Here is a 131,917-nt window from a genome sequence, read left to right on the forward strand (position 1 = left end):
GAAATGCATGCCAGGTGGTTGGCTACCAACAGTCCAACACATAGGTAGTTTGTATAACCTAGAATTAAGATTGACTGCGCAGTCAAGTTAGCTAAGGATACAAACTTATAACCACAATGTCATGAGTTCAAATCTTATAGTTTCAACTGATCAATTATAAACAACTTAAACTGATTTACCTCTTTATGATTCTTTGTCCTCGGGTACTGGACTCAGAAAGGGTTGACCCAATTTTACTTTCTGAGTGTTGGGGTTAGTTCATAGATCCAAAATACAGTCTTACAAAATTGAGATACTTGAGTTAAAAAAAAAAATGGCAACTTTGGATGATAGGTTGTTTCAATAATTATAGGTTCGAGTCGGCTGTTTTGTTGGCAGTCTCACAATAGGAATCTTTTTTTTTTTTTTTTTTTAATATTCTTTTTAGTTCTTTGGTTTGTGGAGTAGGTTTTGGATGTCATAATTATCTTATCTTTTATTATAATGGAGCAAAACGATATTTAAACCTGAAACCATTCTCATGGAAATCAACAATCATGCTATCAAATTACAAGACACTTGATAAGCTTTTTTATATTTAAAAGCAACTGAAAAAATAATACTCCATATAATAGATATTTATTAGAGATTATAGATTATTCGGTTAGATTAACATTCATATGATATATAAGAGATGAATTCAACCTAGATGTAGCGAGGGATAAAACCTAGAGGATAAGGTTGTAGTTGTCCTTTTCTTTTTGGGTGTTTGTTTATGTACTAAAAAGAAACAAAAGAGACTAGGTAATTATTTTTAATTTAAAATGTGCATTGAACAAGAAAGTAGTTACTCATTGACCAAGAATGGAGATTGATGTACAAAAGATTTCTTGTAATACAACATAGTTTACGATTTAGTTTATATATAGTTGAATTTATAGTCTGGTTTTGGTTTAGGTTCAAATCGGGTTGGTGTCAAATTAAAATTAAATCAAAATGAAACATTCAGTTTCATAACAATCCTTCTTTTTTTTTTTTAATAGTACCGACTCTATTACAATCCAATATCTGTTCAACTACTTTCTCAACCTTTGAAGCAAGGCTCGAACCCACAACTTCTCATATGTGAGAGAAACTTGGTGTCACTGGACCAAAATGTACATTAAACAAGAATGGAGATTAAAAAAAAAAAAGTGAAACCACGAGGGAATTAAATTATGAACCAAAAAGTGTCTCAAAAATCATCTTATAACAATGCTTATAATAAGCACATATGTGGAGAAGAAAAAAATAACTTTTCAAGTATTCTTTCACTATAAATATGATGCACAAAGAGTTTTTCAAAAGTTAACAAATTAAAATAATTATAATTTCACTATAAACTTCAAGCTTTCCTCATTAATTATTTATTTAATCATATAACCCACAATTTTTTACTAGTACGGGGTATAAGAGAAATTACTTGTGGTCCATTGAAATCTGAAGATAAATATACAGGTAGGTGATGTTGTTTGGGTGTGTTTGAGGAATGAGAGATCGAAATGACGTGTTAGATGAAATTAATTGGTTTTGTAACTATATATTAAATTCCTCTCTATGAATATCATTTTCCCCTTCTTTTTCTGACTATGAACGCACATGCAAAGCCACATTTTTCTTGCATCTTGTGGAAATTATCCCTTCGGATCCTCACCTACCTCCCAAAGTTTTCTAACCCTTCATTCTTTCTCCTACAATATTATTTGTATAATTGTATCAAATCTTTTATGTTAAACGTAGATACTTGACCGGAAAGAGATAATCGAAATGTGAGTAAAATATATACAGGGAACATGCAAGACATGACCGCGACTTAGAATTAAAGTACCCTTGAAAAGACTAAAGGAATGTGAGAATGTGATTTACCTCTCCTAAGATCCCTCCGGAAAGGAAAAAATGTTACATGTAAGGTAATTTAAGATCTTCATATAATCATATAATCTCATTTTATATACTTTTATTTGTTAATCATCATTTGAAAAGAGAAATCTATTTAATGTAAACTAACTTTGATCCATAGACACAAAACTAAAACGTTAATATTCATCTAAAATAATTTTTTCTTCAGTATCTTAATCCCATATCTTTTTTTTTTTGACAATTTAATCCCATATCTAATTCTAATTTTCTTAATTAAAAGTGTTGTGATAAATTAATTAGGTAATAAATATTAATAATAATTTATTTATTTATCACAAGACTCTTAAAAAAAGGCATTTCATATATATATATATATATATATATATATATATATATATATATATGTATATATATATATATATAGTGTCATGGACTTCCAATTTCTTCCAAGTTACTTAGAAATTATATATTAAGACACTAAGTAACTTGGAAGAAATTGGAAGTCCATGACACTATATATACATACATACATATATATATATATATATATATATATATATATATATATATATATATATATATATATATGACAAGTTACATTTTTAATTATATTAATATAAATGCATGTATACGCTTAAGAATTTACATATTTGGATAATTAAGCTTTTACGGTAATTATTGGTAAAATTTAAACATATTATTACATTTTTAGAGAAAAAAATCAAGCGAACTGTCATATTATTGACAAATGTTACAACAACGTAGAAAAAAAAAATAAATGAATTCATAGAAACCCGATAGATCTTCTAATATCTTTGTCTTTCGAGCTAATCAAACACTACTATAAATGTCTATGATCAATGTGATGCACACACAATTGAAAGAATTAGGCAATAAGATGATGTCTCATTATCTCCCCATCATTTCTTTAGCCTCCTTTACATATGATGACATGCATAATCTATTTATAGAGACGTAAGGTACAAGTTATAGAAGTTTTGACTTGTCAAATTTTAGGAAATAAAGATATTGATGAGTTTTTCGTTCAGAAGCTTAACTTCTGTCCTAACTTGATGTGTTGAGTTTCAAATCTGATGCATCAAGATACCTAATTGATGCATCAAGTTCATGCAAAATTCTTATAATTATATTTGATTTTACTATTTCCTTATTCAACAACAAACAATTATTTACACAATAAGATGCCATGTGTAATTGGAACACCATTTACTCAATAAATTACTAGTACTAATATTATATAGCATGTAAAATACTTTATATATATATATATGTGTGTGTGTGTGTGTGTGTGATCTACACTATAAGAGTTTTTTTTTACACACACACACATATATATAAACATTTTTGTCATAATAAAATATCAACACATTATAATATAATTATTAGCATAAATCAACTACACGAACACAAACCAATGCGTAATACCAACCGAACTAACATAATTTATAAGAAAAAATTTATAATACTAAATAGTAAGAATATTGATTATTATAAATAAAAACAGAGGATTTTATTTTATAAACAAAATCATAATTGTATTTTAATACAAATACTATTACACCTTTTTTTTTAAAAAAAATTTATAGTAGCTAAATACATAATAATAATAATAATAATAATAATAATAATAATAATAATAATATCATCATCATCATCATCATCATCATCATCATCATCATCATCATCATCATCATCATCATCATCATCATCATCATCATCATCATCATTATTATTATTATTATTATTATTATTATTATGTTTTGTTCTGCGGGGACGACGACCCGTCATCACTCATCGCCTTCTCGAAATTGAAACTTTTATAATGTTTAAATTAGGTCAATCATTTGACAAAAATCTTCTGATTGGATTAATTTCCAGATGTAACAGATTGATATGAACAAGTGGCGTTGCTGATTTCACCGGCGGGTGGCTGCCGGACGGACGGTAGCTCAGAGAATATAAAGGGGACCCACAAAGAAACCAATAAAGCATTTCCCTTTCTTCCCTGTAAAATTTGTCAAGAAAGCATGCAACTCTACAGTAAGATTAGCAGCTACAGGGCTAAGATATATATATATATATTTGGTGACAACTCAGTTTGTTTTCCCGGGTAGATTATTAGCCAGACACATAATTGAATCTTGATAGTCACAATGTAAAAATTATACCCGATATAGTGGGTAGGGCACCAAACACGGATTCTTCGACCATAATTTACTAATTCACTATTATGCTTGGCAATGTTGTCGAAAATCCTGCCTAGGCGCTATCCTGGTGCCTAGTGTATCAATATAATAGGTAGTCTAGGTGGCTAGACAGCTAGACGGCCGACTAGGCTACATAAGTGCGGCTTAGGCATTGACTAGACTGCCTAGTCATCGATTAGCCATTATTTTTTTAACTGGGTTATTTAACTCAAAACAACATCGTTTTGAACGAAATAATTAAAGTGTTTAAACTCGAGATGTTTTTTAGGTTAATATTTAATATTTTAATATTAAGACTATTAACCATTAAAGTATTAAATATTTTACAATCCGACGATGAAGACCCTAGGTTACACCCAAAAAAATTAAAAAAGGGAAAATGGCACTTTTTCCCCCTATGTTATGTGCATATAGCACTTTTTCCCCCTGTGTTATTAAAGTGACAGTTTTCCCCCTTCAGTTATTTTAAAAGTGGTAGTTTTTTCCCCTGTAATGTTAAATTGATATTTTTGCCCTTAAAAATAACTACTTCATTTATTTTTATTCTCTAACCAATTATTACTAATATGTATGGAAGATCATGGTTCGATACGAACCTAATCGAGCACTGTAGCAATTGAACTTAAATAATATAGACGGTTACGGTTACGATTCAGAACCGAAAAAAATAAAATAAAATAATTGTTAAATTTAGACTATTTTTAAATAAGAAATAAAATTATAAAAATAAATAAATAAATAAGTTTTGATCGGCAGTTCAAAATCGAAAATTGGAACCGAACCGTACTGATTTATCAAAATAAGTATTTGATCATTTTCACTATATATGACTGTGGTTCAATTTCGGTTCACGGTTCACGGTTCAACAATTATTTAATTTTATTTTTTCGGTTCTGAATCGTAACCAGAACCTTCCATACTATTTCGGTATGATTGTTATAGTGTTTGGTTAGGTTCGAACCGAATCGTAATTATCCATACATATAAGTAATAATTTGTTGGAGAAGAAAAATAAATGAAATAATTATTCTTAAGGATAAAAATGTCAATTTAACATTTCAGGGGGAAAAAAATGCCACTTTAATAACACAGGGGGAAAAAGTGCTATATGCACATAACACAGGGGGAAAAAGTGTCATTTTCCCATTAAAAAATTTCAACAAATTTTTTAAAAAATAAAAAATAAAATACAAATATTTCAATGAGCGCCTAACAATTTTTTCAATAATATTGTAGATGTGCGAGCCAAAGAATTTCGTCTTTGTGGGCAAGATTATCGCTACAGAAAGAGAACAAATACATCATCATCAAAACTGTGACGTTTCCACACTTCTCTCTGCACGTTCTCTCTCTTTCTCACCCTTCCCCCATCGCCCAAGAAAAAAAAAAAAAAAGAGAAAAAGGAGAAGTTGGAAAGCTACTAACACCCTGTCGCTTTCCCCGCCACTCGTTTGTGGGTCTTTTGTTCTTTCTCTTTGACCCTAAACAATTATACTAATCCCCTCTTAATTACCCAGATTTTATATCACTTCACTTGTAGCATGCGTAGTACAAGCCTATAATTAGCCTGAAAACAGTGGAGATGCCACCTCTCATTTCTTTCTTTCTTTCTTTCTTTCTTTCTTTGCCCATCTGCCCTCCCCTCTTTTGTCCCCAACCCCACCCTAAAAAATGATTAGATTGCAATTTGCAAATTGAATTATTGTTATTATTTTTTTGCTGAAACAAAGATGTAATCTTGCACATCTCTATGTAGGTGAGTTATGAGTAGGGGACCCCTCTTTCTCCCTCTCTCTCTATTGTGTATAAAATGTATGTTGAGGATTGAGGAATATATATTATCCAATAGAGTTGCCAATTATTTTTAACATGTAAAAGTTCAGAGACTACTGTGAAACAATGGTCATATATACCTCCAAAATAGTGTAGTAGCCTTTTTTCCAAACTAGCACCCTAGCCCTGACCCCACTCTCACAACACACTCAGAATACACTATTGCTACAACCATCTAGCTTTTGCCAGTTGCCACTTATTGATCCATGATGGAGTCTTTGTCAGAGAATGAATGGCTGAGAAGACCAAGTCAGTCTTCTGCTCCTTTTGCTTGTTTGTAAGTTGTAAAAGCCTCCCCTCATTTACTTCTCTAGAGCTCAAATATCTGCTGCTTTTGATTGTGGATGCATGTGGGCATCTTGTTTGCTTGTTTCCCCTCCTCCTTGCTTGCTCAAAGGCTTTATCTTTAGTATATCTTGGTGCATTATTGGTGGCCTCCACTGCTATTTCACTGATGTACTGTTTTGCAAGAACCTAATTAGCTGTTGTGGGCTATTGGCTAATCCCTGCTTCATTTCTGAGGTATATTCATTATTCACTGCCCATGCTCTCTAATGGATTTCTTTGCCTTTTCTCTGGTGCTGTTTTGTTTTCATTTTCTCCCCCACTTGTACAAGAACTTTTCCAACCTTTTGTGATAATAATGGGTATTTTTGTTTTACTACTGTTATAACAATCAAGTTAAGTGTACACAAAAGGAAGTCATGACCTTTCTTTTTTTCTTGTTTGCTTTCTTTTTTGTTTTGTGGTAAGAACTGTGACTTGCAAGACTTAGTGCTTTGAGCTTCCTCTCTTTTGATAATCAGACAAAGTGGGGTTTCAAAGCTTGCAAATTATTCTCTTTTCTGTTTTTTTTTTTTTTCCCTTTTTCCAAAGTTCTTTCTTGGTAGATAACTGTTCCTTTCCTTAGCTCTGCTTCCTCTTTGCAGATATGGGTTTTCAATAATTTCATCTTTCTGTATCAATTAGCAGAAAACTTTTCCTGAACTGAAATTTCAATTAGATCAACTTTATGCCCCCCCCCCCTCCCCCCCCTCCCCCATCTGAATAAGCATTTCATCTTGACTGGCATGGCCTAACTTGAAATTATGCCCAGTGAGTTATGCAATTTGTTGTGGTTGATTGTATTATTTAGCTGAATATTTCTTCTTGTGTGATGAACTTTTCAAATTTCTTTCAAAGTACATAGCATTTCTTGCTTCCAGGCAGGTAGATAGCTTGCTTTAAATGGCTGATATGTTCAGACTGTGATCTCCTACCGACACTCTCGAGTTTCTTAAATAAGCCTGAAATATAAAATTAAAACTCTTGTCAGCTTTCATTCTGAGGTAGCTAATTTTAGAGCTAATTCAATTAATATTCACTTTGCTCTCAATCCAAATTGAAGGATTTATTAATGCTTTTGACTCCCATGACTTAATATCTTAAAGCATTTGTCATCTTGGCTGGTATAATCATATTGTTTGGGCTATATATACTGATATACATACATATGTTGTTTGTTGTCTTATAGTTCAAAGTGAAGGACAAAGGTGGAAGATTGTGAATCATTAGAATAGAAGTTTTATGTCTGCTTATCCAAATCCTCCTAAGCCCTGCCTTTTGATTTGGTATTATTAGCATTAGGTTGATGAGTAAATCAAGAATGTGATTGAGAGAGGACTTGTCTGCAATATGAAAAGAATTTGTTTGAAGGGAAATAGAACCCCGAGTTGTCTCTGTCGACTACTGTTTTGGAAATTGGCTTGCAATTTCTTGGTGTTCTCATATAGACTTGTTTGACTTAGTAGAGGCAGAGTGAGCAGGTAAAGAAAAGGGCCAAACCTATAGGATTTGGAACTTGGAAGGCTTTAGTGTGAAGACGTTTTTTGTGTTTCTGTGATGGAATCGTCGTCATCTTTGTCTGGATCATCGAAGAGGGCCAAGGCGCCAGGCAGTGTCGGGCAGGTAGCTCATTGCTTGGTTGATGGGTGTAACGCTGACCTGAGCCGGTGCAGAGAGTATCACCGCAGGCATAAAGTTTGCGAGCTCCACTCGAAGACCCCAAAGGTCACGATTGGGGGTCGAGAGCAAAGATTCTGCCAACAGTGCAGCAGGTGATGATCTGATGCTTTTTTTTTTTTTTTTTTGAGTACTACTGACTCTGTTACAATGTAGTATCTGTTCGTAGCTACTTTCTCAACCTACTGAAGCACAAAGAGTCTAACAGCTGCCTCCACTGAGGCTATTTGATCGTTGTTATGAAATGAAACTGAAGTCTTGATGGTGGTTTTGCAGGTTCCATTCTTTGGCGGAGTTTGATGAGGTAAAACGAAGCTGCAGGAAACGGCTGGATGGGCATAACAGGCGTCGAAGGAAGCCTCAGCCCGAGAGTCTTTCGAAAAGTTCAGGAATGCTGTTTTCGGGTCAACAAGGTTAGATTTTAGTTGGAACATTTTGGTCTGTCCTGGTAATCTGATGTTTGATGGTTTATTAGGCACTGTAATTGCAGGTGCTAAACTTCTGTCATTTAGTAGTTCACAAATATTTCCAACTTCCAGTGTTAGCTCTACCTGGCCAGGGTTTTCCAAACCTGAGAATGATGTGGTTCTGTACAGCAATAACCAATCCCAATCCCACTTAAACTACATTATTGATACCCAAAACTCATTCCCAGATTCTTGTGCCCAATTTAAAGGGGTGATGAACCAGTTTCAGTTCATGCAAGGCAGCAGCGAGGCGTCCTCGATCTCCCAACAACAACAACAACAACAACCGCTCGTTGATCACAATTCAGCGCGGGGAAACAGCAGCCAGAAGTTGTTTGCTGCTGCTGGATTGTCGTCCCGAATCGTGGACTCTGATCGTGCTCTCTCTCTTCTGTCATCAGCGTCGTCGTCGTCTGTAAATAGGGAGATCGGCCTGAGCCACGTGGTGCAGCCCGAGGTTATCCCCCACCCCCTGCACTACGGGGGCCTCATCAGCCACTACCCTTTCGCCCACGAAATCGAGACCAAGCCTGCAGGCGTTTCTGCTGCTGCTGCAGACTGCCACGCCATCAAGAACACCGCCCGCCTCCAATTCCACAACGTGATCCAAAACGCCCCGACAACTGATGTTTCGTCCTCAGGTGGACCTCACCAGACACACACATTCATCTGGGAGCAAGACTAGGTTTGCAAATCTTGAGGGTGGCCTACTGTTATCTAATAAACCTTTTTTTTTTGGGTGTTTGGTATTGGATTCTTTGTCACCCCTCAAACAAAGGGGGCATGATGTTACAGAATATCTCTTTGGCTCCTTGCAATCAAATGCCTTCCTTTCAGATGATCAACATTTCTGGCCTTAATTAGCTTTCTGCTGCAATCTCAGCTTTTCTGTCTTGTGTGTTCATATTGCTATATATGCAACAGTGTTTAGTTTTTCATTACAATAACAGATTATGCAGCAGATTAGAATTGGCTTATTATGACAGCTAAATTGAAATATCAACATCATTGAGTTAATTCTTGAAATGGTTTCTCGACTATACTGATCTAGTGATCTTATCGTTTTGGTTCTTCACTTTTAATTTACATATGCTTCCCCCCTTTTCTCTAACTTTCGAAATATTACTTTAAAAAAATGACATGACAACCATAACTAAAGGAGGATTCATCTCTATCGTCTGTCTAGATCTAAACAAAGGAGACAAATCCTCCTTCGTAGTAAATCTGACCCCAAGGTTTCCTCAGTTAGTTGACTAACAACCAGTCAATCACACACTGAGAGGTTTGAGACTTATCACGCTAGGTAGGACCTTAAGGGTATCAAAGTGCTTAGCTTCTTCATAAGTTTTAAGATAACTGTATTTTCAGGATTCGAACTCTAGACCCCTGGTTAAACTGAAAAAAGGTGAATATTTTGAAAGTTCTTGAAGGTTGCCACCCAAGAATGGAAATTAATTCTATGCCTTAATTTTTTTTTTATTTTTTTAATGATTGTTTAACGTAATGACTAAACTATGTACGGATTTTATAGTTGAAGATTTTTATTTGACAAAATTAAAGTTAAAAACCAAAATAGTAAAATCAATATAGTCGAAAATTATTTCATGAAAACCCCAATTCAAACATCGCTATATTCAACATGAACATAGCCTACTAAAGCAATGAGAATTGCCTCCCTCCATCCCTCTCTGTCTCCTAGGGTTTAGGATTGGTGAAATGCAACTTTGTTTGGTTTGATTATTCCAAGAATGTAGCATAGGGTTTATTAAAATTGGAAGAAGTACAACATATATTTTTAAAAAATAAAAAAGAGAACAACTTTGTTTTTGAAGATGTGCAAGTCAATCTCATTTCAGGACCACAAAAGGGTAGGTTTTCTTGGGTTGTTATCACTAGCTTCATGCAAAATTGTCATCTGAGATTCTATGCTCTGCTTTATTTTGATTATTATTATGTGATTACAAGCCATGGTCAAAAGCAGTGGCTGGAGTGGACCACTCTCATTTCTCTTTTTTTTATTATTAGCATTTCATGATTCTTAAAGAGAAATATAATAAAATGGCATCCCCGCCTAAGACTTTATGGTCAAACGACATGAAATGATTCTCTCAAATAGGAGGTCATGAGTCCCGCCTTAGTGGGAGCGATATTGACTCATTGGGCTTCAGTAGATTGAGAAAGTATATATGGACAGATACTATATGTAACAGAGTCAATAATACTAAAAAAAATGGCATCCCCCGCCCCCAATATTCTTCGCATTTAAAACTAATCTATTGTCAATAAGATATATCAACTACACTTGATTCAAATGGAAGAAAGATTTTGAGTTTATATTCCGTGAATAAAGTACTAAGTATAGAAAGAATATTTCTGAATAGGTTTCGAGCAAGTTAATCCATCGATGAACTTGGAATGTTGTTGGACTAGTGAGAGTTCAGGTCTTTGATACATCTATAAAACACAGTGTCTTTATAGCACCATGCACTCGTTTGTGGGCTCCATTTGACTAGTCTTGAAACATGGACTAAAGAGTTTTACGTGTGAGAAATAATAATCTGACTTTGTTTAATCTGAACTCGAAAACACTATCAGATACTTAAAAATCACAATATAAAAGCAAAAGGATGAGAAAGAGATAGTTTTTAATTTTTAATTATTTAGGGTTATTATAATTACTTGTTTATCATTAAAGGAGCACAAGTCACCCAAAAGGTTTGAATTCTTTCTCATAAACTACTCTGAGTGGTAATACATTTACCATAAATTATATTTATGTCCCAACCTTCCTATTTGTCACATGCTTCCAAGGGTTATTATGATTAGGAGAACAAAATCACTTGTCTTAAAATTAATTTTTTACACTACAGCCAATGACCTTGTGGTTCAGTGGCATCAAACCCTTCCCTTTAACGGGAGGTGGTGGGTTTGAGCCTAAGTGGAGTCAATACTGACTTTTGTGCTTCAATAGGTTGGAAATTAGTTATGAACAGATACTGCATTGTAATAGAGTGAGTTAGTAGTATTCAAAAAAAAATAAAAATTTAACACTACATGTCATACTTCTATTTAATTAATTCTTAACAAAATTGATTAATATTCGAGGGATAAGGCACAGATAAAATGGTGCAAGTCTTCTTCTTCTGGACCTCAAATTTGGGTCTTGATAACTTTTTTTTGCGTTGATCTTTAATGATTAGAGAATTGATCAATTACAGGACAATACTAAAATACCTATGAATTAAATATTTATAAATTTTGTTGATTTATCTTTAATTTTTTTTTTGTTAATAAATTTAAAACTTTTTGTAGCACATGTTGACCCCTTAATAGTGAATGATAAAGTAGGATTGTCTATTTGTTTGGTGGAGCAGTTCATAGCTTTGTGCTCTTACGTAATGCATGCGTCAGACTAATGATAATCGATAGAGATAGGCAAATTATTGTGCGGTGGACCAGAGTACACATAGCTGTGTAGATCATGAATGCAATATATATTTTAAATATATTAAAAATACATTATTTGTATATTGAATGTATATTATTTAATAATATAAAAAAATTCTTTTGCATATTACATACTCTTGGCTCATGTTTAAAAGATTGAAATTCCTCTATTTGAATCAACACCTTTGTAGTCCAATTAATTTCACTTTAAATACATGTTTAATGTTTTTCTTTTATAAATTTAATGTTAAATTTTCGGAAAAATACTTCATGTAATATGCCACACTATACTACGTGCAGTTGTGTATGTTTTGGTATATGACATTTTCTGCTTCATAGCAAGATCTTGGATCATCCTATATTTTAATTTTTAAATGAGAAGAAATTGGAGGTCAATTTGGGATAGTACACAGGCCCAATTTCAGATGGGCTTCCTTTTGAATTTGCCTATTAGGAAATTTGGTCTATTGGGCTAATCTCTTCTATTGTACAATAATTAATTATATCATGGACCATGGCACCACAAATTATTCTATGGACTCATACACAATTAACAATTTATATCGTGAATCAGGGTCTACAGTGGACCCTGGTCCAATATACAAAATTTTACTTCATAAAAAACAGAATTTTAATAATTATTAAAATTTAAAAGTAGATTAAAGATGTTAGTGATAGCTACTGAAATGTATATATCTCTGACACTGAAAGTTCTTGCTAAAATTTCAATTCATTTATTTCATGGAATTACAAATCCCATGGCTTCACCAGATTTCCAGTTCCATGAATTGTGGGGAAAAAGTTGGAGTGATTAGACAAAAATATCCTTCCATTTCTCTTTCTCTAATTTTTTTTTGTTTGTTGAAAATAAAATGAAGTATACATCCAACTAAGGTCTGAACACAAAACATTACAAAGGAAGGAAGGGGATGATCAATCCAGCCCCTATAATCAAACAAAGAAAGAGTCTCTCTAGCTAGCATGTGAGCAGCACTATTCGTTGGCATGAAATTGCAATATCCTTCCCTTTCTAAGTTAAAGAGTGGTTGGATCAAGGACATTTTAGTATTTATACTACTTATTCCCCTTCTAATTTTGTGTATACTGATATCTGCTATTTTGTACAATTATTCACCCCTTATTCTAGTTGTTTTGAAGGTTATTTTCTGTATCTTAGTGAAATTGGGAATTGTTTGTGTGTTATATTGTCCAAGTGCTGAATTATCTACAAGGAACAACAAAGGAAGAATATTGGAACATTTTGGACAAGTTCTGGAAGAAAAGGGAATTACAAGGAAGAATACAAGTTGGAAAAAAATTGGAAGCTGCCTAATGGGCCAAGACCCATCTACCTCCTATATATTATACATATTCTCTACAATTGAAGGAGTTCCCCTTACAGAATTCTGAACCCTAACTTTTAGTTTATATTTTCCTAGCATAGTTTAGATTAGTTTCATCTAGAATATTTAATTTCAAGCTTGTAATCTTGGATTGAAGTTGAATTTGTTCTTTATCAGTTAAGTTTCTCTTCCCTTTTAATTCTTGCAATGTTTATGTTTATTTATTCTTGCTTTGTTGTGGTTACTTCCATCATGCGGGAGTAATTCATTTATGGGTTTGGATTAGGGATCCATTGTTAATCTTGATATTCAATTTATGATAATTGCATAAAGGGATTGAATCTTTTACCTAGGATTTATGTTGAGTTGGGGATTTCTTTCTACTTATTATTGGTTGATGGCCACAATTAATTGCTAGTCTGGGAGAGGGATTCATTACAACGAAAGTTGGATGGAGACCTCGAGGCTTACCAATTTCAACCTAATTTTCCTGCTATGAAAGTAGAGGTAATTTTGGGGGCTTACAATGCTTAGGAGCTTAAGGTTATAATTGATGCATCACGGCAGTGGGGCAATTGCAGCCTAATTCACTTATTGATTACGAAAGTAGCTGAGTTGAATTCTTTTGTGCATTGTCCATAAATCCCTTGGTTAATTATTCCTTCCCTAATTCTGAGTTTAGAACATCAAGGTTACAATCCTCCTAATCTGGCCATACTTTTATCATACACTTTACACCTTAATCAATTGCTTTCTTTTACACCATTCAGTCTTTGTTGCTTGGATTCTATTAATTCACATACTTTAATGCCTGGTAATTCACACAATTTCGTGCCAGAACCCAATCCTCAGCGGAACGACATTACACCCTTTTTACACTCATCATTTGTGCTCATCATATACCAAATATTAGAATTGTGATTCTTAATAGTTTTATTCTTATCTACTAAACGGGTATTATTTAAATTCTTATTTTGTCCCTTCAGTGTGCAATTGTAATTTTTTTTTTCTCAATTTTCTCCTTGTTACCACATTAAGGTGACACATATGTATTTCTAGTAACCAATAAAATTAATTTTAGAAATTGAACTATTTTTTTTAGTTCACACACAAATAATTTCATCTCCTTTTACCCTTAAAACTTTCTACTATATTAATTTTCTTTTGGTTCATTAAAAAAAAATAAAAATGAATCCCATTTTGCTTAATAATATCAACATACTATAAAGTCTATCCTGTAACTATCAATTCCAGTGAAGTTTAAGTACTTATGATAGATGGTCCCTTCATGTGAAAACGAAGTTATCAAATTACATCTTGTTAGTTGTTACTATCCGAGAGGCCAGTAGACTCTTTAATTCATCTACTCACTCTTAAATGCTTTTATATTAATTACTACAACAAAGTCAAATCAATACATTCTTCTTCTTCTTTTTTTCATTGGTACGATTCAAACTTTATATCTTACGATAACTAGTAAAGTAAAATTTGTGAACTACTTTTTGACATCTTGTTAATAATATTCAAAATATAATCCAATAAAGTTTGAAAATGAATATATGACGACACCTCGTGTCAATAATATCAAGAAAAAATGACAATTTTCTTCCATCAATAATACTATTGGCACTTTTCACCCATCAACTTTTTGAATCTAACTGTTGATTTATGATAAAGCTTGCAACTGCTAATTGAATGTGTGTTTTGAATGAAGCTCAGTTTATATATGATCATAATTGGCAAAGGACAACAAATAGGTAAACCAACTTAGGTTGCAATAGCTAACCAACTCAAGCTAAAAACGTCAATAAACAACTATCTCAAGGAGTTGATCTTGAAATCTTGTGATTACTAAGTTCACTGCCCAGCCAACTCTGGGCATCTTAATTTTGAATCTGACTTTAATTTAATAGAACTCATGGATAAATAATAGAGTTCTACTACATGGATTTTCATTTTCTACTCCCTTACACTTTTACTCCATGCTCACAAGATAATGATAGGTTATCTTCACCTTGTGGGTCCCAGAAAAAGTGTCAACATCAAACTTTTGTATGAAGGAGTAAAAGTAGAGAGTAGAACTTGGGAGTCCAAGTAGTATTTTTCTAAATAATATTCAAATTCCTCTATCTTTTTGGGTATAACTTATGACATCACACAGTAGAAGCATAATTACCTTCCATAAAATTAACATCTACAAGGACTAATCAATAAAACCTTCCCCACACAGAAAGTGCAAATGGAATGGAGTTTTCAGATATCCGAAACCCATAGTAGAAATTCAACTCCAATTGCATCAAAGGGGGGACTGCTTACTATTTCTGCTCCATTTTACATAAGATCCATAGAAGAATGGTTAAAACTGTGAATACAAAATTATAGGAGGCAGTAAAAATTCATCCATAGTGGGCTCCACAGGGGCAAAAGATGACAAAACCTCAAACCTCAGCTCTCCCCATCCGATGTAACATGTGGTCTGCCTTCTTCAATTCAGGTCACTTTCCATTCCAGCTGCTCCTCCAAGGGGTCCTTATTCATGTTGCAGACTTGCAGTTATCACATGAACTCAAACAGTGACCTTCCAATAACATTCCTCATGCCTGGCCTGCATTGCATATATGGGTAGATAGATAGATCAAATTATTTATTGGTGGGTTATTAGTTTGTTGTTTAATGATGTCTTTCTTATTGGGACCATGATGTTTAACCTTAAAAGATCCCTGGATTAAGAAACATGTCCTTTTGCAACCTACTTAAACTGCAGGGTATAACCCCACTGCCCCACTCCCATCAAACACACACATTATCTCATTTCATTCACCAATTAGGATTATATGCCAATATATATGTGTGGGTGGTTCTGGTTGTGTTTTTACAATCATGCCTTCCCTTGCCATGCCTGTTTTCCCAAATTAATCAAGTCCCAAGTCTCAATTAGCCTAGATTATGCTGTATCTGGGGTATGGTGAGTGGCATATTTGCAAAAAATGAAATTGGTTGATTCTACTTTTGTAATTCCTCACAAAGTTTGGTTCATCCAAAGGAGTTGATGATAGTCTCACATGTTCCGGATCCACTCAATAACTTAGGGCACTTGCCCCGACTATATATCTCAATTGATTGGGTTAGGCAGTGGTTTGGAGAGTCAAATTCAACATCATGTCATTGAAACGTGATGTTGACTGCTATGCAAGTATAAGGAAATAAAATTGCGGATTCAGATGTAGTAAATTCCCTCAATGTATATTGCGTGCGTAGAGTATGTATAGCAATATAATTGTATGAAGAATGCATGATGATGTGGAAAAAATGGCTGTCAATAGCCCTTTCATTCATATTATCTCCTCCTCCTTAAGAGAAGAAAATCTCCTTCCTTCTTGTAATGAGAGAGAGACTTCAGAGAAAGGAGAAAAAGCCTCTTGGGTGTCCTAGAGAGAAGAAGAGAAGGCCCCCCAATCAAAGGGTCAAGTGCCCTTATACAAGCTCAAATGCGGACTTGTTGACTTTGACTTTGACCCGAACTGCTTGACCCCGACCCAACAACAACAACGGTAGCATGGACGTATAGGGGAGTTCAAAACCGAGAAATATTCCTTATTAGCTACTATATATATAGCTTTTGGTGTAGTTATAAGAGTCTGATCTTGACAATTGATATTGGTCTCGTTGAGATTGTTGGTGGCTTGGTGGACTGAGCCCAACATTCTACCATCAAAACGTGGCGTTGACTACTACACCCTTAACTTGATCTTGACGAACTGGTTAATTCAAAAAATGTTAATAGCTCTATTTTGATGGCAATTGCAGTTGGATGTAGAGTTCAATATCTATCAAGGTATGGAATTGATCAATTATAATGCGGGCACCAGTGTAACATGTAAGCCATTGAAACACATGCATGCATCATATGATTTACTTCCTCCACCAAACACGACTCCTAAATAGGAAAAAGTGGAATCCCTGAATTCCTATCAAGAAGATGTATGAAATTGACCATGCTGTAAGCAACAATGTAACCTGTAGACGATTTGGACATACACATTTTACAAATTATATTACTTCTCCATGATTTTAGCTTTGGACAAGAGAAATGGAGTCTTTTGAAATTGGGCACAATCCTTTAATAATGTAGGGCACTCGAGTATGGGAATATGGGTAACAGCTAAATTTTATACTAAAGGTGGGAGGAGGTCTTGGAAAATAAGGATAATACCATTTCTCATCTTACCTAACAGCCTTCTATTTGTGGTAATGATAGTAATGAGTTCCTTTAAGCTATCCTTTGATTATAAATATTGACCGCATAACAAAACGGTGGTTGGAGTGTAATATTATACGGAGTATTTAATATGGTACTACTATACGAAAGGGATAAATCTGACTTTGAAATTATTATAAGATATATAAACATTTAACTTATTAATTAACAATCTGATTAATAAAAAATTACCAATTATTATCTGCATTATAAATTGTAATGAGTTAGCGAATCGCTCTCGATGTATATAAATATAAAGATCATGAAAAATAATAAAGAGTAACATGATATATATAAAATCTTTTTTTAAATACTTAGGTGATCCCAACTTTATTAGGAGCGTGCACAATGGATCCAATATACACTTTCCATTATCCTTGATCTTCTTCCAATTCATATTTCTACTGGGATTCGAGTAGAGTTGACGGACCACTTTCTTTATGATTGGAACAATAAGGAATATACCAACAGAGTTAACAACAAATTTTCTATTAATATATCATCACTACTTAAAGTACACATACCAAAATATTGAACATAAAAAATACCATTATTCGATATTAAACTTCAATAATCATCATACACTTGACAAAAAAAAAAAAAAAAAAAAATCTAAACACCATATTTAACTATCAACTTTTATTTCGTAACAATTTCATGTTTTGTAGGAGATAATTGATATAATGATGACTAAATGTGGGTTTGGAAATCTAAAAATCATTTTTTTAAATTTTTTTTAAAAATAATTTTTTTAAAATAACTTATTCTACGAAAAATAAACTATATATGATTATATGTTTTTCTATTTGGTTCATTTTCTAAATATTGAATAGAAATATGATTTATTATAAAAAAATTCTTATAAAATATTAATTATTTTAATAATAACAGTAATAATTATTTTTAAGAGTTTAAACTTTGTGTCCATGTACTCATATTACATTTTATTTATATTAAAATAAATTTATAAATTGAAATTTATATAGTTAATTAGTAATAACGGTTAACAATAACTATATAACAAAAAAATGTAAATAAATATTTTTAAAACTTGTATATTAATATAATAGAATACAATTCTTATTCTATTATATTCCTTACCTATTTCATTCCTTATGGAATTGCATTTCTATTGCCTCAAAATTTATTCCGTGAACTAAACATGCTATAAATGAATTAACAACAAAACATCATTCTTTTGGATTGTGGGTAGGTTGGGTCAAGATTTTTTTTTCTTTTTACTGTTTAGCCTAGTCTAATCCGGTCTTAATTTTAACCAAGTAAGCACTGTCCAGCTCAAATAGTAACTATGCAAATGGTGAATCCACCAAGAGAGAGTTTAGCAAGAGAGATGAATCTGCAAACGTGTTCCGAGTAAAATTATTGACATCGGTGTCGATTAATAGATTAAAATTTCATAGCAATTATAAAAGTATTACTCGATTTGTCTCATTTTATCGGTCAAAATGGTGAGTGATATTTAAGAGCTCCGGGTCAAGTTTCTTCTCAAACAAGAGTCACTTTTTGAACTATTTGAATCTAATTAGACTCATAATGATATAGACATTGAATGTTTTGTGTGTGCATAGGCTAATGTTTCAGTGTGCGCGACTATCTCTTCCCGTAAGACCCTTCATGAATGAACACAATCTAGTTTGTGTGCATTCAAAAAGGGTCTCACGGACTCACGAGAATAAGTAGTTTCATTTGATCATATATATATATAACAAATTAAGTGTAGTACAAAAACATTGAATGATGAGCAGGGAGTGAATTAGGATTGGGTTTTAGCCGAACTCGCAGACTCACTCACTCACTGACTCACTGAGCAATATAATACAACAATGGTGGGCATTGGAAAACGTATGATAAGACAGGCAGTGAGAGATTAGAGAGTTGAGAAGTGAGTTTCCTTAAATGGAAAAACGTCTAAGACTTGTAAAAGTTGAAGTTGATGGTGTTCGCTTCTTTTAAGGTTAAAAATTTGACAACAATTTCTTCCCATAACCCAATGCCAACGCAGTCATCATTAATATCCCCTCTCTCTCTCTCTCTCTCTCTCTCTCTCATCCAATATAATTTTCCACGAAATTTTGCCAGCCCCACCCACCACACAGTTTTATACCATTACTTTTATTTCCTTTTTCATAAATGCACAGTAACTGCATGTGGAATTGAAGCTAAAATTTTGAATTTTTATAGGAAAAGGGTGAAATAGGCCCATGTAGTATCATTGATTGTTCATCTAGCACCATGAACTAAAATATGGTCCATCTAGGTCATTATACTCCTAATTATTTTTCATCTAGCATTTTTAGCCTATTTCTAACAAGTAACCCATCTAATTTGATAACATGGAAAAATAAAATTAGAAAAAATGATGACATGTTATTTATATGGATGTTTTGGATGATTTCTACCATATTTCATTAATGAAAAAAATAATTTCTTGCAATGAAATAGGGTAGAAATCAAAATTGTTATATAAAGTTTTAACTACATGAGTGTATGTATAGCGCGGTATTCACTATCGTTCGGCAATGAGATTTCATGGAAATCGATATATGAAAATTAAATTATTTTTATAATAACTTAATATATATTGTATTGGGTAACTTTTATTTTATTTTAAAAATAAATTAATATTTTTGAATTTTTGGATAATTGAATAACTTAATATATTGTATTTTTGGATGATTTCTTGGAAAGAAATAGGGCAGAAATCAAAGTTGCTATATAAAGTTTCAACTACAGTGTACTGTGTATGTATAGCGGAGTGTACTGTATATGTATAGCGGGGGTATTCAGTGTCGTTCGACAATGAGATTCCATGAAAATTGATATATAAAAATTAATTATTTTAAAAAAAATAATAAAATTTACCCAATATAATATGTTAAGTTATTATATTTAATTTTAATATATTGATTTTCATATATAGAATTTCATTGCCGAACAACTTTGAATATCCCACTATACATACACAGTCGTGCAGTACACTGCAATTAAAAAATTATATAACAACTTTGATTTCAACCCTATTTCATTGCAAGAAATCATTTTCTTCATTAATGAAATAGGGTAAAATCATCTAAAACATTCATATAAATAACATGTCATCATTTTTTATTATTTTATTTTTCCATGTCAACAAATTAGATGGGTTACTTGTTAGAAATGGGCTAAAAATGCTACATAAAAAATAATTAGGAGTATAATGACTTAGATGGACCATATTTTAGTTCATGATGTTGGATGAACAATCAGTGTTAGTACATGGGTCTATTTGACCTTTTTGTCATTTTTATATCATATGATGAGTACTGATGTTAATTTGTATTATTAATGAGAGCAACTTATCGTTTAGTGTAATTGTATGACTTTAATTAGCTTGTTTAATAGGTTAATTGTATTTTTAGTTTAATAGTTAAAATGTACTTCCATGTTTTTTTAAGAAATATGATCAATTAATCAATGAGCGAATACAATGAAGGGTAAAATCAATCCAACTACAAAAAACTAGTGTTTGAATGCGCCGCCCGAACTAAGGTGTGAGCAAGCACATTCACTGATATACTAGTGTATCCAATGACAAATGCCTAAAACTTAGATAAAATGCATCGACGGTCCATAATTACAGTATTAGTATATGATAAGTCCTGAGGAGAGTCATTAAAAAGTTGACAAACTTGTTGGCAATTAGAATACTTTCATGTTTAATTCAATGGCTTTTAATTATTATTATTACTATTATTATTATTATTATTATTATTATTATTATAAAAATTCAATTTCTCACCGCTAGAAAAAAGTGGTTGAAAATTTCTGACACCACTTTTTTAATATATGATAAGTCCCGAGGAGAGTCATTAAAAAGTCGGCAGACTTGTTGGCAATCAGAATACTTTCATGTTTAATTCAATGACTTATTATTATTATTATTATTATTATTATTATAGAAAAATTCAATTTCTCACCACGGGAAAAAAAGTGGTTGAAAATTTATGACACCACTTTTTTTAATTATTGAAAAAATTGTTGAAGATCAATTCAAAATTTGAATGTTTTTGAAAATCTTTACTTTTATATAGAGAAGAAAGATATTTCTAAACACATTACAAGGATCAAAAGTGTTATTAAAAAAAATATAGATTATTGCCAACATTCTTTCAATCAAATTCATTGCATAATGTATTTTTAAATTAGTGTAATTTATATGTATTTTTAAATTAGTGTAATTTATATGTTATATGTGTCTTACAAATTATTAAATTCTTGAAATTAAAAGTAGCAAAAAAACTCTATACATAATCCTATGATATTGTTCTGATGGGTAATAAGTACTCCAAAATAATTAGCTTATTAGGGCAAACAAAAGCTTGGTGCATTAAGCAATCACATGAAAAGGGCAATACAATTGGAATGAACACACTTAACAATTCATATGGAAATCATACTGACAATATTGTTACAAAACCACTCATAATGCATCCATATATGGTACTGAAAATGGAACAAATTAATACTATTCTCCATTGACATTCTTTTCTTCTTTTCCACATTCAATATTTTGACTACTAACAAACACTTGTTTGCCTGTCCAAAATACGTAAAATTTTTCGTTTTTCAAATTCATACTTGTAGTTAACTAATATTCACACTTTGGTTTAATAGTAAAAAAAACACAACAAAACATCCTCTTTAGTACCCTATTCACACTTCATATATATTAATAGTAATAATTAAAATAACAAACCATAATGTTTTTGAGTTTATTAGTGATAGTGTTAATTGTTGGGACTGGAAATTTTGGTACATAAAAAGCATTTGGACATGGATTGAACTAACTACCATTTTTGTTTTTATTAAAATACCGGTAATCATCTGGCTTTAAAATATGAACAATACGATGAGATTGAGTACAATTAAGACATGAAAACTTTATGTCATACTACTCGGTAATAGGAAGTTCATGGTTCAAATGGGAGGTATGTTACACCGTACCCCTTCTTAGATAGAAAATTTAGGTTCAAATTCCACCATTACTAAAAAAAAAAAAAATACACTACTCAATATTATAATATTGTCACAACACCAAATTAAAAATGTTTGTATATTTCAAGATATCTAATCTTGGAGGCAACCTAGTTAAGTTGGTCAGACAATTGACTTGGTAACTACAATGTTTTTAAGTTTGATTTCTCCTGTGAACTGTCTATTGACCTTCTTGGTTTAAGTCAGTCAGTTATGGATAACCTTGACTAGTTTAACTTATTGTGATCTTTTATCGATTAGTGTTACAAAATGGGTTTCACCTAATTAAAATACACCTCTAGGTAGCGGCTACATGCTTTTCTGTAAGTCAAAGATATCTAACTTTAATGACATTTATGCCTTTTCCTTCTATTCTTTTTTTTTTTTCTAAAAAAAAATACAACAGAAAAAGTTTGCTGGAAATTTTTGGCAAAGAATGACATTATAAGTGACTATTTTGTAGTACAAATATATGTACGGTCCACTTCTAATTTGGGTATGTCAAATTGATTTGGGTTCTTTGTAGTGAGAAGAAGAAATCAATATATTGTACGCTCAAAATGAATAATACGTGAATGAGAAATTGATTTTCAAAGTTGAGTTGGAAAGTGGAGTTCGGAAAGCTGGGAAGTATCCTTTGTCCACATTAATGGGAAGTGGGTCTACATTAGTATATATTCATTTCTCTTTTAAAAAGAGTTTGAATTGTATAGTACAAAGGCTCTCTGATCTCTTGCGCGCAATAGGGGTGCAAATCAAATCCTATACTAGAATGAGCCTAAAAAGACTTGCCTCGTGTACACCCCGACTTTTGTACACGAATATCCTCCAAAAATTGATAGGGTTACAAGTCTAATTTTATTTCAGATGTTAATGTGATTACTTATTGTTATTTATTTATTCATCTCCTATAAATACCTTCATGTTAGGCAGAATAGTTGAACTACAAATTTTGAACACTTCAAAAATCTTTTTTTGATTTTCCTTCCTCTCTCGCGAAAATCTTTTTTCTTGAAATCTCTAGTAATGCTCAACTATATTACTGCATTTTTACTAGAAGACTGACGCTACAATATTTTTCTTGCACCCTCGGGAGGTGCGAATCGATTTTAAGGAAAATGTGTAATACACACAACTTGAATTTTTCTGTCTTTTTTGTTTTCTCCGATGTGATTATTTTAAAAAAATTAAATCTCATATATATATATATAATCGATTTATTAATTTATTCATTCCTAGAGAGTTAAGAAAAATGTTATACAAACCATTTCTATAGCCTTAGTAGGTGTTGAGAAATGGGGGGCTACATACTATCTCTTCTTGTTCCAAGCTCCTATTTAACAATATAGAGTTTAGGCAAGATAAGGACCACACTATACTTTTCTTTGGCCCTTAATGGTATGGACCACTACACAACTTAGGGCTTTTAGCTTTATGGAAGGATCCCACATGGTTTTGATCCCTGTCCCCACAACCAAGCTTATTGCTTCACCTGCCCTAATAAATGGCCATTTGGATCTTTCAATTTGGTTTTTCCTGGACGTTTCCATGTAATTTTATACAGTAAAATTTTCATTACATATTTGAATTTTACTGAAGGAAAAAAAAAATTATACGTGACCCACTTCCTTTTTTAATTAATCATAATATTTTGCATTAAAAGTGTTTTTTTTTTAAAAAAAAAAAGAAAAAAAAAAGAAAATTTACACACTTGGTTCCTAAACTATATTTTGCATGTTTCTCAATTGTAAAACAAGCACATTTGGTCCTTTAATTATCTTTTTAATTATAGATACGATCCCTTAATTATAAGGTAAATACAATTGGTTCTCATGTTGAGTGTTAGGATATACCGAATCACAAAGAATAACACGAATGACTCATAATTGAATTGCTAAGACTTAGCTAATCTTTGACGAGCTCCTTCTTTGAAGAACCAGTGTGAGATCTCCCGATCACTCGAATTGAAGCTCACCCTCAATTGCAGCATACTAGCGTCAATTCCATGTGAGTAAACAACATGTATTCTGTAACAAGGATGATGATTGACTTGATGTAGAATTCTTTATCAACTCAAGACGAATTATCAAGTCATTCTATTTAGCTCTCTGAAACCTTCTCAAAGTGTTATGATCTTCTCTGTAAAGTTCTTGATGCGTTAACGTAGTGAGAAAAGATAGTAATGCTTAAATAGCCCTTCCCAAAAAGATCTTAACTAAATAATTATTTTGATCTTCTGCTCAAACAACCTTCTCATCTGGTTCAGTCACCAACCACATGAAATTTGGTTACTATCTACTTACTAGTCAATCAAATCCTTATTACCGTTTCGCAGATTCCATTTGTCCAACCTTTTACCATTCAAGCTTCATACATTGAACCATGTTCTTCCTTTCCTACTTGGTTTGAATATTTGAGTCAACCTTCCGGAATATATGACATGATAAGGGCATTGGGGAGAAAGAGACAAGGTATAAACTCCACCAGAAAATAGACTTCAATTCTCTCATTAAATGCACTTTGTACTATATATGCTCGGTGACGATTTGAAAAGTCAAGTCTAACATCTATTTCTCTCATTAAATACACTTTGTTTTACATATGTTGGGTGGCGATTTGGAAAATTGAGTATGAAATCTAAAATTAATTACTTGTTACCTTTCAAATACCAAAATCTCACTCGATCACATATAACTATTTTCTCAACCAAATGAAGCATAGAGAGCCAATATCGAGCCAATATCACCTCCACTGAGACTCGAACCCACCCCCTCCCATGTGGGATGCAACCGGGTGCCAGTTACTTAGCCTCTGATCTTGTTGTGAAATTTTGTGTTCATACCATTTCTACACATTCTATTTTTTCAATTCTGCCGTGAGTCTAGATTTTTAAAAAAAAATTCAAAAAATAATCAAATTAACAACTAAAGATTAAGCCAAACACATTGTGCTCAGATGACATGTACTGACTCTTCCATATGAGAGGTCATGAGATCGAATCGCAATGGAGGTGAATTGATTATTTGTGCTTCAACTGAGAAAGTAATAGGGTGAGTTGTATTTAAGAAAAAAAAAAAAACAAAAAACAAAAAAGGGGGTCAAAGGTGTCGGCGCAATAGGTATGTTAGGGAAGTTATAAAACATCATCGGAAACTCCAATTATATTTCGTGGAATTAAGAAAACTGACCAGGAAAAGTGAAAACACTTGAAAGAAGCTGCTAACAATAAATTGTACGGAGTAGCAAATTATAATACCAGAACTTTTTTCATTTTTTCCTATCGACTACGACAATTTCATTTATGATGCTCAATTTGATTTTTTTTTTTTAACTTTTAACTAGTGTAGGTCTAGAGTAATATCCTAAATTTCTTTTCTAATTACTAAAAAAAGAATTTTAAACTAAATATTTTTAAATATTAATTTCTTATTTGTTAAAAAATGCATATTTTTATAATAAAATATTTATAAATAAATTCAATTCAAAACTATATACACACACACACTATGTGTGTATGTCTAACGGGAACTTGTGTAATTGATTCTTTAATGAAATAAAGTTGCGTCTTTTCTACTAGCTATAACTTTTAGTATAATGGTAAACGTTTGATCTTCACAATTGTTAATGTAATTAAGCCCATGAACGTATAAAAAAAAATCAATTATAACCTTGAACTTGTATTTAAAAAAAAAAAAAAAAAACTATTGGCACTTTTTGCAAGTTACTACTCCGTATTAGGTAACCTATTGACTATACGTGCCAGGTAACTTTTTAGAGTTTTGTACTTTTAGAATTGGTGTGATATAATAATAATAATAATAATAATAATAATAATAATAATAATAATTTGATTTTTGATATTTAGAAAATTAAAAATTAATAAGAAACTTGGCTAACATATAGTAGAAGGATGCCGGCAAGGAAGTGAGGTCTTTTTTGTTTTTGTTTTTTTTTTTTTAATTAAATACCAAAATAACATATTATTGTTGTTGTACCACATCAGTTTTAAAAATATGCGGCTTACGATAAAATCACCTAAAAGTTACTCTGCATGTCTAATTAGCATGTTACAAATGTTAATTGCATTTTTTTTTAGAGTTAATTTCATTTTTTGTTTTAGATTTATATGTGACAATCCACTTTTAGTCACTTTTATTCAAAGCATTCTCTTTTGGTCTTACTATTATTGTGGTATGATCATTTTAGTCCCTATCAACAAAATCGTTTAACTTTTGTAAAATACAAGCACATTTAGGTCTTCAATTATGAATTTTTTTTTAAAAAAAAATATATAAGTATATCTGGTCAGCCCACTTTGTTTAAAAAGATCAAAATGTTCTTCTATTTTACGACATTTCAACCATTTTGTTGGCGTATGACCAAAAATGGTCATGCCACAATAATATTAGGACCAAAAAGAGGTGTTTTGAAAAAGAATGACTAAAAATGGATTACCACATATAAATCTAGGAAAAAATGGAATTAACTCTTTTTTTACAAGTTAAATGTTTTACTGTGCCTTTTTTTTTTTTTTTTTTTAAATAAGTTCAATGATCTAATTTAAACTTTTTTGGTACTACGTATTAAGGAGCCTAATTACATTATTACTTCTAGTTCGATAATTTATTTGATCATTAATTTTTCCTATTTAAAAATTGCATGTCAAACATATTATTTCCCAATTAATACCGTAAATCTAATAACACTTTGCTGGAAACATAAAATGGCCAAATGAAAACAACTACACACAGATGAAGAAAACTAAAACAAAAACATTATTAAACAATACACAATGTTCCCATCAAAAGTTTTATATGTACCAATACAAAATGTTTCGACTAATCAAGCAAATTTTAGAATGCATTCCTTCAAATTTGGTTAGGTTTAAAAGATGATGTTTAATTTCTGATTGTAGCTTCTTAAACCAAACAACCTTGGCCAGGCTAAATGTCTCACCACAATTCATTCCCTTTGTTGGGAATGTTCTTTTGTGAAGTCCGAGGTATTCATCCAAACAAATTTTTAATTTACAAATCCGGCCGCCATTTTGGATTATTAATCATCCTCTATCTGCCAAACAAAGGTTATATATGTATGTGGCATACCAGTCTGGTTATGTGTAAACTCCACAACAGTATCAAACGCTTACCATTACGCAAACGTAATTATTTTATTATTCTTGTGTAGCAATTAGCGCCCAATCCGATGGCAGAATGCTGAATTCGGCTTTTCGAGCTGCATCCTAACAAAAGAGTGTATATTAAGTAAATTCCGCTCTTGTGTAATATAACACAAACCACACATAATAGGTCAATTGTAGGCTCGATAGAGAATATGTTGGTAACTAGTAAGAATCAAACTCGTGATAATTCAAGTACGATAATCATGTTCTACCTACTTGGTCATCCTTTTCAGAACAATTGTTAGGTATTCTTATAAAACTCCTTGACGGTGAAAAACACATTTCAGTATATAGTGTTGCGACCTTTATTGCTACTATAGTACAAGCGAAAGTGCACCATATTCCTTTTGCATAGCAACCAACGCCATATTTTGAACGAGAAGATAATGTAATACCACTCTCCAATAGTCCAATCATCTCCTAACAATTAGATGCAATAAAAAATTATAAAATATAGATTACAAAAATGAAAAAGAACTACATACATGGTGTGTACGTAAACGCAGTGTTTTACACGCTGTATGTAAAAAGTCAAGTAAAAGCCGAGTAAAGGGTTATAATCAAATGGTAAAACCACTAATAATTAAAAATATATATATATCCCACTGGCTATAAATGCATATACGAAGTGTATCTACTGTTGGATGTGTATATCTTAGCTAGATATAAGAGAAGTGATATACAAAGAAAAGTTTTGAAAGGGAAAAAGGGATTGTGTGCTTTTGTGAGCTTCAGAGGTTGCTAGTAGAGAGAGAGAGAGAGAGAGAGAGAGAGAGATGGGGAGAGGTAGGGTTGAACTGAAGAGAATTGAGAACAAAATCAACAGACAAGTAACCTTTGCAAAGAGAAGAAATGGGCTTCTGAAAAAAGCATATGAGCTCTCTGTTCTTTGTGATGCTGAGGTTGCTCTCATCATTTTCTCCAACAGGGGAAAGCTCTATGAGTTCTGCAGTAGCTCTAGGTACACACATATACCGCTCAAGAAATGGCTAAAATATTAGCAAAGATTTCATCTTTTTGGAAATACACACATACCCATTTCTTGAAATTGTGTTTTCTTTTTGGTATCATTTCTAGAGATCTGAAAACCCAAAGGGGAGTGTGATACCAATTTCTCCATTTTTGGGGAGGAGTAAATATGGGTTTTCCGTTTCTGTGAATGTTTGTGTGTGTATAGAACTCTGTGCTTCAAGGGCTTGTTAGATCTGCAAGAGGAAAGCCATGAAAAGAAGATATAGTTTTCTTTTAATTTCTTATTATCAGTTTCTCCCTAGCTTCTTGTTTATATATGCGGTTTTTCTCAATTCTTGGATCAAGTCTTCACCTTTCTGCTCTTTCTACTTCCATACTAACACAAAATGGTTTTTATTTTTATTTTTATTTATTTTTTTATGTCTTTTTAGTACTTACTTTTGTTTTATTTTGCAGCTAAAATGGTCTGATCTAGTGATCTACAATGCATTAATCCCAATTTTCTTTAGTAATAGAAGACCTTCTTCCTTTTTGGTAAAGTTTAGTTTTGATCTTAAAGCTGATCTTAGGCTTTCTTCACTTTCAGCTATGGTTTCTTTCTGGAAATCATCAATTCCTTTTAATTAGGGTTCTTGGTTAAGGCTAGGGTTCCAATTTCAACTTTCTTTGCTTGTCTGGAACCCTAATCTTAAGGTCAACCAATTCAAGGCATGTTTTTTTTTTTTTTAGTTCATTCAAGAAGCTTTTGTGAAATCTTCAAACTCAGATCTCTCCCCCACCTTTGAGATATTACACAAAGTAGCTGGCTTCTTGAAATCTGCAAAATTTTTCCTTTTTTAGTACTCAATTTGAATGAGAGAAAGATGTTCCTTCAATACACTGCTGCAAAATCTAGACTGAAATTAGCTTTGAATTTGTTGGCAATTGAGTGGTTGAAGGCCTTAAACCATCATCTAAAACTAGGGTTTTGCTTTTTAGGAATTGAGATCATGGTTCCTTCCAAAGGTCCTTTGAGATCTCTCTCTCTCTCTCTCTCTCTCTCTCTCTCTCTCTCTCTCTCTCTCTCTCTCTCTCAGATCATTAACCATCACTTTTGAAGTCAATTCATGATGTCTAATCTGATCTTTGCTTTTAATTTGGATACAAGCAGTATTATGTCCAGTAACTTGAATAGTCTTGAGGTTCCTTCAGTAAATCCCCATATATCTTCAACTTTTAATTTTAATTTTAATTTTAATTGTCTCAAATTCCCACTCCTCTTTTATCTTTTCTTCAAAAAATGAAGAAAAATCATGTAAAAGGTAACAATTTTTCTTAGTTGTTATAAGCACAAGGGTGAGAATCTTGCAAAAATTACTGCTCCTTCTTCTTCTTTTGAGCATCCTTTTTCAGATCACTGTGATTTCCTTACCTGATTCATCCTTGTTCAGTATGCTCAAGACACTAGAGAGGTACCAGAAATGCAACTATGGAGCACCAGAGCCCAATATATCCACAAGGGAGGCACTGCAGGTAAAATCTTAATTATATTCCAACATATTTTGTCAATTGTTGTCATGATTCCTGGTTCTATGCAGACATTATCTGTTATCTTGATGGGACATCCTATTTCTGGTTTGCAATTCAATTGTTGTTTGTGTTTCAGATCATTTATTTCCATTCATTATATTCTTAAATTAAGTACTACACGGTTAACCACAACTCCCGACGGGATCAACCTATTAGCGTTCTTAGTTTGAGTCGATCAGCTGTGATCAATCTAAGCTAATTTAACTCTTTGTGATTTTTTGTTTGCTAAGATCACAAGACGAGATTTACCTTGTATACACTTTCAGATATTGGCTGAGAGTTTCTCTTGTTACAATTTTTTTTTTAAATTAAGTACTACACTTAATTATGGCCCGGTAATCTATATAGTTAAAATTTATAAACACGAGTATCAAAGAAAATAAATTCTCATAGTACCATATATAATGGTTTTGGATATTTTGTAATATTGTATCAAATGATTTTTTTTCCTTGAAAAACATAAATTTATCAAATAAAAATTATATTTATAATATATGACATTTTATTATGGTATAAGGAGAATGAGTATAGATAATAATTTATGTTGTGATGGACACATGATGTATCCCAGAATTCTTTAAATGTTCAGTGTATTATTGAGTGTGTTTTTTTTTTTATTGAGTGTGTTTGTGTTCATGAATAGCAATCATTAATTGCATACTACAGTTGACAAGTGGCATTTATAAAAACGAATGATTGCTCACCTCATTCCAAGATTTTCCAACATCATTGGACTATGCTTTGCCAAGAATTGATATTCATCTCTAGAGATAATATTTACAATATTTTTATTTATTTATTTTGTTATATTGCGGTCGGTGATAAATTTTACTAAATTTAATGTGTGTCTATATATATACACCTTCAACACAACTGAATTTTCTTTATATGTAAATAATAAGAGGACAATGTTAACACGGTTATGTTATATTATATAATTTTAAATATAATGGTAGTGTAACATTATATTTTTGGACTATATTAAGGTAATTTGATTACCTTCTACACTTTATATATTATAAGATAATCTCGGTAATGTGCTATACTTTTTCGTATTATAATATACACATAAATACATGTTTGTGTATTTATTTATTTATTTTATATGTATATAAACATATGCATATATTATGGGCATTAAAGAAAGACAATCTTTGAAAAGATAACTCTCAACTAAAGTTAATATTATGTTCTCTCATCTTAACCAAACAAATTGAGCAAACCCCTGATAATATGATAATTTTATAATGTCCCATGAACCAAATGCAGAATGCCCCTTTGAAGTTAACTTGCTTTTAGAGAATGTTTGGTTCTAGTCAGATTATATAGGTAAAATGTGAGTATAGTAATATTATATCACTTTATTTTATTCAAATTATGAAATTACCTTGGTAATATTATGTTATCTCAAAACTGATATGCCATAATATTCTAAAGTAATTTGAATACTTCCTTTTTAGTTAATTTTAAATTACTTTTCAATATTTCAAGTTTGTGTTTTCAAAAAAAAAAAAAAACATTTCAAGTTTCTCATTAATAATAATAATAATAATAATATACATACATACATACATACATACATGTGTCTGTATTTTTATATTTTTATTTATTAATATATACACATTGTTATACATACATTTATGTATAATTACACACACACAATAAAACTATGTCGAGATAATGTTGACTTTGTACCTGGTTTAAATTATATATATATATATATATATATATATATATATATATATATATATATATATATATATATATTAAATTGATGAATATAACCTAAAATATAATCATTAACCAAACAAGTTAATATTATATTCACACAATTCAAACTAAACACATAAGTTAATCTTACATTATCAAAATTTCACGTTATATACTACTCTGTACTATTAAAAAGGTAATTTTATTTCTTGAAGTAATTTCACATTCGGTGAACCAAGTATCCTATCAAAATGAAAGTGTGGTTAAATTGTCATCCATCATTGTTAGAAGATATACTAGTACTATGCTGCTCTCTTACCACAGTATAATATTAACATTCTTGCCTTCTTGGTGCGATGGATAAACCCTCAATCACAATATTACCTGTCGTTGATTAACTTTGTTTCTTGAAATGTTCATCAGTTTTCATTTGCATTTCTTTGTTTTGTTAAACGGCTTGTTAGTGCAGGGAGTCTAGTTCTATATCTGTTTGTATAGAGTGTTTTTCTTACCCTCCCTCTTTCATTTGTGATGCTTTGTATTCGGATCTTAGTTAATGATGTCATCTTTTATTTTCAAAAAGAATGAAAAATAAAAGATAGCATATATGCATGCATAAACTTCTTGTTAGGATTCAATTCATGTTTCCATTTTGATTCTTGATTTAATAGACTGTGTGTATTCTGTATGTGGTTTGGTTTGTAGGAGATAAGTAGTCAGCAGGAGTATCTGAAACTGAAAGGTAGATATGAAGCACTACAGAGATCACAAAGGTATACATACATCCCAACACAATTATGGCACTTTCATGTTTTCAGTGCCAAATTAAAACATGTTGTGGGTACAAGGAATCATCATCATCTTTATTTGTTTTTGTGTGATACCAGGAATCTTTTAGGTGAGGATCTTGGCCCATTAAACAGCAAGGAACTTGAATCTCTTGAGAGGCAGCTTGATATGTCATTGAAGCAGATCAGATCAACAAGGGTATAGTACTTCACCTATAACTGTATATATGTGCAAACTTTGATAATGAGCCCTAAATGGGCAATCAACATAATCCATGAAAGTCACACAGCTGGAAAATACTGAATTTTCGATCACCCAAAAGTGATTTAAATAAAAAGGGTTTTCGGTCAAAATCACTTTTGGGATTTGGACAATCCCAGCCAAGTTGGTCAGGCTGTTAACTTGGTAACCGCAAGATTACAAGTTCAATTTCTAATAGGAGCGGCCTATTGGCCTTCCTGGTTTGAGCCAACGGTGCACACATGGGATAGTTGTTGCGAATTAAAAATGAAAAAGTTAAATATATAGTGAAAGAATTTCTTATGAAATGACTCTACATACCCATTATTCCATATTGCAGACTCAATTAATGTTGGACCAACTCATGGATCTTCAGAGAAAGGTACACATTCTGAAAATCCCTACCAATCACATTCTTCCACCTACTTCATTGATGCATATCCCTAACTACTGTCTCTACAGGAGCATGAACTAAATGAAGCAAACAAGAGTTTGAAACAAAGGGTTTGTATAACCAACACTCTTTCCTCTTTCTTTTCCTCTGATAACCAGAGATTTGTGTATTCTTGGCACAAAGAAGCAATGGCTTCCTTTCCTTGAGAATTTTTAGCAGAATGGTAGAACTGCAGCATATTGAGTATTATATTAACAGTCAACTTATAATGACAGTTGATGGAAGATGCCAACCATTTAACTCTGGAATGGAATCCAACTGCACAAGAAGTGGAGTATGGCAGGCAAGCAATTCAGTCAGATGGTGACCATGGCTTCTTTCATCATCTGGAATGTGAACCCACATTACAGATTGGGTAAGTCTGAAATTTGCTTCATTTCCAGTAGTCATCATGTTCTTGATTTCATCATCACAGTAGCACAGCCATACATGTTTCACTTCAGGCTGTTTAAAGAACCAATTTTTAACCACCCCACTCTAGCAAGAAAACCAACATTAGGGGCAACCCCAGCCAATTAGGTTAGTCAGGCTATTGACTTGATAATCACAACGTTACAAGTCCGACTCCTAGCTGGAGCGGCTTAGTGACCTTTTTTTATTTGAGTCAGTCAGTTATGGACAACATAGGCTAGTTTACTTCTTTGTGGTCCTTTGCTGGTTAGGCTCACTGGCTAAGCCTTTATGGTTTGAGCCAGTCAAGTTAAGGGTAACTTAGGTTAGTTTACTTCCTTGTGGTCTGTTGCTGGTTAGGTTCACAAAGTTAGGCCTTCTTATTTTGACCTGGTTAACTATGAACCGTCTAAGCGAATTTACCATGTTTTACCTTATCCACACATTCGGATAGTGACTGTGGTTTCCTCATCTCTCAAAACAAGAAAACTAATATTGCAAAAAATAATTATTCTTTGTGCAAAGTAAGAAATTGTAAGATGTTTTATGATGTTCATCATCAGGTACCAGACTGATCATCATATAACAGTAGCAGCAGCAGGCCCCAGTGTGAATAACTTCATGCCTGAATGGTACCCATGAGAGGGGAGAGGTCCAGTGGCTTTGCTAATGCTGAATAAGCTTCATATGCCTAATGTTTTCTTCTTCCCATAAGATTCTACAACTGTCATCTTCTTCTTTTTTTCTTTTTTTTTTTCTTTACCTTTTCTCTCTTTTGTTTAATTAGTGATAAAGACATGCTTTTGATTCAGTGTTGTTATAAGACAACTGGTTAACATTAATTCTGTGTTACAGTAATGACCATAATAATTTTATTATTTTGAGTTCTTACCACTCTAGGTATGTAGTTATATAAACCAATATGGTTAAGATAAACTATTCCAGAGATCGAGATTAAATATAGTTTTCTTTATTGCTTACACATTTCATGAGGTGCAGACATTGTGGCTTTCTTCCAATATTTATAATGTTGAGTTGCCATTTAATTCCACTTAAGGATAAATGTAATTTTAGTCTCTCAATTGTATTTAACTAGTGATTTTAGTCCACAATTTTTTATCGTTGTAATATACAACCTTGACTCTTTAAAAAAGTTACAATTTTAATTCCTGGAGCAACAAAGCTATTAAAATCTATTAAAATTTTACTTAATACATGGATATTTTAGTATTTTTTTAATGTTTCTTTTTTAATTATAATATTGTTTAGTCTCCATATTTCATTTGTAAAATAAAAAACATGATTTAGTAGTGTCATGTGCAGGTAGAATAGGATGATGTGCCACAATTGTGAATAATATTGTTAAACCTCTATTTTGCAAATGAAATACTAAAACTAACAATGTTATACAGAACAAATATAATAAAATCTTAAAATATCCATGTGCTAACTATTAAGTAAAATTTTAATAGAGTTTAATAGTTTTATTGCTTTAGGAGTTAAAAATGCAACTTTTTGTAAGAGTTAAGGGTGTATATTGCGATGGTAAAATGTTATAGACTAAAATCGTTAATAATGAACAATTGAGAGACTAAAATTGTATTTTTCTGTTCTACTTATCTTTTTAAATCTTTATAATACAAAAATAATCTCTTTAAAACACAACCAGCAAAGTTTGTTGAACGGTTATTTTGGTAACCACAATGTTCTAAATTTGAATTTTCATGAGAATTGTTTATATATTCACATTCTCGATTTGTTGGTTTATCTCTCTTGCCAACTACCGTCACAAGCCGAGCTTCACTCGGAGTACACTTGTAAATCAAATCAATTGAAAGCCCCAACACATTTTTCTTATATAAGTGTTTCACAATGAACATTTTTTTGGGTGACAAGGAAATCCGCAACCACTATACGATGGTGTACACAGAAAATTCCCGGTGCATTTCTCCTATAAAAGTATGTCATAACGAACATTTTTGGTAACCAAAAGGGGGGAGGGGGACTTAATTAAGAGGGTCACACTTGTGTGAGGTCGTATCACGGATCTTTATCCTTGAGATCGATCGGGTCAAGATGAAATGTAATACTTTATTCATGTTTTAGTATTGCGTTTATTAGTATGAGTATTACATTTCATCCTAATCCGACCCGTCTCGCGAATAAAAATTCGTGAGACGGTCTCACACAAATTTTTGGCCGATGAAGAAGGTATCCATGCACAAAATTAGTTGCAATAAATTTTATTTTAAATATGAATGCTTAATTTGACATAAACAACTTTTGTTTTCCAAAGAAAAAGAAAACTTAAATTTCTAAGGATGCCAAAATATCCGTTCTTCCGAGTTCCGATCCACGTGAGTCATGCTTGACGGCTGCGTGACCTATCCATCATTACTGTCTTTCTTTCATTGCTACAAATTGACAACCACAAGGCCACAAGGGACACTTGAGAGATGGGCCAACATCAAAGCTGTACGTGTAATCTCAATCTTTCAGTTGCTTTCCCGGAATAAAATTAATGTACCTAATAACTATAAGATTTCATTAGTATTTAACATGTTACATGTTAGCAATATTAAAGTTAATTAGAGATAATAAATTGTTAACAATGTGATTTATCAATTTTAAGAAAAATTAAAAATTCATTAAAAGTGTAATAAACTTTTTCAAAAAAAAATTAAATTACAAAGAAATTTATTAAAGGAATAAGGTTTAAATTGGATGATGATGTGGCATTTTAAAATAAATTTTTAATAATAAATATAAAAAATTAAAAAATATTAAATATTAAATTTTAAATATTATTTTTAATATTATTTTTTTAATATTTTTTAATATTAATATTTTAATATTTTTAATTAATTTTTATTTTTAAAGTTTATTATTTATTAAATATTAAAATTAAAAAATATTAATTTTAAAATTTTTTTAATATTAAAAATGGTTTAATATTATTTTTTAATATTTTAATTAATTTTTAATTATAAAGTTTATTATTAAAAAAATATTTTAAAATGTCAACTAACCATCCATGTAAGCAGGCAACATGATGAAATGGAAGGTAACCTGTTATCAGGTGAAATTGCATGCATTTGAAGTGTTCAGTGGCCTAATTACACATTTTTTTTCGTTCTGTGGCCTAATTGCACTTTCAGGTTACGTTCAGTGGCCAATTTGAGCCTTATTCCTTTATTAAAAATAGAAGTATCTACATAACATAGGGTTCAGAAAGTCAAATAAAACTTGAATATAGGCACCAAGGCAAATTCACAAGTTGCCTTCAGTGATAGACAGATTAGCAATGCTACAAAATAGACTTTTGTCTACATATAACTTTTCAAAAATGTCACATCCTTCAATAATTATAATGAACTATTTCTACATTTTTATCTAATCTAATAGTGATGTAATTTGTAAACGTGTCATTATTGTTCATATTTATCAACTCTTTATAAATTTATTGATTTATTATCTACTAATTAGATAAAAATTATTTTACATTGTACAAATTTAATGAAATTTTTTCATATGGATAACATCATTAATTTAATTTGTTTAAATTATTTTTATCATAAAAATGATACTTTTGATCTTTAAGATAATAATTTCGATAAGATATTAAAAAAATAACCTTAAAAGACTATTCCAATTGAGTTACTCAAACAATTATTTAATAATCATAAAATTTTAAATTTTATTTTCGCGTTGCCGTATTATTGGTGATTTGAATTTGGTCCTATTTTGTTCATGGAACAGTGACCACTAATCCACCTTACTAATAACTTCGTTTTCAATTTCTGCACTTTATGTCCCCACCATTTTTTGCTTTAAACACTTTTGTATTCTTTCAATCAAGGATTTGCACTTGACTCACCATAAAGATTTGACCCATTTAGCTTTATTATTTTCCATTCCCATTCTTTTTTAATGCTTAATATGTTTTTTTTTTCTAAAAATAATTTATTTATCTAAATATTTAAATTTCCCAATAAATATGACTCTGTATTTTTTTAAACAAATCTAATGTACAATAATTTTAGAGGTAAAATAATCACTATTACTTTATTGGTAGTGTAAAGTTTTACTTAGTTATTATTAATTGTCTTATTTTATGTTTGGTACTTTATTTATAATTTAAAATTTTACATGATTTATATTAATATTATTGTATAAAATTTTTATATTGTATATTAATATCATTTTTATATAGATTGCGAGTTTTCTCAGTGTCATAGATCAGCAACGAAAATTTATACGGAGTATGTTTAAAATTATCTTTCCCAAAATATGTTTAAGATTATCTGTTCATAACTACTTTCTCAACCTAATGAAGCACAAAGAGTCAACAATTGCCTCCATTAAGGCTCAAACCCACTCCCATCATCCATGTGGGAGTGTTAATCGGGACATCGGATGCTACTAGACCACAAGTTCTTTGACATGTTTAGGCTTATCTGAAAACACTAAAAAGCAAAAATGTTTGTTTGATAAAATTAAGAAAAAAAAAACTGAAATCATTACCTTGACACGTCACTTCAAATATAAAAATACAAAACCCACGCGCCTCGGCATAGGGAAAATATTAACGTATGGTCACCTTAGTTTAGAGGCTAGAGTGGATAAGAGCCCACGTCAGTTGGCCCCACGTTCTGAATTTTCTTCCTATAATAATTAGTGCGTGAGGCTCACTCGCCCTTTAAGACGTGGCAATGTGCCAACAACATCTCCCTCCAATCCTTTATCTTCTTCTTCTGGATAAAGCAACCAAATGATACTCACACTGCACGCAATAAATATTTATTCAATAAATATTTTGGAACCTATATTTTGCTCTTTAGTCCCTATTCCCATTTTTCTTTATGGTTTCACCCCAAAAGTTTTTATTACTACATCACATTGCAAAACACCATTTGAGTCAACTTTATAACACAATTGTTCATTACTTTCCTATCTAAATCAATCAAATAAGCCGGCCAAACACCTTGTACTCAGATGACATGTAATGACTCTCTCATATGAGAGGTCATGCTTTGTGCTTCAACAGGTTGAGAAAGTATAGATGAACAAATACTATAATGTAATAGAGTCAATAGCATTAAAAAAAAATGTCATAGGCCATAGAATTCAATCAATTCATTTAATTAGTTTTAAGTTGAGGAAGATGAACTCATTATAAAAAAACAAAATTATTTTATAAAGTCCTTTCTTATTAATGAATTTTAATTCTATACTTGACGTCACATAACATATGGACTCGCGTATTAAAAGTTTGAGTAAATAAAAAAATTTATAATTACTGTCAATAGTGTGTACGGAATAAATTTCACAACTATTATCGAGAATATATAGTAATTGAGGGGTTGAGGAATTACGTATAATTGAAGGGCGTAATATTATTTGAAGAGAAATTCTGCCTTTTAAAAATAGCACAGAAGATATAGATATTAGATAGAGCTGTGTTTGAGAGAATTCTCTCACATCCTTCTCTTTCTCTCTCTTGAATCTTGATCGGAACACCACCGCCGCGTCTTCATCGTTTCTCTCTCTGATAAGGAAGAGAAACAGACAAAAAAAATTCTCGGCGAAGAATTCTGCAATAGTGCGTGAAATTTTTGCAAAAGGATAAACATCAAATATCCAATCCTCCTTGAGGAAAAAATTTTATCCGTTTGCCTCGATTTCCGCAATATTTATATATTTCTTTGATAATTGTTCGTTTTTTTTTTTTCCCTTTCGCTAACAACTTTCTCGGAATCTCGTTTCGCGGATTGGAAAGAAAAAAAAGTGAGAAGATGATGCGGAGGCAGCAGGATCAGCATTCTAGGGTTCTCTACGACCTCTCGGCTATGGTGCTGAACATTCTCCGAAACCCGCCGACGCCGATTGAGTTCAACGACGACGATTCTCCGGCGGCGGATGAGACGGTGGTGCCGGGAACGTCGGCGGCGGTGCAGGCGAGGATTCAGCCGATTCTGCAGCAGATAACGCCTGCCGGATTTGCGTCGTTTCTTTTGGGGATTTCCTTGGCCTTGATGCTGTGTGGATCCGTGACTTTCTTCATTGGATTCATGATGATGCCTTGGGTGCTTGGCCTCGCCATGGTTTTATACTTCGTCGGGGTCGTTGCCAGCTTGTCCATGCTCGGACGCACCATTCTCTGCCATATATCGTCCTCGTCAAGGAAAGACGCTCACTGTAAGAATCTCTCTTGATTTTTAGCCGCTTTTGTTATAATTTTATTCATTAAGTTTGTGAATTTCTAATTGCTCTGTGTACCTTTATATTATTGCACACAAAGGAATCTATTTTTGTGAATTTCTAATTGCTCTGTGTACCTTTATATTATTATTGCACACAAAGGAATCTATTTTTGTGGGTGCCTGTTTTCCCTCTCTGCGATATCTTTTCCTAAATTAGATTTGTTCTTATGGTGAAAACTGAAAATCAATTGAATAACCTACTGTCCTGATCTTATATGTAATATATACAGAGTATATGTTAATGCAAATTTGTAGAGAGTAGTGCTCTTTAAGTTGCTTCATTTGTTCAAATGGCAATGCCTGCCATTGCAAACAATTCATATAGAGCATAATTAACAAGTAGTCAAGCATGGTAGCCATGGCACAGTCTTTCCTTTCCATATGAAGTTGTTTCTGTCCCACAACAGAATTGGTTGCTGGGCCACATTAAATCCTATTATGGCAGTTTACTTTTGAATTTTGATTGGATTCTAGTTTTGGTACTGTAGTATTTGATACTATTGCAGTTTACTTTTGATTGTGTAATAGTGTAGTTTTGATACCATATCCAAGCTACAGTGTGCTGTTACCAGTACTAAAACTATAAACTATACAGAGGTAAAGACATGTGCCAAGAAAGTGTGTAAGGTGCACGTGTTGCACTGTTGGCTGTAGAAATTGCCATATAAGTGAGTATAAGCTCTTCTCTTCCATTTTGACTACTGTATGCTTTCCCTTTGCAGCTTCTTGTAGTTATATTCCTTAAAAATCACATTTTTGAAAATGAGGAAATTGGCAGAATGAAATTAAAAAGTTGTCATAATTGAATCATGGGTAGCAAAAGAGAAATTCTTGGTATGCTAGCTTTCTGTTATTTCTGCCCCGTGGCACCATGCTGAATTATTGACTTGGTCTTCCCCGTCCATTGGGGTGAAAGTTTTCTACTTTTCTTTTAATCCTTCTGTTTTGTGTTGTACTATTATAGTTTTGGCTAATTGGATTTCATTGCCCTTCTGGTGGTTTCTTTCTTTACTTAGTTACTTAAATATGCACTCATACTTGTTCTTTGTTAGAAAGATGTTGATGGATTAGGTTGTGTGCGGCTAAATGTATTCCGTTTCTCATATAAATGATTTGTGTATGTGGATTGAAGATTCTGAAGTTGCGTAAAGTTTGTGCTTTTGTGAGATTTGCCATCATCTCTTCTCGACTCCCTTGCTAACATCGTATCCTATGATGGGTGCAGCCTGGAAGGAGCTTATGTGAAGCATTTGGATGAAACAGCACGATATGTTTTTGTTTTGGGTAGGCGGTGCTTCCTGCAAAGCTAATTGGATTAACGCAGGGGCTGTGGATATGTATTCTACATATATAGCAATCAAACTTACAATGCACCTCTACGGCATAAAGTTATTATTTTGATCTTTTGTTAAAGGTGAAGAATTCTACACTCGAAGAAGCCGCGGGAAAGAATATCATCAGATTAGCCATTACCACATATATATATATATATATATATATATATATTTTGCCATCTTGTTCTGTAATCTTTTTATGCGTTTGTCTCTCAGAAACATAGATGTAATTCTTTCCTCCCCTTCATCTGTTTGATTATTATGTCATGAATGAAAACGAAGCACTCCTATATATACATCATGTGTGCTGTTCATCATCATCCCAGCAAGTTGATTAATTTCTAGTAAGATTTTTCTAATGGAGAAATTTTCATTGTAGTATAGCAGAATGGATTCATGTATCATAATCAAACCAAGAAACAACCAACCTTGCAGTGTTATAACAAATAGATACTTGGGAATGGGAAGAGAATAAACAGAAAAGCGAAAACAATAACAGTAATGTCATCCGATCAAAATCACAAAGTATATGAGGATTTTAGCCGGTGTAGATGTGAAGATGAACGACAAAGAAGAAAAGCGTGATGAGGCCGAAGAAGATGATGGAGTGAACGATAACCGAGAGGCCACTGATCTGCATGGTGCCGAACTCCACCACGCTATTCCGGCCCGGGAACTGAAACAGCAGGCCCGGCATGAGCAGCACGAAGAGCACCACCGCGATGACCACCGGCCCCCAATCCCCCGACATCTCCGATCCACACCCACAAACTGAGCCTATTAGAGTTTCAGTCAGCCTTGTATATATAGAGAATTATTACGTAGGGTGTAAGAAAGGCATGCATGAAAGTGGTGGTGGAAACCAGAGTGGCAGAAAGCTAATTAGGAAGGATATCTTAATTAGCTTTGTGGATTTGGTACGTTATGGAGAAATTGTTAGTGTATGGAGACTTTGGCTGTCGTGTGCACCTTCTTTTTTGTGTCGTCATGCAGATTAGACACTGCAACACAAATCCGTTACTTAATCCTTAAACAACACGAACTATAACGTAATAAATCAGAAACATAAATGAGAAAAAAAGATTCAAGATGACGGAAGGCGTGAATTAGATCATTTGTGTGTGCATGAAGACTAGAGTTTGAAAGGTTGATTAATTACGCGATCGCGAGGATATATGCAATTTTGTATGGTATCTAGAAATTACTCGCGAGGATATATGCAATTTTGTATGGTATCTAGAAATTACAAAGGGTATGGGTTAGGAGTGACTATACACACATATAAAGTAGTAGTAGATCATATGAGTTCTTTGTAAGTTTTGTATATAAAACAATACTTATTCGATATGAGTTTAATTTTTTAGACCCAAAACTCATCAATCATACGTTATCACCTAATTTTTTAGACCCAAAACTCATCAATCATACGTTATCACCCAAAAATGTCCAATTCACGTGGGGCAAGTTCGAGTGAATACCCACACTTGATGGGGTCGCGAGGATATATGCAATTTTGTATGGTATCTAGAAATTACTCGCGAGGATATATGCAATTTTGTATGGTATCTAGAAATTACAAAGGGTATGGGTTAGGAGTGACTATACACACATATAAAGTAGTAGTAGATCATATGAGTTCTTTGTAAGTTTTGTATATAAAACAATACTTATTCGATATGAGTTTAATTTTTTAGACCCAAAACTCATCAATCATACGTTATCACCTAATTTTTTAGACCCAAAACTCATCAATCATACGTTATCACCCAAAAATGTCCAATTCACGTGGGGCAAGTTCGAGTGAATACCCACACTTGATGGGGTCGCGAGGATATATGCAATTTTGTATGGTATCTAGAAATTACTCGCGAGGATATATGCAATTTTGTATGGTATCTAGAAATTACAAAGGGTATGGGTTAGGAGTGACTATACACACATATAAAGTAGTAGTAGATCATATGAGTTCTTTGTAAGTTTTGTATATAAAACAATACTTATTCGATATGAGTTTAATTTTTTAGACCCAAAACTCATCAATCATACGTTATCACCNAAATTACAAAGGGTATGGGTTAGGAGTGACTATACACACATATAAAGTAGTAGTAGATCATATGAGTTCTTTGTAAGTTTTGTATATAAAACAATACTTATTCGATATGAGTTTAATTTTTTAGACCCAAAACTCATCAATCATACGTTATCACCCAAAAATGTCCAATTCACGTGGGGCAAGTTCGAGTGAATACCCACACTTGATGGGCTTATTTGAATGTTTAAAAGGCTCACTCAATTTAAGTTCAATCTACGTACTCTTGACCAATTCATAACTTTAAAATTACGTTAGTTATGTATAATTATAAAATTAAATTAAATTTTAATAGGACAGGTCGTTATTTTGAAATCTTTTATCTAGCGAAAAAGAATTATTATTAAACACTAATATGTTTTTATTTTTTTTTTGTTTGATAAATCTTTAAGGAAAAAAAATACACGTAATCAAACATTAACATCTCTACTTTAATTTTTTATTTATTATTGGAAGTCTTTATTGTCATTGCTTTGAAGTTGGGATTGAAGGGCCCAAATGCCCAATCGAGTTTTTATAAGAAAGCATTGCCTTTTATTTTTAGATTTTAGAGTAGAGTTATCCTCATTTTGGTCATTCGATTATTATTTACTTTTGTTTTCAAAAAAAAAAATTATTATTTACTTTTCGAATTTAATTTACAGCTATTAATTTTGTTATATTTGATATATAAGTATTTTTGTTTTCATATTTAGTCATGGAGACAAAATCTTCGACAACTATTTACTGAAGAATGTTAATTTTTTCTCATATGAGATCGCTACTAAGAAAAGTTGTTCATTCAAATCTAAATATACAACACTATTACTATAATTTATCCTTATAGCAACTCTGAATGAGAGAAAATTTACATTTCAAGTAAATGATGGTTGGAGATTTGACCGACAAAACAAAATGTGACAATAAAAGTATATTTGTACTCTAAATGTGACAAAATTAATAGTTGAGAACCAAATATGAAAAAATGAATAATTGTTCTATAACTAGCAATAACTCTCCTTTAGAGCAATATTATACATACTTTCACTTTTTATTTCATTTTCCACTCTCCCCCGCTCTCATGGCACACTTTGATTCATCCAAAAAATTGAACTATAATTTTGATTCCTTTGTTTTCTCTCTCACTCTCTCTCTCTTTGAGTAAAATTAAACACGTGACGAAAGTTTAACTCCTTTAAACTACACTTCATCATTTTCCTATGTTTTTTTTTTAATCTTTAGATATCATGCAAGGGTGAAATATGAAAATTGTTCAAAATCGAACGATCTCATTTGATTATGACTGCTCCACCGTTACATGTCTGATAGGGAATATACCATGGACATATGTCCTACATATTTTGTACATATGTCAGTATATTAGTACGGGTATTAGCCCTACATAAGGGACCTCAGTCCTTCATGAAATGAGCTTTTTGGCCCTCTATTCTTCTCTCTAGAACACTAAAAAGCTATGACCTATATTCTCTTTAAATTAATGAAGAACAATCAATAAAGGGGAAAAACTGATAGCCAATTTTCTGATCTACACTATACTTTGCATACAATTCCTCTACATATTTTGTCCGCTTGAGTACATGAAAGAATTAACAACATCAACATTAGTAAAAAAAATTATTTTCTCATTATTTTAACTTTGTATTTCATTTTATTTTATAGAAAAAGATAGAAATCATCCAACCAAATAAATATCTCACTTTACTCAAGTAATTTGTGTTCGTTTATTTGTACACAATACGAGATTTACTTAAAACGTACATCATGCATGATAAGACAAACTTTATGTAGAGCGCACGTTCAAATACTGATTCCCAGCTTTTTAATTAATTAAAAACTAAACAAAAATCAAATATTTTGAACCAATAGGAATGCTTAAGATTTATCTAAGGGTAGGGCCATATGTTATCAAGGGATTTATCAAGGGTAGGGCCATATGTTAAATGTGGATGTCGGCCAAGCCCTTACTAATCGCGTAATTAATAAGCATGAGAGTGACATTAGCATACGAATTTATTAAACAACATTATTTTTAGGTACTTATTGATGTTGACTAGGATGTCATTTTATTTTTCCCCTAAGTGTCGTGTAAAATGTCCCAAAATGTGTTGTTGCGTCTGTAGCTTGTAATCCTCTCTGATCTTTTTGGACATACATTATAAAATATAAATACCTCCACTAATAATAAAAGCAACCTTATCTTCGTGTCTGATATATAACTCAATTTTGTCACATGATAATGATTCATTATCTAATCTCTTAGCTTATATTCCAAACATGAGGCTGTGTTTGCTTCCAGTTCTTATATCGTGGACCGCGGTCCTAAAACGACGTCGTTTCAGTAAGTGGAGATGGAGTCCGTAATTGACACTACAGTTCATCTCAAAAGCTACTGCCTTACATTTGTTTTGATATTATCGAATGAAACTGTAGTTATATCGAAATGTAACTGTAGTTGTGTTGAAATGTAACTGCAGTGTATATGAAAAGATACTGAATAACAGTTTCACATTTGTGTTTTATATTATCGAATGAAACTGTAGTTATATCGAAATGTAACTGTAGTTGTGTTGAAATGTAACTGCAGTGTATATGAAAAGATACTGAATAACAGTTTCACATTTGTGTTTTTATATTATCGAATGAAACTGTAGTTATATCAAAATGTAACTGTAGTTGTGTTCAAATGTAACTGCAGTTGTGTTGAAATGTAACTGCAGTGTATATAAACTGAAAGTGAGTGGCGCGAATTCATCCGTCTGTTTTCATTAATCAAAACGACGTCGTTTTGATGCGCGGTCCACAATGCATTGTGGACCACGGTCCACGATATAATTTGCGGTTTGCTTCAACTCGTATTTTTTTTCATTATTTTTTAAAAAAATTATACTCCGTAATATTATACACCTGAATGTATTATATGTTTTCATTTATTAAAAAAAAAATTCTTTGATTGGTAATTATACATTGACATTCCTTAGTTTACTCGAGAGAATAATACCAAATATAAGACTTAATAAGAAAATAATTCTATATAGAACAAATTGTACTTTTGATTCCTTTGACTATATATTGTACATTTGTACATGTATCAACTTTGATCCTTGATATTTTTAAATTAGGTATAGTATTGTCAAAGCAGGTCGAGTCGTTCTATTACATACCTAATTTCTGACGGACTTTTGTAGACCGACCCACGGGCTAGGGTTCATGCAACTCTAACCTGACCCACGCAAGTTGGCAGGTCCGCAGGTTTATATATATATGGTCTGACCCGCGGGTCATCTTTTTTGTAGGGACGGTCCACTTTTGTCATCATAATTGACTCCTCCCAACCCGATTTTTTAATGTATGATCAATTTTGGAGCAACAGTCCTAATGTAAGAACAATTATGATCGGATTGAAAATCGATAACAAAAATTTAAAAAGTCAATGATAAGCTTAATATTAAAAAGATGAGAGCCAAATTCAATTCCCAACTAACAAATAACAATTGACAAGACACATCCTTCTGCCATGGAAATATGGAAAAGAGAAGCAATTATTGAATTAGGGAAATAAAGTACACACAAAACATGAATGCTGATAGCGACGAGGTAGCTAGCTAGGTAAATGAAGTAACACACGACAAATGAATGAATTAATTAATGTAGGTAGAGATGGACTTTAACGGCGAGGAAGAAGACGGAAACCAGAGCAAAATAGAGCAAAGCATGCACCAAAACCGCCACTCCACTGGTCTGAAAATTGCCGAACTCCACGCACCGCCGGTGGCCGGGGAGCTGGAAAAGCAGCCCCGGCGACAGCAGAACGAACAGCATCACCGACACGAAAACCGGGCCCCAGTCTGCTGCCATGCTTACTAACTATCTGCTCTGATATGCTCTAATCTGCTTAATCAAATATGGAGTAGTATTATTGCGACAACTCTCGTACGTTTAAGGTAATAATGGTTGGGATTTATAACAAACACATGCTGTGTCGCATGTGCAGATTTCTGAAGTCTGAAGTAGCAGTGCAGAAACCATTGGTCGGAAGAACAGCAGTTGAGGTTACTTTGATACTCTACAACCGACCCATTTGCCTACCTTAATTAATATTTTCTTTTTTTTCTTTTCTTTTGGTATCACATGGATCCGGAGTGAATTAACGATTTACTATACAATTGCATTAACAGTTCACTTATTAACTATTTAATTTATCTCATTTGTTGGTTCACAAGTCATACTTGACAATTGACATCAAGCCTAACTATTATATTTTTTTTCATTTATTTTATTTAACATGATGTGTCTATAGTATAATGTTTATATATATTAAATTTTATTTTTATGAACATATAAAAGGAACATTGTAAACATACTATAGAGTGAATTAAAATACATATGATATATATACATTTAATTTAGTGTTTATGGATATTATGTGCCGGGGTGTTTGGTTGGAATAAAGCAAATAGGGGTAAATGAATTGTAATTTCATGAAAACAAATAAGATGAGAATAAAGTATGAATTTAAATTTTATTGTTTGGTAGGGATGAATAAAATTACTTGAGAATTGAAAGGGAAAAAATGAATAAAGACTAAAATGTCTTTTGTGTAATAATAATAATAATAATAATAATAATAATAATAATAATAATAATATGTAATAAGGGAAATAATTCATTTGGTGTGGAGTTCCAATTCCATAGGTTGTGGAATTTCAATTATGTGTGGACCTAGAAATTGCAATTCCTTCTATTTAACTAAATAATAGAATTTTAAATTTCATTAAATTTGGTATGAATGGAATTGCACTTCCATCCTATCTAACGTCCTGTTAATGTTTAAGTTTGTGCACATTGAACATATATTATTAACGTAGTACATGATAAATATTATTAAATATAATCACTAGTTAACACTTATATAAAAGTAATAAAATAACGTCGTTTTAGATTAGTGTCTACCATACAAGGTGGACTCTGATTCATTATATATATAATTTGTCATCTCATTACACACTTGTCAAAAGTAGCAATTATATAAAAGTGAACTCTAATTTTTGCTGCTGGCCAACTAGACTGAGAGTTGCTCTCATGTAATTTATTTTTTAAATTTTTAGTAATGTACAAAATTTGTCATCACTAATTGTGCAATGAATTAAACATGAGGGTAAATCGCATTTGAAAGATTCTATTAATAAATTAAACTCGACTAAAAGAGTATGTATTAACAAAAATTGAACTCATAATATTTAGATATAAAAATCATACTATACTTACTTGGTCACTCCTGACAATTTTCATATTTTTTTGGAAAAAGTGTCAAATAGGCCACTGAACTTATCGCTTTTGTGCAATTGGGTCATTGAACTTAAAAAATGTGCAACCATCAAACAAGCAAAATTTGTGCAATTGGACCATTTTTACAAAAATTTTCTTGTAAAATCCAATTATATTATTAACATATATATATTAAGAGTGGCATTTTCTTCTACCATACTAGTTGAGAGTCAATATTGAAATGTTTTAAATTCAAATTGAGTTAATTTTTTTTTTGTAAAAATGGTCCAATTGTACAAATTTTACTTGTTTGATGGTTGAATTGCACACTTTTTAAGTTCAATGGCCCAATTGCACAAAAGCGACAAGTTCAGTGGCCTATTTGACACTTTTTCTTTTTTTTTTTCTTTTAAATCAAGGTGTTGTGCACAATGAATTTCCCACCATAGAACTACGTACCTCTTTAATTTTAAATTCATTTTAAGCTTATGAAAATGTCAATACGTTCCCATAGCTGGGTTCTTCAATAAGTGATTAGGTTTGAAAATTTAATTTGCAATTCAAATTTGACAAAAATTACAATTATTTTGTGGAAAACAATGATCCATCATGTATGATAAGGCAATAAATCACGATTCACATTGTAATATTGACCATTAATAAATGGTTATTTTTAATATAATGAATGTTCATTATTTTTTAGTATATTATCAAACAATAAACTTTTCGTATATAAATATTGTGCCTTCAGAAAATGAATATTCAATGAATTAAAAACAAGCATTTAGTATATTAAAAATGTATTTAAGTTTATATCAGTATGTAATTTACCTTACAAAGTGAATCATGGCCCATGGTATAATTTTTTTGGGTGTAACTCAGGGTCTCCACCGTGGCTAACCCCTCGCTGGATTGTAGGCACCTCTATAGGCTGCTCCATACTCAAAGCCAAAAATCAAACCCTTGACCTTTGGTTAAGGATGAATGAGTCCCTTCCACTCAACCACACCCTCCAGGTTTGGTCCATGGTATAATGATTGGTATTGTAAACCTATATACATAAAAATAAAATAAAAATATTGCAAGTATATAAAAATGACAAATGATAGTAAATTTATGTAATTACAATAGTGAACTTATAAACTCATAATAGTAAATTTATGTACTTACAGTAATGATATTCATTAAAATGTATGTACCTAAATTAATGACTTATGTATCTATATATAAATTTATTTTTTAAAATTTTGAAACAAACATTAATATAGATCTTGTTTAAAATATCTCAATTAAAACTTTTTAATGATATATCTTTTATATATTAACTAGTATTTTCGCCTGTGCGTTGCACGGAATGGATTTGTTATAATATTTAAAGAATATTTGGATCAATATACAATTATATATATTATAACCTCGAATATTATATAGCGCAATTGATGAAATTGATTTGATCGATTATGTTTTCTGATATTTTCCTTTGAATTAGAACAAATAATTGTCCAATTACCCGGGCGTGGATAAATTTTTTTTTATTATATATTGAGATAATAAAAATAAAGATGAAATTATAAAAAATTCTAATATTGAACGTGTACATTTATTTGATTATAAGATTAATACAAAAATATTACTCAATTAACTGAATAATATATGACTTGTTTGTCTAAAATTATCTTAAAAAGATCTATAAGTAATATGACCTATATAATTATATTATGACTTATATAATTATATTATTACTAAAATAAATAAGAGAAAATGAGAAATAAATTAATTGTAATTATTATAAAAATAAATTCAACGACCAATGCTTAACTTAATTATCATAATAATTATTAGTCAATTACACTAATATATGTGTAATTATACTTTTATACTTTAAGTATATTCATTTTCCCCATATTGCATTTAGTTTTATCTTCCTCCTCCACATTTTAATGAATTAATTTTGATTATTATAAAAATCTAACAACCCATGTTCAATTAATTTTTTTAAAGTTTAAATAACTTAGAGTTTTCAAAAGGAAAGTATAATTAACTATTAAAGTTTTTAAATAATTTTCAGTCAATTAGTAATATCATTTTCTTTTCCCGATAAATGATTTTACTTTTGTTAATAGTGTTGATACGTGAGTATACATATTATCAATTTATAGATATTAGTTAATTTCTATTTTACATTTTCTTAACAAATAAGCTTTATTAATTATTTGACCAATAAAATATTTCATTAATTGACTACAAAAGTTTAGACGGGGAATGAAATAGGAGGATTTTACTTTTATATATAGTATAGAATATAGATTACGATCTTTTTATATTTTAAATCAATTAGTAATATCATTTTTCTCGGAATAATGGTCAAATAAACCACTGAACTACACACAAAACTGCAATTAGGCCATCGAACTAAAAAAGAATGCAATTGGATTCCTGAACTATATAAACTCATGCAATTAAGTACAAATTGACATGTTTTTTTTTTTAAAAAAAAAAGAGTCCAAATTGACCTGTTTACCTACAATTGTGATGACATGGTGGTTACTAATTTTAAAATAAACTTTTTAAATAATTTTAATTAAAATAATTAAATAATAATAATAATAATAAAATTAAAAAAAAAAAAACAGACGTCTCCGGCAGTACTTCTATTTTTTTTTTAATTATTAGTGCCGATTGTTATGTGTAAATTAATATCAGGCAACCTTATCTAGGAAAAATGAAAAGAATTACGTAGTAATATTTACCTAATTTTCGTTCCATTTTTAATTGATGATGTAGAATATTATTATTGAAATATTTCCGTTTCATTTTTAATTTCCGTTCCTTTTTTAATTTATCTTTAATATTGTTTATAATATGCCTTTATTATTTATGATGTAGAATGTTTTCCTTTTTTAATTAAATTGCAATGATATGACCATTTCCTTTTTTCATTTTAGTTAATTATGGATATTTTTTATTATTTACAGTCAATTATTAATATTCATTTCCTTTTATATATTCAATCAATTAGTAACATCAGATTCATTTTTAGTCGATTTTTTTTATTTTCAGTTAATTAGTCAATTAGAATAATAGATCCACTGGTATTTTTACCTAATTTCTGTTCTATTTTTAATTAATGATGTAGAATATTATTATTGAAATATTTTCATTCTATTTTTAATTTACCTTTACTATTGTTTAAAATTTAAAATATGCCTTTACTATTCTTATGTTTTTATATATAGTATAGATTAATATTATGCTAATTATGACGTCCATGTATTATGAATAAGTATGGTAATTAAGGAGTATATATTATAATTAAAAAATAATGTATATTTTAATTTCGTTTAATTATGGACGTAATATGTGTATGTTTAATTTTCTTTAATTTTATCCGTAATATATATGTGTATGTTTAATTTTCTTTAATTATGTCCGTAATATGTGTACCATTAATTTCTTTAATTGATTAGATAAAATTACGGCAAGTATAAAAAAATTTTTAATAAAAGTATAATGTTTGAACTAATTTCTCAATGACCATAATTATTAAGATTTTATTCCAAAGTAACCATTAGCATAATTTTATATGTGTAATAATCTGTGAATTGAAATAATTTACATAATTGTATGGACGTAATAATATGTGAATTAGCATAATAATACGTGAATTGAAATAATTATCATAATTTTGTTAATCTCCTCTAATTATGGATGTAATATGTGTATTATCAATTTCGTTAACTGATTTGATAAAATTTATATTACAAACAACAATATTAATTCATTAGTTGTCATAATTTTTAAGATTTTATTCAAAAGTAATCAAATGAAATGCACGGGTAATTGACATTATCTGAAGTAAAAATATATAAAATTATCGTAAGAATGAAATCTCTATGTTTAATGACCATAATAAATTTAGATGTTAAATATAGTGTAATTACCACGGATTATTTAGATGGTAAATAGTATATGGTAATTACCTATATAGATTAGCATATTAAACGGATCAACATATGGAACAATGTTATAAAAAAGGAAGGAAGCCTTTTAGATAAAATATATTAGGAATAATATCAATTAAATAAAATATCATAGGAATTTCTCAATTCTATATTTATAATTACCTTTATAAACAGATTTAATAGGAAAATTTAGTTACAAACTTATATTAAGAGTTATGGATTATTATTATTATTAGGAAAATTATATTAAGAATTTTAGATTATTATTACTACGGAGTATTATATTTTTTTTTTTATTATTATTATTATTATTATTATTATTATTATTATTATATTAACATAATAGATTTTAAATCGAGGCTACAAAATTTAATATTATTATTTCATTTATTCAAGTATAGTAATCACCATTTTTTAACTAATAAGTGTGAATTAGTATTGTGCAATTAATGATAAAGATTAATAATAATTGGAATCAACAATCAATGATAAAATGACCAATGTTTAGCTTCCAATGCACCATTTTTTATAAAATGAAGAATTGGAATGGTAAAACGAACAATTGGAATGAATAATTGAGGATTTATTCAAGTATAGTAACCACCATTTTTACCAAATTACATAAGCATCCGTAAATGGGGAAGATCAAGATTGCAAATTCTACAATATATAGATGAGCATCCGTAGATTGCTAGTTATTTTGCACAGTACAACTACAAAGATGAATAGTTAAATAATATAATATTATCATTCAAAATCTTGTAATACAAAGTTACAATACAATGTTTTTCCATTAGAAATTACCAATCAAAGTAATGTGATTAAAATATATAATTATAGAAAACATTTGATTGTTCACTACAATCACTCTGAAAATTGTAATTTTACATACGTGATACGCCCATGGCAAAATTGGCCTAGCTACTTGAAACCTTATCAGCAAAAATCAAAGCATATTGAGCTGTTAAAATCAAACTAAATCACAGTACTACAAAATACTCTATGGAATGCAGACTACACCATAAGGATCTCCAACATGCAGAATGAATCAACTAAAAATTAAATCATACCGCATACCATAACAATTCGACGTGTGTTAAAGTTCGATCTTCGACTTCGTAGAATTACATATTATAGATCTCTAACTAATAGTGAGAGCACAGATATTGGTACGTTGTGAGAGAAGAGTTATTTCTCATCATTATATAGTGGAGTATGGAAGATTTTTCAAAAGGAAAGTATAATTAATTTTAATTTTATGTAAATATAGATGATTGACATGTAAAAATTTTACTACAATATTATATAATTTTTTCATTCTAATATAGTTAATTACATGTCAATTATATAAATATATATAGATATATAGATATAGATATAGATTATCATATCACTAATCACCAATCACCAATTAATTAATTAATATCAATATCAATCTATATAAATATAAATATTAATATATAACAATATTACCATATCACTAATCACCAATCACCAATTAATTATTCTTTTTTAAAATAATATTAGTATTAATTAATATAGTATATATTAATATATTAATATTAAGAATAATACCATATACCATATTATCAATTATCAATTATATATCACCAATCACCCATCACCCATTAATATTAACAATATTACCATATTATCATATTATCATTATCATATATTACCATAATAATATTATAGGATGGATAATTAATAAAATAATAAAATAATAAATAAATAAAATAAATGATTTTACCAAAATACCCCTAAGTTTTGGGGGGAAAATTTGGGAGGAGGAAATTGTTTTTATATATATTATAGAATATAGAATTATAGAATTATAGATTATAGATTATAGATTATAGATTATAGATTATAGATTATAGATATAGATTATAGATTTAATTTGTAAAAAAAAAAAAGGTAAACTAATATTTTGAAAAATGAAATTAATTTCATCTATTGTAATCATGGGCAACAGCAATTTTGGGAAGAATTACATCCCATCTTTTAAATGCAATAATCCTTAAAACCTTAACAACATGATGCTTAAATTAGTACACTTATCACCTATGAGAGTGTCAATGTGATTAATTTGATTTTTTTTTCCCACTTAATCAAAAGTCTTGAGTTGGAGCTCTTCTTAATGTTCACTTACCACCAATAAAAAAAAATTACAATATCGAATATTAAGAATTGCAAAATATTTTTAATTTCAATATTTATAAATGTAGCGGTCCATTTTAGTCGTCATTTTTATTATTCAATAGTGTAAAATTAATTTTCTTAGAAAAGCAGTAATGTTACATTTATTTCTCGACCCCATATTAATCACCTTCTTGCATGTCAATATATAATGAATTTTTTTCATATTTGATTAATATGTAAATTCTTTTTATATATGTAAAGCCGGGCTAGACGGGCCAATTTACGGTAGCTAACGAAAAAGAGTTTTAATGTCATATCAGGAGGGGGAGTAATTAATTAAAAGTATTTTCTTTGGAATGATATATAATTAACGAACATTTTAAAGTGTCAATGAACAAGGACGTCATGTTATACTTGTTGTAAACATGAATTGTTTTTAATATGCTTGATACTAGTGTTAATAGTATGTGATATAATTTACTACACTTGCATAGTTAATTAAATATCATGAGCGGAGGTGTTTGTTAATTAGTTGATAGCTAATTATATTTGCTACTTCATTCATGTTTAACCAAAGGTCAAGGGTTCGATCTTTGTCTTTGGGTATGGAGCAGTCTTATATTTGCTAATAAATACGGAGTAATAGTTAATTTTATTAGCTTTTTTTAACAAGTTGATTGTTTGTCGATTTGTAGAGAAATATTTGATGAATTAATTAGTTGATTAATGTTATCTATTATTTTATTTATATATTCTTAAAATATTTTTAATTGTAAATACAAATTTGGAAATAATTTAATTTTAACATTATTATTGTTTTGTTTTGTTTTTTTCAATAATAGTAATAATAATTACAAGTTTGGCAAGTTCGTTGATCCCGTTGAGTTGTCGTGTTAATTTTTTTTTAGTAACTACTGGGTTTATTACAATACAATATATGTTCATAAGTACTTTCTCAACCTACTGAAATACAAAGAGCCACTGAGACTCGATTACCCGAACCCACCTTCTTCCACATGAGAGTGTAACCGGGATCAAAAGGTCTTGGTTAGTTTAAATTAACTTCAAAAATTTTACAAGAAAAGAGAGTATTTTGCGAAAGATTAGCGCTAAGGTTTTTAATTGTTACATTAATCATTTAAAATTTTAGATTTAATCGGTTGATAAAAAATAATATTTATAATAACGTTTGAAATTTCATTTAATTTGACTGGTACCAATCATCTAAAACAAACAATTATTTACCAAAAATTCCTTTTAACTTTTTTGACTAAATCAATCAACTAAAATTGATCAAACTAACTAAAAAACAATTCATCAGTCATTTTCTAAATCTCATATAAGTGATGATATGACGCGTTTTCAAAAAAAAAAAATTTACTGTAAAAGTTAGCAATAATAGAAACCTTTGAATACTAGCTATTTGTTTCATGTTGACGTGTAATATAATATGAACACATGTGCTTTCAAATTGAAAATTTTGTGATTTAATCATTATCTCAGTGTGCCGCACTGCCGCTGCAGAAATTCTATGACAGTAATGATCGGTCCACTCCGTTTGATTACGTCGGCACTGCCGTCATAACCGCAGTTTAATTACCACAATTTGCCACTAAAAAGCTTGACACGTGGAATTGCGTTATCCTTATCACCGTTACCGTTTAAGCAGGGGTCAAATCCCCGTGGACCCATCGCCTTCCTCTGTGTTTCCTTCGGCATGTTTTGGCAGTTTTGCAGACTCGGAACGAATCTTTCGACTCCAAACCGCGCAGACGCGCCATTGTCTCTGACTCCAGAATCCTCTGCTTCATCACTCGTTCGCTCTCGTACACTATATATGTGTGCGTGTGTGAGTGTATGTAGTGTCTAATTAGTTTTGAGTGGAAGTTTTGAAGTTCGGAGCTCGATTTTCCGGCTCCGGCGGAAGAGCTTGTGTGCACGGCGTGAATGCTGGATCACACCGCGGTTTCGTGGTTGGCGGCGGCGAATCGAGGCTCAATTTGGATGACCGACAACGGAGAGGTTTCGTTTGATTGATGTGCTTGCGATGACAGAATCAGGTAAATAGGATTATTCTGTTTTTACCTTTGAATATCACTGATCGTGTTTTTATGAATTGGTGCAGTTTGATTGCTCGCGGTGTTTTAATTTGTTTATTTTTCTTAGAGAAAGTGTTATTCGTTTGCTTTCGTGGTACTTTGGGGACTGGTGGTGGCGCATTCGTGTGGTTTGTGGCAACTGGTGAAATCCAAGGTCAAAGGTGGGCGGAGTACAACTGTAGTCTGTAGGATTTGATCCAACAATGGAATTCTAATCATCCATTAAGATTTGATGCACGTGATCATCAATCATCAATGTCACTTATTCATTAAACCTTCATGTATTAAATACTTCTGTATTTTAGTTGGGTGGAAGGAAAATGGCTATTTAGGTAGTTAAAAATCATGTTTAAATTCTCAAAAAAAAAAAAAAAGATCATGTTTAAATTGTATCCCCATTAGAGCTCTAGGATGCTAGTAATGAGCCATTTTTTCTGTGGAAATGGCAACACGAAAAATAGTGGGTTTGAGGCTTTTTGCAAATAGTGATGATGGGGAAACTTTGACATTCTTATGAGTGAGTCATGGGGATAGATCTCTGGGTTGGCATTTTATGAAACATACAGTGATTTTTGAAACACGGAAGAGAGTAATCAGTAATGCTTTGGTTGGAGAATCCATCTCGAGTTCCAATTTCACTTTTAAGCAGTGACATGTAATCCAATTTTTTGCTCTCATGTGTTTTCAGGCGTTGTTTTACTGCATGCTCTGACAGTATGCTTCAGGAGAAATGAACTAAGCTCTTTTTGTCTGGAGCAAGATTTCTAACTCACTAAAACATGTTATGTCACCTCTTAGCGACAAATTTGCATCTATGGCTTTCACTTGTGAAACTTTATGATGCAATAAAACTAAGCATGCTTCATATTTACACTCTAATTGCATCATTGGAAATGTTTGGCATGTTTCTTTCTTTGAGATTTATATTGAACTAGTGTCTATGCCTTCATAATATTATGTCACAGCTATTATATACACATTTCAGGATTTAATTATGATGATTTAGTTCGCGAGGCTAAAAATAGGTGGCTGAAACCTCCTGAAGTGCTCTCCATATTACAGAATCATGAGAACCTCAAGATCACCCATGTGCCCCCTGAAAAGCCTCCAAGTAGTGTTCTAAACTTCTTTCTCCTTCTGCAAATTTAACCTTCTTATCCTCAAGTCTGTAATTTTGCATTAATGACATCAATGTTAGTCCCTTATCTTCCCATATTGTCATGCCTTTGCTGTTAACAGGTGGCTCTTTGTTTCTCTTCAACAAGAGAGTATTAAGATTTTTCCGTAAAGATGGTCATAGGTGGCGGAGGAAGAAAGATGGGAGAGCTGGGGGAGAAGCACATGAAAGGCTCAAGGTAAAAATAGGAGCTCTAGGCTTCTAACACATTAGTAGACAATGAATGATGTTATTTCACACAATTGTATCTGCAGCCTAGGCCTCTTCATTATCATGTTTTGGTACTATTATATTGACACATGTTTGTAGAGGTTGATTGGGTCTTGTTCATACTACATATTTCATGCAGGAGCTTTATTTGACGGTTTTCTCTGTGGCTAGGTAGGAAATGTTGAAGCTCTCAATTGTTATTATGCACATGGAGAGCAGAATCCTAAATTTCAAAGGCGCAGCTATTGGATGTTGGATCCGTGAGTTTTTCTGTTATCTACTATATTTGCTCATTATCTGTATGAGTTATCTTAACAGAATGGCATTAAAAGATTTAGTAGTACTCCTGTCATTAGGACAATAGGGGACATGGATGACAAATGGAGAAAGCAGGTTGTTTAAAACTTTCAGCTTTTTGGTGGTAATATTGTATGAACTTTAGTCAAATGAAATTAGTGGCTATATAAGTTCATTGTTTGCTGGTTTCATCTGAACTTTCTTTTAACTTGTTTTGTTGTTTGGGCAGGGCATATGAGCACATTGTTTTTGTTCACTATAGAGATATAAGTCAGGTAATTATTCTTTTACCTGATTTCAGACCAATCTAAGGGTCTTTTTTGGTTCATACATGGGAATTGAAATTGGAAAACTGGAATGGGTTTTAGTTAAAGTATCATGTCTGTAAGGTAATACTCCGTAATACGGAGTAGATTGTTATCTGGGTATGCACAATTTGGAATTGGAATCAAAATAAATAAATAGTATTATATTATATATTTGTATACAGAGTAATAAATGTGTGTGTGTGTGTGATGTACGAAAACCCCACCACTCTTCTGAAAAAAAAAAAAAAAAAAAAACCAAAATTTTTTCTTTCCATCAAAAGTGGGATTTGAGGCCACTTTCACTAAAAGTGAGTGATAGAATAGGGATTTGAATTTGTTTCTAGGTACTAAAACTGAGTAAACAAACTCTTCAATCACTTTTAATTGAGATTCCAGTATAAAAAGTGGCGAACCAATTGGCCACTATTTCACTAAGTGCTGCCTGAAAAAGGTTTTCAACCATTGTTCCTTCCATGTAAAGTACTGTCAGCTCTAGTTATTTCTTTTTCCTTTTTTCTCTTCTCTTTTTCCATTTTATGCTGATTTCAGTTGCTCTCAAATTTTCTATAGCTGCATTTTATCATGTGAACTTTTTAAATCTAAATATAAAGGACATCAGCTGCTAAATATCATTCATTGTTGTAGGAAGTCAATTCGTATTCTTGCATACAATCTAGTTAAACCTGTCTCCCAATTTTCATATTTTACAGTTTCCTTGAGTGGCAATGCTTATGCCATCTGTTTTACTTGTGAATCACAGGGAAGACAGAAGGCCCTATCCATGCCGCAGCTTTCTCCAGTGTCTTTTACCATCAATCAGAGTCCCAGCCCATATTCTGTTCAGCATCCAAGCTATACGGCAGCCAGGGGTGGATATTTTGAAGCATACTCTAGTTCTGGATCTACGGAGATTAGTTCTTTTGCTGTCACTAAGAGTAACGGGACAAATCATTCAAGTGGCACAGTAGAGGAGGATAGTAGCCCATATGCGCATGAAATAAGTGAAGCATTGAGAAGGATTGAGGAGGAGTTATACATGAATGATGGCATTGCGCCACTGTACAACACCATAGAGAACTCAGCTCATGCTGACAATATCCGAGATGATCATCATAACTCAATTAATCAGATTCCAGAAGATTCAAACTGTGATCTGTTGCAGCGACGTTCAGGTTTTTCATTTCTTCTATATCTCAAAATGTTGAAATATACATACACATGTATCTGAAACTGAAGTTTAGATCTCTTAGAACATTAGCATCCTTAAGCACTTGGGTTTTGTTGCTTTAATGTTTTTTATCTGTCATGTTTTGTTTAATTTAATGTGGAGCTCTGATAATATGCAGAAGCAGCACTTGTACTGAAAATATGCTGCTAATTGCCATGAATTTGTAGGTGACCTAACTGAATACCGTGATCAATTTCTGGGGCACGAAGTTAACTTNAAAAAAAAAAAAAAAAAAAAACCAAAATTTTTTCTTTCCATCAAAAGTGGGATTTGAGGCCACTTTCACTAAAAGTGAGTGATAGAATAGGGATTTGAATTTGTTTCTAGGTACTAAAACTGAGTAAACAAACTCTTCAATCACTTTTAATTGAGATTCCAGTATAAAAAGTGGCGAACCAATTGGCCACTATTTCACTAAGTGCTGCCTGAAAAAGGTTTTCAACCATTGTTCCTTCCATGTAAAGTACTGTCAGCTCTAGTTATTTCTTTTTCCTTTTTTCTCTTCTCTTTTTCCATTTTATGCTGATTTCAGTTGCTCTCAAATTTTCTATAGCTGCATTTTATCATGTGAACTTTTTAAATCTAAATATAAAGGACATCAGCTGCTAAATATCATTCATTGTTGTAGGAAGTCAATTCGTATTCTTGCATACAATCTAGTTAAACCTGTCTCCCAATTTTCATATTTTACAGTTTCCTTGAGTGGCAATGCTTATGCCATCTGTTTTACTTGTGAATCACAGGGAAGACAGAAGGCCCTATCCATGCCGCAGCTTTCTCCAGTGTCTTTTACCATCAATCAGAGTCCCAGCCCATATTCTGTTCAGCATCCAAGCTATACGGCAGCCAGGGGTGGATATTTTGAAGCATACTCTAGTTCTGGATCTACGGAGATTAGTTCTTTTGCTGTCACTAAGAGTAACGGGACAAATCATTCAAGTGGCACAGTAGAGGAGGATAGTAGCCCATATGCGCATGAAATAAGTGAAGCATTGAGAAGGATTGAGGAGGAGTTATACATGAATGATGGCATTGCGCCACTGTACAACACCATAGAGAACTCAGCTCATGCTGACAATATCCGAGATGATCATCATAACTCAATTAATCAGATTCCAGAAGATTCAAACTGTGATCTGTTGCAGCGACGTTCAGGTTTTTCATTTCTTCTATATCTCAAAATGTTGAAATATACATACACATGTATCTGAAACTGAAGTTTAGATCTCTTAGAACATTAGCATCCTTAAGCACTTGGGTTTTGTTGCTTTAATGTTTTTTATCTGTCATGTTTTGTTTAATTTAATGTGGAGCTCTGATAATATGCAGAAGCAGCACTTGTACTGAAAATATGCTGCTAATTGCCATGAATTTGTAGGTGACCTAACTGAATACCGTGATCAATTTCTGGGGCACGAAGTTAACTTATGGAACATGGACGATGGATATGGGAGTTCTGTGGATGGGAAGGTGGGAAGAAATTTTTTTTTATTATTGTTATTATTATTTTTTGTCTTTGCAGTATCTTATATCACCATTTACCCAAAATGAAGTGCTTATGTTGGTGAATACTTTAGTTGGTGCACATGGTTATGGGTGGATGGATGAAAATATAACCCATACTGTTTTCTAGCTGATTAAAACTTCTGATTTATCTTTCTGTTATTTCTTGCACTAATTCTAATTTCTATCCTTTGAATAAACCATCTGCATTATGACAACAGAACATCCTGCTTGCAAGGGATGCAGTGGAAACACCGGAAAGCGTTTCATGGCTTAATTTTAATGGAGATTTCAGATATCCTACATTTTGGCCGGAAATAAATACTGATGGAAGTAATCCTGACCAATCTCCTACATTATTTGACCAAGATCAGAATGGAATTTCTATTGCTCAAAAGCAGAAGTTCAGAATTGCGGATTTATCTCCTAACTGGGGATATGCTGACGAGGCTACAAAGGTAAATTCTTTTAACACATTTTTTTTTAATGTTGTCGGGTATTTATCCTGTTACATTTGAATTTATTCTTCCATGGTTTTGAAATGGTAGCTGCATTAAAGTACTTGTTGCTATTGGTGATTTTTCGTGACCTATTGTTTGTTGAATATGTCATGAAAATTACATTTACTATGATTCTAAACTTGAAATTTTCAAATTAAATTCTTGATTAAGTCGTGTTCATGACTAAATTGAAGAGCATCTTCTATGTTATTTGATGTTTAATTTTCAGTTATGGAGTTAGAAGTTAAACATTTGAAGGGCTTTAATGCAGGTTATCATTATCGGATCTTTTCTTTGTGATCCATCAGAGAGTGAATGGATGTGTATGTTTGGAGACATCGAAGTTCCTGTCCAGATCATTCAAGAAGGTGTCCTCTGTTGTCATGCTCCTCCACACTTGCCCGATAAAGTCACTCTGTGCATTACCATGGGTAACCAGGAACCATGCAGTGAGGGCAGGGAGTTCGAATACAGGGTCAAGTCCACTGGTACTGCTGAGAGCTGTCTGCCTGAAACACAATGCACTAGTAAGAATACTGAAGAACTATTGTTGCTCGTCAGATTTGCAAAGATGCTTCTCTCTGACGGGTCAAGGTGTAGTACAGATAGTCCTGAATCAGGAACTAAATTTTTGGAAAAAGTCAAAGCAAGTGAAGAATTATGGGGTGAAATGATTGACACTCTTTTAGTGGGGAATTCAACATCAAGTCTCACAGTTGATTGGCTTCTTCAGGAACTTTTGAAAGACAAGTTGCAGCAGTGGCTTTCTTCTAAATTGCAAGGACAAACTAATCTCTCAGACTCAGACTGTGTCTTGTCCAGGAAAGAACAAGGGGTAATACACATGATTGCTGGGTTGGGATTTGAGTGGGGATTGCAACCTATATTAGATGCTGGAGTAACAGTTAATTTCCGTGACATCAATGGTTGGACTGCTCTACACTGGGCTGCACGGTTTGGGAGGTAATTACTGGTCTTTGTTTCTTTGAACGTGAATTACTTTTATTTGCTCAGCTTTTAAGTAAGTGCTTTTAAGTAAGTGAATTATTGCTCTTCTTTGGACAGCATTTCGTGTTCTATTTGTTAATAACAATGTTTCAATCAAATATCCACACAATTTATTGATCTGATTCAAATTCCTTATCTGTAACAGGGAAAAAATGGTTGCTGCACTCATAGCATCTGGTGCATCAGCTGGAGCAGTTACTGATGCTACTAAACAAGATCCTATTGGTCAGAGCCCTGCAGATATTGCTGCTGTATGCGGACACAAAGGACTTGCAGGTTATCTTTCAGAAGTGGCACTCACTACCCATCTTTCCTCCCTTACATTGGAAAAAAGCGAACTTGCTAAAGGAGCTGCTGAGGTGGAAGCAGAAAGAACCATTGGGGGCATCTCTGAAACAGGTGCCACTACAAACGAGGAGGATCAGCTTTCGCTGAATGACACATTAGCTGCAGCCCGTAATGCTACTCAAGCTGCTGCGCGTATTCAAGCTGCATTCCGGGCACATTCCTTCAGGAAGAGACAGCAGAGAGAAGCCGAAGCAGCAGCAGCAGCAGTAGCTGCTGCTGCTGCCACCGGAGATGAATATAGTATCCTTTCAAACGACATCCAAGGTCTTTCAGCTGCATCAAAGCTAGCATTCCGTAACTCACGCGATTACAACTCTGCAGCTTTAGCCATTCAAAAGAAATATCGAGGATGGAAAGGGCGGAAGGACTTCCTTGCATTCCGTCAGAAAGTAGTGAAGATACAGGTAAACATAGTAACTTTGATGCTTTATATCTCCTATATTTTTCACTTAGAAAAAACTAATCAAGAAACTAAAGCCAAAGGCTAAAGAAATACAATCGATCTTTCTCCTACTGGCACTGCACACCTTTTCCAGCTTCTATCATTCTAGAGCCTAAAATACACTGTTCTCATGGCGAAATCTCATATGTGTGGCAGGCTCATGTACGAGGCTATCAGGTTAGAAAGGAATATAGGGTATGTTGGGCAACCGGGATTCTAGAGAAGGTAGTACTGAGGTGGCGCAGGCGGGGAGTTGGTCTCCGAGGATTCCATCTAGAGATCGATGAAAGTGATGGTGAAGCCATTCTAAGAGTATTTCGCAAGCAGAAAGTGGATGCTGCCATTGATGAGGCAGTCTCCAGGGTTCTCTCCATGGTTGAATCTCAAGAGGCACGTAATCAGTACCGTCGCATTCTTGAAAAATACCGACAAGCTAAGGTTAGTAACCAAAACCACCAACCTAAGTTAAGTTAATAAAGGCTACTGTTGTGTTTCACAACTCCAATATCATTTCCTTTTGACAATGTGGCAGGCTAAGCTTCAAAGTGCGGAAAATGACGCAAGAACTTCTCATGACAGCATGTCTAATATGGAAAATGATGACTTATATAGCAGTTTTTACTGAGTTGCAAATTTGCAGATTCTCCCATACCGAGTTCGTTCATTCAAAATAGGAACACTCTGGTGAGCAATCTTGTATATATGTGGATTGGCTTTTGATTGTTTGGAAGTTGAGTGTGCTGTTTATGTCTGATGTAACCGGTAAGCTTTGGAAAAAAAAAATCTAGATGTAGTGCCCATAAACAATGGGAGTTCTAATGTACATATTCTCAATTCTAGATTCACTTGGTAGCAAATGTTATAAGAATTCATTTGATGGTATTGTCCTTAAACTGTTGGCCTTTATTAGTCATCAATGATATTTATATTCCAATTCAAATAAGAATTAAACGTCATTTTGTGCTCTGTTCTGTGGCACTATTTATTATTTTTCATATTTATCAATAATATTTATTGGTAATTAGAACTTGAGTAAATGCACTATAAATAAACTAATATAAATATATATTGTAATGACATTTTAGATTTCATTAGACTGAAAATGTTTGAAAAAATATAAAATAAATAGTATCTTGTAAAGAGTAATGAATTAAAAAAAAAAAACATATTACATATTTGTTAGAGATCATAAAATGTTTGAATTGTCAAGACTTTGTAGTTTAGTGGCACCCGGTTGTACTCTTATATAGAATGGGTGAGTTTGAGATTCAGTGAAGACAATATTGACTATTTGTGCTTCAGTCGATTGATAAAGTAGTTATGAAAATATATTACATTAGAGCTTCACTACATTGATAAAGTAGTTGAGGTTAGTAGTAGTAAAAAAAAATGTATGAATTACTCAACAATAGTCTTGTATAAGAATTTTACGTATACGGAGTTACAGTAAACCAGAAGACGCAGAATAAGAGAGAAGATTGTGCGTCTCGTAGCGATTGGGCGAGCCGACGGTTTGAAGTGAAACGGACACATCACCGCCCAGGTCATTTCATTTTGATTATGATATACTCCGTATTATTGTAGCCTCTGGAAGATCCAACCAGCCGTTCATTAACACGTGATCGGTTCAATCAAAATATCAAATACATAGGAACCAAAGTTGGATAAAGTGGAAGTTGTATAAACTAATAACCCAAGGTGAATGTATGATATTAAAAAATAATAATAAGGGAGAGGTCACGTCGTTGTTAGGTTTTAATTAATTGGAAGTTGTTTAGAAGCACCCCGGAGCTGTTAGATAAAGCTAATACGGAGTAATATTTATTTCTTATTCCTCTCCAATCAGTCTTCACCTCCTCTTCTTCTACAATTTCCTCTACATTCTACAAAATTCTTGCAGTGAGCGAACAGAAAAAAGATTATGAAGGACTACGAATTGATCAACGGAAAACCTCCGCCGCCATTTGAATTCGATCGGAACATCGGCGGCGTCAATATCTCCACCGTCTCTCCTGATCACCATAAATCCGATCACCGGAAGGTAACCAACTCCGTTCCATTTTCCGTCTTGATTATTATTATACCATTTTTACAAAATTAATTAAGGCGGCTCATCAATGGCAGACTAACTCAGAAGAGATTACAGAGCAGCCTTCCGGTGATGAGCTTAAAGAAGAAGAAGAAGAAGAAAGGGTGATAAAAGAGCTGAAGAAAATTCAGAGACAGAATTTCCTCACCCACTGCCTCGTATCAGCTATGATAGTGCTCACTGTAACATGGCAGCTATCGGAGGTGTCTTTAATCCTCAAACTCAAAGATGGATTGAACCATCCTTTCCGATCATTGCGCGGTTTCATTGCCGGAATATTCAAAGGTCGGGTTAAACCACCCATTCTCAATGTTATAGACGACGACGAAAAACCGGCCAACGGAAAACAGAAGCAAGATGCTTCACCCCTCCCCTTATCCGGACCTGCAATCTCTAGATTTCATTACTGAAGAAAAATAAAATAGCAGCAAATGATGACTGTAAGATTTTGTTTCACCTGCAATTGTGTGACAACTGTGTTTTCTACCAAATATATATATAAATTTTCATAGCAATGCCATTACTGTAGTCTTTCAAATAGATACAAGCTTGCAGTAGATGCATACAATGTTTTCATGGCACTTCATAAGCAAGACCTTACTGATAAATAGTATGAAGAAGAAGCATTCAAAATCCAGGAAAAACAGAGCAATCTCTTATCATATCTGACAAGGAGGTTGAAAGATACACTGATGATGATGATCCTAAATCTCACACCATAAAGTCTAAAACTCGAAACAAACAAATTCAATTGATTTGATTTGGTGCCACTTGATTTACACATCTTTGCAGGCCAAAGATCCCCCCTATGCATAATTCAACCGGAAAATGTCATTGTAAACATAAAAGCTTCCTTGAGGGGTTGGCATCAAATGGAACATCTGGAACAAATGAAATAACATAACAGTAAGAGACGACACCAACATATAACCTTATAGGCAACTTCAATCTACTATCAGCATCATATGGTCAGCCAGTAGACAAATAAGAGATAGATTTTAGCTTTTGCTGTGCTAAGAACATGTGAAATGGAAATAAACAAAAACATCCATAAAACCATCATCCCATTCTAGAATCTGCCTGCAAACCCATCTATAACAACCAATAAGATCACTAAGATAGTTGGCCTTAATAGCTATAGCTGAGATATAATGGAATACAAGTAAAACTAAAGCAAATTCTGTATGCACATGGACTTCCTTACCAGGTCTTACTAAATCCCAAGTCCATAGCGGCATATACTATTGGCTCATTAGAACAAATAGCCTTCAAGCCCTTCAATGACAACTTGAAATTTTCCATGAATGAAATATATATCTCTAAAGTACATAATCCATGGAAATTTTGATCACAGAAGTTTTCCGAGCTTGACAGTGGGCTCTTTGAAGCAAGGAACTATGGTTATCCATTAAACCCTTAACAAAATCAACCATTTGAGAGCTCCATAGAAATACAGCCGCTTAAATGGAAGCTAAGGACTGGCATTGAATTGAAATTCAACATTTCTACCTACATATAATGATAATGACATGAAAATCCGCAGGTACCCGATTAGCATTTAATTAAATCAAATTCATGATCCAATTAGAAGTTTCTATGTAGAAATCAGTTGTCCTGTTGTCCATAATCCAATTATCTAAACTCTTATCTCAGTTTTCCCCCAATTTTGAAAACCTAACGATAATCCACAAGCATCTACTGCTTCAAATTCAAAAGCACACAGCCGGATCCATCGAGCTCACAAAATTTTAACCAAAAAAAGCACGAGATCATTACGAAGAATCATCTAGGTTTAAGTACTGAAGAAAAATACAGATATAGCTGAATGCGAATTAACGACCTGGCTGAACTTGAGCGCGTGCTGTTCGCCGGCGAGTTGTAGGGTGCCGGAGACGAAGACGAGCATGCCGCCGGCAGGACCAGAGGGCTGGCAATCGACGGTAGTGATCGCGTGCTGGCATTGCTGGAAAGGGAGAGAGGTGAGCTTGGCGACGATGTTCTGGGAGCCCTGGATCTTCTGGCCTTCGAACGTAAGCATGGAGGCGTCCTGATACAGGTTTCCGAGGGCGGCACGGTTGGAATCGAACATGGAGTAGTAGTGCTCGACGAACGCTTTAGCTAGAGCGTCTGGATCCATTTTCGCTCCACCGCCGGCGACTGTGTTTCCGACTGACGCTCCGAACGGCGAAATGGAAGGGCTTTTAAAGTAGTGATCAGGGGCAAATATGGAATTAAGTATTCTCAAGATTTTAATAGCGTAGAAACAACGCTTATTTTTCCACAAAAAGAATTAAAAAAAAAGAAAATCTTGATTTGCTGGACTTCTAAATTCCTAACCTCATAATTACCCACTTTGTTATGTCCTTTTTTCTAAGCAATCAAAGTCTAATATACATTCTGCAGAGCACTGAGTTACCGTGATTTACAACCTTTCAAACGTTTTATGTGATCAGAGTCTAAAAAACCTCAACCTTTGGGGCAAGTCCAATAAACATGTCCAAATGAATGTTTGGGTGGGCGAATCATACTACTCATAGTAAAAAGTAACTCTAAACGAAATTATTTAGTGCACATCTTAATTATCTCTTTCTCAATTTTTTAAAAGGAAAAAAGTAATAGTGTCTAATATTCTTGTATTTGTCTCAATTTTTTTAAAGAAAAAGTAATGTCTAAAATTAAGAATATTAAGCCTCATATTTTCGAGGGAGTTGTAAAAATGACCATTGAACATCTTTTCAATCCTCTATAAGTAGAGTAGTAGACAGCCTTGACTTTTAAAAAAGAGGTTACATAAAGTAGTTGTAGCCTTGTAGGTCCGGCTAAAAATCATACACGTCGACAGCAGGGTTCGAACCTGCGCGGGCGTAGCCCAACAGATTTCAAGTCTGTCTCCTTAACCACTCGGACATATCGACAACTGCGTCTTCTTGCTTCATTTAATTAATATCTCCTATAGCAGTATTACAAAAATATTTTCGCATATATTTCAGATTTTAAACAGCATCTTCAGTTATGGAATATTGAAGTGTTAACATAAATTGCTTCGCTGATCTAACCATAACTAATGCAAGATCTTAATTATATAAGTGAAGTACATTAATACTACTTCATGCATAATAAGTTTCCATAAATATAAATATTCCTAAACTAATTAATCTTCTCTTATAGTTTAAATCTTCCATATATATATATAATATAATAAGGTGAATCTTGTATTCTTATACCTCGTTCTCTTATATATATATACACAAACAAATTATTATTATTTTCTAAAGTAAATGCTGCTGAATAACTAGGGTTTGTTCTTATGCAGATTTTTGATTGATTATTTAAGCCTTCAAGCTGGCGATCCTGATGGAACATAAATCTTGTGATCCAGTACGTGTATATGTTTTTCTTTGTTTTAGCACGTTTTTTGTTTTAAAATCATGTTTAATTTTATCTTGTGCGTAATATGGTATAATAATGAATATTGATGGTTTCTCGTATTTTCACAGATTTGCGTATTGAAAGTGGACGTGAATTGTTGCCAAGGATGCCAAGTCAAATTGAAGAAGAAGCTTTTAAGCCTTAATGGTAATTTTTTACGTGCAAATCTTACATACTATGAGTGCGGTTATATTCAATATAAAAGAACATATTCCAACGCACATCTAAGAATGTTTTTTAAATTTCATATATTTTTATGGTTAAGATAGGGTAGATCATAGATGTGACTTTGGCTGAAAAATTAGGGTTTACATTGATGGCCACTAAAACTGATCAATTAGATTGGTGATTTTAGAAATTTTTTGGCCAAAAATGTTAAAAGTAGTCGAAAACTATGTTTCCTATTGAAATTGTCAATTTTTAACTATTTTTTAAAATAGTTATGAACAGATTCTAAATTGTAATAGAGTTAGGAAATACTAAAAAAAAAATGTTATGATATAAACATTGATTTATAATTTATTATGGATGATAGATGTACTATGGGTGGACTACGATTCAAGGAAGAAGTGGGCAACTGTGAGAGGCAAATGCGAGCCTTCTGTGCTGGTTAAGTGCATCAAAAAAATGGGCAAAGCAGCCGACGTCGTTTCATACTCCAAAGACCCCACCACTTCTACCGGTGACGATAAATCTTGTCACGCCAAGGGAAAACAGAAAGCTCCATCCGCCAGTTGCGACAGTAATGATGATGATGATGATGTTGAGGAGAGTGTTAAGGATGATTTCGATCCGTCCCAGGATAAGAAACAGCACCATTATATGCACGACGGTTACGCGGCGCCGCCTCCCAAGGTGGACGAGAGTGTTTGCAGGGATGAGTTCTGTCCGATACACAGAAGATCATCGGCGAATGTGGCGGCGGCTGGTATGAATAATGGCTCCGCGTTTTGGAACCATCGAATGGGGGCGTTCCGGGGGGCGCCGCCGAGTTATGGACATTTTGGTATGCCGCCGCCGCAGTCGCCGGCGAGTTATGGACAGTTTGGTATGCCGCCTCCGCAGCACGGTTATGGATATCCACCTCCGCCTCCGGCTGGATATGGTTTCTGCCCTGATCAGGGGGAGTCCACCGCCAACTTTTTCCGAGATCAGAATCCTGCCGGAGGTTGCAAGACAATGTGAGCTCCGGCCAAAATTGCCGTCTTTCTTAGTTTACCTTGTTTTCATTATTTTTGATGCAACAACATATATAACTTCTATTCTACTTTTTGGTACTCTGCTTCAAAAATTCTTGATAATTTTTAATCATATTAGACTCCAACTAATTTAGAATTAAGATATTATAGATTTAGTTTTTTATTATATGAATAATTACTTTTATAATGTTGAATGTAGTTAGTATAGACTATTCTCTTTTGATCAATTCTTATACCCTATGGTTATTTGTCAGAAAATTTATATCATGGACTAGGTTTAATTTACATAATATTATAGATTAAGATTCCTAGTTAGGTGATTGCGGATAAAAATAATTTTTTTTTTTTTTTAGTATTATTGACTCTGTTACAATGCAGACGGGTAAAAAGAGTTTAGTTGTATGATTTCACTAAACTTAAGTATTTAAATTTTTAATAAAGAAATTGAAATCCTAATTATTGTCAATATTTGACAATTTTATTTGACTGCTTTTTTTTTTTTTTAATTTTATTTAAAGTACAAATATATTAAAATATGCTGCCTAACAAAAGTTATTTTAAAGGCTTGAAAGCCCATAGTTCCATTATTGTAGTGTTTCTGGGCTTTGTGCCCATCCAACAAGGGGGATTTTTTAAAAAAATTTATTTATTTGTTGGTTAAAATAAATAAATGCAACTTACTACGATGATTCAAGATATTTAAGATGATGCGCATACTCAATGCTCTGGAGATCATTGAGCATTTTGTGTGTATATATATCCTGACAATGTCCAAATACAATTTTGTATTCATATATTCAGCGGTTTTATTCTTTAGGTGTTTATTCTTTAGGTGGCAAGAGAAACTCGCAAGTAATATTCGAGGATGAAAATAATAGTTCTCAAAATAATTTATAATTGATAAATAGAGTTCATTATTTGTCTATACTAAAGCGAAATTCCATCACCTTTAAGTCCCCACACTCTGGCTCAACAAGATAGTAGAGGGCAGGTAAATCACGGTTACTTAGCACTCATTAAGTGGAGAACCAATGTCTAGTGCGGTGTACACAAGCAACCCACCATATTGAATGAATTCTTACACTTTAATAACTGTCAAAAGTTTGATCATGTGTCATTTGATCATTTCTACAATTTATCACTTAAAAATTAACTGAGCCACTTGTATAAGCGTATTGGATTCATTTCTTGATGCATGACTGCATGAGGTAATTGTTTTTATTTTAAATTTACATGTTAAATGATGAGTATTACGTGCAAGTAATATTTAGTTTTGTTTGGCATGCAAACCATGTGATGAAGAAGAATAACAACCTGATGGCGGTTACCTCTATCCGCGCAACAACCCCTTCCCATCGTCACTTTAAAACCTCTTTTACCACATTTCATTAAACAACTTCTCTTCATTAGTTTAAAATGAAAATAAAAATTACATGGATTGATTTTACGATTAAAATAGTCAATGACGGCCTAATATAACACAATAAGTCAAAAATATTTAGGTACTATTATTGCTTAACATGAAAAAAATCATAAACCTCCTTACAAGTCAGTCATTTATATAGTTCAAATTATCAATTAACGATGAAATATAATATGAAAAGTAAATCTCTCAAATTATGAGTAGAAAAATGTTATTTATCTATACATATACCACTCAAAAATTTATCATTCCTTGATGTGACAAGTTTTAATAGATTTATTTTTCTTGTTTGTCTTTTTTATTTTAAAATTTCAACCAATTAAAACTTGCCACATCAGGAAGTGGCAGTTTTGTGAGTGATAATGTAGACGTATCTAGCATGGTCCTTGTGGGTATTCAGTATTCAAAATAATAAGAAAAATGATCTATTAAAATCAGTCTATGATCTTGCAATTTGTACTTCCTATAAATGATATTAGGGGTGTCAAAATGGAGTGAAGTCTGCGGACCAACTCTAAACCACCTCGTGATTGAGCGGATTAAGGTTTACAATTTTTGCCCATAACAATACAGGTCTCTCGGATTAACCCGGGGGCTTCCAATATATACACACAACACATTAAAAAATTAGAATTTTATAATTTCTAAACATAAAAGAATATAATATTATTTAGGTTAAAATATTAAAATATTCTATAATACTATAATAGAACTTTTAATAAAATTTTTGAAGTCGGCTTGCGAGCTCGTATGAGGCGAGCTACAGTTGCATAATTCTTAATTTATGGGCTAGCTCATAAAGGCTCGTCAAAAAACTTGCAGGATAAGACTTTCTTGCATTGATACCTCTAAATGAGATATTGTCTCCCCAAGTTTCATACTATACTGAGCCAATGAGCCTAATCAACCACTCAAGACCATAGATTATATATAGCAAATAAATATTTAATCTACTCCCAAAATGAGATAATTTGTTCCCAAATTTCATACTAATGATACTATATTGGGTTTGACCATCCAAATTAAGATTGAATACCAGTTCACATGCGTCCACCATAAATTATAGTGGGTACCATGGTCCACAATGTATTGTGAACCATAGTTATGGCTGATATTGTAGTTGTGTTGAATAGATACTGCAGTTGTGTTGAAAAGATACTGCAGTTGTGTTGAAAGGAAACTGCAGTTGCGCATAACATAGGTTGTTCATTTGTTCAACGCAACTACAGTATCCGTTCAACACAACTGCAGCATCAGTTCAACACAAATACAATATTATTTAAACACAACTGCAGTTCCAGATAGATGAAACGACCTCTATTCCGCGCAACTTCAGTTCCCTTTCAACACAACTGCAGTATCCGTTCAACACAACTACAGTATCAGTTCAACACAAGTGTAGTATTAGTCATCACCCATGGTACACGGTATAACGACTTATGCATCCACCTCATCAATATCTATATCTATATCTAAAATAAAAGTAAGATACTCCATATTATAAATTTCGAAATTCATTAAATATTGTATGCCATTTTTTAAGGAATTTTTAAATATTTCTATCTTCTCACATATTGCGTTGCCCTGATCTCCAGTTGGACTTTGTCTCTAAAAATGTCCGACGTGTTCAAATGCCCAATCATTGAGCGACACGTAGGCAAAACTACGTGTGGAGACCCAGCAGGATTGTGACGCGTTCTTCCTGGACTCGCACTCTGTCTTCTTTCTCCCTCTTCCCTTCTATAAATCGCAAATCAAACTCCCCGTGCCATTTCATCACGATAATTGTAAACGATCGGAGCGAGAGAAGAGAGAGAAATCGCCTCGTCGCCGGAGAATCGCAGGTACTCAGCTGTCACGAAAATTCTCCGGTGTTTTTCGTCCTAATTGTATTACGCCCACCGGATCTTCCATTAAACAATGGTAAATATCTCTCCTTCCCGTTAATTTTAGTTACTGAATGTTTTTTGTTCAGTTGCAGTGCATTTATTTCCCTGCGATTGTGTGGATCCTTGGTTCTCTTTTCCAATAATGTTTCGTTTTAGGTTATTGCGCTTATAATTATTTGATTATTTTGCGGGGCATGCCATATTGATTGATTTTTGCTGAATTATATTTTGTCAAAATCTTAATTATGTGCTAATTTTTTGTTGATGAATATAAGTGATTTAATTCTCGCTTAATAGATGTTATATTTGCTAAATCTACAACATGGATATTACCTATTATTCGTGTGTTTGTGTATGAATTGATCTGATGTGCTCAAATTATGGCGAAAAGAGGTTCAGTCCTAGTAATTGCAGATGAAACAGGGATTCCATGGCAGCCATGGGCGAGGACCTTCCCAGATCTGAATGAGGACCTTTCATCCTCATCCATGGCTGCACTGGCTGGTCCCAGATCTGGAACGAGGACCATGGTCCCGTCCTTTTGTTTTTAGTACAATTTTATAAACCAACAAATAAGTTTTCTAATTGCAAATTTTCTTTAGTGTTTGTGTTGATGCCAATCTTTTTATCTATTCGAGGATGCAATTGTATATTCTCTTCCGAAATAGTTTGTTTGGCCATTTTCCTAATAAGATAAAAACTTTTTTTCTATTCGAGGATGCTATTGTGTATTCTTCCCAAATAGTTTGTTTGGCCATTTTCCCTAATAAGATAAAAACTTTTATGTGTCAATTTTTGTGGTTACTTGATTTTTTAATAGTTCAGTTTGATTAGCTGGAAAACTTGCAGATAAGTTTCAATATTTATAATCAAATGTTAAACAAATATGATCCCCCAAAACCACCACTATCACACCACACACACATAGGAAGAAGCTTGTGTTTTCCTATGTGGGGATTTGTTATACATTGCAACATGTTCAGAAGATGTTTTTTGCCTGTCTTGGTGTGTTTTTAATGGGATCGATGTTATTGCTCATACTAATTGGCATGAAGGTGTAGAAATATTCTTGATTTTTCACTGCATAAACTCACAAATCTTTGTTCTATCTATTGTTTAACCAGACAACATCAAGGCGTCTTGCTTCCAGGAAGGTGGAGAAGTTTGAGAAAAACATCACGAAGCGAGGATTTGTCCCCGAAAGCACTACAAAGAAGGGAAACAACTATCCCGTAGGACCCATCTTGCTTGGGTTCTTCGTTTTTGTTGTCATCGGCTCATGTAAGTTTCTTCACCTTAATAATAAAATCATGTAAAATGCAGAAAACCATGTTTATATTCCACTTTTACCCAGCTGCTGCATCTATGTGACACCATTTTTCTCTTCTTCCCAGCTCTATTCCAGATCATCCGGACAGCAACAAGCGGGGGAATGGCATAGTTTTGACGTAGACAACTAGACAATGAATGGCTGCCTGTTTTTAGTGTCTTTTCCCATGTTCCTTAGTTTAAAGTACTCTCAAGTGGTAATATTTTTCGAGACATGTATGTTGTAAGTGATTGGTTGTCAAGTTACGTGATCATTAATTAGACAATCAACTGTTGGTTGTTTTATTTATTTATTTTTAAAAACCTAATTATATCACAACACTGTTACGTTATACAAAAAAATTTTTCCACAAAAACACATGTATCACTCAAAGTATACCTTTGTTAGTATTGTTTCTATGATGATTTAATAAGTTCAGAAATAATAAAGTTTCAGTTATGTTGGTTTCTTTGCTTTTACTACAATTTGAAGGCATTGAAGTAACGAAATTGTAAGGATAGTTACATGAAGACAGCAAATTATGGTTGGAAATCAGGCTAGGTTGGTTTAATTAATTGTGATTCTTTGTCAACGGGAGTCACAAGTGAAAAGGAATATATTCGACCACACCATATACCTGCTTGGTATTCGAGTAGGTTGCTGAGAAAAGAGATTTCCGACCTTTTATCGACCTCAACTCTTACCGATAGGGAGCACTGTCGATTGATTTGCCCTGACTTTATTAGGTTGGATGAACCAGCCAACCCTCTCCTCTTAGAGTCCTGAGCCTCGTTCTCTTTCAGTCAAATTTGATTGCAACAAGGACGAGGACTTAAAGAATTACAGCATGAGGAGGAACCGGTGAGGCGTCCAGTCTTCCCTTGTAAATGAGCTCCACGTGCCACACATGCCGTCCCTTGTAAATGAGCTTCACGTGTCACATGCCGAAGAACTGACATGTGTTCCCTTCTACTTTTTATAAATATCACATTAAATGCATGAAAGGGAGACTTTTGACATTTTTAAAACACCTATATCAAATTCGGGATCCTTCATTTTTCTTTGACCAACAAGCAAACATATAAGAATCTATATTCGATTGCGATTGTATTTACCACATCAAGATTTGTTAGCAAATTATGGCATAAAATAGCGTTGATTGGTTTACCTTCTTTGCTGGCTAGAGTAATAAAATGAGATCTTTTGTCAACTAGAGTTACAAGATAAAATTTATCTAGTGTACACCTTTTGCTGGCTAAAGTCATAAAATAAGATTTACTAATACACACTTTGTAAAAAAAAATCAGGAAACAGGGTAATGGTATTAGTTAAGGCAGAGCTGTGAAAGATGGATAAAATGCAGTGCCACAAGCAACCCATTGCCTCTTTCTCCCAGGCGGCACGACGCAACCAGGGACCTTCACCCATTCCTTGGTCGAGAAATCGTAGGTCACGAGACGATTCATTTGCCTAGACCTCAACGACAGCATAAGCAAACCTTTGTTACCCAAACACGACATTCCAACCTGTTTCCCATAAAACTCCAAGCACCACACATTTGGCATTCTGTCAACCTCCTTCCACAACAGCGTCATCTTCTGCAGCTCCCATATGCACACGCAAGCGGCCGCGTTCTTCGTGAGCAGCCCCACGAGTATGATGCGCCCCCCGCACTCCGCCAGCACGTGGTTGCTCAGATGGAGGGGCGCGGGGATCACGTACTGCTTCCACTCCCCGGTGGCCATGTCGTGGGACAGGATCCCGTCCGGGTCCGAATGCATGAAGTAGAGCGTGCTGCCGACGGAGACCGTCTGGGATTCGCAGTTGAGTGCGAGCGGGAGCGCCAGCGGGAGCTTGATGTTCGACGACACGCTGCCAGGACTCCAACGGTCGTCTCTCGAGTCGTAGACTTCGTACTCCCCGTCGCTATTCACCCATATGATCTTGTATCCCGAGGATTTTTCGTTCACGCTCATCCCGACTGCCATGCGGGACCACACCTTGACCGGCCTCGACGGCAACTCCCGACAAGACTTGGTGAGCGGGTTGCACACGTAGAAGCTCCTACGCCTGAAATCCAGAAAGCAGACGAGGCCCCCGGCCGAAGCCACCGGCGCGACTATTAACTTGTTCAGGAAAGCAGGAATCATAGGGTGATGCCATTTCTTCGACATCGGGTCATACATGGCTCCGGTATTCACATTTCCCCGAGTGAGAGTGTAAAACCAGGGATGCAGTCGCGGAACTTCAGCGCATTGCTGGGAGAAACTCTGCGAATTAAGCATCGAATTCCACTTTCGGCAGACCGATCGAAAGCGGAAGAATGTGGCAATAGGAAGCCTCGCCACGACAGTTTCAAACAGGTCTTCCGGAAATTCTTTCCAAATATGCTGTTCCATTATCTCGGTGGATTTTCCCCGACTTCGCCCCTTCCGTGCTCTCTTTTTCGGTGGAGGCTTACCGGGTTCCAACATTTTGAGATTCTCAGATTTTCCAGCAGTCATGGTTAGATCGTAACGACTATCCTCAATAAACCTATGATCGAGATTCAGAAAACACCACCTGCAGACAATGCACAAGCAGTCTATTTAGATAATCAGATCAATCCTCCTAAATACAATAGTTGTAAATAAGTCGCAATGGAACATTACAATAGAGAAGTTAAATGATGAGCACTTGATTGAACAAAGTAATGTATACGTACTCAAAAAATACAAAAACACAGTAACAGTTCATTTGACAAGATATTTAGATTTCTACTCTGAAACTCGACCCCAAAATGGATTAAGATAAATTGGAGAGCATGAAAAATTTTCACCCAAGGTTTAGTACAAAACTTTAACTAGAGACCTCAAAGCATTCTCGGCACTTGCAACTATTTCTACAGCTATTGACAATGTTCTACGAGATCTAGGTTAAATCCATATTGCGCATCATTGAGATCAAGGCATCTCAAAGTAAAGCCATAATACGCACGAAAGAGACCGGTACAAAACGGTGGGCCCAGTTGCCCACAAAGGCAACAATGATTAGTTGGAGTAATAGCTAATCGCCACCATCAAAGCTATTGCCACTCAAAGGTAAGCAGATAAATAGAATAAGAATGCGTACTAAATCTTTTAAGCCAACAAAACTGAAACTTTGATAACGGAACAAAGTATTTAAAATGCCTATGGATAAACTGTTTAGCTGTCTTAACGAAGAAACTCACACACAGTGAAAAAAAAAAAAAACTTCTTTCCTCCATAAGATCCAATTCCGAAAGTTTGTCCATCCATCCTCCCATTCTCAAGCAAATTAAACATAAAGAGAACTTTTGCCATTAAGCAAGACTTTTGCAATACAAATCCTAAGAGTCGTGGAGTAAACACTATACTATAGCTTCGATTTCTTTCCATTTGGCAGCTAATATAACTATTTCACCATTAGGCTAAAGCATATAGATTAGCATTTTAAATCATGTTTGAACCCTAAGTATACACAAGGATGTGAAGGTCTCTAAGAATTGGGAAAAACAAATAATGCAAAATACACAAACCGGCAAAAAAAAGGTCCTCAGCCTAAGCTCTTATGATCACTGCTATTGACTAGAAAACCACTCACCAATTTTCGGGCTGGACTAATGGAAATGTCAGCCAAAAGCACAAATTTCAGTAAATAATCGAATGACTGGAAAGAAAAAGAAAACATAAACTCAACAGGCATTAGAAAGAACTTAAATGGCACTTCTAAATACCTACATGAAAATGTAAAAAATGAGCATTCCCCCATTGTGATAAGTACTTTAAACACAATGGTGGTTGGTAGAAAAACCAACCAAGAAGAAATGTGTACCCACTAGCATAATTTTATCATACCAACTCAACAACTGTTTAAAGTGAAAATACCATAAGAACTAGAAGGCTGAAATTACAAGTCTACATGTACATTCCCCCAAATACCCCTCTCCCTCCATGCCCAAATTGCTCAAACTGCAAACCCTCCACCCACCCACCCACAATACACAAAACAGAACCAAACATATTTCCCCTAAACTCCCAAAGCTGAAATCTTTCAGAGCTCCAGTGCACCAATCACAGAAATAATCAAACAAAACCATTCCACAGTGAGATTAATCAAATCCCACAATTTACCCTGACAAACAATTCAAGAAAATGGGAAATTTAAGCAGAAACTAAGCTGAAAAAAAGGGGGAAAAGCAAAAACAAACCTGGGGTTTTGTAGCAGTGGAGATTGAAGCTGAAAAACTGGGTAAGAAGAAGAAGAAGAAGATGAAGAAGCTCTTGAACTTGGTTACTTGCCTCGGCATGGCCAATCCTTCCATGCCCTCTCTGTGTATCCACCGCACTTTTGTGCCGCTTTCATTTTTGCGTTCGTGTGCGATGGGGTATATAATTGGGGTTGGCTGCTGCTTTTCCCACACGTCGCACGGTCCGTTCGATCATGACTCTTCAGTAGCATTCACCGTGTACGCAAACTTTTGTCCACCCACCCCTCATGGACTCATCATACCTTTATTTATTTAGTATATTTTATTGCCTAGCTTTAAAATACATCAAAAAAATGTAATCTTTACTTTTCAATTATGGAACTCACACTCAAATTCTACCTTCAACATTGACAAATTGGTCTTTTTTACGACCTGGAATTGATAGGTGCAGCAAATTGAAATGGGTCCCCGAGAGCCTTCAATTGTTTTCTAGGTAGAAAATTAGACAAAATTAGATAATGACACAAAATTGAACATGAAAATTACAGTTTAGAGTTACACTTAATATAGTAAACATAGAATCAAATCTTGACAATTACAGTGTAGAGTTAGACATAATGTGTGGTGGATTAGTTGTGAGCATGGCACAAGAATAAGCCCGGATAGAGTGGTAGTTACACAGTGAAAGTTACACCTAATTTAGTAAGGTTTTTTTTTTAGCATCAAGTACTGGTCTAATTAACGGTTGTTATGCCATGGATACGGGTTCACCTTACAAGGTGGACACAGATCCATGTTCACAATTTTAGAACTTTATGTTCATAATTGTAGAATTCTATGTTCACAATTTTGAACTCTATATTTATAATTACAGGACTTTATGTTAACAATTTTAGAACTCTATATTCAATAATATATCACAATTTTTGAATCTATATAACAAAATTGTGAATATAGAGTTTAAAAATTGTGAATATTGAGTAATGTAATTTTGTATATTGAGATCTAAAATTGTGAACATGGACTTGGATACACCTTGCAAGGTGGACCCGGGTCCATAGCATAATTATGAGTATATTATACTATGGATCACAACCCACATTCAAATATACTATCATCTTTGGTATGTTAAAGAACTATCTTTAATATATTAAAAATTTATTTTTAAGTAGTATACCAAAAGATGAATCGTCGGCAAACTAAAATTGAATTTAAAAAAGTGAACATTTAATATACTAAAAATGAATATTTAGTATACTAAAAATAAACATTATTCGATCAATTGCTCGATCTTATAAATTGAACTATGATACATGATATAATGATTGAAAGAGACTTTGGAGCAAGGGATTTTTACATTTGTGTGCAAGCAAATTGAAATGGGACAAGAGATTTGGTTGGGATGGCGACATATGCACCTTAATCATATAACTCGTGACTGTAGAAACAACGATGTGGTCAATTGTTTTGTTTGATTGCATAATATATGTCGTTGAATGAATGCATAGTTGTCTACCCTATAGTCTGTTGGTTAAGTTGATCAACTACTGTATATCCATGGCGACTTTTTTGACTCTAATTTGTCTAAAATTTCTGCAGAACATAATAAAAATTAAAGATAAAATAGGCAACAATTTTTATTACTTTCTTTTCATTTTCCTTCAATAAAATCAAGACATGTGACGGGAGTTTTACTCCCTTTAGAGTACTGAGTACATATAACATTTTTCATTGGTGGGTCACAACTTTTATTATTTTCTTTATCTTTTATAAATCAAATCATGACACATGACTGGAGTTTTATTTCATGAGAGTACATGTATCATTTTCTAATTTATGCTTGTAGTGAGTTCACTATATACAAGATGAATTGAAACTTGCCAGTGCAGGAGTTCTTTGATCACATCAATCAATTCACTATGGACTCATTTACCACCTCAGTGAAAGTAACCTTCTTTATAGCTAACATAGAATCATTTTCCATACTTGACTTTCATGAAACTCTTTTTTCCAATAAATACATAGTTCGTAATTGGAAGTTTTTTAAAAATGGGGTAATTCAAAGTTCAAACCCTATTGTTTATTTGATCAATATTACTACTGTTTTGATGTACACTTTAACAGTTTGGACTTCGACATCATAAATAAACTTTGTTGAAATAATGGTATAATGCATGTACTCCTAAATTACAAGTTGCTTCCTGCAGTTAATATAGGCAAGGAGCATTGTTTTCTCATATAGTAATTACCTTAATTAGGGCAATGACTTGATTATTGATAACTTATATTTAAAACTCACTTCTATAGGTTGCTACACAAATAATCTAGAGTTTTGGCTCCCCAAGTCTAGGTTGGAGATTAGGTTGTTGTCTTTCTTATATGTAGAAGTGTATAGTTAAGTCTCTAGGCTTAACTATACAGTTTAAAAAAGTCTCTTTGTGAACTTTGGGGGTAAGCTTATGCATGGGTTCGAGAAAAAAAAATATGTTTCACTCCTAACTTTATGGACTTTTGGCTCTCTAGAGTTGGATTACTCTTTGTGCACAAAAGTATATATTTAGGCTTCCTTATGGACCTTGGGGGCGGGCTAATGGGGTCCGAGAAAAACTATGTGTACTTTTTTTTGTTTTGTTTTTTGTTTTTCTTCTTTTACTCCCAACTTTATGGAGTTTGAGTGAGCTGAGTTGTGTGGATTCAATTCATTAGGTGCATAAGTGTACAATTTGACTTACTATATGAACTCTTGTTTTTTTACTCCAAATGTTTATTCTCACCCTAGGGTTAAGGTTCTCAATTTTTGTTTGTCACTATTTTTTCATATATAGTTCCAAGGCCTATTTTACCCTTTACCCATATTTGATTGATAATTTAAAAAAGTGTAAGGTAGTTGTTCCTCTAAGTCTAACAAGTAGTGCAATTATACTCTTAACTTAAAAATTAAAAATAAAAAATCCAATAAGTCCCATTAAATCTACAAAGCGGTGCAATTAAGTATTATTATTACCTATTCAACAAGTTATTTTTAGTGTGGCAGTAACTAGCTTAGTTTAACATGAGATATTATATGCTTATGTGAATCATAGGTGTATACTTATTTTTATTTTTATAAGAAAAAACTTACTTCTAAATTAAAAATTATTAATTCTCTTTTATTTTTATTTTAAAATTTTTTATTTTTCAAAAAATACCACCTGCCATTAATTTGACAACGAATGACTATTTATGTTAATGGATAGCTGCACCAATTGTCCATATCTAGACTTCATAACGAGGTCTAGATTTGTTGAAGGGTGGCTACTTTGTTCTCAAAGGGACAAAGGTGGCCATCTTCGTTCTCAAAGGGATGAAGGCGACCGACCGCCTTCTCCCTTTGAGGCAATGAAGGCGCCTTCGTCAAATCAAACAACCATGGTTATCGAGTATGTTGACGGATAAATTCATTAGCTATCCATGGGAGGTGATATTATCACTCAAAAATTAATTAAACTATCCATATGAGTGTTAATTACATTATTTGTTAGACTTAAATGATAGAATTTGATATGCCTTTAGAAAAGACTTTTTTTTTTTTTTTGTTCAAAAAAAAAAAAGAAGAAACAAAATGGGACGAAAATAGTAAAATTCATTCAAAGTAAAAAAGGCAATGATTACAGAGGGTGTAAATTGTGGGTTCTGGAAAAGTGATCCACGTGTCCCATTTGGTTCAATAATCCACACAACACGCACCCCATCACTCCTGCACCCGCCAGTCCGCCACTACCACTGCCACCTCTGCCCCGCCACAACCAGTCAGCTCTCTCTCTCTCTCTCTGAAGTGAGGATAAACACACCCACAGAGCTTTCTTGAAATATTATTCACTCCATTTCTCTCTTGAGGTAAGCTTTCTTTCACTCTTTCATTGCAAAAAAAATATACTCTAATCATCATCATTGCGCTCTCTGCTCTTTTACCCTTCTGAAATCATTACTCTCAGGTAATCTGAGTGAATCGTTTCTCTATGGATATACTCGAGTTCGAGTTTTCTGTTAATTTGGAGCTTTCCTTTAGCGGAAAGTGTTCCCAGAAATTTGGAACCTTTTTTTCTTTGACATTTTATTTGTGAGTTCTGTTGCTTGGTTATGGAATGTGTTTTTATTTTCGCAGCATTTACAATGATTAAACGGTGTCGTTATCTCGCATTTTCCCCCGGGAATGTCGTTTTCTCCTACTTTGGAATTTATTACGATGAAACCCTAGATGGGGGGACCATAGGCGACCTTCTATGGAAGCCCCAACCAACTCTCCCAGAATGGGTCTCTCGTTTTTTTTTTTTTTTTTTTTTTTCTAGCAAATAATAAGATTTTTTTATTTTATTATTATTATTATTATTATTATTTTTTTGCATATTATGGGTACTCTGTTAAATGCATATTATGAACTGGCCATCATAGTTAAATTAAAAAAATAGAGAAGACAACAAGAAAGGTACTGTATTTTGTTTCTTTTTTTAGTTTGGCTAGTTGTGTTATATTGTATTGAAAATTCCCATTTGGGAATGAAATAAATGAAGTAATCTAATTTCATGCCTGGTTAAATATTTCTGTGAAATATAGTTTATATATATATATATATATATATATATATATATATATATATATATATATATATATATATTTTCCTGAAAAACTCAGGTTGCTTGTTATGAGTTTCTTTGTAGGATAATGAGATAGGGGTTGCAAGCTTCTGGTCTTGGGTGGCTATGGCAAACATCTTTAATCTAGGTTTTTGTGTAGTAAATGTACAGCTGAAAAATGATACGTAGTATGATTTTCGCTGCAGATTTGTTAGTCTGTCAAAGGGTCATGAATTTTTAGCCCCTTTTACCAGAAAAAAAAAATTATTTGAATGATTGAGTTGCTTTGAAAATGAATAGAGATGTACACTTTTTCAGTGTTATTTCAATTTTCTGAGGCGAAGATTCCTAGCTGTATAATGGGTCTAATCTCAAATTAAGTTGCATTCTTTTCTCGCTGTTTGCAGATCTGATGCTCTGTTATTAGCACACACTGTGTGCTAAAGATTGAGTGTATCCGTTGCATAATCCTTAATTTTAGATGGAGTGGAGTGCGAGGTGGGGCTGTGAAAGCCTGGTCATGTTAAGCTCAAAACCCGGGCCTATGGCTCTGATCCCGAAGAAGCTGCAACTAACAGACTCGGAGATTCTAGAAGACGGGGAGCTGGATGCTAGATCCTTCAATTTGTCGGGGGAAGGTGGCGGTGGAAGTGACAGTGGCAGTGGTGTCTGTGGCTCTGATCCCGGGCAAGTATACTCAACAAAGGGCTCAATATCAGCTTCTTCGGGCACTTCACCGAAGGGTGATATGATAGCGTCTAATTTCAATTCCCCCGGGGATTTCTACAAGAAAATGGAACAGCAATGTGTGGAGGTCTGCGTGAAATCTCCTCCCCTGGATAACTTAGTGGGCTCCGTAGAACCATTGATCGGCCTGAAGCTTGGTAAGAGGACATATTTTGAACGCGGCAATGTTAAGAGCTTATCTTCCGTTGCTCCAGTTTCATCTGCGTCCACGTCAAAGAGAACAAAACCTTCTTCTCAGGGTTTGCAAATTTCGCGCTGTCAGGTCGAGGGCTGCAATCTTGACCTTTCGTCTGCTAAACGATATCATAAGAAGCATCGAGTCTGTGAAAAGCATTCCAAATGCCCAAAGGTCATTGTTGGAGGAGTAGAACGGCGATTTTGCCAACAATGTAGCCGGTAAGGTCTTTTCAATGAAACCTATTGTATCCTTTAATTGAATTCCACTTGACAAAATACCCTTATCTGCCCCGCTTTTTTGTGTTAATTAGTCAATTTTTACATATAGTTTGCAAGAATAAAATTTTTGTTTTCCCTCATTGAAGGTTCCATAGCTTGTCAGAGTTTGACGAAAAGAAGCGCAGCTGTCGCCGAAGGCTTTCTGATCACAATGCAAGACGCCGTAATCCACGGCAAGACTTGATCCAGTTTAATTCAACAACCCTGCCTTCATCCTTTTACGGTCTGATACGCGCATCTCTGATTTGTAGATTTGAGTACGCCAAGAACATACCTCACAATTTTTTCTGAGAATAAAGTAATTTTAACATGTAGGAATGCAATAACAGAAACAAAATATAGTTGCACAAGTGACCAAATATGTTTATTTTGTGCTGGATAGCTATCCATGTTTTTTTTGGGTCTGATGTGACTTGTGCACTTACAGATGATAGGCTACAAGTGAATTTTGTGCTGAACCAAGTCCCGGTTATCCACTCAAAAACTGCTGCAAACTCAAGCTGGGACACTCAGAGCTCCAAGTTCACTATAAGCGAAGAGTTCATTTCCGAGCCTGAAAAAACTACCAGCATAAACAGGCAGCCATACATATCAGGGATCCAGCTGCCAAATGCAACCGGTATGCACAGTAATGCATGGAATTGGCCATTGACATCCAAGGGCACCAACGCTGAAGTCTTCGGTCAAGGTTTGTTTTCCACTTATACAAGGCTAGGAGCTCCATTTTTTAACAGTACAAATTTCAGATGCTGTTATGATTGTTCATCTGACTTATCATGATCCATCAGTGTTACTTTATATATTCTACTTGTGTGTCGTGAAAGGAGATAAATTTTATTGCTTATGACTGTTGATTCAGTCTTGAAAGTTTTCTTTTCGAGGCTAACTTTCTGCAGATTGTTAGTAGAAATATTTGTGTTGCTTTAATGTGCTTTGTTAGATTTGCACGATATGTTACGTAGGCATGTTTATCTGAAGTGTGACATAATGTGCAAGATGAACATATGATAGTTTTGTTACCTTTTATCAGGTCCACCTTCAAATGTATGCACAATGCAGGAGTTTGCTTGTGCTCTCTCTCTTCTGTCAACTCCTTCCCAGAGCTCATTTGAACCTATATCCATTTCGAGCGGTAACCCTGCTGCACATGCAAATCAGAGCAACTTTCCTGCTGAAACAATGCTGCGTGCAAATGCAAATGAAATCCCTCAGGGCCTGCCGCTTGCTTCATCCTCATCAGAGTACTGGGCAGTCTTCAACCAATTTCCGTGCCCATACCCTGGTTGGGGTTGCCAATACTAACAACGCCCGGTCTCTTCTCTTGTCAGGAATTCAGCTGTTCAAAGCTGTGTGAATGTGATAGACTTCTACTGACATCCAATATCCTTTTCTTTTCCGCATTTTGAATTGACTGTATGGTGGCTGAGTTTCACCTGTTTACTTTTCTTTCTCTGTTTCTGAACTGGGATCACATAGGAAAGTAGACACTAGAATCTTAGACATTGTGGTTTTCTGAATTTGTGAGTTTATGGATGCTTGGTTCATATATATTGTTATGCAGTTACTGGTAATTACTCAGTTCTGTTTAGAGAAAAAGCCACTAGGGGAGGGGGAAAAGCTGAAGCCACAATTGCAAGTAGACATGAATTAGAATAGCATTCAACACAATGTTTTCAACAATGTCTGAATTATCAAACATTAGGATTTCAAATGCAACAATCAAAATGAGTAGAGGGTTGCTGCCTTCTCATTAGAGAAGGTGTATCACTGCATCTTTAACCGTACACAGCACAAAATTTATTCCATTCTAACTATAGCATTACACCATGTACGAAAACCAAGACTCCATGTTTCCTGCGATGAATAGGGGCCATAATCAATCTGGCAAGCCGCTACTGGTCTTCCTACATGTAAAACAAGATCAACTTGTGAGTGTCAAATGATGCATTCTGTATGAAATTCAACATCAGCATATGAAAGACTAGAAGAAATTGGGTCCTGAAATCTTTCACTCATATGATAAAAGACAATAAAATGCAGTTGAACTTTGCATATATTAAGTTGTTGAGAAAATTTACTGCAGTGTTTGAGATATTGGAAGGGGTTTATTCATAAGTTTAAGTTGGCTCCAAAGGCATAGAGTCTTGTAAAGGGGAAAATGATGATTATGAATGAGGGAGGATTTTATTGTTATGAAGTTGAGAAAAATTGCTGATGATGTCTCCTGATAAGAAGATTGTACATTTGAAGACTAACTTAGGGCTTCCTTCCTTCAGAATTCTGAGATGGTAAACTGTTAGGTGATACCCACAGTATTTTAGGGAAGTAGCAACTAGACAAAGGCCAAGTTTGGAGTTGACTCGATGGGATCTGAGCTTGCTGTCTCCACCGCAGAGCTTGCAGAACAGAAAAACAGAAAGGGAACTGGAGAAGAGAAATCTGATTATCAATAGAGTGCTGACATTCAATTGAGTGAAATTGCTAAGGGATGAGAAGAATATGTTTAGATCAGAGACACGCCATATACATCACCTATTGAACTTAAAAGTTGGCCTTCATCCAGTTGCAACTAACTTGAAATACAGTGGGTGTCACTGACAAATTGTGTCAGGCAATTCTGAAGAAAGCAAATTCCTCAACTTTATAACCAACAAATCTTCCCTCATTTTCATGTCCTCTAAATAAAGCCTCTCATCCTCAAGAGTCAACCTAAACTTAAGTGAATAAACTCCTTATTCCAAAATCTCAAACTCTTATAATAAATTTTCTCAACAAATTTATTCATCAGGCGTTCATCAGAATCTTCCTAATTTTTTCAAAACAACCAACTCTGCGTTGGCTCTCTATTCTATTGGCATCATCTCCCACTTTCACAGCACAAATACATAGCTAATAGCCTAATGCTAGTATGCTACCCAAGTGCAGATACATTCACAGAATGGCAGCTAGAAACACAACTTCCTATCTACTTTAAAATGAGGAAAGCCATCAAATATTATTCATAGATAATACGAGTTAATGCAATGCCAGTATGCTACCCAAGTGCAGATACATTCACAGAATGGCAGCTAGAAACACAACTTCATATCTACTTTAAAATGAGGAAAGCCAACACAACTTCATAGATAAATGCTTTTCTAGACATGAGAACTGTAAGAATAGCAGCTAACCACCGTCAATATCTGTATGGCATTGTAAAGCAAATCATTTCTGAGCAGCAAATAAACAATAATGACACACTTTAGTATAGATATTATTACAGAGATTTATTAGCTGCCGTGGGGCACCTTAATTATCCTCTTAAACAGGAGAAATTTAATAGTAATTCCTATCATATCAGAAATTCCGGAACTCACATAATCACTGATCAGTTGAGCTAGAAGGAGCAGAGGAGCCTTGGGCGTCCTGAATAAGGTCATCGTAGGGATCACGGCGGCCTGGAGCTTGACTGATCTTAGAGTCCCAAAAGATCTGAGCGTTGTGACGGTCAAAAGTCCAGAAACCGTACGGACGCAGAGGAAGGTTCCACATCTCCTTCGTCTTGTTGCACTTATCCTTCAATGTGTAGAGATGTTCTCTAAACTTCCGATCCCTCTCCTTCGGATCCTCCATCATCCTCAGGATCAAGTTCTCCGCGAATTCCATAACAAACTTCATTTTCTCCTGAAAAAAAATTAACTCCTCACAAATGCAGCAAACCCTATTATTTCAATCGAGCAATTCAACACGCATTCAAAAAAAAATAAAATCAGAAACTGAATCTAATTTACATGTAATCACAAAACTGTTCCACAACTTTCAGCTAATTGTCTACTCTAAGAAGAAGAAGAAGAAGAAGAAGAAAATATTTACCTTCTTCGATGAAGATTGCGACTGTGACTGATTAGAGCGGAGCTCGGGAAATCACAGAGCTTTCAGATACGGCGACGATGTGTAGCAGGCTATGGGCTTTTCAGTTTCTCATATTTGGGCTTTTCTAAATTGAGTTAAAGGCCCATCAATCATTATACAATGAGTGATGAATCATTGTCCACCTTACAACGTCATTATTGCATGGACCATAGTCCATATAGTTGTGTGGATCATAAATAAAATGTACATTTTTAATATACTGAAAATATATTATTTAAGTGCTGAAAGTACATTATTTTATATATACTATCAAATAATGTACCTTCAGTACAAAAATCATGTATTTGTAACATAATAAAAATTACTTCATATTCATGGTCCACACAGCTATGCGGACCATGGTCCACACAATAATTTGCCGGTTGACGACTAACATAAAGTTCATTTTCAACATGAAAAACAATGCTTTCGACCATTGAATTATTTCACTACTGGAAATTTGGTTCATGTCAATCAATTTGAACAGATTTAGTCTCTTCATTGTTCATTATATTGCACTTTTAATTCTTGTTGTTATATAATTATCAATTATCATTAGCACTCTTTTTTATGAGGTTAATTTTGTCATTTAGAATCAATATTCATGGTTAAAGTTTCACTCTCTCCATGAAAATATTATTTTTGGTAATGAATATTAATTCTAAATAATAAAATAATCACATATTTTAATGGAGTTTGACAATTATATAACACTATAGGGGCTAAAAGTTCAACATTTTGAACGATTGAGGGGCTAAATTTGTTTTAATTAACTTACATGGACCAAATTTTCAAAAGTAAACCAATTCAGGGGTCAAAAGTATTATTTTTCCTTTTTAATTCATTGAATGCTCAATTTTTTAAGGTTTATTTTTAGGTATATTATTTAAAAATAAACTTTAATACATTAAAAAAAGAAAATTTATCCGTGATTCATAATACAATATGAATCATGGTCCATACTCCCTAGGATCAATCATTATTACATGGACCATGGTCTACGTAGCTGTGTAGACCATAAATAAAAAATGCATTTTTAATATATTAAAAGTACATTATTTTTGTACATAAAGTACATTATTTTAGAGTATATTATTTTATATATACTATCAAATAATGCACCTTTAGTACAAAAATAATACGTAGTGTACTTTTAGCATAATAAAATGTATTTTATATTCATGATCTACACAGCTATGTGGACCATGATTCACACAATAATTTGCTCCTAGAATCATTTGCGAAGGCCCATTATATGGGCTTCTCTAATTGAGTTAAGGCCCATTATATTTAGGCCGGTCGTCAGATATAAATGAGTAAACGGTTACCCAAAGGGGCCCAAAAAAGTCGTTTTTGCTTAACCGTGTTACAACTGGTGACGCGGTTTGACTGAAACAGTGAGAAATGGGCCCATGGGTTGAAATAGTGGGTTGCTTCGAAAACGGTCGTTAGTCATGGGCCCGGTTAGGCTAACCGTTCAGAACTTTCTCCCTTAGTCTTCCCGCCAACATTAGTCTTATCCATTAGCCAATGGAATATTTCGAGGATTAGGTTTTGGCTTGTACTCTTTATATTGAATTTTTGCATCAAGAACGAGTAAAATTTAGGAAAGATTCCTAGTAACAAAAATAAAATCTAAACCATTTAGAAGCACCATTTCGCAAAGCGGTGAGATTAGAGTAGTTAAAGCAATAATGGTCAAGTTAGAGAAATAGAGATAACGGTAACCGTTAAAATTGTGAAATATGTATTTGTTTAGAAAAACAATGGTATTGATGAGATTGGAATGATATATTATCATTACGAAGATTTGTATGTATGAAATATAAACATAATACTCTCACGGTCCATTTTACCTGTCATGTTTACTTTTTATTGGTTAATCAAACTTTTTTTTTCTTTTTTTTTTTTGATATTTTCTTTAGCATTTTCTTATAATCTTTAAATTCAAAATAATTTTCTGGTGTTTAATAGTACTTTTGATATAATTTTTAAATATATAAGTTTATGCACTAACACTAAATTAAATATTACAAAAGTTTGAATTGTAAATAACTTGAATGCTCTGATTGGACCATTTTTTCGTTGAGTGAAAATTTGACTTTGAGTAGTTGGGGTGAGGTGTTCCACTGTCCCAACCGCTAGTAATCTAAACAGCTAGCATTCATTTGGAGTGGTGTGACACTCCCACCGCTTCTAGAATAGAATAAGCGATTCTTACCATCACAACGCGTCAAAGGAATATAAAAGGCAAAATGTAGAACAAGTAAGAATTGGAAGATGCTAGCTAGCTACACCATCATCACCTCCCAATCAAAGTCTCAATTACATTTTGCTGTCAAAAATGGTTGTTAATGCCATTGGGTCAAATGATGTTTTTAGGTTACAAGAATACAATAATTGATGGAGATGTCAATTAAGGATAGATTAGAAAGGTCAATGTTAGTTGTAGTGAGGCAAAGAAGCCAGAATGTGGGAGAAAACCCCTTTGGGTTGAATTTTTCTATATATTGTGACCATAGCCACTTGTGATTATCTCTTTATGAGATTATTATTGGACCCTCATCAATTTTATTATTAATTATAATCATTATTACTAGCTCTAATAATAGTACGGAGTAGTTATATTTCATAATTCAAATCTCTACTCCAATCTCTTCGTGAGAATTCCAGCACAATTACGCCATCTTTAAACTAAAATTATATTTCCTTTTGGAGCAAACCCTACGTTATTAGTTTCATAATTTAAAACTTCAAAACTTCCATTTTGATATAAAGTGTTATATAGTATGTATATACGTACATGTATCTAATATGATTGTTATTTGCTAGTTGAGATTGCGTTATTTCGTTAACACCTTCATGGGTATCAATATTAGAGATTTACGTCTTATCTTAAACATTATTAAGTTATGACATATGTACAATTCATATTTTTTGACTCATGCAATTTTGCTTTTGATTAGTTGAAAGAAACTCACGCTATTTCATTCATGTCTTCATGGGTATCAATATTAGAGACTTATGTTTTATAAGAAACATTATTAAATTTAGTTATATACAGAACTTGTGTTTTTGGACACACGCAATTTGTCCATTTATTAGTTGAGGATGGCTATATTTAATTTGCTTTAAAAAAAAAATTTGGGTACAAAGAATCATAGGTCATTACGTGTAATTAGCACAAAATGAAATTATTTGTAATGTTATAATCACCTTATCAATAAAAGGAAAAAAACAATAAGAGAAGAAAATAACATCATCAAGTTTAATTTGTAATGATATATATGGTGGACCAATACTAATAGCTCAACTAAATATCCAAGAGTTGCCAAACACCCTATGCATGTTGTCCCACAACATTTAATTAGCTTGAAGTTATTTGTTTTTGTGTTTTCCTTCTCAACGTATTGTTTTATTAAAACGTACGTGTCGTTTATATGTTAAACATCTTAAATGTTTATATAACTTTTATGGTGATGGATCACAATCAATAATATAAAGTATGCATGCAAGGTTCCAAATGCATTATCGGACCGGAATGTGTGGGCCTTTGGGTTGTAATTCAATCTTTTGAGAGAAGTATGCAAGGTTCTAAGTTTAATTTTTGTAAAGGCTATTTATTGATCTTCTTAGTTTGAGCTGGTCAGCTATATATAGGCAACCTAGGCTGGTTGTTTACCTCTTTGTAGTCCATTGTAGATTAGGGTCATAAGGCGAGTTTCACCCAAAATACACATTTGGGGCTTTAATTTCTTATAAATCAAAGTATGAATGATAGCCTTTATCCTCTATCCTCTAGTAAATCAGTTGGGGGGATGTATTTTACCATAAATAGATGTATAGGTAGAGGGCAACACATGCATAAGTATCCAAAGGTGAGAAAATGAAGTAAAGGTGATGGATCAAAGAGGAGGAAAAAGTGAAGAAGAGATATGATGTGTGAGGTGATGTGGTATGGGAAAGTGACTAAATTAAAGCATACCTAATTCTCTTGGTGAGAAGTCATTGAACATTAAATACACTAAACAAGGAAAGGCACTAGGAATTAAAGGATAAGCCCCCCTATAGGCCATTGTGCAACTCTCTTTAGGGGAACCAAGCAGCAATATACTACAAAAATAGGTAGTATGTATCCACCAAATTTCTCCTTGTGGGAAGCACCTAGCGGTTAAGCACTTGAGCATGCTTAGTAGGTGGCTTAGGATTTGAACTCAACCTACTCTTGATACCTCATAAAATTTTATTTTTTTTATTTTTATTTTTATGGGTGACGAGAGAAACATGCCACTTGTGCGACATATTTGACTAATTTAAGAAAGTGTTACAATTATACAATTACGCGTTTGCAAGTAGGAAAATCAACACTTAGGCAAGATTGTTACAATTATACAAACTAGTGACCTTACGCGTGTGCAAAGAGTCAATTAAGATATTAATGCAATGGTTCGGACCTCGACAGCGACAATGTGACTAGAGTATGATCGAGTTGTACATCTATAGTATCTTACATGACTCTTTCAAAATGGGCCAACAAGTACATTATGGTACTAGTGTTAGGATCAGACGCAATGGGCCAGAGAGTACCACGACAATGTGTTGCATGAAAAAATGATCTGGAAGAGATTTGTCTAAAGTATGATCGATTGATCAATTATACATCTATAATATCTTACACGAATTATCTTACATAGACGCTTTCAAGAATGGGAAACTTAAGCATGATTCTAAATTTCTAGTCGCCAGGCAACATATATAAGCATTGCATGTGTAAATACAAACATTGAACATTGTGGGATTTAGATTTATGTCATTGGTTCTGACATTGATGAATTGAAACTGGCATATATTAACTGTATTCAACATGATGTTATATATTGGGAACACAGATTCAACATTGTCGTATGTAAGTTGAATTTTTGGACTAGGATTAAGCGTACTATGTATGGAGGAAACTAAATATATGAAAACATCCTAATCAAGCCACGAGATTTGGTTTACAACAACTCAATGTAGAAACCTCGGGCGGTTACCATATATAGATTGATTGATTTTATTGTTTCTCAACGTTTAGACAGAAAAAACAGCGAATCATATTCTAGTCCTCTAATCTCCTTTTCAACCACATTAGTTTGTAGCTTCAACTAACAAGACTGGCTTTAAATTAAGTGGCCCTGCCCTGCCCTCTCTTACTAACAAAAATCACTAAATTTTGTCTGGAAAGAGGTGATCAAGTGGGTGAAACATGATTCTCGAACTTGAAAGTCACACATTTGATTCTTGTCAATACTCTCTCAATCTAATCCTATAACTATTTTTACATGTATTCCGACACTTTAATTTGTAGTGTCGTTATAGAATATTTTTTTGTCAAATCGCCAGTCAAATTCATACCTCCATTTTTTTTGTCATTGGTAAGATTTGAATCGTGCACCCTATATTTACTAGCAAAGCAAAGCAAAGCTTATAAATATATTTGAGTTGGTTGACCAAATATAATACGTAGTATAATAAAAGTTCTTCAAATCTAACCACTGACCAAAAAAATGGAGATATGAATTTGGTCTTATTCTGGGCACTAGTGCACAAGTATTTGGGACATGTGGGCCAATTGATGAGGCCAAATTTGTACCTCCAGTTTTTGGTCATTGGTAGGATTTGGATTGTGCACCCCACAGTTAATAGAGGTTCTTTGAATACTACTACTAACGAAAAAAATACATGTAGACCAGTTAAGACACATCTCATGATTTACCACCTCTATCAGTTTCCGGGGTAGAAGTGGTTAAAAGGATTCTAACCTAAAGGTTCTTCTCACCCAAGCAAAATCTTAGATTCTCTCATGAACAAAAGTAGAATATATGATGAGCTTTGGAAAAAATGGTTCTAATAAGACCCATATAGGCCATGGTTGTGCTTAATTTAGCTTTGACTAATAATTTTGCAGCTCTAAGCTCATTAACACCATTGATGAGGAAAAGGAAAGAGCCCAAGTGTGGAGCTATGTGCATGAGTGCTTCCACCATGTTATGTCTTTTAATTGCTTAACATGTTGTTCCCCTTCTTCTCCACTTTCAATTTTCTCATTTTTCTATTTCTTTTTTCTTTTTTTTAATTTATAAAATGGGTTCTCAACTAAGTCCTCCCAAAACCAACCAACCAACCACATTAGGCTCCACTACCAAAATGCATTTGTATCTCTCTCTCCCCACTTAATTCTCTCACTCTTTTTAGCCCATTCCATTCTTTACCATCTTTTTTCTTGGTCAATCTCCTACTCTGTCTGACTTTATTCCTCCAACAAAACATAAAAAGCCTCGTAATCATACAAGATGATGAACTAGGATATAGTGATCTGATCAACACCCACACTTCATCATGTTTAACACCTCGGATCCCCTTCTCCTTCACTTAACCCTTTACCTATACCCTTGTTAGTTTCATCTGCCCTTCAATTCGATGAGATAATCATATAATTAAGGCAAAATATCTAAGTTGGAAGTTCAAATCAATGTGTACATAATAATACTTTTAAAAGAGTTGTTCTTGAATATATGGATCCAATTATTATTCAACTGGATTAGTATTGTCTTATGGAGCATGATTTTCTTACTTAAAAAGCCACGAGATCGATTATTGTCAATTCCTTTTCAGTCGGAATCGTCACACAGGGTCTTCTGAGTGTGCGCATTGGGTGAAGCTTGTTTTATGATTCTAGATAGCAAAGGACCGCAAGGATGTAAGGATAGAGCGAGGTAAAGTTAAAGCTTGTCATACATGATTTTCAGAAAGTGCGCTCTAAAATCCACCTTGTGACTTTAGTCGACAAAGACCGCAAAGAGGTAAACCAGTTCTCACGAAGAATCGAACATGAAACTGGTTGGAGCTGTCCCATAGTGATCCTCACTTTATTTAGATGAAGAAGGTCACTTAAATGAAGAAGGTCAATAGACAGTTCTCACGAAGAATCAAACATGAAACTTTGTGATTAATCTGTCAAATTGGTTGGAGCTGTCCCACAGTGATCCTCACTTTATTTAATGGAACAATGTTAAAACTTTCCTTATCAAGAAGATTTATGGTTCAAAATTTGAATGAAACGCTGTATGCTTTTTTCACATCTAAGTTTGAAATGAATCTTTCTCTTTTAATCTTTAACCTAAAGTTAAGGCAATGGAGATGCAAAATGTGGTTGGTTCTTGGCCTAAACTCATTACCTAATATTTGCTACAACATACTGATCTCTTAACCATAAATTGTTTCTGAAAATCTAAGGAATTTAGTGAACTGAAATTGCTGTCTGGCGTGCCACGTTTCACGTGACACAACAGAATCAGAAATTAATGTTTCGGAAATTTTGAAGAATCAGTGATCATTTGGTCGGGTGGCAACATAAAGAAGATTCACCTATTTCGAATGATAACTCAAAGGCAAGGCATCATCATATCGTATGCGCAACAAGAATTAATTCTAAAGAAATCTATTTCGTTTTCTTGATTTTCTGAAATTTAAGGTTATCGAGCTAATTTTTTTTTAAAGAAAAAAAAAAAAAACTTACTTTCATTCTGCTTCCTATGTACAAAACAAAATGTTGACCGTGAAAATCTATTAACTGAATTTTGTTTCCCAAAATCTGGTGTCTATTTGCATTGAAGTCCTTCCCACGTTACCGTCACCGTTAACTGACCGCCATCTCGTTCTCAATCTCGAAGTCGTTAGCTTCTCCGTTGCCGTTACCGTTAACCGGCGGCTCCGCCGCGGCGGCGGCGACATTTTCACCGTCGTCGTCGCCCCACCTCTCCGCGGGGACGCACTCCGACTTGTGGCGCGACCGCCAATCCATCGCCTGGCAAGCGCGGGAGCAGTAGTTCACGGCGCCGCAGACGGAGCACCGGCGGAACTCGTGGCGGCGGGACTCGGGTCTTCCGCAGCCGACGTGGCAGCAGAGTCGGAGCCCCGGGCCGGGGACTCCATCCGCCGTGGCGTACCAATCGGACAGGAACTTATTCGCCGGGTGAGGCTCCGGCGCCGGAACGTTACACCCGAAATCACTGAGCAACGGACAGCTCGTCCCGGCCGCGTTGCGGTGGTGGGGGAGCGGGTTCCAGCTCAGCCACGAGCCGTTGAGGAGAGCCGACGGCGTGGTGGCGAGCACGTTGGCTAGCTCGCGCGCGTTGGCTTGGACGAGAAACCGCCGCCCCTCGGCTATGTTCCGCTTCACGCCGTAGCCGTCTTGGAGACAGTGGCCCAGCTCACGCAGCGCGTCTATGTGGCCCAGGAACGCGGCTCGCGCGCACAGCGCCACGCCGGCTCGAAGGTCCTTGTCGTTTTTGGAACCCCCACTTCCATTAAACTGGATAACCGCAAGCGAGTAAAGCGCCGGCGCGTGCGAGTTAATCGCGGCCTTCGCCATAAGTGACGCTCCGCTGCCTCGATTTTCCAAACAGTAAAATCGAATCTGTGTCAAGCAATAAACCATAAAATAATCAGAGAACTAATTCTCTCATCAAAATTCTAAAAATCAGAAATAATTTTTTCAAACCATATATATACTAACCATGCCGAGAATGTAAGAAGCTTCAACATTTCCGGCATCGGCACAAAGCTTGAGGAATCGGTGAGCCGACTCGGACCAGTTCTGAGCTTTAACGGCTAACATTTTCTGTGAAGCTTTTGATAACACTATAGACTGGACACCTAATCCATTTAGCCGTTTGCATCTGTAACAAACACCGAAACCACATATCAGTCCGTTTATCCTATCAACAAATCCCAACCAACCAAAAAAATAACAAAAAACAAAAAATCTCGAGGCGAAAAAAAGGCGAGGAAGAAGAATAAGCGCATACGTGATCAAAACGTTAATGAAATCCGCAGGACATTCAGCTGAGGAACTGAGTTTAGACAGAATAGACAGGACGATATCATCCGGCAAGGAATCGAACAAGTCACGTCTCTCCGGCGAAACTTTAGATCTTTTCCGACTAGCCGTCCGCGGCTCTCCGCCGCCGCTGCCGCCGTCGGCGGCGGCGGCGGAAGAGCCTTTCCTCCTCTTGATAACTCTATTTTCTCCACACATATTCACTTTCGGATAACGAAACCCTCTTCTTCTTCGTCTTCTTCTTCTTCCTCCTCTTCTTATCAATCCTCTTTATCTATCTTTCCCCCTTGTATGTATGTGTGTATATAAATATAACAAAAAAATATATATATATAAATCTGAAGAAAATGGAGAGAGTGATCTTCAAAATCCAAAGAGATAAAGAAAGAGAAGTGAAAGGGCTTTATATAAGAGGGCAAAAACAAGGGTTGACAAAATGACTAAAACGCCCCTGATTTTGTCCCGTTTTGATTACAAGACAGAACCTGGTCAAATCGCGCTGACCAGATCGGTAGATCCCCACGTCCGTCGTCGACGAAGGACGCTTTCTGTCCGCTTTTGTACATTATACACTACAATACGGATACGTATGCGTATGTGACCAGGGAAAATACGTACGCTCATTTACTGGAAATACGAACCCAAATTGCTCCTCCGTATTTATGTTGAAATCAGTTTTTAGGCTTTTGGATTAGTGAGCAGTTAATGCTGTTTTAACTGAGCAACTAATTTCAGTTTGGTTTTGCGGTGTTTAACTGGCGCGTGTGTTTTTGTGTGATGGGAGCGGGATGCAGTATGGGGAAGGGAGACACGCGCGGGGACTGAGACTGGGGTGGGTTTAACCATTAACCAAATTCAGGTACACAATATTGGGTTTGGTCAAACCGGTAACAAAATTAAGGTTTGTTTTTGCATGCCCATTTTTATCCTACATACTCACACCTTTATATATATAGGTATATTCTAGGAAAATTTTGGTAAACAAGATTCTTTTTTTTTTTTTAACAAAATACATGCTTTTATAATTTATCAATAATATATGGTATAATCATCCATAGTAAGTTTAGTTGGACTATAGCTATAAAGTGCTAATATTAGCTCATAAAATCTAAATAATATACATAATTGTATGTAATGCAAACGGCATTGACACCTTACAGAAATCGATATTTATGTATGGTATAAAAAGTACCGAATACTATAAGTTATTATGAATTTATGACTTCTTGTTGGATTGGATTTGCTCACTTTATCGAAATTCGTAGCCACTATCCGAATGTGTGCACGAGGTAAACTATGCCCTTGTAACCTAACCAACAAAGAATCACAAAGAGGTAAATCAACCTAGATTATCCATTGATGATCGATTCAAACCAAGAAGATCATTAGAGCGCTCTCACTGAAAGTTGAACTTTCACCCTTTTAGTTATCAAGTCAAATTAATAGCCTGACTAATTTAGTTGAAGTTGTACCGGTCGGTTCTGACTATTTGCTGATATGGTTGGTGTTGCTTTGTTTAGTTTCATCGAGCTTTCTTTATTATTTTTTCTTCTACCTCGTATGTAAAATATCTAAACGATGTAGTTTTGAATTTTAATTTTGATGACAACTGTTTGTTGTTCAATTCACGTTATATGTTTGTTTTTATTTATTTTTTAAAATATTGTAAAGTATGTGTATGCATCTGGTGTTATGCATTTCTATGTCTCATGTTATGCAATTCTGTACCTTAAGCGTATGGATTCTGCACCTGAAATAAAGTAAATATAACATTCGCTTTTGTATCTTGTGCTATGCATTTTTAATTTATATCTTGTGTTATGCGTTTTTATATCTTATGTTATGAAATTCTGTACCTTAAGACTATGAATTATGTACTTGAAATAGATTAGTAGTGTAACACAAACATATTGTGTCTTATTTTACGAATTTATGTCTTGTATTATAAATTATGTACCTACAGGACATATATTATCTAAATAAATCAGATTTGAGAATAAGTAAATATATAACATCTGTATGTGTTTTGTGTTGTGAGTTTTTGTGCCTCATGTCATAAAATTATGTACTTCAAAAGTATTGATTTTGTATTTAGAATAAATTAAAATCTGTGTTGAAACATGAAAAACAAGAAATTACAAAATTTGTTAAAGTTTAAATATCAAAACCACCTCATTTTGATCCTAAATTTACAATGATATGTAGACCCTGATGCACGATATAAATTGCGATGAATCTCAGAAGTAATATGGACCAGTCATGTCAACTCGTTGTGGGCCCTACCCATCTATTCTACTCCTCCGGAGGCGAAACATGTATAGCATTATATAGTCCGGCAGCTAAACTAGCTTGAATGCTTGATGTTCATGGGCCCACTCCAAGAAAAGAAAAACACAAAAACCAAATAAGTAATTCCAAGGAAAAAATGTTTTTAAAAAAAAGAAATAATTAAACCAATAAAAGTTTAATATTTCAATGAACACGGTAATTAAATAAAAGTCAATAAACCTAGAAAAATACTTTAAGTGTGTATTAGCCTATTAGGTATTAAGAATATTTACGGATCCGCCAAATTCACACTTGCCAATAGTGAATGAAATTTAAATTTAATAAAAATTCATCAGCTCTAGTAGATGCGAATAAAAAATAAAAAATTCGCTTCATGAACACCCCCATTTAGGTACAAATTTAAAGTTTTTCTTATTTATTTAGCATTGATATCAATCAACATAACACCTAAAAGTATTATATTTTAATTATGTAACGTACAGAAAATAAAAAGGATTAAACCCCGTTTTGTTGGTTGATTGAGCAGCTAGATAAGCAAACAGCGTAAGGTCACGGCCGCCGGCAATGAAGGTAGTAATCGTAGCCGTTTTTATCTCATCATCAATCAACATCCCAGATTTCCTTTTCTTCAAGAAAATGAATTAATGAATTGTTTTAATTAATTTATTTATGCCCTTTTGCGTGACTATACAGCCGTTCATTGCCCATAACTTGGCTATACTCATCACCCTATATGCCCTATAACTTTAACTAAGTTCTAGACTTTACTTGCCCAAAGATTATATTATTCATCGGATCTGAACTAGAGAAGTTTGTTAATATGTTATTATAAAATCAAAAATTTTAAAAAGTTAAATAGGCATTGATAAAACTTTAGCTAACTTAAAATACGTGTAATTAAATCAGAAAATGCGTTTTATATGAATTTCGCATTGTAATTATAGTCTACAAAAGACCACATACATAGAGATAAATCAATTTACATTACATTGTTCATAGCTGGGTAAAGCTAGCTAGCAGAAAAGACTATTTAGCAACTCCGACTGAGAGACAAACTTGGAGTCGATCTTACGGTTACAAAATTAACTGTTCGATCAACTCGATTAGGGTTGGTATATCTTAAGTTAATTTATTTGATGTTGAAGATCAGAGCCATGTTTCACGGTGACAATGTAAATGTAGAAAGGTTAATGAATGCACGGCAACAAATCTATGTCGATATCATGGTATGAAATTGATAAAACCTGCCATAAATCTTAAAGGAAATCGAAATAATTGTGCTTTTAAAATTAACATAACAACATACACAAGATGCAATCATTGTCGAATTGGTCGGCATATGGTTAGCAAGCATGATTCCGACGTTAATTATTATTCTGATTTTTTCAGCCCTTCATTTCCCTTTTAATTAATTAGTTTAATTTACTTATTTCTATATAAGACTAATTTATTGAGGTTGCAGACCAAGTTTAGCATATATTTGTTTATCTTGGAGAATTGGAACAACCCTAGTCGAGTTAGTCAAATAATTAGTTGGTTCCAAATTTAATTTTTGATTTAAGTTGATCAGTTATGTCAACTTAGGTTTAATTTGTTTATTTTTTTGTGGTCTTTTATTTGTTAGGATCGGCATGCAAATTTTATGACAACGAGTTTCTCCATAAATTAAAGTTTATGTGGAGAATTATTGAGCATAAGTTTTGTTGCTAGACAATAATGTTGTGACATTGCTATATATGGAATATTTATATCGTGGAGCAACCACAAGCATACAATGATACGGAGTACAATATTTGCATTTTCATTGAAATTGTGTAATTCATTACTGTAAGGAAAATTAAGTCCTCTCCACATTAATTATAGATTCGAAATTATTGGCTTAAATTCTTCTATGAACCCTTTTGTGGCTAAGGTTATTGATCAGAGTATATAATTCACATGAAAATCATATTGTTAGTTGAGTTAATGCCCCACAATGGGATTCGAACTTGAGACCTCTCACTTGAGAAGTTACAGCTATGTCGCTTAACCACAAGATCTTTGGCAGTCGCACTGCCAATTGTTAAAGCTTTCCAACTATCTTTTCTAGTTGTCGGTATTACTGACCACTTCAACAGGTGGTCAGAAATAGCAAAAAATATTTTAATTTTTTTTAAATCGTTGAAAATTCAATTCTAACTGCAAGCTAGCCCTAATTTCTAATCACTCTCTTGTGATTGAAAATCTAGGGTTTTTAGAATTATTGTGGGTTTTTGTACGTTATCGTTTTCTTATGAAAAGAAATTACATGTGATGGGGAAAGCTTCAAGATGAAATTCGATAGGAACAGGAGATAAGAGTTGATAAATCAATTTCCACCTTTTCCTTGGTATTTAGTACAACATGCGATAGATGGAGTTTTTAGATTAGGTTTTACGAGGTGAGGACACGTGGACAACACCCACCACGTACGAGAGAAGCTATTTGTAGCCAAAGATAATATGGGTAAGTTGGGATTTGGAGGCAATGGTGAAGATGAGGGTCAAGTGGATTCTATGATAAATCCGGAATATATGAATATCTTCTTTTGCACAAATGAATAAATTAATAAAAATATCATCTCTACTTTACTAACTTTCTTGCTAGGCATCTACACGCCACTCTCTACTTATATTAGCCGTCCTATCTAGTAGTAAACTATTTATGGATGGGAATTAATAAATATATAAGGAAATTGTACTTTTCATCTAAAAAGTTATAGGGTAATGGTAAAATTAGTCTTGAGTGTTAGTCATATTCATTTTTTGTCTATAAGTTATAATTGACGTTGTATTTTTTGTCTTTTTGTGTTCACTTTTCATCCTAAGTTATCTGGTGTTGCATTTTTTTGTCTTTTTGTGTTTACTTTTCGTCCCTGACTTATACTAAAATTACAAATTTTGTTCCTAATATTTTATTAGTAAAGTGACAAAAAGTGCGACATCGTCAATGATAATTTAGGGATGAAAAGTGAAAATTTATATATATAATTTTTATGGGTAAAATTGTTAGCATGTGTTTTGGTTTTATTTATTGAATAAATAAATGAACTAAATATGTAGTTAACTTTTTTAAATCAATCGAAATATATCATGTTAATAATGAGTAAAAAGTTGGAGTATACGTAATATTACTCATCGCATATACATGTATATGTGCGTGTGTATGAGCTAATGCATTATATGTGTGTATTATTTTGTACGTGCATATTTAATTAAGTGTAGATTATTTTATTTAAAAACTTATATAAAACGTTAAGAGTGTATTTGCTAATTGAATTTTTTAAAAAATTACAAAATTATTTTCAAAAAAAAAATTACAAAATTAGGGAAAGAAAAATATAGAATATGGTGTATGAGTGCTGATAAATGCATTTTTAAAATTCAAAACGAAAAATATCGAATGAAAAGTGAAAAGAATAATTGTTATTTCCTCGCATCATTTATCTCAATAAGGCATCCCTCTTGACCTAGCATATATCACATCAACCCCTATACTTTTAAAGGAAAAAATTACTTTGGACTCCTATATAATTAAAATTCCTTAAATATGAGAAATTACAAATCTCACCCCCTAATATATACCAATTATTAAATAATTAAAATTCTTAGTAACTCTATTCAAACCTACGAAAGAATGGAATTTGAATTCATACTTTATTCTCACATTATTCTATTCTCACGAAATTACAATTCATTTCGTCCTTAATTCTTCCATCAAAACTAATAGGGCATTTAGTTGGAAGAAAGAAATTTTAATCCGGTGGGAAAAGAAGATGAGAATAAAGTAGGAATTTAAATTACAGTATTTGATATGCATGAATAGGATTATAGGGAAATGAAAGGAAATAATTGATACAAGGACTAAAATGCCCTTAGGTAAAAAAGCATATGAGTGGATAAGAATAATGACAAGAGCAAAAATATCTTTACACTCTCCAATTCAATGCTGAATTACAATTCATAAGGGAGGGGTCTTGAATTGCAATTCAGCAAATGGAGGGAATTGCAATTCCCTCCAACCAAACAACGTAATTTAGGGTTTCAACGACTTTCAATTCAATTGCGACCAAATTACATTTAACCAAACAACCTGTAAATTGCCTGTTAAGGGTATATCATGACATTATTGAATATATTTTTGTGGGTTGTTGATAAAATTTTTGTTTAATCCGTACAAAGGCTATAATTAGAGGATCTAATTAGAGATCAGCCATGATGTCAAACAGGATGTGGATGAGACAGCAAGTTGAGTTAGGCTCAAAAACGTGAGTACAAAAGACAATAATGACAATGCTTAATTGTCCAAGAAAGGAGAGATAGATGGATGGATTAACGTTGCTTAAAAACAATTGGCATCGATTAATTAGGTGTGCATGGGAAAGCAATCCGATCCGCCCATAAAAATGGTTACGTACGCTAATGTTTTGTGTCTCCTTGTTGGGTGTGCACTAGTGACTAAAAGGCGTTTAAAGATGGCAAACACGACAAGGAGAAGAGTTGAAGGTAGTAATAACGTTATTTTGAACATTACATGTATATAGAAGACATCAATCTCTAAGTTGTGCTGTCTCTTCGATCTCATTAAAACCCCCCATCTGTAAATTGAATTGGGTTTCACTCTACCATGTCATGTGCGAGCACCACTTGGATCAATTCTTTGTTTGGAGTACATTTCAAGTGTAATTCCACGTGGTTTTGTCCTTAATCATGCCCTCAACTTCTTTCCACCGCTACTTCAACTCTTTCTAATACACCATGGAATTAATCAAACATCACATCATCATGGTTATCTTATATATGCATTGTAAGATAACTTTAGTGATGAATGTTGAGTATCAAACAATTATGGGATATTAAAGCCTGTAATAACTATTCGAAGTGCGCTCTGGGTGAAGTCTGTCTTGTGATCTAGCTGACAAAGAACCACAATGAGATAAACCAGTTTAGGCTGCTTACAATTGATGAGCTCAAATAATCAGTAAGGCTAATAAGCCGCTCTTACTTGGGAAATCAAACTTGGAACCTTGTGGTTGCCAAGCGAACAATCCGGCCAGCTCGATTGGGGTTACTCTTTGTATTAGACTAACAAAATCTATAAGATATTTGTGAGTCTAGTGGAGCGATTAAAACCCGTAGATTATATTATATCTGTTAATTATTTATGTGGCGTATTAGATATCATTAATGACATTTCATATTTACGTAAGAATGGTAGCTAAATGTCAATCTCCTGTGTTCGAGCCATCCTCGCGACACAAGTGAGCTAGATATCGTCCTATCTCTAACTTTGTCTTTCAAAATATGCATACATATATAAAGGGTATTAAACTAAAATTGCTAGTCCTTTTGATGCAAAAGGTGGATTAACCAAACAAATTAATATATTGTATTTCACAATCTAAACTAATTAAATACAAATTGAACGCATACATTTCCAACGATGCAAACTAGAATACAAGAAAATATTTCAAAAATAATTAGATAATATAACATTGCCCCAAAAGCGTAACCAAGTCGATGGAGTATGATTCTCGTATATAAAGCTTATGGATTTAATATTGTCAAACTTTTTTGGTCAATCCAATTGGACACATGGTCTTCCTAGTATTATTTATCTTTCATATGTGATTTACGAATTATTACACAATAATAAAATTTATCTAGTGCGCACTCTCAAATAATATTGTGAATTTTATTTCTCAACAAAATAATAATAATAATAATAATAATAATATAAGATATTTCATGCACCAAACCGTTCTGATATTTCAGTTTGTTTTAAATTAGGTTACCATATATTCATGTGACCCACAATTTGTTGGTTGAATGTTCCTTGAGATTAGGTAAGGGGCTTTCTTACTGTTGAACACGTGGCGTGTTGTGTGCCGTCTCAGCACGGATGTGAGTTGCACTGGCGGGTTCTTGGGCACGCCACGTGGGAAGAAGATAGAATAGATTTGCTGATGTGTGTTAAAGTTGGATATGTAGTCCAATTTTGATACAGCCTTGACATGAATGACGATGGCTCCTTTTGTTTCCTTCTTATTTATCATTATTAAATTAAATTTAAAATAAAAAAAAGAAGAATACATTTCTATTCAAAATGTTAGTTATGATAATCTTTGAACAATTGAATATCATATTATATAGCATTATATATTTATAAACTCAAAAATTTTATCCAACTGTAAATTTTGAGACCTCAAATCAAATATCTCAAAATTTTAGGGGTTTTACCTTTCCAAAGAAACATAAACGGATATAATGGATACTGGAAATATTATTTTTTAAAAATTCTTATATTTTTTTACCATTAAAAGTATGAATTTTTGCTCAAGTTAATTTGAGCGGTTAGAACTCCATGACCATGTCTGAAAATCAAAGTGACCAAATTTTTTGACAATTTTTACTTTTGATGGTTGTCAATAATAATAACGAAAGATTTTTCAGCTTCTAAAAATAGAAATAAAAAAATCATTTTCTAAGCCTTGACCCCAAGTTTTCAATCACTTTCTAGGTAAAACTCATCATGTAACATTTAACCAATAATAGGTAACAATGAGATAAACTAACCTAAATTAACAATAGCGTTGATCGACTCAAAAAACCAAAAAGATCAATAGATAGAAAGAAAACCTTATATCATACATATTTTAGAATATATTTATTATGCAGATCATAAATTACTTTCCCAACCTCGATCTCATTTCATTATCTATCTAATCAATCAAGTTTATCATAGGACCCTACACCATTGAATTTTAGTAACAATTTGTCTCTGTTTGGCATACCTAACTTATAAGCTTGTTAATTTAAAATTTAAAGTTTAAAAGCTAGTAACAACTAACTTATTTTGAAACATTACTCTTCATGTTTACCCAACAAAACATATAGCTTATTTGTCGGTAGTTAATTAAGGAAGGTTTGACAGTTGAGTTAAGTTGGGATGAAGTGTGGTGTAGTCAAAGTAGAAGTCGTCCTCCGATACTAGGTTGATTACTCTTGACGACTCCTGGGATGCATGATTTGATACGTCGTTGTTCATTCTTTCAAGACGACGTTCTTCGGAGTTTGAAAAGTGTTGCTTGCACTTCATCATTAGTGCTTCCATGGATGCATGATATATAATATATAAGTCATTATATAATAAAATGCTAGTCTCGCTTCGTGGTATTAGTGCATGCATACCTATTCCATTTTGTTATCACATGCAAGAGAGATGAGAAGATCACAGCCCTTTTTTTTAAATGCCATTTTTATTGAAACAATGAGTCATAATAATATTAGGTTTTACGTTAAATAAGTATGCATGAGATCTCGCTCAACCGTTAGAATGGTAATAAAAATGTCAAGTTAACTATATAAGTATTGAGAGATAAGACTATGTTCGTCATTGAACATTAGAAATTCATGTCGGAATCTAAGTATGTGTTCATCATTTTCACTTACAATTAATCAAGATCTAGGGTTGATGAGCTTATGCCTAACTTAGTGATAGACTAAGCAACATTGATAATCACATGACCTGATGTTTGATTCTTGGTAACATAATTTGGAGTTGATCGAATCACCGGTGAGCACGAGCGAAATAAACTCATGGTCACTAATTTATCGATCAAAATATATACATCTTTTGACTTATCTCTTCCACGAGACTCTAGGGGTGAGGCAATGGGTGCTTCGGGGTTAGTACAGTGTACATGTAATCACATAATTTGAGACAATCTCAATCTAGTTGATTGGCCAGTTGACTTGGTAATTATAAGCTAAGGTTTTATCAAGTTCGACTCATCATATCATTATAAGAGTTACCTATTGCTGGTTTGAGCCAGTTAATTAGCTATGAGCAACCTCTTTGTGGATCTTTACTAGTTAGGATGCTACATAATAGCCTTCTTAATTTGAGCCAATTAGTTATTGCAAGTTAGGATGCTACCCATTGACTTTCTTGATTTAAGTCAGTTATCTATAAACAACCTAAATTGATTTACCTCTCCATGGTTCTTTATCAATTAAGATCACAAAATGGGATTCAATTTCTAAGAACGCATGCATCCAAATAGTAATAGCAGACTTTCTCAGAGTACACATCTAAATAGTAGTAGGCTAGTAGTTGTCTTTCATTTAAATCAAAGGGAATCACATAATCAAAAGTTGCATAATACAAGTTTGAAAAGTTCCAAATACGATAATATAATTTAAAAAATAAATATAAGCTAAATATATAGATTATGGATGAGTGAAGCGAAAACTCCAGATCATATATATACCTAAACCAAATTATAATTAGAGTGAGTTAAGCAGAATGGGACAAGCTATTAGGTTGAGTTGAGATGAATTGACAACGTGTTGTGACTGGCCTTTAACTAATTAATACAAATAATAAGGGTATTATTAAATGGTTAACGTAAAATTGAATCATTCGATAAACGTACTCATTCCTTAAACTCCTAAAATACCATATATTTTATTATTATTGGCAGGATGGGATTAATAAAAAAGAGATAATGAAAATCCAAAGAAAGAAAACTGGGATTCTGAACAATGACAAAGGACAGAGGATGTTGCTTAACATTTACCGTTTGTTAGCGGCTTTGGGAGTCGAGTCAGATACGGCTACATACACCACTCCGCCCTCACGTGACGCTTCACCGATTGAGTACGGACCAAGCCATTTTCATACCAGGCCACGAGTAATACCATATGGATCGTATTATGGATCGAGTTTTACGAATAACGTGTGAATGAGAAATTGATTAAAGTAAATTTATTTAAGTTGAAAAATATAAACGAAAAATGTGGACACAGATGTCAGGGTACAAATGTTGCATAATTGTCGTCCATCCAGAAAAGTGGCTAACCTTGTAGGCTAAATTGTTCGAATTTCCGTTCTAGAGCATTAACTCTGATGTTACAGAATTAATTTTATACTAATTTCAAGCTTAAATTTTAGAATTAATTTTTCGATTAATTTTATTGAAGGCTACAGTTTGGTTTTCAAACTAGTTTTCTCTTATATAAGCATGGTTGAGCAGCGGATTTTAGATACACAACAATTCCCTATTATTTTGCTCTAGAAAACTCGGCTCAACTTCCTCTTCAAAATTTATGTGTTCTAGCTACATGTATCCTAGTTCGCCGAGCTCACTTGTTTAAGTGCTCAAACATTAAATCTTAGTATGTTTTATTTTGAAAAACCTATGCTACATCAACGTGAAATTGTACGTGGAACCGTATCATTCTCACAGGTTATACATAAATCTGGAACAGTATATACAAAATAAAGTTGATAATGAATAATTAGTTAATAGAAAGGAAGTTGAGAGATTGAATTTTGCAAGCAGTGCAGGGGCCAGGGAGGGGAGGGCCGTGTAAGCAAGAGTACTTGAGAGGTTGCTTTATGCCTGCTTGTAAAGGGACAAGTGCAGTGCGAGCTAGCTTGCCTTTACGTGCATGGGAAGTGAGATTTATTTTCCAACTTTCAAATTTGACCAAACCAAACAGCCCTACAACTCTCATCATCATCCTTTTGCATTGGCACCTTCAATTCAAGACTTACTATTTACTAATAACTAAAGTTGCAATCATTATTTCCTCCTATAGCTAAACTACCGGTGTCCCATATCTAGTTTTTTCAAACACAACAGTAAAATTGAAAAATTAATTTTTGTATATATAAATCCAAGCTCGAACTACACCACACAAGTTAGTCAAATTTAGCCTAAATTTTATATTATCTCAATTAGCAATCTGCGGGTGAGTGCATACTATGATTTTGATACAAAATGATAGGAACTCAAACTCTAACTACACCACAAAATTAAAGCCAACTAGATTTGACTTAAATCTTATATTATCTTAGTTAGCAGTCTACAAGTGCATGAAGCGTGTGCCAACTATGTCTCTGATATCAAATGATACGAACCTAAACCCTAACTATAACACAAAAACTAACTAGATTTTACTTAAATCTTATGTTATCTCAGTTAGCGATCTACAAGTGCATGTATAGTGTGCTCTGATATCAAATGATACGAATTCAAACCCTAACTGTACTACAAAAGTTAGGTTTAACCTAAATCTTATACCCCTTGTCTCATTTTATTTATTTGATTCGGTTAACGAGTCTTAATTGAACTTATTTTTAAATCAATCTGTCATCATATTAAGCTTATTATTAGTATATAAAATTTATATATTTAAAAACTACATTAAAATTAATATATTAAATGCAAAAAATCAGGTAGTATTATCTAAGTTAGAGGGTCTGCAAGTGCATGCACCATGCACCTGATTCACTAATTTGACGGTGAGATCAAATGATAAGAACCCAGGTCGTAACTACACCACAAAAGTTAACACATGAACATATATTTGACCCAAGTCTTATATATTTGATCTGTAGTCAATTTGAGACGCATTATCATGTTAAAGAATTTTGTGTCATACATCTCCAGAGTAAGAGTTTAGTAGTGGGATACGAGATGTTATAGACAAACAAAAAGAGTCCATTCGAGTAATTCAATGGTTTGGATTTGTCCACAAGTTTTCACATGTGGAGTAGTTCTCATATAATTAGGATTATATATATATATATATATATATATATATGCGACAAGCAATGAAGGAGATAAGGCTAACAATGTGGCATTCTTTGTATAGTGGAGTGGGTGGAGTACATATCTCCAGATATATATATTTTTTGTATGTATCGCCTTAGATCTTAGTTAAGGTGTGATATTGAAATGTACGTAAGTCCATTTTTATATTATTGTGTTGTAATAATTATAATGATATGACCATCTTTCCTAAGTACTTGCACAATTGGAACAACAACGTTACGTTAGCAAAGCTCGAACATATCTAGACATGCAGTAGTGTAATGTTTTCTTTTTTGAATTTAATAACGTTAAAAGCAAGAATTCTCTCTTTTGATTAAAGAGACGCATTAAAAAAATCCCAACCTTATACATCTAGAGTTATTAATGGAAAATCTAAAATTTTCGATCTCCGAAAAGTAGTCAGAAACTTAAAACTTGAGGTCAGAAATTGAATTTACGAATTACGATTGTAACAAGATAATTGGATATATAAATTACAGACCCGACCTGAAGAGCCCATGCACTTAAGAGGGGACCATGATACTTATCACAAAACATCGCCTTATTAAAGGAGTAATAGTTATGAGGTGATTAGACACTTAATGACAAGAGCGTCATAGTTAATATAAGCTCCGTTTGTAGTTTTTTTTTTTTNTTTTTTTTTTTTTTTTTTTTTTTTTTTTTTTTTTTTTTTTTTTTAGTGTAGCCCAGAGTTTCCACCGTCAATGACTAATCCCTCGCTGGATTGTAAGCACCTCTATTGAATGAGATAGCTAGCCTGAAAATTTAATATTGCTCCATACCCAAAGTCAAGGATCGAACCCTTCTTTAAAAAAAAAAAAAAGGAGATTTAATTTCAACTACTTTATTAGGGAAAAGTCATGAGATTATCTAGATTGTTCTTCACCCATCACACACCAATTCAAAACGCAGTGTGCAAGTTGGAGAGGTCTTTGTATTTGACAGCAGAAATGCTTTTGGTGCAATAATTTGTGGGTCATTGCAAGTATTTCTTTCAACCCTCTCTTTTGTGCTTTCTTGGACCCAATTCAAGGAAAGAATAAAGTTTGCCAATTCAATATTGGCGTAATTTGAACCCTTTCATTTAAATTGCATATGTAATCATGTTTGAGTTTATATATATACCACTCTTATGTTTTCAAAAAATATACCACTCTTATTTTTTCTCCAAATAATCCGTCATGACGTGACATTATCTAATTGGTAACTAAATTTATTTTTAAAATGATAGTGGTAAGATCAAACAATTCATAGTTATATTCCATCTCCCCCCCCCCCCCCCCCCCNCCCTCTCTCTCTATATATATATATATATATATATATATAATTAGGTTAAATGTGAACCTTTGTATCATTGTGCAACGTTGATCTTGCTTAATCTTGTGGTTTATAATTTTTTTTTATCTCGTAAATATACATTAGTGGAGCACCTACACCACTATGAATATATTGTCTCTACTAAATGTCTAATTTATGTTTTTATATATTATATGTTCAACATAGTTGAATCCTTAACTAAACAATCGAAAACCCTAGTGTTACAATCTTTATATGTTCAACTAGGTTTTTTTTCCTTAAATCACATCTGAAAACTGATTTTAATTACTTAGGAAAACAACCCAAAATGTTTATTTTAGAAAAAAAAAAAATTCATATCAGTTTTTGTTGTGGAAACGTGATCAAAATGCTAATCTCTAAAAATTTTCTTTACACCATAATCTTAACGATATGTGAATTATATTTTGGACCAAATAAAAAATAAAAAACCCTAGCTAACATCATCCAATAGCTAGAGTTTGTATCAACTGGGCAAGATCGTCTTAATTGACCTTTAGCCCATGTTTTTATATATTATTGAGGTCTGAGGATATGTACAAAGTCTAGGTAAGATGATGATATCTGATCTAAGGCCGGGTTTGGTACACTTCAATTTTGTAGCCATCGCTATCCCAGTGAACGGCTTAGGATAAGAATGTATGTTTAATTATAATTACCCATATGATGACATTGCTTTGCCAAAGTTATTAAGGTGGTGGGTTTAGAGTTGGCGCCGTCATTTTTTCTTAATTATTACGAATATATATATATATATATATATATATATATATATATATATATATATATATATATATAGAAGAGAGAGAGGGGAAAAAAACAGGGAAAACGTACGTTAATGATCAATTGATCCATTGCTTCAATCATTCCAAATATATTTACTCCAATTATTTAACCTGCGGCTATTTCATGCCATGACCAAATCATTTGTATGTATGTATAGTATGTAGTCCTGGGGTTATACAATTTTGGAGAGTGAACGTTCATATAATGAAATAATTACCTCAAGTGCCCTTTAAAACGTAGAGTCAAGTAGGTGGATCATAATTTTTGTATCAAGAAGTCACAAGTTCAATTCTTACCAACACTCCCTTAATCGAGTTTGTTGCACGCACAGGGCTTTCCTAGTGTGGTTATTTCTTATACTTGCATAGTATCCAATTCTATACTTTGATGACAAATGTTTGATTGGTCCGCCCCAACAATGACCTACTCAATCCGAGTGTGGTTTATTTGTCCATGGCAAAATGCTGATGGGAATCACGGATCGTAAGTGAAGATGTGCAATGGGAAAATAACGTAAGTAAATTAAATATGCACATGAGCACATCCAAAAAACTTACAATTTAATAATAGTTTGAACATAAATTCTCATTTTAAGAGATTCGAATGCCAATTCGACTGTTTGCATAATTAGTATTGGAGATCCTTTAGTGATCCTTACCTAAACAAATTTTTACAAATAATTTTGAAATGCCTCTAAATGCATTCTAGAACTTTTATATGCAATTTATATACAAGTTTATTTGTGCAAATTATTCTCTCTTATATATAACTAGAACCTATCCCTTTAAGGACACTTGATAAAATTAAAATAATACATTAAAAAAAAATAGTATATATGCATGGCTAAAAAATAACAAAATTTTAACCACTTTTTAGCTATCACGCTTGTATAACTGGAAGCTAAGTCAGCTCTCGAACCTAGCTAGATTATTAATATATTCTCATTTACCTATAGTTTCTATTACACCAAAACAAGGAGAACCTATTGACTTAAGGTTGTTTTAAAACTTAATTAAAACCGCCAGTGAATTAGTAGAACAAACTTTTGTAATTTAATTAGTGGATGAAATTAAATTAGACCTACTCTAAGCCATGTTTGTCATATGATGCATGGCCGGTCACTAACTCTCAACTACAGATCACAAGTGCGAATTCAAGGGCCTGCAGCGTGCTCAACTTTTTGCGAGCTAGACAGTCAGTGAATTGTGTTGTCTATTTAATTACTTAAAAAGTCATTTCTTAGTCAGACGATAGGGTTGACATTTAATTAGTTTATCCGTCTTTAATTATGGATATTTTGAGTTATGACAACCAATAACCAATAAATTCCCTTTATTTCAAAAAAAAAAAAAAAAAAAAAAACCCCACAAACCCACATTTATACTTTCTCAACCTATTGAAGCACAAAGAGTCAATACAGCATCCACCGAGACTCAATTTCATGACCTCCCATACGGGAGACTGGGAAAGTATCACTACATGCTATCTGAGCACACAGTGCTTGGCCACACATCTCTAATTAGTATAATAAAATGTTTAATTAATTTAATGTCGATTATCCCATAAAACCTAATAACGTACGACCTTAAAAACATAATCATGCCGGCCTTAACTAATTATTTTGATTTTGCTATCATTACTGTTGTTATTAGCATGCTACTGTCATGAACTCATCCCGGCCTCAATCTGTTTAACATGCATTCATGCTTTATTTTTCCTCACATAACATGATATTGATGATATATACAACCTTATAAAAACTCATAACTATTATAATAAACTTCGTAGTTCATAACTTTATACATTATTCCAACTGTCACCGAATAACTATTAAACCATACATTATATTTTATTCCCTAAACATTAGCCCCAACCTTAACCTATCATCACCTATGATTTGATCGAGTCTCTCACCCTTCATTGTTTTTAGTCATTTATTTTTCGTGCTTTAATTTTATCTTGTATTTTTATATTATTAATCCGTGATTATAAATTTGACAAGTAGTGGAGGAGGTAATTAAATTACGAAATATGTCTCAACTTTCTTACATAGTGGCTACAACAAGGCCAAAATTTATATCACCGTGCAGTTGCTAGCAAAACAAAATTTATGAACGTATTTTGAGTTGGTTGACCAGTTTAACCGTACCTCTCACTCTTGTAGGCAACAAGTAGCATTTTAGATTAATGTAAAACGGAGAATGAAAGTTTAGGGGTTCATGTGTAATTTTTAGAATAAGAGTGGTCAACTTGCTATTAACCATAAATATATAATAGATTAATAAGTGTTAAGAAAACTCAAATTGGAAACCTCATTTAAGAAAAATCAACACATACATTATAATTAAATAATAGATCGGTGATTAAATTATTACAATATGGAAAGAAATAATTAAATTAATTAAATAAAATATTATATTTAGCTATATACATATATACAGTATGTGAAATGGAATTGGAATATGAATATGAACATACACGTGCTGGCCCAATTGCCGATATAAAGAGTAATTTCAAAGCAACGTGCCAAGGAGTAACATTCCCTGCATCTATCTTCTTTCCAATTATTATATTTTTTAAAAGAAAAAAAAATGGTGAAGTGGTTATTACATAGTTGGAGCACGCGGACCATTGACTCCTTCCACACAGGTGAGCGGTCATATGTTGGTCAAAGTCAACCTAAACAAGTCCAATATTTTTTTTTTTTAATTTTGTGTTTGGTCCCCCAATTTCGACTTTATGCTCAACAACAACCATTTAAAGTTGAAAGCATGAATACAAACCCATTTCCCACGTAGGATTCATCTTCCTCGACCCAACACCCATGTTTTGTTCCTAGCTAGCTAGTGGATTAACCAATATTCCAATTGGAATATATATGGTCTTTTGTAGCATTGGATGAAGCTTTTATTCTAATTTTCACCTTACATGTGTAATTAGATAGAGTATAGAGTTCAATAATCTTGTGGTTAAATGGCAAAAAGTGACTCTCAAATTGGAGGTCATGGGTCTGAATCTTAATTAGAGTGGTATTGACTCTTGTGCTCGAATAGATTCAGAAAATATATATGAACATATATTACAATGTAACAGAGTCAGTAATACCAAAAAAAAAGTATAGAGAATTCAATAATTTGGTTTGAGGGTTGAATCAAAAGTGATAGCAGTCATAAAATATTAATGTTAATTAATACGTAGTAGTAAATTTATATGTGAATAAATAAGCATACATACGTAGGTATATATGTCATATATATGTGGGGGGTGGGGGTAATATTGAAATTTTATCATTCCGCTAAAAAAACTCATTTTCATTATGTTTTTATTTTATATGATAATATAATTAACAAAACGAACAAAATAAAAAATGGAAGAAAATAAAAGCATGCAGCAAAATAAGATCCGATTGTCAGAGTATCAACTTGTTCTTGGTTTTGCCCATCTTGCACTTTTAAATTAAATTAAATATTTCTTTCTTTTTTATTTTGCTAGTAATTTTGTTTTACATAAACAATATAATTAATTATTTTTTTCAACTTGCCACTTTCAAGTGCATAACAAATAAAAGAATTACAAGATCTATGGGAGTTTATATGAGGTGATGCGTGTTTTTTCTATTTTAACCAAAGGTCTCGGGTGAGATCTGAAGGCTTTGCTACTCAGTCTACCCTTGAACTCCAGCACAAACATAATTAGTCCTAATTTATGATTTTGGTCGACAGGTCAAGAGAACCTATAATCAAACAAAAGAAAACATTTTTTCTTTTAAAAAAAAAAAAGTCCCAAAAAGAATGACTTAGTGTGTGGAGCATGATTCTTTCATTACTTTGTCAAGTATGCTGCACAAAGTTTTCATAGCGCAGTTTACTCCCACTGCTCAGGCGGTTTCCCTCTTCACCCATAAAGCATAAAGAATTACAAGACTTTAGATAAGAATTTTTAGGTTATTTTAAATGATCGAATTATAATTTAATCCTAATATTATTATTTATAAATCTTTTTTAAGACCAAAAAAGAAAAGGAAAAAAAAAAAGTTGTATCCGCATGCACATAAATTTGTACTCCCAACAGGTAGGATGGTAGGGTAAAATAATATTAAATAGGCAGTATATTACTATTTAATTACCTAAACTTTTTAATTATGCTTTGCTTTTTCAGAGAATCTATTTTAAAAATTGAACAATTTTTTTTCTAAAAGTGCATTTTTTGTATTATTTATATAAAATATAAAATTAGACAGAACAGAAGTTAGTAACGTAGGATGAGTTCAACATCTCTACATCAAATTGGCGGCACGCATTCATTATCTTATTCATAATTAAGGAAATAAAAAATTTAATTAGAATATAATCATATATTAATCCTAGTAGGCGGCAATAAAAAATTAAATAAACACTATTTTAATTATATTACGTTTTCATAGTCTGACATTTTATTTCAATAATACAAGAAAAAAGATACGTAAATATAATAAATTATTTTAAAATTGGTCAATTTATAGTATTGGATAATGAATTAAAATGAAAAATTATAAATTATAAATAAATATTAAAGAATATAATTTCACGTAATATTATTGAGATATTTAATCGTTTTCTTTGTTAAAATATGCCTCCATTATTTGACTAGCAACTAAAGTCTAAAGTACTAGTAATATGTTATTGTTGACAGCTCCTATTGATGAATTATATACTTTTATCTGTCTATATATAAATATTATACCTTCTTCATATTGATAAATAATATTATCATGTGTATATTTATTTATTTTTTAATATACGAAAAAAGAAAAGAACAAGAAAATTACATATTTCAAAAGTCTAGTGTAAACGACCTTACAATATCAATCTTATCTATTGCTTGTAGCGTGCCATTATGATTGTTCTTGAAAATTTTTTAGCACCACCATAGAATTAGTCATATTAGGATGAACGCCAAAAAAAAACTTATAGGTGCACTGCTTGCCTCACATAAAGCCCTACTCCGACACTCCATCATATTAAAGATAATAAGTTGTGTTTTTATGTACTATTACCAATTACATAACATGACTATATATAACACAATTAGAACTTGGTATCCCTAAACATATTTTCAAAATAAATGCAATGATATTAGCAACTATTTTTATTAATGAGATTATTATATTTTAGTGATTAGGGTTTTCTATTTGAAATGGATGGAACACATAAACTAACGTGACAATGGAATCTGGCCGTCCAGAAAACCGACTTCTTAATCTTGTTTTGAAACGTGGATGGACCTTGTTAATTGCGATTAACTTCTTGGTACAACAAGCAAGTAATTAATAGCTTAATTAGCACCACAATTATTATTTGTGAATTATATATATAATTACTAAAATACAAAAGAGAAGAACAACATCCATCCTGATGTTAGCTAGGTCGGCATCTAACTCTAATTATAGATTACTTTTAATGATGTTTGTTAATGTTAATGTTCTTTTCTCCACTAATCCACTTGACTTTATTAAAAAAAAAAAAAAAGTTTCATTTTATTAGGGGTGTTTGTTTTTCACTTTTTCTTTACTGTTTAATTAAACCTAATTAAAGAGTAAACATACACACATTACTTTAATTAGATGTTGTCTGTCAAATAATGTTTTCTTTTCATTATTCCATTTCTCTTTTTCCCTTAATCTTGACCACCCTTGAAAAAGTTACACCCCGCCGCTTTCAGCTTGCACCTACTTCTATTTTTTTTTTTTTTTGTACTAATAATAACACTATAATTATAATTGAAGCATATCCTCAATCTCAACTAAAAATCTAAACTGATAATTGGTTATATATAATATGCTCAACACGCTCGTGTGCGAGCCAATTACTTTTTGGTAGGCTCCAAGCAATACATAGATTATAGTCTCTTTTTTTTATCAAGTGACGCGGAAATTCAAACCCATGACCTTTGACATGGGGTTGGCTATGATACCAAAATAAAGCATATACTCCATCTCAACTAAAAGTCTAAGTTGATATATAATTACGCAATGCACCGATACGTATTAATGAATGCACTTGTAGTGTTCCACGATGCACCTGTCAAATTATAGTTTTGAGTGCACATTTACATATCATCGGTTGTATTTATAATTGTTACATGATGCACGTTCACAGTTCTTACGAGAAATATTGTTTTCATTGAAACCACCGTATATATATAACAGTGATTAATATTTATACATTTATAAGATTGATATTGTAAATGTATTATTGTACTCATTGTATTAATAATTTTTTTCTTTTGCGTGATCTTTTCATAATAATAAATTATCAATCTTACATCCTCTCTATTTTCATTAATTTTTTTTATGTGTTTGAACCTAATTAAAAATTATTGAGGGGACACTTTCCTCTCTGATCTCTTATAATGTTATCTTATTATGTGGCTTCAAATGCGGGGCAAAGGCTAGTACTTCATATACTGATGATCAATTGGATATGGTGCAGATTCAAATATTTATGTGACATTTTTTTTTCTTGCAAGCTTCTTTAGGCAATATTAGTCAAGGATTACGAATATTTAATTCATTTGAGGGAATATAAAAATTATGATATTATTATATGTATTTTTTTCAATTTTTATCATGGTTATAAAAACAATGCTTCATATATAGACTAATATATAATATAATGCATGAATTAAAATGATTTTCACGTTGATTTTAATGTTTTGGCACTAACTGCACCATTGAATTTTTAGTACATTATTAAAGCTAAGCTTGTCTAATGAGATTCAATGTATGTGTGGATATATAATTTGATGATAAATTATATTTTTTTTTTCAAGTGGTGAAATGATTAGCTAGTAGACAGAATTCTCGTGACACCCACACCTTAATATAGTCTAAGAATGTAAATGGCTAACGGCTATGAATTGGTGTGTTCGATCAGGTAGCGCATATTTCAAGTAGTAGATCGAATAGAGTAATTGTGCTATTTCCTTCAGCATGATTGGGGTTTGAGATCTTTGGTGACTCCTTCGCTACTACAACGGTTGAGTGAAAATCGCTTGGGAGTTCCCAAGCGAATTGAAAATGCTTATTAATATAAACTTGACTTCGAATTTTACTATTACCCCACCCCCTATCCGATGTACCAAAAGATTAAGGTATATGATGAATATATTAGAAATGGAGCAAACCAACCCGAAAAGATGGAGCAAGGAGGACTCGAGCGAACCCAGGGACCCGAGGTTGAACCCCGTGCTTGATCCGGACCGCCCTAGGGCAAGGCCTCAACAAAGAGAACTCGGCTACTAGGCATTGGCCATGACGGCTCGGCCACGAAGCCTCGGCGTGGTGGCTCGGCCACGAGGCCTCGGTCAGTCAATCCATAGGTCATAATTAAAATTGTAAACTCTTAAGAATGAAACACATATTACTTTGCACATATTATTGTAAAATACTTGTGAGCGAAATGACAAGATTACTCTCCTTCCACACATCTTATGTATATACTATGATTTCATTAAAAAGAAATTATTAAAATAAAATGAAATATTGACCTATTACAAACCAACATGACCATATATTACAACTTCCTATTTTCCTTAGCTTACTAAACAAGCTATATATAGTATTTCAATCTTCTTAGGACATCAATATAATCACATCTACTACAATTCTAAATCATGTTCATCATAATCTCTATCCACAATAAACACAAAATTTCATCACTTATCAATAAAACAGAAAAAGACAACATATAAACCTATTCACCTATCTCTTCAATCATGGTAAAACTACCAATGACGATTTGACAAAATAGTAAAGCAATCAAAAAAAAAAAAAAATCAAACAAACAAATCACTATATATACTTAGACAGACACATATGATACTGATAAATCTATTGCTCCCTTCAAAATAAAGGCATATATGGAAGTATTTTTTTTATGTTCCTTTGAAAGTCGACAAATTTTGTGACGGATCTCGAAGCATCATCATATCATGCAATTTGCTGCGTATATATTCATCCATAAGCTAGCTAGTCTCTTTAATTACGTTGTTTTAGGTAGCTTAATTAGGTTGTCTTTTAGGGAAAAATAAGGCTGAATAAGCCCCTCGCTATCGTATAATCATAATTAGCATTGATTACGTAGTACGTACAATTCAAGTGGATTTAATTAGGGTCTTAGTACCATAATCATGTGGACACCATATGTTTCTCGATCTTCACGAGTCTTAATGGTAATGTGTTTGAATGGTTCTCTAAAATAGGGTGCTGGAAAAAAGAAAATGATGAGAACATAGGAAATTATAGTAAGCAAAATCCCCATTCACACCTCAATCAACTTGATTGAAGAATTGAAGAAATTTAGTGATGATTAAAAAAAAAAAAAGAGTTATAATATGGGTTTAATTGGTTTAGGGCTCTGCTCGGTAGAGTTTATTTTAGAGTTTATAACTTATTTTAAGTTATAAATAGACTATAAACTCTATTTTAATAAAATATGATGAGTTTAAAATAATAGTTTATCCCGAAATGCTATTCCAAATACCATTTCAAAATAAGCTATTGGTTTTTAACTTTAATTTGTTTTAATCTTTATTAATTTATAAAAATGACATCATATACTCTTCATTAATAAATAAAAAATATAATATCCCAATTTATTATTTTATGTCTTTTTACATTTATCAGCTTATTTAACTCAAACACTTTAATTTCATTCAGGTAATAACTTAATAGTTAGCTACTAACTTTTCAGCTAGATATGTCGAACAGAATCATGTCATACAATTTTTCTATACATAAAACGGCTATTTTATGTTTCTAACTAATATGAATTTGTGTTTACACTCAATATTTATATATATCATATATAAGGTCATTATGTGATGAGAACATAGGAAAATGTAGATAGTAAACTAAATCCACATTCACACCTCAATCAAGTTGATTGAAGAAATTTTTTGACATAAAATGTTACAATATCATATGGTTTTGTCTTACAGTTATTCTACATGTATACGCATGTACTATTTTATGTCTAACTAATATGAATGTATGTGTATATTCAATATTTGTTGTAGTTGTATATAATGCAGGCCTTTAATTTATTGTGTAATTCACTAGATATTCATATACGCTACTTTTTAAAATATAATGGATGTGTAGGGGGTGCACTTAAATTCAAATTCAATCTATTATATGATAGATAATATAATGTAATTTAAAATTAACTCCCAGAAGAGGTCGATCAACTCATCAATTCCTTGTGCGATTCATATATACACTTTGTAATTCCCATCAATCCAATACCATCATGTAGCGTAACAGTACATGATTGTACCTAATAATATTATTGATGATGGTTTCAAATTGTATTTGGTACAATTATATTAATAATGTCAAGTACAAAAAATACTGATTCTTATAAACCGTGTAAAGTTTCTCAATCTTATTATCTATTATATTATACCTAATATTAATCAAATAACTAAAATTACTTTTCAACGTATATAACTTGCAAGACACTCAAATAAAATTGTGAAAGAAAATTAAGAGATGGTCATAATTCATTATTATTATCATTATATCATTCATACATTCACAACTTCTATCTGGCCATCCCAGGCAATATATTATCCACTGATCGATCTGATACATGTATATATGCAATGGGAATGGAATGGGGGATAATTAAATTAAAGGAAATTAATAATTGAAAGTGGTAGGTGCGAATTGAAGCAAGATAAACACAAGCAGATAAACAACATTATTATTATTGATGGAATTGAAGTTGGGTCCATTATATTCCTTGGTTTGATGGATCGCTGGACCTTATAATCATTGATTGCATTCATCATATCATATAAGTCTTTGCAATATTTCTTGGATTCTCATTAGTCTTCAACCCCTGCCATCATTATTGCACCACATCGCCGTTCTTCTTTTCTATTCAAACTCTATCTGCGCCTTTAATTTGCTTTCTCGCTTCCCTGCCCCGCAACTATCAGGTGCCATCCCACAACCATATATATATATATATGGTTATAATCAGGTGTGGTCGTGTGTTAACGTGCGTTCAGTGCGGCCGTACCACTATGTATACAAATATACACCACTCAATGTTAGAAAATGCACCACACAAATATGCATCATTATGTATGATCACCAAAAAATACACTACTTGGTATGCAAATATACACCACATAGTGTTAGCAAATGCATCATTATGTATGATCACCAAAAAATACACTACTTGGTATGGAAATATACACCACATAGTGTTAGCAAATGCACCATTAGGGGCAGGGGAGTTATGGTGCGTTATTTTGGGTGTTTTTTTTGTATTTTTGTGTATTTTCAGTGCATTTTCTAACATTGGGCGCATACCGCATCGACCTCACAAGAAGGCACGGCCACACTTGAATATATATATATATATATATATATATATATATATATATATATATATATATATATATGATTGATGATCATATGATCGAGAATAATGCCTTAAGTGAGAATGTGAGAACTACATGAATACACGCAATCTACAACACGAATGTTACACGCACAACTACTGCATTTTAAGGCAAGATCGAGTTTGATTATTGTTGGGTTTTTTATTCCATTAGTACACCTTTGGTTATTTGGTCTAACAATATCTTTAGATTGGGCTAAATGAATTAGACTCATTGTAAGTATTCTATCATACAACCAAAGACTTTGACAAAATTTAGATAATGGTGGATAAATTTAACAATTTGATAAACACAACAATGATTTGCAATACATACATGTAGAATATAATGGAGAGAGATGAGAGGGAGGAATGTTATTTAGTCGAAGATTCAAAAGCTTTGGAATGTAGCTTAGGTAGCTAGCAAGCAATTCAAGGAGATGACCAAATGATTAATTGAGATAATATCTATATGAGATTGTTGTGATGATAAGATCAAAACTATGACTTTATCGTTTAAGTCCAAGGGGAGTGGGGCAGATTTGATCATTTTGATTTTATATTTTCTTTTTTTGTGATTGTTTTCACAGTCAATAAATTACAATTCACATTGCACCAATAATTTAAGCACAACAATTTAATTATCCTTAAACAGCTTATTGAACTTGAGGTTGATAAATTACCCTAAGACCTCTTTCTTGGTAAATGTCCTTCACCATGAGGAGATCAGATCCGCTACACAATTTTATTCTTTAAAGACATGACAAATACAAACATTTATAACGATATTGAAGCAATTGTCTACACTAGATAATCATATTTCCGTCCTTTCATTATGATCTAAATATAAGATTTTGAATTTCAGTTTTATAAATAAAGCAATAGATATGTTAAGATGCGAGAGCTCTTTGCGAATTGAATATGACATCTATTTTACCATAAAATTCAAATTAAATAAAATTTAATGTGATTATTAAATACTAAAAAATCAAATTACATATGGTAACAATTTTTTTAATTTTCTTTTTCTTTTTCTTTTTCCTAAGCCTTGTGTTAAGTTTGGTGCAAAATCGTGGAGAGTGGCCGAATTCAATTGGGCCTTGCAAAATGATTTCTTGTTAAGGGCCATAGATGGGCTCTTCTTTACAGATCATGAAGGTCAAATATGAGAAACAATATTTTTTAGCCCATTCTTTTTTTTTTTTTTTTCTTTTTTGGATCTACAGGAAGGGTGATACCCAGTACATTATTCCGGAACGTCTGATTGCCTCCACATTGGAGTTCCAAATTTATCATTATCTAATACTGCGAAGAGGCCTGCTGGTGGTCTGCTGAACAGCACTGTACCCCTGTTGATCGAAGCCAACATTGGAGTTCTTTCAACTGTTTGATATAACTACAGTTTCATTTGATAATATAAAAACAAACGTGATGCAGTATCATTTGAGATGAACTGTAATTTCATTTACGGAGCTCCGTTAAAATGTGACGGTAGTCGTTTCTTTACTTAAAGAAACGGTGTCGTTTTTGGACCATGGTCCATGATATAACAACTGAAATTATACCATAGACCATGGTTTACCTTGTTCCAAAAATAACTTTCAGATTCTGTATATGTAATTGACACATTCTATACCTGCAATTGACAGTTTCTATATCTGTAGCTATCATATTATGTATCAGCAATTATCAAGTTATTTGTTTACATGTACAAAAATTGTTTACATGTACAAAAACTGTTAACTGTACAATGTGTTAACTAAATGCACAAAATTTGTGTATCATGATTCACAATGCAATATGAACTGATCCATGGTATAACAATTGTATTATGCAGTTAAATAAAAATCTGCCAGAAAATAAGAATTATTACGATTTTTTTAATGCACATAATATCCGAATCCTTCCAACTCGAGTTTCAACCAAATGCTAAGTAGGGGTAGATTCAAGTTGGCAAATTATACTGTGTACCACTAATAAATCTGTCGTCTTTTATTTTATTTTATTTTATTTTTTTTGTAATACAATTAAAAGATTTACTGCAAATCCAGATTTTCAAATAAATAATATACAAAGTCACAAAGATGCTGAGTGGCTAGTGCAGAAAGAGACAATTGAAGCATATCAATATCAGGCATATATAGCAAGTGTTGAATATGAACCACAAGATTGAGATTATTTGGGTACACAATAGATTCTGCATGCCACATGGCAATTCAGAAACCCAATCACATATTCACCTCCCTATCCATCAGGATAAGCCCCTTCTCTTCAATATCATCTTCTCAGTGTTTAAGCCTTTCTCATTTCTTTCCACACACAACACAACAATCATACCTTGCAATTGCATTGTACAGAAATCTGTCGACATGGCATCTGCCTGTGCTGCTTCGTCCACCATTGCGGCCGCTGCATTCTCGTCCCCGAGGCAAGGCCGATCATATCGTTGCTTAAACATACATGTCTATAGCATGAAAGCATTAATCTTTGTGATTTGTTTGTGTGAATGATCATAGTTTTGTAGTGTTTTGAGTACTGATCTTTAGGGTTTCCACCGTCGGACACAGTGACTAATCCCCTCGCTGGTTTGATGTTTTTCACCTGTGCAGTTCCCAGACAAAGGCGTCTTTCCTCTCGGGGAGAAAGCTGAGAGTGAGCAAGTACTCGGCCCCTGCCACGTCGCGATCTTTTACTGTTTGTGCTACGGCTGATCCCAACCGACCCCTCTGGTTCCCAGGCAGCACCCCTCCTCCATGGCTCGATGGCAGCCTCCCTGGAGACTTTGGTTTTGATCCCCTCGGTCTTGGTAAGTAAAATCTAGCCGAGTAGTTTCTGAATTAATCCGGGCTCCAAAATAGACATAGATCTGACGTTCTCCATCCTCGGTCAATCATTATATTGACAGCATCTGATCCCGAGAGCTTGAAATGGAACCAGCAAGCGGAGATTGTGCACTGCAGATGGGCGATGTTGGGGGCTGCGGGTATTTTCATCCCGGAGTTCCTCACGAAGATCGGAATTCTGAACACGCCTTCGTGGTACACTGCTGGCGAGCAAGAGTACTTCACTGACACAACCACGCTCTTCGTCATCGAGTTGATTCTCATCGGCTGGGCTGAGGGAAGGCGGTGGGCTGACATCATCAAGCCTGGATGCGTGAACACAGACCCCATCTTCCCCAACAACAAGCTCACCGGGACTGACGTAGGCTATCCAGGTGGCTTATGGTTCGACCCACTCGGTTGGGGATCTGGTTCTCCTGAAAAGATCAAGGAGTTGAGAACCAAGGAGATCAAGAACGGAAGATTAGCCATGCTTGCAGTTATGGGTGCATGGTTCCAACACATCTACACCGGAACAGGACCTATCGACAACCTCTTCGCTCACCTGGCTGATCCCGGTCACGCCACTATTTTTGCTGTAAGCCCACCACTCTCAAACTCGATCCACCTGCTATATACCTGACATTTTCTTCTTGTGTTAGCGTAAATAAGTCAATAACTTAGGATACATATATAAGGAACATAAATGTACTCACGCTTAAATTTGCTGCTGAAATGAAAACTACTTAATTACAGTCATAGAAGCAGATATTCGAAAGCAGTGTATATCTAATGTTACCGTTCTGATAAATTTGACACCACTCACCACTATCATATTGTTCTAATTATCTTTCAGGCTTTCACTCCCAAGTGAGAAGGAAAGAAGTCTCTTTAAAAGTATCGAGCTGCTGAAGAACGTCTTAGAGCAAGAATTTGACAATTATTCTTCCGATCATATGTTGTATGAATACAATCATGTTCCTTCGGTCTTTGTCTGATGTAGAAATTAAAGATTATGCAGTGTGTACAAATACTTTAAGCTCTCTCAACTTCGGAAGCTAATAATCCAGGTCCTAATTTAAATTTCCCATAGATATATTAATTGGAAATTGGAATAGCAAAGGATCTCTAACTAATTTCAACTATTTCTAAATCAATATACTGAATATATAATATCTGCCCTATGAAAAGAAGCAAAAGAAGTTAACAGATTTAAAATGATAAAAACCAGATTAAGTTAGATATAACGCCTGCAAGTTTCTAAATTGCTAGCAATTTTACATGCTTTTGTGAGCACAACTATGTTAATCTACACTCTACATCGAAGAGGGGAAAGCAGAATATGGCCAATCAAGGTGTAAGAAACTTGCAGAGAATGCTACGGAACAGTAAATTTCCAATTTTTGTGTAAGCAAAATCAAGCAGTCAAATGAAAACCACGACACAGAGCACATGAAATGTCGATTGCTGTCACAATAGTGTCTCGGGAGTGTGGGACATCTATGAAAACCACGACACAGAGCACATGAAAAATGAGTACTAGTTAACAGAGGAGTCTATGCTTCATTAATCATTAGCCACACAAGTTCAGATTATCCAATAGTCAATTAGTCTCTTGACAGCATCAAAATATGCATATCACCCAGAGAACAGTAAAATAACTACTTACATAGAAGATAAGTCAAATGATACTGAAGCTATTTGAGGTCTAAAACTAAAAATCAGTACTTAGATAAATCTATGCCATGTCATATGCACGTGTGAATGCAAAAGACAGTAGCGAAGCATGACCCATAGATGCATCTCTTTAGGTTACAAAATAAAGTTTGTCTAGCATGATTTATCTTATAAACAATGTAAATTTAAAAAAAACAAACAAACAAACAAACATTTTCCACCATCAGCAACATATGGAATTACAACACTAGGTTTCATTTTTCATGTTAAACCATTGCACTCGAATCACATCTATATTATAAACTAACTACAGCTAGAAAATCAGACAAGTTAACAGAGAGCACCATCAACCAACCACTACGACTAGGACCACTAAAAATAAAAATACAGCACAGCATGTCATGCTTTGGATATAAAGCTAGACATGATTCGTGGAAAACTTCGTGGATCTTAGCCTTTCATATCTCTAATAGCCACTTGCCAATGAATCATGTTATGTCAAGACATCCTTTGGTTGTACAGACCTATAGCCCCATGTAGCTGTATCCTCCACAAATTGCTAGCCAAGAATTGGAAAATTGGTTGAGTAAGAACTTGTGAAGAAATAGCGTCTAATTAGGTTATTGACTTATGGTTCTTCCCAATGTTTGTGCCCGAAAAGGCTTTGTCAAATAATTGGGTTACAGAGAGGTTCTCTTTAGGACATGAGATTTTTTTCGTGATAGATAAATTAAAAATAAGTTACTTTGGAAATGAAGTTAAATGCTTTATCTGATTATGATTGGACTTGATAAATGGTTGTCCTTTGGGTTTGTTTAGGTGTCAGAGTGTTAAGAACTTAAGATATCATTCAAGATCCTATGTTGAAATTTTAACAGTTTTTTAAAGCATATTTCAGTAAAACTATAATTTTTTTACGAGTGAAATTTTAGTAGTTTCAAATGAATAATTTTTATTGGAATGGAAAATCCATCCATTCTAATTTTCAAGTTCTAAACGTTTCGTGATTTTAACAAAAGCGGATAGTTCAGTTGGTAACCACTGCTCACTTTAAACTTACAGGTTGTGTGTTCAATGACTCAACACAAGGGGCAAGTGGAAAACCACTATTGGTCTTCATTACAAGGTTCTAAAAATAAATAAACAAATAAAAACTGAATTTTGAATTATTGTATCACACTTCAATTCGAAAGCTAGGTTTACCACAAAACATAGTTACCTAGGAAGATCCTCCTCCAAATGTTCAATGCAACCATAAGCATTTGAGATTTCTAAAGATCAAATATTACCTTGCCTAAAGATCAACATTACAACTTTTCACTATCATGTTTTGAGTACACTTCATTTACTATTCTAGAAGAGAATTACTCAATGTAATAAAAATTAGTATCATTAACGTTCAGAAGGTTAAGATTTATAATAGCAGCAAAGTGCTCACTGCTCAAATGTCTGCCATTAGATCATGAATTCAAGCTTTTGATACAACCATCTTGAAAATTAAAGGTAGCATGATGCACAAGTCTCGTGCATACATTTGGGCTATAATGTAATTTTAAAAGGTTGGTCTTTTTTGATTGGTTGAAAAATGATGGAAATAAATAAGTGATCCTGTTTGAAGTTCCTTTATTTAATCAAATCTTAAGGTCATATAAAAGTCTATACTATCTATAGAACATTTACAGTTAGTTCTGTGATTCTTGGCTTGCTTAAGTGCTTAACAATCCAAATCCAAATCCAAGTTAGGTAATATATGCTGCACTAGTTCATCTGTGTTTCTTTGTTTGAGATTTAGCTTCATCATTTGTATTCCCTCCATAGCATGTTTGGAAGACAGGATAACCCTATAGATTGACTGAAACCTCATTCATAGCTTTTTAAACTTAGACCAATTGAAGAAATGCATTTAATATCGTGCATACATTTATTTTACACCTTTTTCGGTTGCTTAGCTAAGGTTCTGATGTAGTACTATGCAGCTTACAGTCTTAATGAGTTAAAAAATGGTAATTCATTACCAAAGGCATTTCTTCAAACTAATCTAATTCGATGAGCCATCTGCTAAATGAAGACAGACAATATTACAAATTCATTATTGATGCTTTTTCACTTGCAAAGCTAATCTCTTTCAGCAATTTTTATGTCGTGTTATTTATGAAAATGAATTTAAAACTTATTCATTTGTCACACAGAACGTAATGATGAGAATCTCTGAAAATACAGAATCTGCAATTAACAGAGTGAATATCAAATAAGCAGCAACCATTAAGATGATTCATTGGACATGAGCAACTTACGAAGTTAAGATTTGAAAAAAAAAAACTTATAAGCCATAGCCCACAACTCCACAAGCCATTCTCAAAGGCATTTCTTCCATGATTCAGTCTCGTCTAACTCTACATGCCACCCTAACTCCCTAAGCAGTAAGCACTCACATCATTCAGTCAAGCTGCTTATTTAAACAATCACTCAAATAGTCAAATCAACTATGAACTGTAATGGGTCATCCCAACCAAATTGGTCAGTTGACTTTATAACCACAAGTTCGATTCTATTGGCTTTCTTGATTTGGGCCGACTAGTCAGTTATAAATAGTCTAGGTTGCTTTATCTCCTTGTGGTCTTTTGACGACTAGGCTAGAGTGGCCACAAGGAGGCGAGATTTACTCGGTACACACTCATGGCTGTGAAAGAAAGAAACTATGAATTGTTGTCCACCAATCAGGCAATCAGAAGAACAATAAAAAAGCTATGAACTTTGAAGGTAAAGCCATCTCATCGACTCATCCTATGAAATCATATGTAATTACAACGTAATATTAGCAATTTTCCAATTCCCAAGTATAGCTAACTATAGAGTATCACCAATTCTACATTACATAAAATGGTTCAACAATTCCAATTTAAAAGAAAAAAAAAAAAAAAAAGGGTATATAAATTAGGAGAGTAAGTACTAAGAATATGCCTAACCGGGCATTTCCTAAGGCGACCTGTTGGGCGGACGAACGGAGATCTGAACCGGAATTGGGCGACTGGTACCGGAACCTCCGCAGCTACTGCAACCCATCCGACCCGACCCGGCACAGGTCCGGCACCCAACATCCCCGTCGGACCACCGGGAGCAAAGACACGAAACCCGGCCCGTTCCGTTGCAGGTAGGGCACCGGGGAAACGGGCCAGACCCGACCATCGGCTTCTGGTCCATGACCGATTTCACCAGAACCGCGCCGGCCAAGACGCTCAGACCCGTGGCTAACTGAGATATTACGATTGGAACCATTGTGTGAAGACGGGGAAGAGAGAGAGAGAGAGAGATGGCAATCTTTTGGGTTTGGGAATTGGGGGGTTTTGTATAAAATTGTAATGGTGGAAATGAGAAGGAAGGAGAGGAATGAAGTGGTGGCGATATTGTACACGTAAATGAAGTGTGTGCATGTGGTGAATCCGATTCAACATGGTGGAGGAGGCTTTGGAATTTAGTTAAAGATGTTTTTCGTGCCTTCTTATTTTGTTTGGTTTTGGGTAGGTATTATGATTGTTTTTTTAAAAGATACCAAATGCTATCGAGTATACGGATACTAGTAAAAATTATAGCACAGTAGCTCGGGTAGTTAGAACTGAGGGGTGGAGGGTCTCGAGTTTCTAAGAGTTTTGGAGAGAAAATACTAAAAGTCCTCCCTCTTTCTAGCAATAAATGTTCTATTTATATGGAAGGGAACACATGTCTGTCGTCCGACATGTCCGCCACGTGTTTTACATGAATTGGTACAGTCGGTAGCATTATAAATTAATACACGTGGATTTCAATTCTTAACATGCATGTTCCCT

At 33.2% G+C, this 131,917-nt stretch overlaps 9 protein-coding genes, 1 long non-coding RNA gene and 1 other non-coding gene across 17 annotated transcripts; 6 read left to right on the forward strand and 5 right to left on the reverse strand.

Moving 5' to 3' along the window:
* Positions 1-5,745: 5,745 nt before the first annotated feature.
* LOC116002101 (squamosa promoter-binding-like protein 13A) lies at positions 5,746-9,433 on the forward strand. Of its 6 annotated transcripts, none has more exons than XM_031242122.1 (4): positions 5,746-6,461; positions 7,453-8,035; positions 8,217-8,353; positions 8,416-9,433. In XM_031242122.1, the coding sequence occupies exons 2-4, from the start codon at positions 7,821-7,823 to the stop codon at positions 9,090-9,092; spliced, it is 1,029 nt and encodes a 342-aa protein (XP_031097982.1). In that variant the 5' UTR covers positions 5,746-6,461; positions 7,453-7,820; the 3' UTR covers positions 9,093-9,433. The 6 variants fall into 6 exon arrangements, with proteins under 6 accessions (XP_031097982.1, XP_031097985.1, XP_031097986.1 ...); XM_031242125.1 differs by having other exon boundaries at positions 7,560-8,035; XM_031242126.1 differs by having other exon boundaries at positions 7,730-8,035.
* Positions 9,434-28,350: 18,917 nt separating this feature from the next.
* Positions 28,351-34,673, forward strand: LOC116002581 (agamous-like MADS-box protein AGL9 homolog). Its single transcript, XM_031242746.1, has 8 exons — positions 28,351-28,632; positions 30,074-30,155; positions 32,628-32,695; positions 32,810-32,909; positions 33,292-33,333; positions 33,414-33,455; positions 33,621-33,760; positions 34,359-34,673. Exons 1-8 carry the CDS (start codon positions 28,448-28,450, stop codon positions 34,435-34,437), a joined length of 738 nt encoding a protein of 245 aa, XP_031098606.1. The 5' UTR covers positions 28,351-28,447; the 3' UTR covers positions 34,438-34,673.
* A 4,515-nt stretch (positions 34,674-39,188) lies between these two features.
* LOC116002334 lies at positions 39,189-41,712 on the forward strand. Of its 2 annotated transcripts, none has more exons than XM_031242447.1 (2): positions 39,189-39,993; positions 41,191-41,712. In XM_031242447.1, exons 1-2 carry the CDS (start codon positions 39,591-39,593, stop codon positions 41,205-41,207), a joined length of 420 nt encoding a protein of 139 aa, XP_031098307.1. In that variant the 5' UTR covers positions 39,189-39,590; the 3' UTR covers positions 41,208-41,712. The 2 variants fall into 2 exon arrangements, with proteins under 2 accessions (XP_031098307.1, XP_031098306.1); XM_031242446.1 differs by having other exon boundaries at positions 39,196-39,993; positions 41,284-41,712.
* A 14,791-nt stretch (positions 41,713-56,503) lies between these two features.
* Positions 56,504-64,939, forward strand: LOC116001431 (calmodulin-binding transcription activator 4-like). Its single transcript, XM_031241310.1, has 14 exons — positions 56,504-56,913; positions 57,938-58,063; positions 58,192-58,307; positions 58,511-58,599; positions 58,866-58,911; positions 59,705-60,116; positions 60,340-60,380; positions 60,652-61,327; positions 61,551-61,642; positions 61,897-62,133; positions 62,447-63,138; positions 63,329-63,935; positions 64,130-64,411; positions 64,506-64,939. The coding sequence occupies exons 1-14, from the start codon at positions 56,901-56,903 to the stop codon at positions 64,596-64,598; spliced, it is 3,522 nt and encodes a 1,173-aa protein (XP_031097170.1). The 5' UTR covers positions 56,504-56,900; the 3' UTR covers positions 64,599-64,939.
* Positions 64,940-65,195: 256 nt separating this feature from the next.
* LOC116002660 lies at positions 65,196-66,577 on the forward strand. The gene is made up of 2 exons (XM_031242821.1): positions 65,196-66,014; positions 66,098-66,577. The coding sequence occupies exons 1-2, from the start codon at positions 65,895-65,897 to the stop codon at positions 66,470-66,472; spliced, it is 495 nt and encodes a 164-aa protein (XP_031098681.1). The 5' UTR covers positions 65,196-65,894; the 3' UTR covers positions 66,473-66,577.
* Positions 66,556-68,257, reverse strand: LOC116002662 (nuclear transport factor 2B-like). Its single transcript, XM_031242822.1, has 2 exons — positions 67,903-68,257; positions 66,556-66,943 (listed from the first exon to the last, which is right to left on the reverse strand). The coding sequence occupies exons 1-2, from the start codon at positions 68,197-68,199 to the stop codon at positions 66,869-66,871; spliced, it is 372 nt and encodes a 123-aa protein (XP_031098682.1). The 5' UTR covers positions 68,200-68,257; the 3' UTR covers positions 66,556-66,868.
* A 638-nt stretch (positions 68,258-68,895) lies between these two features.
* TRNAS-UGA lies at positions 68,896-68,977 on the reverse strand. The gene has a single exon. It is a non-coding gene; the product is annotated as a tRNA-Ser (tRNA).
* A 7,471-nt stretch (positions 68,978-76,448) lies between these two features.
* Positions 76,449-79,760, reverse strand: LOC116001913 (F-box only protein 6). Its single transcript, XM_031241870.1, has 2 exons — positions 79,522-79,760; positions 76,449-77,873 (listed from the first exon to the last, which is right to left on the reverse strand). Exon 2 carries the CDS (start codon positions 77,813-77,815, stop codon positions 76,640-76,642), a length of 1,176 nt encoding a protein of 391 aa, XP_031097730.1. The 5' UTR covers positions 77,816-77,873; positions 79,522-79,760; the 3' UTR covers positions 76,449-76,639.
* A 3,513-nt stretch (positions 79,761-83,273) lies between these two features.
* LOC116002393 (squamosa promoter-binding-like protein 2) lies at positions 83,274-86,885 on the forward strand. Its single transcript, XM_031242521.1, has 5 exons — positions 83,274-83,397; positions 84,542-85,277; positions 85,424-85,560; positions 85,765-86,025; positions 86,368-86,885. Exons 2-5 carry the CDS (start codon positions 84,616-84,618, stop codon positions 86,637-86,639), a joined length of 1,332 nt encoding a protein of 443 aa, XP_031098381.1. The 5' UTR covers positions 83,274-83,397; positions 84,542-84,615; the 3' UTR covers positions 86,640-86,885.
* Positions 86,886-96,617: 9,732 nt separating this feature from the next.
* Positions 96,618-98,481, reverse strand: LOC116000875 (F-box protein At1g67340-like). The gene is made up of 3 exons (XM_031240738.1): positions 98,078-98,481; positions 97,786-97,948; positions 96,618-97,686 (listed from the first exon to the last, which is right to left on the reverse strand). Exons 1-3 carry the CDS (start codon positions 98,305-98,307, stop codon positions 96,907-96,909), a joined length of 1,173 nt encoding a protein of 390 aa, XP_031096598.1. The 5' UTR covers positions 98,308-98,481; the 3' UTR covers positions 96,618-96,906.
* Positions 98,482-125,701: 27,220 nt separating this feature from the next.
* Positions 125,702-127,385, reverse strand: LOC116003080. The gene is made up of 2 exons (XR_004094612.1): positions 127,243-127,385; positions 125,702-127,055 (listed from the first exon to the last, which is right to left on the reverse strand). It is a non-coding gene; the product is annotated as an uncharacterized LOC116003080 (long non-coding RNA).
* Positions 127,386-131,917: the final 4,532 nt, after the last annotated feature.

This window comes from Ipomoea triloba, chromosome 13 (genome assembly GCF_003576645.1).
Source record: "Ipomoea triloba cultivar NCNSP0323 chromosome 13, ASM357664v1".
NCBI classification, from domain to species: domain Eukaryota; kingdom Viridiplantae; phylum Streptophyta; class Magnoliopsida; order Solanales; family Convolvulaceae; genus Ipomoea; species Ipomoea triloba.

Bases quoted from the DNA above. Each gene is read 5' to 3' on its own strand.
- LOC116002101 (XM_031242123.1), top strand. From the start codon at position 7,821: ATGGAATCGTCGTCATCTTTGTCTGGATCATCGAAGAGGGCCAAGGCG. The intron at 8,036-8,216 runs GTGATGATCTGA...GTGGTTTTGCAG, and splicing joins TTCTGCCAACAGTGCAGCAG to GTTCCATTCTTTGGCGGAGT. The intron at 8,354-8,415 runs GTTAGATTTTAG...ATGGTTTATTAG, and splicing joins GCTGTTTTCGGGTCAACAAG to GCACTGTAATTGCAGGTGCT.
- LOC116002581 (XM_031242746.1), top strand. From the start codon at position 28,448: ATGGGGAGAGGTAGGGTTGAACTGAAGAGAATTGAGAACAAAATCAAC. The intron at 32,910-33,291 runs GTATAGTACTTC...TCCATATTGCAG, and splicing joins AGCAGATCAGATCAACAAGG to ACTCAATTAATGTTGGACCA. The intron at 33,456-33,620 runs GTTTGTATAACC...TTATAATGACAG, and splicing joins ACAAGAGTTTGAAACAAAGG to TTGATGGAAGATGCCAACCA.
- LOC116002334 (XM_031242446.1), top strand. From the start codon at position 39,591: ATGATGCGGAGGCAGCAGGATCAGCATTCTAGGGTTCTCTACGACCTC. The intron at 39,994-41,283 runs GTAAGAATCTCT...TGATGGGTGCAG, and splicing joins GTCAAGGAAAGACGCTCACT to CCTGGAAGGAGCTTATGTGA.
- LOC116001431 (XM_031241310.1), top strand. The intron at 58,600-58,865 runs GTGAGTTTTTCT...TTGTTTGGGCAG, and splicing joins AGCTATTGGATGTTGGATCC to GGCATATGAGCACATTGTTT. The intron at 58,912-59,704 runs GTAATTATTCTT...TGTGAATCACAG, and splicing joins ACTATAGAGATATAAGTCAG to GGAAGACAGAAGGCCCTATC.
- LOC116002660 (XM_031242821.1), top strand. From the start codon at position 65,895: ATGAAGGACTACGAATTGATCAACGGAAAACCTCCGCCGCCATTTGAA. The intron at 66,015-66,097 runs GTAACCAACTCC...CATCAATGGCAG, and splicing joins ATAAATCCGATCACCGGAAG to ACTAACTCAGAAGAGATTAC.
- LOC116002662 (XM_031242822.1), bottom strand. From the start codon at position 68,199: ATGGATCCAGACGCTCTAGCTAAAGCGTTCGTCGAGCACTACTACTCC. The intron at 66,944-67,902 runs GTCGTTAATTCG...CATTTGTTCCAG, and splicing joins ACGCGCTCAAGTTCAGCCAG to ATGTTCCATTTGATGCCAAC.
- LOC116001913 (XM_031241870.1), bottom strand. From the start codon at position 77,815: ATGACTGCTGGAAAATCTGAGAATCTCAAAATGTTGGAACCCGGTAAG.
- LOC116002393 (XM_031242521.1), top strand. From the start codon at position 84,616: ATGGAGTGGAGTGCGAGGTGGGGCTGTGAAAGCCTGGTCATGTTAAGC. The intron at 85,561-85,764 runs GTCTGATACGCG...GTGCACTTACAG, and splicing joins CCTGCCTTCATCCTTTTACG to ATGATAGGCTACAAGTGAAT. The intron at 86,026-86,367 runs GTTTGTTTTCCA...ACCTTTTATCAG, and splicing joins CGCTGAAGTCTTCGGTCAAG to GTCCACCTTCAAATGTATGC.
- LOC116000875 (XM_031240738.1), bottom strand. From the start codon at position 98,307: ATGTGTGGAGAAAATAGAGTTATCAAGAGGAGGAAAGGCTCTTCCGCC. The intron at 97,949-98,077 runs GTATGCGCTTAT...TGTTTGTTACAG, and splicing joins TTCATTAACGTTTTGATCAC to ATGCAAACGGCTAAATGGAT. The intron at 97,687-97,785 runs GTTAGTATATAT...TGCTTGACACAG, and splicing joins CTTCTTACATTCTCGGCATG to ATTCGATTTTACTGTTTGGA.